General features: G+C 38.2%; 2 protein-coding genes and 1 pseudogene across 3 annotated transcripts; 2 read left to right on the forward strand and 1 right to left on the reverse strand.

Moving 5' to 3' along the window:
• Positions 1-5263: 5263 nt before the first annotated feature.
• Positions 5264-57678, reverse strand: MOB1B (MOB kinase activator 1B). Its single transcript, XM_065877777.1, has 6 exons — positions 57509-57678; positions 22197-22363; positions 16504-16597; positions 10330-10463; positions 8114-8277; positions 5264-5513 (listed from the first exon to the last, which is right to left on the reverse strand). The coding sequence occupies exons 1-6, from the start codon at positions 57520-57522 to the stop codon at positions 5436-5438; spliced, it is 651 nt and encodes a 216-aa protein (XP_065733849.1). The 5' UTR covers positions 57523-57678; the 3' UTR covers positions 5264-5435.
• Positions 30091-33705, forward strand: LOC136123725 (large ribosomal subunit protein bL20m pseudogene; annotated as a pseudogene).
• Positions 57679-96090: 38412 nt separating the features above from the next.
• GRSF1 (G-rich RNA sequence binding factor 1) lies at positions 96091-111645 on the forward strand. Of its 2 annotated transcripts, none has more exons than XM_065877109.1 (10): positions 96091-96504; positions 99026-99182; positions 100225-100380; positions 100779-100922; positions 101717-101852; positions 105853-106037; positions 106984-107105; positions 108683-108818; positions 109466-109541; positions 110513-111645. In XM_065877109.1, the coding sequence occupies exons 1-9, from the start codon at positions 96145-96147 to the stop codon at positions 109513-109515; spliced, it is 1446 nt and encodes a 481-aa protein (XP_065733181.1). In that variant the 5' UTR covers positions 96091-96144; the 3' UTR covers positions 109516-109541; positions 110513-111645. The 2 variants fall into 2 exon arrangements, with proteins under 2 accessions (XP_065733181.1, XP_065733182.1); XM_065877110.1 differs by lacking the exon at positions 96091-96504 and adding an exon at positions 96731-96798.
• The last annotated feature ends 2750 nt before the right edge of the window (positions 111646-114395 follow it).

Consider the following 114395-nt stretch of genomic DNA (forward strand, 5'->3'; position numbering starts at 1 on the left):
ATTAGTGTCCTTACCACCCTAGTAATGCATGTACAAAAATAACAAATACAATTTAGTGGCTGTAAAAAACTATTTCCCCTAAAAACAGTTATCTCTGCAGAACAATTTAAGGAGAAAAGTGTTCTTAAAATGAAAATGCAAGAATCTATTTTACAACTTGCACAATTAAGTAAACAAAATAAAAATGAAAACCTGCAAACCTGTAAGAAACACCCACACATATAAGAATTTAATAATATATAACAGAAATTAAATATTAATAAAAGATTTAAATTTATATCTCTAGTAATCTCAGCTTCAGTGATGTAGTTTAAAGAAAGCTATCAACCAAAACCAACCAAAAATGCTTATGTAAATTGTATCATCCAACACTTCAGGTGCAACCTATGTATTGACAGCAATCACTTCAGAATCACTAACAGTGAGGACCTATATAATCAATCTGTTTTGTTTTTCGTCTGTGTGTGTGTGTGTCTGTGTGTGTTGTGAGATAGGGGAGAGAGGAGTATATGGAAAGTCAACACCAGTAAGGAAGTAATTTACCTCCAAGGAGAAGGAGATGACAAGTAAACATAAGCTTGGAAAGGCCAGTGATTTCGCTATCTTTGAGGATTCTAATCCAAATTTTTCTATTGTGTAGTATTATATGCAGAAAAGGAAATTTGTATCACACTTGCAAAACTGAGAGTACTCAGTATTTTAATCTGTATTTTCTCTCTTTTGTCAAAATTTAAGTTATCAGTTCAGCTACAAGTGGCAGACATGGAGCACAGTTTTATACCTTCAAAATGAATTTTTCTCTATAATTAGCCCATTAGGAGAGCCTCAAAAATTCAAATTGTCTGCAGTCAGAATTGTTATTATATCTTAAAATTAAACTTTTCCATTAAATCATGAAATAGCTTTAGCTCTAAACAGTTATCTCATATACCATTAAACTGACATCTCAACAACTGTAATTCCTATGGTGAAACAATATTATGACAAAATGCTGATATTTAAATCATTTTAGGAGCGGTCCGTATAGATCTAGAATAGTGTTTCTAGGAATTGGTATATTCTTTAATATCCCAGATAAGTTTCAAAATAAGTTAAGTTTTCCTCTTGGTATGCAGTGACATTTTCAAATATACTTCTTGTCTCATATCTTTTAAAAAGACATTCAAAATGTTAAAGTTATAAATCACATATGAAATGATTATACAATTTGAAATATTTTACTGTGACACACAGACTTAAATTCAGCATAATTAATATATAAACTGTATTCCAATTTCTTTTTACAATGATCTCCAGTCTTTAAATTCAAATTGTTCATTTGCGTGAAAATAAGTTTAAAGAAAAAAGCATGGAGGTAAAGCCTGCTGCTTCCTTAAGCTACTTCTATCTTAAATATTGGATCCATTTTTTTTTAATATACCTTCAATCAAAACTACCCTACAGTACTCAAGATATAATCCAAAAGTTATCAGGAAAATGGACCAAAAATAGAAAATAAGAAGACGACTTTGGTTTTTTAAACTATTATACTTAACTGTAAGGTAATTAAACTAAATTAAAAAAATAAAACTTGTACATCCAAACAATACTGCCTACTTCAAAGCAGTGACATCAGGAAACTATTTTTTTGTTAAATGATGTTACAAATCAGTGCTCAAAACATTCTCTTCTGCAAATTCAGAGCCTATGGCATATTCTTTTGAACTTCCTTAATAGTTTAGTTCTAAGAAAACAGCCAAAGTAGAGTTGTTTTGGTGAATGAGATAGGTCATATTAAGCTTCCAGAAAAGTTTTCGGTGCAACTGAAATGATAAAACAGATTTTCTTGCATAGTCACAAACCAATTCTCAAGGCATCGCTGAAAGTGTTCTAGAAACATTACACCTTTGCAGCATAGCTGGAATAAGTAGTGCTCCCAAAGAAACTACTCTGAAGATCAACTCTCATTTGAGATGTTCAAGGTATGACATATTTATCTTAAAAGGAAGTCCTACAACTTAATAATTTTATCTCACATATTTTACCATTTCAGTGGTTATCAAAAACTCTCTCAGAGAGGGTGTACACAAAGGTATAAAAGAAATCTGTCATTTTGCTATTTTCCCCTAAGCAAGGAAAATGCTAATACATAAAATGCAGTGTGGTGCTTACATGTAAAATATAAATATCCACATTATCGGTAATTCGTGAATATAAGAGATTGTAGTGCTTTATCTTTCCTGATAAGCCAGGCAGTACCTCAGTCTGCGACATATTATACACTAAACATATCTTTTCCTACTTAATTTTATGCTGAACAGTTAGCATTTAAAAATGACAAAGGTAGGAAGAGATAGCAATCTAAAATCTTTCAATTTAAGGTAAACTGACCTCCAAAGCCTCTACCAGCTAACACATACTTAATGTTTTAGTGCAGCCTAGTGCCATGGTTTTTATGGGAAACAGAATAATCAAGCCAGTAAATGAAAGCCAGTAGCACCACCTACAGCGAATGGAAAGATTTTCACTCTGTTATTAATTTCTCTCCACCACCATTACACCGTCATTTAAAAGAATTACTAAAACTTGCTTCCTATCAACATTTAACCAAAGCTTTGTGACAATACTATGTTAACTTACGACTTTATATTTTATGCTTTCATCAGCAGATGAGAAAACCAACTTCTGCTTTATATCTCTGTATGAAGAGCAGGGGGGGAAATCATTATCCTGGTTATTTACAAATTAAGAAATCTGGAAAGAATCCAATAGACATTTATAAGCAAACTATGTTGTAAAACCAAGATTTGATCCTTATTTTATAAAAGGCATCTTACTAATGCTCCTGGGAACCAAATGAATCAAAGCAGCTTTTTATTAAGTCAGTTATTTCTCACATGCTCTGGTGTTTCCCTATTTGCAGCCATGTAACACCATGCACAATGCCAGGCCTCTTCCTGGGAGAATGTCTCTACTTTGTTACCATATATATACACATACATATTTCCTTACTTCCCAATACCTCTGTTTAAAGGAATACTCAGAAGCAGGCACCTGAGATTCTGGCACAGTGATAAGAAACTCCTATCTACATAGAGTGGAAAAGTAAGTCCGACTACTAAACATTAATTTATAATAACATTTGTACAGTGTACTACTGTATAAGGCTTAAATGAGCAAAAACAATGTTTCACTTGTCTCTCCACACTTGGCTATTGCAACCCCTTTATTACTAGGTTGATATGAAGTCAAATGCAGTATTGGAAGACTATTTGAATAATCATATGTTTCATCTTCCTAAATAGATGGTACCCCAAATCACTAGATGCCAGATTTTGTTTCTGAATCAACCCACAGTGGCTGATATTATATATTTGGACACTAAAAGATTTGTTTTAAGGAAATCAGCTAGTTCTCATTGCAGTTTATAAATAAGTATGACCAATGAATGTCCAATATATTTGCCTCTGCCAGGCTCTCCTGTTACTTTCTACTGTTGGTACTTGGAGAATGATTGCTAGAAATGAGAAAAAGGCAGTTCCTACTGATCATAATTGTAATGGCAGTAAATTGTATCACTATTCTACTTGTTAATGCAAAAACAAACTGATTTCATTTTAGATTCTTTTCTACTGTTTTTAGTCTATACAATTTCAGAGTAAGATTTCTATTCTACAAGGAAAAAGGTATATATTCCTAACAAAGGAAGAGTATATATTTCTAACTGAAGGAAACAGATTTACCAGAAATGACAAAATTAAAACTGGAAGTCTAAAAAGGATATTTTGCAACAGTAAAACTGAAGTGAAAAATGTTAACATTTATTTTAAAAACTGAGTTTCTGGGGGCTTCCCTGGTGGCGCAGTGGTTGAGAGTCCACCTGCCGATGCAGGGGACATGGGTTCATGCCCAGGTCCGGGAAGATCCCACGTGCCGCGGAGCGGCTGGGCCCGTGAGCCATGGCCGCTGAGCCTGCGCGTCCAGAACCTGTGCTCCGCGACGGGAGAGGCCGCAACAGTGAGAGGCCCGCGTACCGCAAAAATAAAAACAAAAAAAAACTAAGTTTCTGAACTTTTTACTTATGGGAATAGTTCACCAGAAAGTCATAGCAAAAAAAAAAAAAAATGTAAAACTTAATTACTACTTTAGCACTTTCATTATCTGATATCACTGCAAAGAAAGATTTCCTTTCACAGTGGAAAAATCAGAAGTCAGAATGTTTCAAGTTGGGCCTATAACAAGTAAAGAAGGTACTGTATCATTTTAAAATGACAAACACCAGCTCCATTCACTGAATGGAAATGCTGTAAAGTGATCAATTTCCCCAAAGTCCTTAAATTCCATGTTTATGTCTATATCTAAAATTAGTAATTTATTTTTAACTTCTCATGGAAGTTGATTCCTAAAAGGAAGTCTCTAAGACTTTGCTTACAAGATATTGATTAAAATATTCATGCCATTCTATTCAAGAGTTTTGAGAAAGGACTTTCTTGAACTTGACTCCCTGTACTTAATCCCATCTATAACGCACCATTCAAACTAACCCCCCTGCAAACAAACACACACTCCTATCACTTCCTCTTCAAAGCAGAAGGGGATTCTGCAGATTTATGGCTCATTTGGCAATTGCTAAGAAAGCTCACAGTTCAGCATCATCTCTGAAGATGGCAAACCTATATATAACCTGAATTTTTACACCTACAGTGCAGTTAACATGTAGAAAGAAGCCAAAATGTAATCGGTATTACATTTCAACATCTTCAAGTTTCAATATCACAGATATCAAGAGATGGAAAAGACCTGCTTGTAGAACTTTAAGCATCTGTTGAACAGAATTACTATCAATATCAAAAATAATTAAGAAATACTAATTTTTTATGCTCTACATGCACACCTTTACAAACTGTGTTTCTTTAATGTAGTAAAAGCTGGAGATCACCAATTTAGGTAAACTATGGCTTTTATCAATAGGTATTTTGAAACATGCATCAGTAAGTGCCCTGGGTAGTAATCCTAATATTGTTTCAAGCCCTGTTCAGTTCTATGTCTGTGCTTTGCACCTCAGAAATGAGCCTGCCAAGGCACTTAAAAACATAAGACTTTTGGGGACTTCAAAAATCAACCACAATTTACACAATGGAGAACCCCCATCCATCAGCAGTCCAATCAATAAGCATTTCTTTCAACATATAGTATTATCAAAAATTCCCCAAGTTAGGAAAAATACTGTATGCCACTAAGACAAAATTTACCCCTATCAACTGAATAGAGAATGGTTCTTGCCTTCCTCTAGCCATAGTATATGGTTTCATTTATTCAGAATAAAGAAAAAGGAACCCAAACAAGCCCCCCAAACCTAACATAAAAACAACCAAGATAAAAATAAAATAAAACAAAATCCAAATGCACTCCACACAGCTTCATTTGAGGAATAATTTGCACACATCTGCATTGTTTTATCTGTCCTTTGAGGTGAGTTTTTCGATCAGTTCCTGGAGTGGTGCAAGTTCTCTTCTGTCAATAAGGTTGAATTCCTATGTATGACAAAGGCAGAAGAAATAGCAGAAACATTATTTACATCTCATTCCAAAACAGATTTCCATTAACGTTTGTTGGAAATTAGCTTTTAAAGTAAATAAAAGTCAAATCTTTTTTTGAAGAAAACTTTTTCTATTCCCTACCTCTATGTCTTACGCAAATCACTTAACCACTTCTGATATTATATTTTACATCTGTAATAATATTAGGGTAAATTACCTCATAAGATTATTATGGGGACTAAGTGTGATACTGTATGTTAACCACTTCATGTAATCCCTGGCACAAAGTAAACGCTCAATAAATGGGAGTTGCTGCTTCCTGTTAAAAGGAATAACCAGGGCACCATTTAGATATAGTCAACCAAGCAGGGATCAAAAAAAATCTCAGGCAAATTTCAGCATTATATGAAGAGTAAAAAAGTTAGTTTATGTTATTAACTAACATATCTGCAAGCTACCATATAATGTGGTATGAGAATAACATGAATAATGTGGAGTCCATAAATGATAATTAAATCCTGTAAAGAACAAATAAGAAAGCCTGGATTTAAATTGTGCTTCTTTAGAAGTTCTACCACTGTCATTCTGAAATTCAATTATGAATAGATTTCCCCTGAACTATAAATTATAAGGCTAATAAAAAGTGGCTGTTCGCGGAGCAGCTAGGCCCGTGAGCCATGGCCGCTGAGCCTGCGCGTCAGGCTCCGCAACGGGAGAGGCCACAACAGCGAGAGGCCCACGTAACGCAAAAAAAAAAAAAAAAAAAAAAAGCTGTTGATACTTCTGATCTTTTGATATTCTGCCACAGTGGGGCATTCTGAGGTCACAATTTCACCCATTTATTAGCATCCATCACGTGCCAAGCACTGCAGTAAGTACCAGGAAGGCATTAAGGGGCACTCAATAGCAAGTCTACCACTAAGACTTGCGGGGTCTGGACCAATAGCACAAATGGATATATATCACATGACTAAATTACTGTATTTTACATTAAGCTAATATATTGTTATATATGTTCGATTCTCCTACCTTAACAAACACACCATAGTAGCCAGGAAAGCAGATTCAAATTTAGAATTCTTAAGACTCCTCAGTCTACACTGGAAAGTAGTGACATGAGGAGAGCCAGTCCCTGGCCCTCAGCAAACCTCCCTGATCTACCAAACCACAGCTCCATCCTGTATTTCAATGGGTCTCACATGCAGGAGTGTGGACACCCTGACAGGCTTATAAAGGCAATGTCCACACACACCAACAGCTGCCATCTGGCTATCCTTTAGGTCTGGCTATCAGAGATATGACCTTCCCTTAAAAGTAAAGACCAAAGGAAAAGATCCATGCAAACCCTGGCAATACACTTGAGACCATGTGGGTAGGGAGTTCTGAATCTCAGGTATCCAAGCACATACCAGAAGGGATCTATGTAGGTATGTTCTTGGCCCTATGGACTTCTCACTCCATGCAGGAGTATGGGCAAGGGCCAGAGCAGAACTTCTAAATTGTGAGGCCCAGGGCAGAGGCCACTCTCACTCAAAGAAGCGGTAATACTGTATAACTAATGGACCCACCTTTAAGAAGGTCACAGTGTCCTGAGATGTAACTAGGCTCAGATGTGGTAAATGCAACATATCAATACTTTACTATTTTGCTAGGAGTTGGGAGATACAGTGTACTTTAAGATCATATAATAAAGTAAAACTAGTAAACCTTCTGGTGGGAGAATATCCTCTCCCAAACCACTAAAACCTCAAGCAATCATGTTCTGCCTAAACCAAAGCACAGATGCAAATTTTAGGATAACATTTTGTTTCTATTGGTGTCTATAGATGGGATACCATAGTAAAATAATTGCTCAGGGCAACAGTTTTGGCAAGTTACTATCTCCTAAAATTTGTTTATATAGGTGAAATTAAGATACAAAATGTGTATCCCCATTATGAGGAGTGTGTATAGAGGGAAAATAAACACATTTTTCTTTGTGGAGATGGGGCATGGGAAAGGTATTTATATGTTTATGCCCACAGATATACAAAAACAACACAGATTCAAGCTTTGGACTTCTCCTGCCTACCATCTTCCTTCTCCAAACTCCACCGAAAAACAGCTGCTCAGCTTCTGCATTTCTACCTCTTTTTCACTCCTACCTTTTAGTTCTCTAATTATTATAGCAGGACAAGAATAGCCTCACTCCTTTTAGTCTACATCTCTAAGGCCCATTCTCTGAGAAATAAAGAGAGAAGGAAGAGGAGGTCAACTAAGGATTCAGAGCAAAAGTTAATGGACCTGGCTTCCCTGGTGGCGCAGTGGTTGAGAGTCCGCCTGCCGATGCAGGGGACATGGGTTCGTGCCCTGGTCCGGGAAGATCCCACATGCCATGGAGTGGCTGGGCCCATGAGCCATGGCCGCTGAGCCTGCGCTCCGCAATGGGAGAGGCCCGTGTACCACAAAAAAAAAAAAAAAAAAAAAAAAAAAAGAGGATGAAGACTAGAGAGATATAGCAAATTTTATCCTGACAGTATGGATGTAGTATTCACCTCATAACTCTGTAGATAACTGCTTTTTCTGAGCAAAAAAGATCTCCTAATCCAACTTACCTGGACAAAAAAAATAAAGTGCTTGAAAGATGTATTGAGATGTGCTTCCTCCTGCAGCTGGATCACAGGGTCAAAATGCTGATGATAAATGTGAGCATAAACCCTAAAGAGGCGTTTGAGTATAGTTTTTGCCACAGACATGAAATTCTTCGGAAACGGGACACCTAGTAAATAGATAAACAACCCCCTCTATTAACAAGAAGAGAACAAGGCATTATCAGCAAATGGCAATATAAATTACCTAGACAAGGCTGAAAATAAGAAGTATTTATGAATTACTACTTAAAATACCCATTGTACTTTTCAAAAGTTCTCAACATATCATGAATGAAAATAAACTTCAATGCTTCTATGGAATAAGAATTTGTCTTCAGTTTAGCCCTTTAGGCCTCTAATATACCACCACTTTACCAAAATGAAACAAATAAATGTCTAAGATGGTAATGGAGCTAAAATGCATATTCAGATCCTCAGGTTTCTTATGCTGAACACAAATAATGTATCACTATGTTTAGTTTTGTTTAAAATGCCTGCAATACATTTTCAGATTTTTTTCTATGGAAATTATTTCATTACTACACCAGGTCTACATTTACCCTGAAATTAGCTGCAGTCTCTGCTCAATTAGACTTGTTTTATGAATTAGAGCACTTTTACAGCATTAAATACAAAACTAGAAAAATACAAAAGTCTACATCCTTTGTTAAAGTGGCTAAATGATCCAGATTGGCAAAACACAAGGCAAATACTGGTACTACTGGGTTCAATGTCATCACATTGCCTACTGCCCATTTAAAAATATTATAGATCACAAGAAAACGTAAGACATTTTGGGGTACATAAGTGTCTCCCAAAATGAAGGGACACTATATAAAATAGTATGCTTACATTACACACTTCAAAAATGTCAGTGTCATGGAAAGACCAAAAAAGCCTGAGAAATACACATATTCCACATTAAAGGGGGCTAAAGAGACATGACACTGAATGAAAACAAATGTCAAAGATTTTCTTTTGCTCTAAAGGATATTATTGGGAAATTTTGAAAAATCTGAATAAGATTTGTAAATTAGACAGTAGTATTGTACTGGTGTTAATTTCCTGATTCTGACAGTTATACTGTGATTTTTCTAAGGAAATATACATTGAAGCACATACAGATAAAGGTCCATCATAATTGCAACTTACTCTCAAACAGTTCAGGAAAAAGAAAAGAATGTGGAGTGGGGAAGGAGGGAGAGAGAGAGAGAAAGCAAATGTGTTAAAATGTTGGCAACTAAAAAATCTGGAAGAAGGATACATAGGGATTGTTTGCACAATTCTTACAAATTTTCTAGAAGCCTGAAATCGGGTTAAAAGTTAAAAATTATATTCTGAAGATAAAAGATAAGATGAGGGCACTTATCCCAAACCATTACTATGTATATAAGTAATGCAGTCTTGAAAAATAGACCTTTTATTACAAAGGCTCCAAAGTAGTTAAAGCATTCAATGAATGTGTTTAAAACAAGCCATAACAACAGCAACTATTTACATTGCTGTCTCCTCCACTATATCCTTCTCCCCAAAACTAAAAAAGCATAAAATACAGTCAAAAAGTTGAAAAAGAGCAAATTCTTAATTTTTTCAGAAAACACAGTTGTAAGGAATTTGACACAGTAAAGTCATATGAACTGTCTAAATGTAAATAATTTCCACTTGAAAGGTCAGCCCTTTAAAAGGTCAGCATATATAAAAGTCACTCAGTTGATAACAGGCCAACCTGTCAAATCTTGTTTTCTTCTCACCTAGCCTGATTTCACAGCCAGCAAGGTTCACACCATGGGTCATGAATACAAATGCCCTCTTTGCCACAAATATAAGGTAAAACTGCTTTGAAGTCATATAAACTCCCTTCCTAAACAAGAAATGGATATGACTGCAGCAGATGATACTGGCTGCTTACCCAATGACCAGTCTCTTTTTTCCCTAACACAGGCCAGATTTGTTACTATCCAAGATATACCGATCTTCTTACTGTTTAAAATTATAGGGAGGTTTACCTAATGTTCATGATAAACTTGGTATGAAAAAGATAGACACTTTCAAGTACATAAGATTAGCAATATTTTGATAGGTATGGTAATTTAACATGGTTCCTGGAATAGAGAGGCAATAAGCCCTAGAAACGCATGAAATTAGATAAATCATGATGGATCCCAGTTAAACAATTATACCAATTTTTGATGGAAATAATGTCTCATCATCCAACTGGTCCTGAACCCAAGTCATCAGGTAATCAATGTACTTTGGTGCAGAGCACTTAATAGGCTTCTTTATGTTTGTTCCATCTGCCCAATGATACTCATATCTGTATTGGAAAGATAAAAAGTACACAGGACATCAGTGTATACCTATATATAATGTGTAAGTTTTTATATTACATATATATGTTTATTAGGAATGTATTCAGGATGTATTTTAATCTCTTCCTCCAAAAAAAGATTTTTTGCCTTTGGCACTTAAATTTAGCATTTTAAAATTGCTATTGGACTATTTTGCATTTATCAGAATACAAACTAAGCAGATCCCACCAAACCCATTTTTTGTGAGCTTTCCTTCATACATAACAGTTATATTTTAGAATCACACATAGTATAAACTGCTATAGTAGAAACCCTAAGTTTACTTCCCACTTCTATGATGACCATCTTTAATCTTTATGATTATTGTTTTCTTCCTCAAAAAGCGTTTCTCCTTACGCAGTACAATTCTTTTTAACTTGGGGCTTTAAATTTTGGGTTAAGACTAGAGAATGACATGGAAGCATCTAAGTAAGATTAATGAAAAAGAGAATGATTCAATATTTGAGTACATTTGGTTGAGGAGCTAAATATGCCTTTGAGGAAAATTGGCAACCCAAATAAAGATGCCTATAGTATCTAGGTATTAACCAGACACTAGCCTTTGGTATAATAAACATTTAATGTGCACCTACCATGTGAGTAATACTGTGTCAAGGAATACTGTTCTTGAACAACGGACACTAAAATGAAAGACACTTGAACAACGGACACTAAAATGAAAGACACTTTCCCTGTTCTCAAGGAAAAAGACTAGTGGAGAAGACAGACTTGTAAATTAGTATGTAAAAACAGTACAACAGAATGCTAATGGAGTTAATTAAACAAACACACACATATACAACCACAACCTGATTTTTTTTTTTTTTTTTTTTTTTTTTTTTTGCGGTACGCGGGCCTCTCACAGCCGTGGCCTCTCCCGTTGCGGAACACAGGCTCCGGACGCGCAGGCTCAGCGGCCATGGCTCACGGGCCCACCTGCTCCGCGGCATGTGGGATCTTCCCGGACCGAGGCACGAACCCGTGTCCCCTGCATCGGCAGGCAGACTCCCAACCACTGCGCCACCAGGGAAGCCCACACAACCTGATTTTTAAGACAAGGAATAAGCATGCAGCTGAAACTCCATGTACAAAATTATCTAAACTGAACTAGCATTTAGTTTTTTAGTTTCTGAAGGTTACCTCTGCCACTTAGCTTCTCTCTTTGAATCAATTGTGTTTTTATAATCTTGTCCCAGAGTTTGGACTAACGTAATGATAGGTGATTAAGCCTAGCAAAGGAGCTGGAAGAAAATATAATGGAAAAATACTACAGGGTATTTTAAACAATGAAAAGTATCTTGAGATAGGATAACAAGGATGCTTTCTATTTAATCATAGTTACTTACACTTGAACAGTAAATCTTAAACAGGATAGACCTGAATAAATATTCTGACAGCATACCAACCCTGGGAAACAGGGATGAATGTCAAGTCTACTTTGAAGGTCTCCAAGAGGAGATTCCCCAACATTTCTTGGCATCCTGTTCCACTATTTAATCACTTTCACAGTCAAGATATTCTTCCTAACATAAAACAAAAGTCTCAAGTGTGACTTAAGCCTCTTCTTGTTTGAGCCTCTTAGGAGACAGAGAACATGAATGGTAGGACTTCTGGCCATCCTTACTTAGTCTTCATTTAAAGACAGGAACTCATCCATGTTTTTTCCCTTATGTTATGAAGCCTCAATGTTTTTGCATTTCTCTCACAACCATGTTTTTCATTTTGTTAATGATTCTCAGGTGTTCCCTATTCATTTTTATATGCAGAAGTCAAAAGCAGGCACAGTAAACCAAAAAATCATTTTCAATATCCTGAAGCTTTATAAACAATACTAATATTCAATGTCCTAAGGTTTTTTGAAAAATAAAACAACTGCATATTGCTTATACTTCTAGAGTTTATAACTATGATTCCCTGATTCTTTCCTTTTCTTTTGTTACGTTTATACTTAATGATGACTTCATATTCTATTTTGCACCCACTGCTTTTTTTATTCCACCTTTGACAGACCATTGTCTTTGAAATTTATTTCTGTCATCATGGTATGAACTTATAAACTACAAATTCCAAAATGTTCATTTCTTGGTTAATAATGATAATAAATAGTAACCGAGAAACCACTTCAAGAAAAAAAGTGCAAAAAATACTAACAGGTGGGGTCTAAACAACATGCTACCCAGTAACCAATGGGTCCCTGAAGAAATCAAAAAGGAAATCAAAAAATACCTGGAGACAAATGAAGACAAAAACATAACGATCCAAAATATATGGGACGCAGCAAAAGCAGTTCTAAGAGGGAATTTTATAGTAATACAAGCCTACCTCAGGAAATAAGAAAAATCTCAAATAAACAATCTAGGCTTATACCTAAAGTAACTAGAAAAATGGAACAAACAAAACCCAAAGTTAGAAGGGAAGAAATCATGAGGAATAGAGCATAATTAAATGAAATAGAAACTAATAATAATAATAAAATAAATAGAAAAGACCAATGAAACTAAGAGCTGGCTCTCAGAAAAAATAAACAAAATTGATAAAACCAAACAAATAATATCAGAAATGAAAGAAGAGAAGTTACAAACAATACCACAGAAGTACAAATGATCATAAGAGATTACTACAAACAATTATAGCCAGTCAAATGGACAACCTAGAGGAAATGGATAAATTCCTAGAAACATGCAATCTCCCAAAACTGAATCGGGAAAAAATTGAAAATATGAACAGATGGATTACCAATAATGAAACTGAATCAGTAATTTTAAAAAAACCCAAAAACTCATAACAAACAAAAGTCAAGGACTGAACAGCTTCACAGGTGAATTCTACCAAACATTTAAAGAGTTATATTACCTTCTACCAAACATTTAAAGAGTTATATTACCTATGTTTCTCAAACTATTCCCAAAAAATTGAAGAGGAAGGAAAACTTCTGAACTCATTCTATGAGGCCAGCATCACTTTGACCAAAATCAGACAAATCACCACATAAAAAGAAAATTTCAGGCCGATATCACCAATGAACATAGGTGCAAAAATCCTCAACAGAATATTAGCAAACCAAATCCAGCAATACTTTAAAAGGATCATAAACCATGATCAAGCAGGACTTATCCCAGGGATGCAAGGATGGTCAATATCTACAAGTCAATCAACATGATACACCACATTAACAAACTGAAAAATAAAAATCATATTATCATCTCAACAGATACAGAAAAAAGCCTTTGACAAAATTCAACATCCGTTTATAATTAACAAAAACTCTCAAAACAGTGGGCTTAGAGGGAACATACTCAACATAATAAGGCCATATATGACAAACCCACAGCCAACATTATACTCAATGGTGAAAAGCGGAAAGCATTTCCTCTAAGATCAGGAACAAGACAAAGATGCCCACTCTCACCATTTTTATTCAACATAGTATTGGAAGTCCTAGCCAAAACAGACAAAAAAAGGAAATAAAATGAATCCAGATTGGAAAGGAAGAAGTAAAACTGTCACTGTCATTGCAGATAACATGATACTATACACAGAAAATCCTAAGGATGCTACCAGAAAACTACTAGAGATCATCAATGAATTCAATAAAGTTGCAGGATACAAAATTAATACACAGAAACCTGTTGCATTTCAACACACTAATAGTGAATTATCAGAAAGATAAATTTAAACAATCCCATTTACAACTGCATCAAAAAGAATAAAATACCTAGGAATAAATCTAACCAAAAAGTACAAGACTTGTACTCTGAGAACTTTAAGATATTTATGAGAGAAATGGAAAAACACACAAACATATGGAAAGATATAACATGCTCACAGACTGGAAGAATTATTATTTTTAAAATGACCATACTACCCATGGCCATCTACAGATTCAAGGCAATCTTTATCAAAATAAAGTGGCATTTCTCACAGAACTAGAACATGTTAATTCTGAAATTTGTACAGAAACATAAAAGACTCCAAATAGCCAAAGCAATCTTGAGAAAGAAGAACAAAGCTGAAGGTATCACACTGCCTATTTCAAACATACATACATATAGTATACTATAGCTATACTACAAAGCTATAGAAATCAAAACAGTATGGTACAAGCACAAAAGGAGAAACACAGATTAATGGAATAGAATATAGACAACCCAGAAACAAACTTACACTTAAACAGTCAATTAATCTGCAAAGGAGGCAAAAATATACAACAGGGGAAAAGAGACAGCCCTTTCAATAAATGATGTTGGGAAAACTGAAGAGCTACATGTAAAAGAATAAAACTGGTCTACTTTCTCACACCATGTACAAACATAAGTTAAAATAAAAATGAGGGACTTCCCTGGTGGTCCAGTGGTTAACTCCACACTCCCAATGCAGAGGGCCCGGGTTCAAGCCCTGGTCAGGGAACTAGATCCCGCATGCCACAACGAAGAGCCCAAATGCCACAAGTAAAAGATTCCACATGCCACAACTAAAGATCCTGCATGCTGCAACAAAGATCCCGCATGCCACAACTAAGACCTGGAGCAGCCAAATAACAAATATTTTTTAAAATAAATAAATAAAATTAAATTAAAATAAATTAAAGATTTAAATGTAAGAACTGAAACCATAAAATTTCTAGGAGAAAACTCTTTGAAATCAGTCTTAGCAATATTTTTTGGATCTGTCTTCTCAGGCAAGGGAAATAAAAGCAAAAATAAATAAACGGTACCACATTAAACTAAAAAGGTTTTGCACAGTATGGAAACTATCAACAAAATGAAAAGGTAGCCTACTGAATGGGAGACGATATTTGCAAGTGATATATCCAATAAGGGGTTAATATACAAAATATACAAAGAACTCATACAATTCTACATCATAAATAAATAAACAACCCAATTAAAAAACGGGCAGAGGACCTGGATAGACATTTTTCCCAAAGACATACACATGGCCAAGAGACACATGAAAAGATGCTCAACCTCACCAATCATGAGGGAAATGCAAATTAAAACCACAATGAGATACTTCTCACACCTGTTAGAATGGCTATTATCAAAAAGACAACAAATAACAAGTATTGGCAAGGATGTGACAAAAAGGGAACCCTCATGCACTGTTGGTGGAATTGCAAATTGGTGCACCCAGTATGGAGAAAAGTATAGAGGTTCTTCAAAATATTTAAAATAGAACTGCCATAAGATCCAGCAATTTCTTTTCTGGGTATTTACCCAAAGAAAACAAAAACATTAATTTGAAAAGACATATGCAACCTGTTTTTCATTGCAGCATTATTTTCAGTACCTAAAATATGAAAGTAATTTAAGTGTCCATCAACAGATGAATGAAGAAGATGTGGGGTGTGTGTGTGAGTGTGTGTGTGCCCTCTGCGACAACACGGATGGATCTAGAGGGTATTACACTAAGTAAAATAAGTCAGACAGAATAAAACAAACACATTGTGATCTCATTTACATGTGAAATCTAGAAAACAAACACAGATACAGCACACAGAGGGGTGGTTGCCAGAGGGGAGCGGGGTGGGAATAGAGCAAAATAGGTGCAAGATATTTAAAGATACAAACCTCCAATTATAAAATAAATAAGTCATGGGAATATAATATTCAACATAAGGAGTATGGTCAATAACACTGTAATAACTTTGTATGGGAACAGATGGTTAGTAGACTTATCATGATGATCATTTCATAATGTATGGAAATGTCAAATCACTATGCAATACACCTGAAACTAACATAATATTGTATATCAACTATATTTCGATTTAAAAAAATATTTGGATAGAGAGGCATAAGCAAACAGAAAAAAGGCAGGATGGAGGACGATACAATAGGGAGGACTATAAAGCTCAGGCTAGGGAATCTGGACTCAAAATATTAGTCATTGGTAAATCACTGAAGGAGATGCTAAATACAGAAATTATAAGGTCAAAAATTTTCTTCTTATCTAAGAACTGTATGATAAAGTAAAAATGAGAACTGATCATGAATCATGTCTTACTTTGGGCCAGCTGACATCACTGGACAACTTTCTTCTGTACAAAAATCTGTGATTGTTCCATAAAGCATGTTGATCTGATTGAAGAAATCTACAGCTGCAAAGCAAACATCAGTTATAAGTAAAAGGTTAAATTTTAGTTTTACCCAAACAATCTTTTATTCCAGCAGAATCTCAGCTCTATCAGTGTTCTTTCCTCAACAAAGAACAGGTGAAAAGAATATAAACAAACAATATTTGCCTCACTGAATTTAGGAGCTTCTGTTTATTAAGAGAATAAAAAGGCAAGCAAGAGTGGGAGAAATTATTTGCAACACATATAATCAATAAAGATCTTATATTCAGAATATATAAAGAACTTCTATAGATCACTTAGAAAAAGGCAACACCGTAATAAAATGTGAGATGGTTTCTGAGTCTATTGGTTATCTCTATGGAAAAGAATAAAACTTGACTCTTCACTCACACAATACCTGAAAAGCAATTCCAAGTGGATCATACATCTAAATGTGAAAGGCAAGACAATAAAGTTTAAAAGAGCATAGAAAAATATGTCCATAAACTTTGGCATGCAAATATTTCTTAAGAAGAGCACAGAAAGCACCAGTCATAAAGGAATAGTTTTCTATATGTTTCACTGGAAAACTGTTATTCCTTGTTTTTTTATAATTTTTATTCTACTCATAATTTTTTTATATTGACCTCAAAGCCAACAAGTTTATTAAATTTACCTACTCATAATAATAGTGATGGTGTAGTAATAAAATCATGGTCTTTTGGTTTTTCAACATTCATTCGTGCTGGCTATGAACATAAATGTTGTTTCTTCCTTTCCAGTTATTATTATCTTTTATTCTTTTTCCTGCCTAATGGCATTGGCTAAGACTCCAGGAAAGTGGTGAGGGTGGCTAACCTTAACTCATTCCTAATCTGAGAAAAAACTTCAACATTTCATGATCAAATATGATGTTTGCTTTATCTTTTTTGTAGATATGCTTTATCAGAAAAAAGTTCTCAACTTTTACTTCATAAGTTTATTATGAATTGATTTTAAATTTTACCAAATGTTTTTTCTGCTTATACCGAGATGATCATATGATTTCTTCCTCTTCCTTTATTTTGGCTAATGCGGTGAATTACAACTGATTTGCAAGTGTTAAGCCAACCTTGTATTCTAGGAATAAGAACAATTTGGTCATGATGTGTCATAATTTTTAAGTATTGCTAGATTCAATCTGCTAATATTTTTATTAGGATTTTTACATCTAAGTTCATAAGTTAGATGACCTGGTTTCCTTTCTTATATGTCCACATAGAACTCATAACACTAGTATTTTCTCCTTTCCACATAAAAGCTTTAGAAAGACTGGTGTTCTTTCTATCTTTTCTTTTCTTTTTAAAATTGAAGTATAATTGATTTACAATATTTTATCAGTTTCAGGTGTACAACATAGTGATTCAATATTTTTATAGATTACACTCCATTTAAAGTTATTATAAAATATGGGCTATAGTCCCTGTACAATATACCTTTGTAACTGATTTCTTTTATACATAGAGGTTTGTACCTCTTAATTCCTTACCCCTATCTTACCCCTCCCACCTACCCTCTCCCTACTGGTAACTACTAGTTTATTCTGTATCTGTGAGTCTGTTTCTGTTTTGTTATATTCATTCTTCTTTTTTTTTTTTAGATTCCACATATAAGTGATAACATAAAATATTTGTCTTTCTCTGATTTATTTCCCTAAGCATAATACCCTCCAGGTTCATCCATGTTGTTGCAAATGGCAAATTTCATTCTTTTTTTATGGCTCAGTAATATTCCAGTGTGTGTGTGTGTGTGTGTGTGTGTGTGTGTGTGTGTGTACGTGTACACCACATCTTCTTTATCCATTCATCTGTTGATGTACACTTAGGTTGCTTCCATATCTTGGCTATTAGCTTCCATATGCTGCTATGAACACTGGGGTGCATGTATCTTTTCAAATTAATGTTTTCATTTTCTTAAAATATACATCCAGCAGTAGAATTGCTGGATCATACGATATTTCTAGTTTTAACTTTAGGGAAACCTCCATATTGTTTTCCATAGTGGCTGCACCAATTTACATCCCCACCAAGAGTGCACTGTAGGGTTTCCTTTTCTCCACATCCTTACCAACATTTGTTATTTGTGATCTTTTTGATGAGAGCCATTCTGACAGGTATGAGGTGATATCTCATTGTGGTTCTGATTTGTATTTCTCTGATGAATAGTGATGCTGAGCATCTTTTCATGTGCCTGTTGGCCATCTGTATGTCTTCTTTGGGAAAATGTCTATTTAGGTCTTCTGCCCATTTTTAATCGGGTTGTCCTCCACATGAACAGTGGGTAACCTATGGCTTTGAATCCCAACTCTATACTTTGAGTTACTTAACTTCCCTGAATCTCAGTTTCCTACCTTTAAAATTCAGTTTACTGCAGAGTGCTAAAAAACAAAATCGTGTCTACCATAAAGTAGACATTTAGTAATTGTTCGTTTTCTTCTACAAATGAAGATATGGCCTCAAGATTCTGTGCCACAAAAATTAACTATAAGCCATCCACCCACTTTTTCCAAAACTCTGAACCTTGTATCTCCTTTAAGCTATCACTCTCTAGCAGCAGAATGTTCAAAACCAGCCTCTGGTTTCTGGCTATGAGACTAGTTGTTGAATTTGTAATTCCCATCTTCTACCATTTATCTTCATCTGGCAAGTAAACTGAAGGGAAAAGGCCATTAAGATGCCAATCTTATCAACAAATCCCCTTCACTCTTTTATGTACCCGAAATGTTTACTTAATCACTGTCAGTGAATGGAAATTACCTATCTAGCCTCAAATCCTATTCACTTCATCAAGTGCCACTTGGAAAGATTACTATAAATAAGAAAAAAATTGTAATCCAATACTTCGGTCAACTGCTATATTTTAAAGGCAGAATTCTATGTTCTACGGGGATGTTCAAACGCTTCAGTTCAAAGCAATTTTTTTCTGGCTATAACTTCAAAATGTCTGTGAAATTTTATAAGTTCCTGAAGTTCTAGACATTTCAATAGTACAGACACTCAGTTCTGATAACTGAGACAGAGAAAATACAGACAGAAAACAATGATCTGGTTTTATACTTAAAAGTCACAATCTCATGTAGTACAGAAGCTCTACACTACCTTCCTTAGATTTCTAAAATTAGAAAATGAGCTCTCAAATAAATGGTACAAAAAGGCACAAACAAGTGCCCAAAAAAAGGATGTACACATATATTGGAAACTTATTCTGAATATTTTCCTTAAAGTGTCATAGAACTATCTTATAGGTTAGATGACTCTCATCAATAAAGCAAACAAATCACTTTATCTCTTTAGTAACTAAACTCTCTGGGTCCAGGAGGATAACCATACTCTAATAATACTGCTCTTACAGAACTGCTGTCACAGTAAGGTTTTAAGACATCTCAGTAAAATACTTCAGGTCCCTAAAAGTTAGTGGGTGGCAGCTCAATTTATAAATCCCATGATATGTTTCAAATTATAATAAGATACTATCAAATATTACAATAAAAATACTGTTCTGTTTTTCCTTAATCAAAGCCTAGGCATTTAGTGTATATTTTCAATTCAATTTCATTTATTATAACTAGAGTCATATAAATTTCCTCCAGTTATAAAATTCTATTAATTTCTTCACCAATGCTGATAAACCTTGAATACTAAAAGTACCACTTTTGGGCTTCCCTGGTGGCACAGTGGTTAAGAATCCGCCTGCCAATGCAGGGGACACAGGTTCAAGCCCTGGTCCAGGAAGATCCAACATGCCATGGAGCAACTAAGCCCATGCACCACAACTGCTGAGCCTGTACTCTAGAGCCGGTGAGCCACAACCACTGAAGCCCGCGCGCCTAGAGCCCATGATCCTCAGCAAAAGAAGCCACCGCAATGAGAAGCCCATGCACCACAACGAAGAGTAGCCCCCTCTCTCTGCAACTAGAGAAAGCCCGCGCACAACAACGAAGACCCAACGCAGCCAAAAATAAATAAATTAATTAATTTTAAAAAAAGAGAGAGAGAAAAGAATCAAAATAAAATTTAAAAAAAAATTTTTTTTAAAGTACCACTTTTATTCCCCAACTTACTCTGGCTTAATTCCCAAGAATATATTTACTTTTTACTTATATTTTTTTCTTTCTAGAGGTTAAGAATATATCATAAACATATTTTACTAATTTCATAAGATCACTATTGAATTGTCTTTTTTTCTTTTTAAAGCATAGTTTAGACAAATAACTAAGTATGCTACTGAAAGAGGCAATTTAGCATAGGGGTTAAAGCGCAGTCTCTGAAATTTTAGAGCTCTATATTTGAGCCCAGTCTCTAGCATTCAATAGCTGTATAACCTAAGCACATTACTACAATCTTTCTGTCTCAGCTTTCTTATCTATATACTGGGATAATAGTACCTACATCATGAGGTTGTAAAGATGAAATAAAATAATCCATGTAGAAGAAAATAAAAACAATAATTTGAAAAGATACATGTACCCCAATGTTCATAGCAGCATATGGAGGCTAATAGCCAAGATATGGAAGCAACCTAAGCGTCCATAAACAGATAAATGGATAATGGTGTGTGTGTGTGTGTATGTATATATACATATATATAAACACCACATCTTCTTTATCACACACACACACACACACACACACACACACACACACTGGAATATTACTCAGCCATAAAAAAGAATGAAATTTTACCATTTGCAACTACATGGATGGACCTGGAAGGTATTATGCTTAAGTCAAACACAGAAAGACAAATACTGTATGGTATCATTTACATGTGGGATCTAAAAAATAAAATGAATGAATATAACAAAACAGAAATAGACTCACAGATATAGAGAACAAACAAGTGGTTACCAGTGGGGAGAGAGAATGGAGGAGGAGCAAGACAGAGGTAGGGGATTAAGAGGTACAAATCAGCAAGTATCAAATAAATAAGCCACAAAGGTACAACACAGGGAAATATAGCCATTATATTATAATAACTTTATTTTGTTATTTTTTTTGCAGTATGTGGGCCTCTTACTGTTGTGGCCTCTCCCGTTGTGGAGCACAGGCTCCAGACACGCAGGCTCAGCGGCCATGGCTCACGGGTCCAGCCGCTCCGTGGCATGTGGGATCTTCCCTGACCAGGGCACGAACCCGTGTCCCCTGCATCGGCAGGCGGACTCTCAAGAGGACTCTCAAGCCCCCTTGTAATAACTTTAAATGGAGTATAATCTAAAAATATCGAATCACTATGTTATACATCTGAAACTGATACCATAAATCAAATAAACTTCAATAAAATAAATAAATAAAAATAATTCATGTAGAAAGAATAGCAGAGTGCCACAGTGTTCCATAAACATTAATTGCTGCTATCATTATCATTTTTTCCAATGAAGATGGTAAATCTATGCTTTGTATCACATGATAACAGGAGATAAGAATTTCATGTAACTCCATATTCAGAAATAAAATACCATAAAGGTTAAAGTAAATTGAGGTACCACTATCTTGTGGTATTAGGTTGCTAACTAAATCCTAGAATAGAGAGCACCCCAACACTCACCTACAGTGAGGCTACTAACCTAATTTACAGTCTACTGAGAAACAGAAAGGCTACTTACTGTTCACTGCAACCCACTCATTTAGATCTTCCCCCTCAGGAAGCATGACAGCCATCCGGAGGTTTCCACTGCCCAGTGTGGCCTCTGCATGCTTTAAGAGCTCATACTGGTGAGAACCCTCTGGTATGTTCTTCTTTGGTTTAAACGTTTTAGAGGAGCGACTACCACTATGATTAGAAAAGAAGAAAAAGGCACATCAGTGTTTAAGGCATGACTTTCAATAGAGTCTACTATACTATATTACTGCATAAAATAACAGCCAGTGATCCTAAAAGTCCACAAATAAACAACCCTAAATTGTATCAGCTACATTAAATTCCGGCAACATCACTGTTGTAACTACTGTGTTTGATTACCCAAAACTCCTACAAACCTTCTCTACATTCCCTACTGTAACTCCAAAGGAGAAAAAGAATTTTTAGCTATAACTAATCCAACTAACTAATCTAACAATAAATTACTGATTCAGTAATCTATAAAAACAAAAAAGTACTGGGGACTTCCCTGGTGGTCCAGCGGTTAAGACTCTGTGCTCCCAATGCGGGGGCCTGGGTTTGATCCCTGGTCAGGAAACTAGATCCCGCGTGCCGCAACTAAGAGCCCGCATGCCACAACTAAAGATCCCAAGTGCCACAATGAAGATCCCACACACCACAACGAAGATCCTGTGTGCCACAACTAAGACCCGGTGAAGCCAAATAAATAAATAAATAAATATTTAAAACAAACAAAAAAAAGTACTTCTGTGATAATCTTCAGTCATTGTATTCCTTTTTACCCCTATTCTAAGTCTCTCATCCTAATACAAATAATTTGTTTCCTTTGTATAAAAACATAAAGATATAATTTTATATCAATAAAGCACAAAAATCCTAGAGCAAGAAAGAAAAGCTACATGTGCTTCTATCCAATTATAGGAAGCAACAGCAATCTTAATCCAGAATCCCAGGTATGCAGATAAGTAGCTAGACATTAATATGGTTGCTCAAATTTCTAAATGTGTGTATGTATACACAAAGAAATATATTTTTTAAATGAATCAATGGAAACTCATCTTAGAAATGGTTTTAAGAGTTTTTAAGAGATGGATTCTTCTGTTAATGCTGGCAAATTCTTTTTTTTTTTTAAAGATGTTCAAACGGATAGCCCCTTTTTTTATATCTAAATTTATTTATTTATTTATTCACTCATTCATTCATTCATTTATGGCTTCGTTGGGTCTTCGCTGCTGTGTGCGGGCTTTCTCTAGATGCAGAGAGCGGGGTCTACTCTTCGTTGCAGTGTGTGGGCTTCTCATTGAAGTGGCTTCTCTTGCAGCAGAGCGTGAGCTCTAGGCGCACGGGCTTCAGTAGTTGTGGCACTTGGGCTCACTAGTTGTGGCTCACGGGCTTAGCTGCCCCACGGCATGTGGGATCTTCCTGGACCAGGGCTTGAACCCCTGTGACCTGCATTGGTAGGCAGATTCTTAACCACTGCGCCACCAGGGAAGCCCCAATGCTGGCAAATTCTTATCAAATTGTATTATATTCTAGTCATCCATTCTCAATACTCCCCTGCTCTTCTTATGAAAAGCAACAGATAGGGAAAGAATGAATTAGAAGAGGCTGGATAAGTAGGAATTATCTAAAGTTTAATGTTACTAAATTCATACTATCGTTAGCATTCAGACATTTGAACATACTAACTTGAAAATTAAATTCCAAAGAAAACAGATAAACAATAGTTATACTTTCCAAGGTCTCCAAAGCTTTTCATTTTTAACACCCTTCTCCCAAGCTTACCCCCAAGATCTCTCCTTTTTTCCCCAAGATAAAGCAGTAGTTCTTAACCCTGGCTGCATTTTATAATCACCTGAGGAGTTTTCAAAAAATACTGAGAATCCTGAGAGAAACTAAGAATCTACTTACTAGTCAACACAAATATCCAATTCAAATGACAGGTACTTTTCACTTTAAGATAATGGTATTCTCATTTACATGTAAGTCTCTCAGGTGTTTATTTAGAGTAAAGTGATGCTCCTCAACTCTAACCTTGGTCCCTCTCCCTGCCAGATATCTCTACTCAACAGCCCAGGATCTCTTTACAAACACTAATCAGATGATGTTACTCCTCTGCTTAAAGCCATTCAGTGGCTTTCCATTGCATTCAGAGTAAACCCCAAAGTCAATATTAGACACAGGGTCTGGACCCACACTAGAGTGTGGAAACTCTTCTTCAGTTTAATCAGATAATGTATTAAATGCCGAGTTCTCTCCCAGCATCTTTAAAATGTGAAAACGTAGAAAAGGTCATTATGCTTACCAAGCTGGAAGCTTATTTCATTTTCCTGCTCCTTCTCATCCTTTACCAAAATTTAGTGTGAGAAATAAACTTCACCAATATTTTTTACAAAAAGACATTTTACTAATTTATGTATGATTAACTACAAAAATAGCTCTCCTAACATCAATCTGGTGCATGTCTTCAGGCCTAGTGTTAAGTACATTCGCTTTAATTAGCCCACTGCTGAGACTGGTGCAGCAACTGAGGTGACAAGCTGCTCTGAAAAGGGCTGGCAGAGTACATGAGAACAACAAGGACATCAGCTGTGCTTGCATGCAGGAGGGTCAGAGCCTCCCCTGCTCCCCTAAACCACCTATTTATTCAACCACTGTCCCTTCAAGTTTTAGGTTTCCAAATGTTTTCTTGATTGATGACCCACCCAGAATTGGTCTTCCACAAAGCTAAACAAATATACCTCAAAGACCTAATACTTGGGTAGAAAGAAAAAAAAAATCTGATTTTGTAAAGGCCAGTTTTGACACTTATCAGCTGTGTCAAGCAAATTACCCAACTTTCTCGAGCCTATTTTTTCTTTAATAGTGAAAGCCTAGTAACAATAACAAAACATTACCACTACCTGTATCATAAAGAGCTGCAAAATGAGAAAATAATAAAGGTGAAAAAAGTTTCTAAAGCTGTAAAATGCTGTGCAAATGTTAGTATCCTTCCTTTTTCTGAACCAGAATGACTCATAGTAAAAAAAAGAAATGGTAGTGCAATGTACAAAGCTGTATTCAACCCCTATTCCCATCCTTGTCTCCTAAGACTGGGGAAAATATAACCTTACTTTGGAAACAAATGCTCTTACACATCAAGTTCCAAACAGAATTTTTTAAATGGTTTTTGGTGCTATTCCCATGTCACGGTTCAGGTGATCTCAGAATAATCATGGGGCTGGGCGGAAAATCAAGAAAACAAGGCGCTAGTCCTCATTTTGCTATTTTCTCCTTATGTTACTTAGGAAACCACAAATTATCATCTGGGCTTCAATTTCTTTACTTTGTTTTTTGAAAGTCTGGAAAATAACTTTTTACAAAAGGGTATAATTTAGAGATGAGATAATGATACTTGATACTTGATAAATACTTGTTAATTGATAGTTCCAGTCAACTTCAGGCTGAGAGCTCCTACACTAGGATAGTAATGATGATGATTAATATTAACTAATATTTACTGCAGGCCTTGTACTCTTAAGTATTTTACATGCAATATCCCATTTAATCTTCATAACTCTATGATGTACATGCTATACTTTATTTTATGGGTAACAAAACTGAGACTTAAAGTACTTAAATAATTTGCTCAAGCTTATAATATTGGTAAAGTAGGAGCCAGAATTTAAATCTAGGATTTAAATATTTAAAGCCCATTCTTTTATCCACTAGCCAACACTACATGATGCTTACCTTTATTTTCTATCCAATTATTTCTATTTTCTTCCTCTATCACCAAAGTTTAATCAAGTCACTTATGAAACAACACAAGGCTAATTTGTACTGAGAGTGTCATTAGTAGGTACATTTTTAAAAACAATCTTCAAAGTACCTAATTCCATTTCCTCTCTTCACACCTCTTCTAATTTATATGAATATTTAGTACTGCCATTAAGGAAAAATACAATTTCACGAGAGAGTAATTTCCCCTAAAAGGTTGCCAAACACATCTGTACTTTCAGAAACACACATATGCACCAGCAAAAAATGTTAGAAACTGTCAAAATCAAGTAGAATGGGTTCTAGACATAATAAAGTCAAAGGCTAAAAGCTATGAGTACCAAAAATACAATCTTGATTCAGAAAGTCAGCAATCTGAACAGACATATCTATAAATACATTTCTACCTTACATCCTTTTAAAATCACTAATCACTGGTGGTGCTGTTGCTGTTATTGTTAATGTTACGAGAGTAAAAAAAAAAAAAAGAAACCCTCAATATTTCTGGAAAGCAAGAAAGAAGGCTAAGAGAAGATCAGAAATTGAGGAAATCTGCTAAGATTAAAAAGTTGATGAGATACAGTGACAGTGAAAGTCTGAAAAAACCTAGCCTAGAACGTGCCCAGTAGAAGACTCAGTGAACACGCCCAGTAGAAGACTTACCTTCTTAGTGAACGTAAGAGTGGTTCCCACTGTGCTTCAAGCTCAGAATCTGGACTACAGGAAAGTGAAAGGACTGTAAGAGACTCTTCAGGAATTATATAGGACTGTGATTCAGAGTCTCTGAGCAAGTGAATCCCAATACCCTCCTCTGCTGACCTTTTTCTGAGCAGTAGGCAAGTGGCAGCAGGTATTTAACATTAGGCTAAAGCTCAGTGCTTTCAGGACGAGCAGGTTCCTCTGTAGGCAATTTACTAAAATTAAAAATTCTGTTCTGTGAAAGACACTGTAAGGCACACAGACTAGGAGAAAATCTTTGCAAACCATATATCCAATAAAGCACTTGTATCCAAAACATACAAAAAGTTCTTAAAATTCAACAATAAGAAAACAACCCAAGGAAGAAATGGGCAAAAGATATGAACAAACCCCACCAAAAAAGATAAACAGATGGCAAATAAACATATGAAAAGACAGTCAACATCATTTGTCATCAGGGAATTGCAAACTTAAATGAGATACCATTACACACCTATTAAAGTGGCTACAAGCCAAAAAACTGACAATACCAAAAGCTGATGAGGATGCAGAGCAACATTCATTGTTGGTAGGAATGCAAAATGGCACAGCCACTTTGGAAGACAGTTTGGCTGTCTTCCAAATTTGCTACAAAGCTAAACAGAATCTTTCCATACAACCTAGCAAACCCACTCAGGTATTTACCCAGTTGAGCTGAAAACCTATGTCCATCCAAAAACCTGCCTGTGAGTGTTTATAGCAACTTCGATCATAGTCGCAGAAGTGGGAAGCAATCAAGATGCCTTTCAATAGGTGAATCAATAAACTGTGGTACATCCATAAAATGGAATATTATGATCAGAGATTAAAAAGAGACAAGCTATGAAGCCACAAAAAAAAAAACAAAACCATGAAGAAGCCTTAATTGAATATTGTTAAGTGAAGAAAGTCAGACTGAAAAGGCTACATAGTGTATGATTCCAAATACAAGGCACTCTGGAAAAGCTTTAGAAACAGTAAAATAATCAGTGCTTGCCAGGGGGTCAGGGGAGGGGAGGAGAGATGATTAGGTATATTACCAAGAAAACTGAAATTTATGTCCACAAAAACTTGTATATTAATGTACACAGCACCATTATTCATAAGAGCCAAAAAGTGTGAGCAGCCCAGAAGTCCATCAACTGATGCATAGATAAATAAAATATGGTATATTCATACAATGGAATATTATTCATCCATAAAAAAAGAATTAAGTACTGATAACATGTTATAACATGGGTGAATCTTGACAATATTATTATGCTGAGAAAAAAATTCAGACACAAAATATGAAGTATCACATTTTTTACGATTCCATTCATATGAAATGTCCAGAAGAGACAAATCCATTGAGACACAAAGGAGACTAGTGGTTGCCAGGGGCTGGAGAAGAAGAAATGGAGAATGACTACTAACGATACAAAGGTTTCTGTTGGGTGTGATAAAAATATTCTGGAATTAGTGGTGATGGTTGCACAACTTTGTGAATATACTAAATCCACTGAATTGTATACTTTTTTTTTTGGCTGCAACACGCAGCATGTGGGATCTTAGCTCCTCAACCAGGGATTGAACCTGTGCCCCCTGTAGTGGAAGTGCAGAGACTTAACCACTGGACCACCAGAGAAGTCCTGGACTGTATACTTTTAAGGAAGAATTTTATAGTATGTGAATAACAGCTCAACTTTTTAAAATGTTTAAAGAAAAACCTTTACTATTAAAAAAAAAAGGAGCCTCCCAATAACATTCCTCACCAGTTCAATAAGTCAGTTTCTTTCATCCATTTATTCACTCTTGCATTCCTTCATCCAACTAGCATATTCTGACCACCTACTATATTCTAAGTAGCACTGTTCTAAGCCCTGGGACACAGCACTGAACAAGAGAATCTCTACTTTCATGGTGGGGAGAGAAGGTAGAAGAAAAAGTAAAACCAACAAAACACTACTGGGTAGTGGTAAGTGCTATGATGAAAATAACAGAATGATGTGACAAATAATGTAATGTGACAAGGTACTATATTAGGTTAGATAGTTAGAGAAGGCCTCCCTAAGGCCAGAAAGACAAGAAGAAGGAATCAGCCATGGAACGATCTGGGGAAGAAGGAAGAGCATTCCACACTTATAGGATAAACTAGCACAAAAGTGACTTTTTCAAGGAAGAGGGGTTAAGAAGGTAATGGTGATGAAGGCAGCATGAATGATGGCAACAGTGGTATAAGAAATCAGAGTCTTGTAGAACCACACTAGCTAAGACTTTAGAGACCAAAGTATGGAATTTAGATTATCATTTTAAGTATAAATGTGCAGACTTTGCAGATTAAAAAAAAATGGAAGTATAACATGACAATTTAATGGTCTAAAAAAGATCATTCTAGTTGCCATGTAGAGAATGGACTGGGAGGAGGGCAAAAGTAGAAACAGAAAAGCCAGTTACGAAACTACAAAGAAGAAAGAATGAAAGAATGATCGCTTGGACAAACAGGGAGAGAAAGATGAAGCCAGATTCCAATATTTGTAGGTAGAACCAACAGGACTCACTTTGGATTTCAGAATTTGTGGAGAGTGGTGAAGAAAAGACCATCAAGAAAGACTCCTAGGTTTTTAGTATCAAGCAGGTAGAAAATGAGCCATTTATTGAGATAGGTCTGGGGAGATGGATTTTGCACAAGTTGAGATACCTATTAGACATCCAAATGGTTAAGTTAGGCAGGCAATTGTACCTACACGTCTCAGGTTCAGAGGAAAAATAAGACTGAAGGTAACTAATACTCTTGGCATTCTCACTGGTTAGCACAGTGCCAAAAGATGCACTAGTATATTATTAAAACAAGTATTTTATAAGCTATGAGAAGTCCTATAGTAAAGAAAATTGCTTATGGTTTAGCTCAGGGCTTCCCAAACATCTTTAGTCATGGAAACTTTTCTTCCACATGTTAACATCTTGCTCCTTAACACACATTAGGGACCACTGCACAAGTATATTAAACTGCTAACTGCGTTACCTCTCAATTTTCAGCATATTCCTAACACTTCAATTGTATAAAGTGTAACTCCATGACTTCATGCAAGAACAGGTAGAGGGTTGGTCAATTCGCTATTTAATACCCCATAAAATTTTATAATCTAATCCTTAGAAAATAAAACACTTCACAAGCAAAGGCCAATTAGTTTCTACATCTGTGAAGTTATGTGAGGCATAATTTTAGCTATAGATGAAGACACTAAAGTTTAATCACTCATCTCCAATCACACTCTGAGCTTCTAAGTTGTATACAGACTGCAATTTTCTTTGCCCAGAACTGAATTCATTATTCAGTAAATAGGTACTAAAACCACAGGAGATTTTAGGAAGTGCCCATAGTTGAATATCTAGGTGATTTCCATGCAACAGCAGTAACCGCATTTTCTGAATCCTCTACAATGCGCTGGACTGTTAGAAGGAAGAAACCAAAACTTGCATATGCAGAGCTCAGAATGAGCATCAACCTGCAACTGAGTTGGCAGTAATTCCAAATATACTGATATTTCAACCAAGAAACACCCAGGGAGCTTGAACATCACTTCTTTTATAAAAACTTTTCCTAACCTTCCATGAAAACCTCTCCATCCTCTCTTCTGTCTCCTTGTAGCTTAAAACACCTGTAACATATCTATGTGTTTGTTCTCTTTCAGATACCTCTTTTGAATAGGAGGCTGTGGCCTCTTCATTTTTGTAACTACACTGCTCAATGTGGTATCTGGGATACAGAATAGGAAAGGGCAAAGGATTTGGAGTAAAGACCCAGTTTCAGATCCTGTCTTCGTAACTTACTAGCTGTGAAATCTTAGATAAATCATGTAACTTCTCCAAGCTACAACTAAACACTGGACATGACATCACCAATTTTGCAGGACCATTATGACAATTAAATGAATGAATACATTTAAAGCAGCTTAATTTTTTAAAATAAGTTTTTACATTCTTTTTTTAACATTTATTTATTTTATTATTTTTTTGGCTGTGTCAGGTCTTAGCTGCGGCATGCGAGGTCTTCGTTGAGGCACGCGGGATCTTTCATTGCAGCATGCGGGTTCTTTGTTGCAGTGCCAGGTTTCCGTCTAGTTGTGGCATGCGAGTTTTCTCTCTCTAGTTGTGACACGCAGGCTCCAGGGTTCATGGGCTCTGCAGTTGTGGAGCGCGGGCCCCAAAGCACGTGGGCTCTGTACTTCGCGGCATGAAGGCTCTCTAGTTGTGGTACGGGAGCTCAGTAGTTATGGCGCGTGGGCTTAGTTGCTCCATGGCATGTGGGATCTTAGTTCCCCGACCAGGGATCGAACCCGCGTCCCCTGCATTGGAAGGCGGATCCTTTACCACTGGGCCACCAGGGAAGCCCCTAAAGCAGCTTAGTTTTAAGGTAGCTCTCACACAGCAAATGCGCAGTATAGGAAATGACAGCTTAAAAATGCTCAATGAATGAAGGACTATATGTATATGCATTTATACGTATACATATACACACACATATAGATAATCATCACTTTATCCCTGTATCAATCCATTCAGTCTACTATAACAAAATACCACAGACTGGGTGGCTTATAAACAACAAAAATTTATTTCTCACAGTTTTGGTGGCCAGAAGTCCAAGATCAGAGTGTCAGCATTGTCAGGCCCTCTTCCGGGTTTCTGACTGGCCACTTCTCACTACCTCCTCATATGGTGGAAGGGATTAGGGAGCTCTACAAGATCTTTTTCCTAAGGGCACTAACCCCAGTAATGAGGGTGGAACCCTGAAGACCTAATCACCTCTCAGAGGCCTCACCTCCTAAGACCATCACATTGCACATTAAGATTTCAACTTATGAATCTGGGCGGACACATTCAGACCATAGCAATCTCCCTGCCATACTTCTACTAATCCATAAAGGGTCAGATTAAAACAGTACCTCCTCATGCTTACTCGTTTTCATTTTTCTTTCTCTCTCTCACTAGACTGTGAGTTACTCAAGAATATGGATCATGTCTTGGTCATCCTTGAATCCCGAGAATCTAACAAAGAACCTGGGACATAACAGGTTTACTAATAAATGTTTATGATCTTAAATAATGATACTGAAAGGAGAGAAAAATCTTGTTCTTATTGCAAGGAGCAATTGTTCTCAGTATTAAAGAAAGGGATTGACCCATCATCTTTATTTGGTGCAACAAATCTAAAAGATTTTAAACTACAGCAAAAGAAGTAACAGATGGATTGGGGAGATTTCCTAACCCTGACACCAAAATTTCATTTTCAACCGTAGGTCCTTTAACTCCTAGAGGAAAACATAGGCAATACACTCTCTGACATAAATCACAGCAATATCTTTTTCGATCCATCTCCCAGAATAATGGAAATAAAAACAAAAATAAACAAATGGGACCTAATTAAACTCAAAAGCTTTTGCACAGCAAAGGAAATCATAAACAAAATGAAAAGACAACCCACAGATTGGGAGAAAATATTTGCAAATGATGTGACCAACAAGGGATTAGTCTCCAAAATTTACAAACAGCTCATGAGGCTTAATACCATCAAAACAAACAACCCAATCAAATAATGGGCAGAAGACCTAAATAGACATTTCTCCAAAGAAGACATACAGATGGCCAAGAGGCACATGAAAAGATGTTAAACATCGCTAATTATCAGAGAAATGCAAATCAAAACTACAATGAGATATCACCTCACACCAGTCAAAATGGCTATTATCAAAAAATCCACACACAATAAATGCTGGAGAGGGTACGGAGAGAAGGGAACCCTTATACACTGTTGGTGGGAATGTAAATTGGTACAGCCACTATGGAGAACAGTATGGAAGTTCCCTAAAAAGCTAAAAATAGAGCTACCATATGACCCTGCAATCCCACTCCTGGGCATATATCCAGAGAAATGCGTGGCCCGAAAGGATACATGCACCCCAATGTTCACTGCAGCACTGTTTACAATAGCCAAGATAAGGAAGCAACCTAAATGTCCTTCAACAGAGGAATGTATAAAGATGTGGTATATATATATATATATATATACAATGGAATATTACTCATCCATTAAAAAGAATGAAATAATGTCATTTGCAGCAACATGGATGGACCAAGAGATTGTCATACTGAGTGAAGTAAGTCAGACAGAAAAAGACAAATACTGTATGATGTGGAATCTAAAAAGAAATGATACAAATGAACCTATTTACTAAACACAAACAGACTCACAGACTTAGAGAATGAACTTATGGTTACCAGGGGGGAAAGATAAGGGGAAGGGATAGTCAGGAAGTTTGGGATCGACATGTACACACTACTATATTTAAAATGGATAACCAACAAGGACCTACTGTATAGCACAGGGAACTCTGCTCAATGTTATATGGCAGCCTGGATGGGAGGAGAGCTTGGGGGAGAATGGATACATGCATATGTATGGCGGAGTCCCTTTGCTGTGCACCTGAAACTATCACATTGTTAATCGGTTATACTCCAATATAAAATAAAAAGTTAGCTGACCCGGAATCGCTGGGGAGGGTGGCGGCGGCGGTGCGACGCTCACCTTGGTGAGCAGAGGCGCGGGCTGCTGGCGCCACGGTCTTCCTCACGGCGCAGCTCTGGCTGCGGAACCGCATCACCGACCGCTACTGGAGGGTCCAGGAGGTGCTTAAGCACGCGCGGCACTTCCGGGGGAGGAAGAATCGGTGCTACCGGCTGGCCGTCAGGGCTGTGACGCGAGCGTTCGTGCAGTGCACCCGAGCCCGCAGGCTGAATAAGAGGAACCTGTGGACGCTCTGGATCAGTCGAGTTACAGCTGCTTCCCAGGAACACGGCCTCAAGTACCCAGCATTCATCCTCAACTTGATTAAGTGCCAGGTGGAGCTTAACAGGAAAGTACTTGCAGATCTAGCCATCCACGAACCAAAGACTTTGCTTTGGCCAAAAGGAGGCGACAGGAAGGATTTGCTGCTGCCTTGGGGGATGGGAAGGAGCCCGAAGGCATTCTTTCCAGGGTGGCACAGCACCTCTGAGGGGGATGCTGACACCCACTGACTGCCCTTTGAGGCTGAGCATCTTAGGAAGTTTTTTTCTTCCCCCGTGTGATGATTATACTAAAATAGGGACTAAGAGCTATTTGTCAACAATGAGTAAGTTTGACTTGCATTTGTGTTAATTTACATTTCAGTAACAGGCCCGAGAGAAAAGGCCTTATCTTGCCTCTTTTGGCACAGGTTCAGAAATCTCACATGGATTGTGTAAATAAAATCTGTGTGGAACGCAAAAAAAAAAAGTTAAATAAATAAATAGGTCAATCAAAGCAAGACATCTCAGTCAAAGGAAGCCTACTCCTCCCATTGGGGGGATGGGAGGGGGAGGGAGGAGGTAGCTCTTATTTTTCATTTTATTTAGTTATTTGTAAAAAATAAATAGGTTGCGGTTTCCTCCCATAGTTTAGAGCAATTTAACTTTACTTTAAAAACTAATAAGCACTTCCTTGTAGTAACAGGATTTTTTTTTCCACCAAAGTAAAAGTGGAGAATTTTCCTGGCATCTATTTCAAAACCACAGCTCACCATAAACAGCGCAACAAAAGATCAAGTCTGCAGTCTTGGCAGTAATGGAACAATCTTTACATCAGGTACAGATCTCAAGTTAACAGTAGAGCAAAGATTCACCTACAACTCCTATAGTCCATCATTTGCCTGCAAATATGAAGCAGTAACACAATAGGTATCAACTCAGTGACAAAGCAGTTTTACTGGTCTAAATGCTTTGAAATTAAACTCTTACAATAAAGCCAGCCTGACTAGGAAAAAAAAGACAAAGTTAAAATCAGATGGAGCCTACTCATCCTTATCTCATACACTTTTAACTGAACTTTCTTTTTTTTTACCAGTCATCCGTAGAGAATTAATTCAAGGGTCATTTTTCCTCAGGAAGCTTCACCGATATCCTAAGCTATGTTAAGGATGCCTTCTCCATGTTCATACAGAACACTAAAATGTGTCTCTATTTTACAATGCGCCATGAGATTCTCAAAGGCAAGGACTGTTTCAAGCCATCACTGCATCTCCAGAACCTAGCAGAAGGCCTAGGTCAGAACACATCCTCAACAAAAGTTTGTTGAGCTAAACTGATAAAGGACTCCAGGTCAAAAATGGTAAAGTAAAAGCAAACATTTTGACAACATTTGCTAAATTTATATTTTGAGCTTATACAAATAGGCCCAGTCATAATAGAAACAGAAGCATAGTACATACTATACATGCATAGTTGTAGCTAAGTACGTAAGATGGAAATACCTCCTGTAATGTTCTTAAAAATGTATACAGTTTTTTCTTTACTGACCTTTTTACCTCTAGTTCTTAATCTATTTTGAGCCTCTGATAATCTGAAAGACATTATGAACCTTCTCTCTAGAGACATAATATTTTGCATACAGGAATTCAGGGAAGTGCTAAAACCTGCTCATAAACCCAGAAAAAGAACTCCTGCCCTAGTCTGTCTCCCTTCTCTCAGGCTACCATGAGAACATTCGTTTTCTCCTGAAATCTTCTAAGAGCTCCACATTTATTTTCTAATCCTTTAGATGTATTCTTTTGGATAAAAACACACAGATGTTAGGATGGTAAGTATAGGTCTTTTAGTCAATTAAAAACATCTACAGTTTGTATTCTATGGTTTATTCTTTTTCTATTAAATAGTAACTCTAATAGAAAGCTTTGTTCATATTTGTACAATAATTTATATTAAAGTTCAAAACCACGGCATTTATAAGAAAGTCAATGCATTAAATTAATAGTTTTAAGAAAAGAAGAAGCCCATGTTAATGCCTATAAAAACTGATAAAGTGTCCTGGAAAACAGGAAAAGCCATTTCTTTTATTACTGGAACTGGAGGAATATATTAGAAACATGAATACAAAAGTTATAAATCAGGGCTTCCCTGGTGGCACAGTGGTTGAGAGTCCGCCTGCTGATGCAGGGGACACGGGTTCATGCCCCGGTCCGGGAAGATCCCACATGCCATGGAGCGGCTGGGCCCGTGAGCCATGGCCACTGAGCCTGCGCGTCCAGAGCCTGTGCTCCGCAATGGGAGAGGCCACAACAGTGAGAGGCCCGCGTACCGCAAAAAAAAAAAAAAGTTATAAATCATTTTTCTCCTATAAATCTAATTTCAAATGCAGCTAACTGGTTTTTGTTTGTTGCTTTTTTTTCTTTTTTTAATAAAACAGAGATAATTCCTGATTTGGAGATAAATTTTAACCAATGAATAATTCAGTTCAAAGGAATTAAAGTTTAAATGAGATTTGCTAAAGCACACTCTAGAAGCATAATCTGAATAATCTGGAGTACCAGTGAGGACTGATAATAAACAATAAATAAAAGCTCCTTGCAGCTCAAATTTACATTAATCTGTACTTTTGTAAAAATTAGAGTTATTGAACTCTGTTTGGTGGAAAAGGACTCTTAGACTCACTGCCTTCTAATACATTGCAGTAACAAAGAACTCAAAAAACATTAAGTAGTTTAACACAGTGATATAATTTCCTTTCTCTTAGAGACACCACAAAACTGTGGATGCTTAACAGAACATGGTAATAAAATGGATCAATACCTATAAGAAGACTATTCTGAAGAGTGATGGTTAAAGATGGTGGGCTGAAAACACACATTAGCTTCCACTCCCTACTCAAAGTGATAATAAAGTGAATTTAAAAAAAAATCAATCCCATAAGGATAAAGAGAATAAAAGAGGAGAAAACAACAATTTTACGAATTAGAAAGTAGATGAATAAATAACTGAATTAACATACCTAAGGAAGGATTTCCCTGGTGGTGCAGTGGTTAAGAATCCGCCTGCCAATGCAGGGGACACGGGTTCGAGCCCTGGACCGGGAAGATCCCATAGGCCGTGGAGCAACTAAGCCTGTGTGCCACAACTACTGAAGCCCGCAAGCCTAGAGCCTGTGTTCCACAACAAGAGAAGCCACAGCAATGAGAAGCCTACGCAGTGCAATGAAGAGTATCCCCCAATCTCTGCAACTAGAGAAAGCCTGCGCACAGCAACGAAGACCCAATGCAGCCGAAAATAAATAAATAAATTTTTAAAAACCCACACATATCTAAGGAAACTTAACCCTAAACTTGGAAGCAACCCAATTTATACAATAGATCCCATAAAAGATTCAGGAATCAGTACAAGTAGGATACTCTGGAAGTAGGAGTGAAGATGGAACAAGACTTCCACAGTCTGTTTAAGGAGTTACACACCCAGACCCCCTCTGCAATCTACACAGTAGGCTTCTGTACTACCTCCCATCCTAAGAAAAGACTAGAAGCTAAAGGTTTATTCTATGAAGAGGGCAAAACAGAGAGGGTGTCTGCCTTGGCAGATACAGTCACAGGCACAGTTGCGGGCAGATGTACCATATTTAACACTGGGTGATTAGATGAGTTTAAAAAAATCAATGTTGAGGCCCCTAGCCTTTTCCCCCAGCAGGATCCCCAGAACCTTGCAGTCGGGATAATAATCTCCAAGTGAAGACCAACTGTGCTTTTTTTTTTTTGGCAAATCTGACCACACCACATAAAGACCTAGAAAGTACTTTATCCTAGGGGTTCTTCAAGGTAACAGCCTAGCCATATCACCCTTCAGCAAATCCCACAGTTGACATGCCCACCACACACACGCACAGTATTCCAATTCACTTTTCAGTTGTCCTACTTGTAAATAAAAGCAGAAAGCAAAAGGGTTACCAGGTCTTGAGGGAAGCCTCTAATGTGAAACAAGACATCAAAATAGAAAAAAGCAACTAAAAGGATAAACAATGGCAAAGAATAAAAATGCCCCCCTAAAATTAATATACTCAGTGATAGGAAAAAAATATTGCTTCATGAAATGAGAAAGGAATACTATATATAAAAAAGAAAAGAAAACCCTTGAAATTTTTTTAAACGGTAGCAGAAATGAAAACCATAATAGAAAGAATAGAATATAAAACTGAAGTAATCTCTCGGAACGCAAGCATAAAAAACAAAGAGATGTAAGAGAAAAATATCAAGGATCTGTCCAGGAGGCCCAGTATCCAAGTAATAAGAATTCCAGAAATGTATAACAGAAAAACAAGGAAATATTTTATCAAGAAAATACTTTATCAAGGAAATAAACCAGGAAATTTTCCCAGAATTGAAAATGCCTTTTTATTTATTTATTTTTAAATTCTTCTCAAGTCCTTCCTTCCTCCCTCTCTCCCCCCTCCCTCCCTCCCCCTCCCTCCCCCACTTCCTCCCCCACTCCCTCCTCACTCCCTCCCCCTCTCTCCCTCTCTCTCTCTTTCTTTCTTAGCTTTAGCATGCATATGGGATCTACTTCCCTGACCTGGGATGGAACCCGGGCCCCCTGCATTGGGAGTGCAGAGTCTTAACCACTGCACCACCAGGAAAGTCCCCCAAATGCCTTTTTTAGACTGAAAGAGAGACCACCAACTCAGTGGATGAAAATAGACCCACAACCAAAGATGCAATTATGAAATCTCAGAAAAAAGAGAACTTAAAATTGTCCAGAGGAAAAAACAAGTTTCATACAAAGTATCAGAAATCAGAAAGGAATCTGGACTTCTCAATAACAAGTAGAACACCTCATCCATATAAATTAAAATTAAAATTCTGTGGGAAAATTTACAGCCTAGACCTTGATACGTTGACATAACATCAAGCAAGTATGAAGGTAGAATATACTTCTAGACACATGAGGTCTCAAAATATTAACATTCCACTTACTGTTTTTAGTTAGCTTTTAGACAGTATGCCCCAAATAAGGGAGTAAACCAAGAGACAGGATGTGAGACCCAAGAAAAGAAGAAATCCAACCAAAAACCATGCAAAGGGAATCCCCAGAATGAAGGTGAAGGTAGATTCCAAAAATAACAGCTACACAACAAGATTAAGAAGATAAAGTGAGAGAATCTGAATGTATTTGAAGGTTAACTGAGGGAATGTTTGGGGATTAAAAAAAGTATTGACTACACAGAAAATAAAACAAAAAATTTCCAGAAACACATAAAGTCGTTCAGGAAAGGAAAAATAAAATTACAGTATATATACTTGGCTCAACTGTCAACAGTGTTTATATAGTATTAACTGCTATACTGAGAAGCAGGCAGGATGGGATGTGTGTGTGTATATATATATGGTATGGGAGGGGGTGATAGTCTCTTCTTCCATAATAAGAATTCAATAGTTAATGCCTAGAAATGAAAAAATCAATATGTAACAAGATAAACTAGTTAGAGATAAGAAATTAAAAATCAGGTAAAAGAGCTCAAATGGCTGTAACTAGAAGCAAGAAAAGACAGATTGTTTTTATGACAAGCTTTATAAAACTATTTGACTCTAAACCATGTACATGTATAATACTGACAAAAATTAAAACTAAAACTTTAAAAGTTTGAAAGCTTAATAAAAAAGTTTGAATGTTTACCAAAACATGGGAATAAAATTGGGTTATTTACAGAAATGTTAATGAACTGCTCTATCTTTAAAATCTAAACATACTGTGCAATGTATTTCTGACCCCAGTATTATTTACAGTATACTATGGATAAGTAAGCCAAAATCACCTATATATATGCAGACTCGTCCTAATGGTTTATTAGCTGGTGGCTGCTATTGCTATCATCCTTAGCTCTATTATCAAAATTGTTTCAAAAACATACATTCACCTTAGAAACTTGCCAGATTCAATCAGTTTGATATACCAATGGTCCCTGAGGAAACCAAAAGCCATCAGTTAAATACACATCAAGTTGAAATTTGTAAAAGTAGCATGCAGCACAGGGTAGTGGGAAAACACCGATGCTGACTGCACCTAGGGCCCTGGAATCACAGAGTACCTCTACTACTTGAGAGACCTTGACCTGATTACTTAGCCTCTCTGGAGACTTACCTGCCTCATCTGAAAATGAAGAAAGCATTATGCTGCAGAGTTGTTTCAAGGATTAGAAACCAGTAAGTAAAGTACTACTGCAATGCCTGGCACAAGGCTCAATAAAAGCCATCTACCGTTATTATTTAACTTGAGCATTATCTACCTCATAAGGAATAGGAGAAACCTTGATTTTACCGTTGCGTACTCTAGACTGGAATCCCTAATTTGCCTTGTATTAGCTGGGTGACTTTGGGTAAGTTACTTAATCGCTCTGATTGCAAAAAAAGAGAAATCATATCACCTACCGTGTGGGATGGTTCTGAAAACCAAATGATATGTATAGAAATACAGAGAATAAGTTGGTGCACAATCAGTGCTCAATAATTGATACCAGTTAAATATATCTGTACCATCTCTTTATCCTTCATAGTGAAGGTCCATCATAGACATAAGCTTTGTTATAGCTACACACTGTCCAGGCCTCTCACTGCTGTGGCCTCTCCCGTTGCGGAGCACAGGCTCCGGACGCGCAGGCTCAGCGGTCATGGCTCACGGGCCCAGCTGCTCAGCGGCACGTGGGATCCTCCCGGACCGAGGCACGAACCCGTGTCCCCTGCATCGGCAGGTGGACTCTCAACCACTGCGCCACCAGCGAAGCCCCACACTGTCCTTTTTTAATAAGCAATTGTAGAAAGTGTGAAGTCATGTAATGTCAAAAAATACAACTAAAATAGTAAGACACTTGGAATTCTTGGTATAATCAAGATTAGTCTCATTAGAATTTGTTTATATAACTAAGTGTAGCCTTAGAAAATCACAAGATCCCAGAGTCTCAACTGGTTCATCTAAAAATAAGAGGTTGGAACAAAATCTTCTCTATTCCTAAAAATCACTAAATGTAAATTATTTCTCCAGAGATTTAATCTCATTCTTACCAATCCCACAAGCCACCATAAATCTTTTCAAACACCATAAGGAAGAAACACTGAATGTTGTCAAATATAAAACTGTCTTTTTTAGAAATAAGAAAACGAGGCACAAAAGTATGATTTTACCCAACTTACACACTCCAGATCACAAGCATAACTGAATTCTTCTATAAAGGAACTGAGGGAAAATATTTCTTCTAATCAAGATTGTTTCATTCTCCCTTTCTGTTCAGAAGCAAGGATTTCCATATTTCAGACCACCAATGGTTTAAGCATGAGCTTATGGTGCCCAAGCATAGGACAAATCATGATGCTTCTAAAGGAAGGCTAAAAACAAGAACGGCTGGTGGCTATCAGTGTGATGTCAAGAAAGTCCCTGTGAAAAAAAAAAAAGAAAGTCCCTGTGAAAATAATACACAGATGCAGCCAAACCTGAGAATGCACGGCAAAGAAAGGGTTGTATAAAACTCCAGGAAAGATACAAGTTAAAAAAAAAAAAAAAGGCCCCTTTAATCCTAATACAGTCAACTGTAAAAGTGACATTTCACATTATCTGAGATTCAGTAATGCTCCCCAGTACCTGGAAAGGGCTTCAACTGTGACTATTTAAAAGTAAGAGAGAATAACACAAATGAGTGAAAAACATAAAAGAGGAGAAAAAAGTAAAAAACGCATAAAACTAAATGAAAAAATCTTCCCCTCTTCTCTCCAGTTTCTTTTTGAACTAAGTGAAATGTAAATATCAGAACTGCCATAAAAAGAACAAATTCATTAAGGCTAGCAGGGTTCCTCACACACACAAGTATGCAAAGTATTTACTGATAAAGTAATAGTGTTCTGAGTTTTTATAACACATAACTTACCCATGCTTATTATAGTTTGACCCATAAGTGCTCAAAAACAACAAGCATATAATAAAGGCATATTCTTCAGATTCATAAGCAATTAGACACTACTATTCACTCAAAGTTTGGGGAAAAGATTCTCCACTTTGAAATAATCCAGAAAGAAAACCCCTGGTGAAGCTCTCTATCAAACTCCATGAGAAAGACAATAAATGTGTTGAGAGTAACAAGTGAAAAGCAGTTTTACATCTACCTCCAGAATCTATAGGTCATTTTTACAGCTCCAGGTATGTCATCTGCCTCCCAAACATGTTTATCATTTGCATTAAATTATCAGTTTCCTATCCACATTAAAATATCAGAAAGATAACTTAGAAACAAAAAATCCGATTGGAGTTAAATACCTCATTTTGTAAAATCCACCTCTACAGATAATCTGTGCCTATCTTGGAGAAAATTAATATTTTCCTAGCAAGTTATTAAAGAATTTTAAAATTATATTCTACAGTTACTTTTCATGACTATTAATTTTTAAATTTCACTTATTAAAAAATTACATTCTCAATTTTAACATAAAAGATATAATTTTCCCCTTTTAAATTAAAAGAGAAAAAGGATGATGACAATAAAAGCAAACACCCTAACTATGCAATTAGAAATAAAGGGAACATACAACTCAACAACAAAAAATCAAACAACCCAATCAAAAATGGGCAGAAGACTCAAATAGACATTTCTCCAAAGAAGATATACAGATGGCCAATACACACATGAAAAGATGCCCAACATCACTAATTATTGGAGAAATGCAAACCAAAACTACAATGAGATACCACCTCACACAGGTCAGAATGGCCCACATTAAAAAGTCTACAAATAGCAAATGGTAGAGAGGGTGTGGAGAAAAGAGAAACCTCCTACACAGTTGGTAGGAATGTAAATTGGTGCAGCTTCTATGGAAAAGAGTACAGAGGTTCCTCAAAAAACTAAAAATAGACTTGCCATATGATCCAGCAATCCCACTCCTGGGCATATATTTGGAGAAAATTATAATTTGAAAAGATACATGTACCCTAATGTTCACTGCAGCACTATTTACAATAGCCAAGACATGGAAACAACCTAAATGTCCATCAACAGATGAATGGACAAAGAAAATATGGGGGGTGTGTGTGTGTGTGTGTGTGTGTGTGTGTACACACACACACACACACACACACACACAATGAAATACTACTCAGCCATAAAAAAGAATGAAATAATGCCATTTGTAGCAACATGCCTGGACCCAGAGATTATCATACTAAGTAAAGTAAGTCAGAAAGAGAAAGACAAATACAATATGATATCACTTGTATGTGGAATCTAAAATATGACACAAATGAACTTACTTACAAAACATAAACAGACTCACAGACATAGAAAACAAACTTATGCTTACCAAAGGGGGAAGCGGGTGGAGGAGTGATAAATTAGGGGTTTGGGATTAGCAGACACAAACTACTATATATAAAATAGATAAACAACAAGGTCCTACTGTACAGAACAGGGAACTATATTCAGTAACCTGTAATGAACCATAATGGAAAAGAATATGAAAAAGAATATATATATGTATAACTGAATCACTTTGCCGTATATCAGAAACTAACACAACACTGTAAATCAACTATACTTCAATTAAAAAATAAAGGAAGAGGGACTTCCCTGGCGGTCCAGTGGTTAAGACTCCGTGCTTCCAATGCAGGGGTTGTGGGTTTGATCCCTGGTTTGGGAACTAAAATCCCACATGCTGCGTGGCGTGGCCAAAAAATTTACAAAAAAAAAAAAAAGAGAGAGAAGGAAGGAAAAGAGAGAAAGAGGACAGAAATTCTTTGGAAGAATCTTTACTATTAACCTGTTTACTTGGTTATATGTAAAGACATATTTACATATATATGTATATATTTATATATATTTACACATATACATATATATTTATATATATATATTTGAAGCCCAAGAAGCTCTCACAATTATTATTCCTAGCTGTGCGATGCTGGTGGAGATGCAGGGATATGAGCACTCACATTCACTGCTACTGGAACACAATTTACAGTGGCAGATAGGGAATGTGCCTGGCATATATCGATTCTTGAAAAAAGGGTAAAACAACAAGGTCTCTACAAAATTGTAAAATAAAGATCCAATAAATAGGTGTTCCAAATCTTTCTGTGCTCAACAGCCACCTATTTCTAGCTCCCCAAAAGTCTTTGGAAGGGAAAAATTAGAGCAGAATGAAGGGAATCACTCATATCTCCTCCACCTACCACCATGTAAATACTTGAAAATGTCACTGACTTGTTAAAAAAAATTTTTTTTTTCTTCTAATTTATCTCTCCCTGCACCTCCCCGCCCCATCCCCTTTGGTAAGCATAAGTTTGTTTTCTAAGTCTGTGAGTCTATTTCTGTTTTGTAAATAATTCATTTGTATCATTTTTTTAGATTCCACATGTGATACCATATTTAAAAAATTGTATTACCAAGTATGTAATATACAACAGGCACTATGCTAGATGGTAGAGATTTAAAAATAATTTTTGAAACTGTTGCATCTTCAAAGAGGTCACATACTCTGATGAGGAAGAAAGGCCTGAAAACTGACAAGTACAATATCTTTTTGATACGAGCTATAATAAGGACTATGGAGGACACTGAAATGGTACCGAACAAATTGGTAAGGGGACAGAGGTCAGGGAAAAAGAGTTGGCTCCTGAACTAAAGAAATGGAGGTGGGATGGAGAAGGGCTCCAGCCAGAACAGGATCAGCACTTAAAAAAGCAGGCAGAAGTGGGAAAAATGCATGTTGAAAGAAATGCAAATAAAATGGCTAAGCTCAGCGCAGGGAATACACGGAAGGAAGGAGCAGATGAGGCTGTAGTGTTAACAAACAGCATTATCATGGGTGCTCTTTATGCCTTGGGACTCTGCCAATCACTTCCAGCCCATTCTAATCCCTACCTGAGAAGCCCAAGTAAACTGCAGGAAGAAAGTGGGCCAAAGGATTCCAGCCGCCTCCTTTCCCTATTAAAAAACACGATGCTGGGCTTCCCTGGTGGCGCAGTGGTTGAGAGTCCGCCTGTCGATGCAGGGGACACGGGTTCGTGCCCCGGTCCGGGAAGATCCCACATGCCGCGGAGCGGCTGGGCCCGTGAGCCACGGCCACTGAGCCTGCGCGTCCGGAGCCTGTGCTCTGCAACGGGAGAGGCCACAGCAGTGAGAGGCCCGCCTACCACAAAAAAAAAAAAAAAAAAAAAAAAAAAAAAAAAAAAACACGATGCTGGAGTGGAGCAATAGTGGCAACAGTGCAAAATTAAGCAAGGCTGGCCCCCAAATTCATATTTTAGGCCTCTGCCTAAAAATACAGAAGTACATATTTGCAAAACTTCTGCTGTTTTGAATACATGAATATACCAGACACGTAACTTTTATAAATACCGAATGCAACTATTTCACACCTACATCCAAAGAAGTATTCTCACTGGAATATCAATAATATCAATAATCTTTAACCTTCATTAGCCAGTGGACTTAAAACTAACGAGTTTACAACAATTTTACTGAAGAGTACATCCATGTAATATGCTGGTCTCCAATTTTAAGATTCTTGAGGACAGAGACCACATCTTATTTATTTCTGAATCCCTACCTTTCTCCTCCTACCACCAACACCTAATAACACTTTGCTTATACACAGGAGACTCCAATAAATATTTATTATATTATGCAGCAATACCATGCATTTGTCAACACAGCTAAACAACATTTGAATTCAGAAAGAGTTTACATACTGGGCTTGGGAATTTCATGAGCAAGGATACTAACAGTGTTTGCACAGGACCCTCTGGTTGTTGAAAACCTCCATATACATTCTCTCGTTTAATTCTTGCAGTTACCCAACGGAATAGGCATTCCTATCCTCCCAGTAAACAGAGCAAACAGAAGAAATTAAGTGACGTGCCCAAGGTCACATGGCTAGTGACAGACCAAAGACTCTGAAACCCAGGTGTCCTCACTCACAGGCCACTGTTCTTTCCATGACAACCTTTAGTCTATCAAAAATACTTACATATTGAGGACATATTTGCCAAGCAAGGTACTAACATGCTGGGAAATAAAACAGTGAACAAACCTTATGAAACTTACAGTCCAGGAAGGGGGAAAAGATCTTTAATAATAATTATAAATAATTACAAGTGTGCAAAGACAACCAGAGAACCTAACCTTGAGGGCTATTAAAGAAAATTTAAAAAAAAATTCACTGACATTTGTTAAAGATGGTAAGGCAGATTTTATTCAGGAACAATGAGGTAGATATAGGGACTACTGCAATGGGATTTTACAGTATGGAAGAGAGACGGAGTTCAACTCCAAATACAGCATGGGCAAGAGGGAATGTATAACGAAGAAGCAGGGTGTGGGGGTGAGTGGATAGAAAAATGACTAAGAGGAAATATCAGGGGGGAAAGGGGACGGGGCAGGGGGTGTTGTGTTTCTGGTTAAACTGACCTAACAGGATTCTTTTTTTTAAAATAAATTTATTCATTTTATTTATTTACTTTTGGCTGCGTTGGGTCATCATTGCTGTGCACGGGCTTTCTCTAGTTGCAGGGAGCGGGGGCGCGCGGGCTTCTCATTGCGGTGGCTTCTCTTGTTGCCGAGCACGGGCTCTAGGCACACAGGCTTCAGTAGTTGTGGCACGTGGGCTCAGTAGTTGTGGCTCGTGGGCTCCAGAGCGCAGGCTCAGCAGTTGCGGTGCACAGGCTTAGTTGCTCCGCGGAATGTGGGATCTTCCATGACCAGGGCTCAAACCCATGTCCCCTGCACTCGCAGGCAGATTCTTAACCACTGCACCACCAGGGAAGCCCCTGACGTAACAGGATTCTTGCTGAAGACAGGCAGGGGTGATCCATACATCACCTGAGGGATGGTGGCGGAGGAGGAAGCTGATCAGATGTTGATGGTGGTAGGGGATTGTGGTTAACCTGACTAGCAGGGTTCTTGCTAAAACTAGACTTTACAAGGAAGTGCACAGATGGACCTATTAGAATTCAAGACCTGACCAAAGTTTGGCCAGGCAAAGAATCTTTGTCAGGGCCTCACAGAGTCTCTCAAAGACAGAGGTAGTATTATACTGAATCCCAAGGATTTTTTTTTCTCCTTTACCTTACTTTGAATTACTTAACTCAATACACAGGCATCCATCGACTTACTATTGTCTAAAGCTTCTAAAACTTGAAGGTGCTCTTTAAAGGAAGGGATCTTATTAAAATGCATTCTATTTCAAGGATTGGAGTCTGAAATCTTGCATTTCTAACATGCTCCTAAGTGACGCCAAAGCTCCTCACTTTAAGTGTCTAAAGTAGACTTCTCAAGGGTTATAGTTATGGGAGTTCTCTCATGACCTAGTGGTTAGGATTCTATGTTTTCACTGCCATGGCCAGGGTTCAATGCCTGGTCGGGGAACTGAGATCCCACAAGCCATGCAGTGTGGCCAAAAAGAATTCAGAAATAAACATATTTTAAGTTTAAAAAAAAAAGAGTTATAGTTATGCATAGTTATGATCTCCTCAGTCCTGGGGGTGGCCTTCTGTCACCAGAGGGTCAAAAGTAGCCTTTAGTCCCAGCGGTGCTAAATAAAATGACAGTGATACTTTCTTAATACTGAATGAGAAAAAAAAAAAAAAAAGGTAAAGATATCTCTAGAACCTACAGTTATCACATGACAATACATTCCCAACAGCTTATAAACATGCTACCATTTGAGCAAAAGCTAAAATTTTTTCCCCGTTTTTATTTATTTATTTATAACATCTTTATTGGAATATAATTGCTTTACAATGTTGTGTTAGTTTCTGCTGTATAACAAAGTGAATCAGCTATACATATACATATATCCCCATATCCCCTCCCTCTTGGGTCTCCATCCCACCCTCCCTAACCCAACCCTCTGGTGGTCACAAAGCACCGAGCTGATCTCCCTGTGCTATGCGGCTGCTCCTCACTAGCTATCTATTTTACATTTGGTAGTGTATGTATGTCCATGCCACTCTCTCACTTTGTCCCAGCTTACCCTTCCCCCTCCCTATATCCTCAAGTCCATTCTCTACATCTGGGTCTTTATTCCTGTCCTGTCCCTAGGTTCCTCAGTACTATTTTTTTTTTTAGATCCCATACATATGTGTCAGCATGTGGTATTTGTTTTTCTCTTTCTGACTTACTTCACTCTGTATGACACACTCTAGGTCCACCCACCTCACTACAAATAACTCAATTTCGTTCCTTTTTATGGCTGAGTAATATTCCATTGTATATATGTGCCACATCTTCTTTATCCATTCATGTGTTGATGGACACTTGGGTTGCTTCCATGCCCTGGCTATTGTAAACAGGGCTGCAATGAACATTGTGGCACATGACTCTTTTTGAATTATGGTTTTCTCAGGGCATATGCCCAGGAGTGGGATTGCTGGGTCATATGGTAGTTCTATTTTTAGTTTTTTAAAGAACCTCCATACTGTTCTCCATAGTGGCTGTATCAATTTACATTCCCACCAACAGTGCAAGAGAGTTCCCTTTTCTCCACATCCTCTCCAGCATTTATTGTTTCTAGATTTTTGATGATGGCCATTCTGACTGGTGTGAGGTGATACCTCCTTGTAGTTTTGATTTGCATTTCTCTAATGATTAGTGATGTTGAGCATCTTTCATGTGATTGTTGGCAATCTGTATACCTTCTTTGGAGGAATGTCTATTTAGGTCTTCTGCCCATTTTTGGATTGGGTTGTTTGTTTTTTTCTTATTGAGCTACATGAACTGCTTGTAAATTTTGGAGATTAATCCTTTGTCAGTTGCTTCATTTGCAAATATTTTCTCCCATTCTGAGGGTTGTCTTTTCATCTTGTTTATGGTTTCCTTTGCTGTGCAAAAGCTTTTAAGTTTCATAAGGTCCCATTTGTTTATTTTTGTTTTTATTTCCATTTCTCTAGGAGGTGGGTCAAAAAGGATCTTGCTGTGATTTGTGTCACAGAGTGTTCTGCCTATGTTTTCCTCTAAGAGTTTTATAGTGTCTGGCCTTACATTTAGGTCTTTAATCCATTTTGAGTTTATTTTTGTGCATGGTGTTAGGAAAGGTTCTAATTTAATTCTTTTACATGCAGCTGTCAAGTGTTCCCAGAACCACTTACTGAAGAGGCTGTCTTTTCTCCATTGTATATTCTTACCTCCTTTATCAAAGATAAGGTGGCCAGGGCTTCCCTGGTGGCACAGTGGTTGAGAGTCCGCCTGCCAATGCAGGGGACACGGGTTCGTGCCCCAGTCCGGGAAGATCCCACATGCCACGGAGTGGCTGGGCCCGTGAGCCATGGCCGCTGAGCCTGCGCTTCCAGAGCTTGTGCTCCGCAACGGGATAGGCCACAACAGTGAGAGGCCCACATACCGCAAAAAAAAAAAAAAAAAAGATAAGGTGACCATATGTCCATGGGTTTATCTCTGGGCTTTCTACCCTGTTTCACTGATCTATGTCTGTTTTTGTGCCAGTACCATACTGTATTGATTACTGTAGCTTTGTAGTATAGTCTGAAGTCAGGGAGCCTGATTCCTCCAGCTCCGTTTTTCTTTCTCAAGATTGGCAAAAGCTAAAATTAATACAGCTCAATTGAGGAACATTTTGGTTCCCAAATGTCTAGCCACTTAGAATTGTACTTTTTGGTATAGTTTGGCTCTAACTACAATCTTAAAAAATTTTTTTTAATTTCAGTTCTTGATAACTTGCCATTTCCCAAATTAAAAATTGACAAGGTTAACAAAGGACTGATTAAAAGCTTGAACGTTCTGACAAATAAGACCCCTTTGGGAGTCCTTAACAATAAAGAGGAAACACAAGCATCAGTCCTCAAAACAATGCTGTGTTCCGGTTGAGACTTCAGTTTTGACAAATCGGTGTTATTCACTGACTCAAAAGTACAATTTCTAAGAGTTGAAAATAAGAGAACCAGTTGAACATTTGGCAGGGTGTGGGGAAGGGTTAGGGAGAATGGAACCAGGCATACGTGAGTACAACCTATAACCAACAGGGAATTTTTAAACAAAGAGCTATTTCATTAGTTAAATCTAATGCTACAGGGCACCAGCAAACAAACAGATTCTCTAAAGAGAAGGTCATGCTGCTGCCCATCTGTGTGGAACATGATCTGGGCATCGAGATACCAGAAAAGTTGCCATAAAAGACTTTTACCCCTACTGTTTCCACTTTATTCTGTGTTTATACTGAATACTAAGAAATTATTTAAGTTAAACCATTAACTATTTCTACAAAGAAACACACAAAAATTAACACCCAATACTATAACTACTGAACTATTCTCATCAAATTTCAATTTGATAACAACAAGAGAACTTAGGGAAAAAAATAAAACAATAGTAGCAATAAAATAAGATTCAGTCTTTCCATTACAAATATTAATAAGGCTGCTTGACTATGAGGTACTTAGACTATTATCCAAATAATGTTTGTTTACCTTCAAACTCCTGCTTTTAAGTTCTAACTTCAGAAAATCAAAGTAGCACCAATACATATGATAATAAAGCTATAGAAATTGGCTATGATTTAATAATCAGAAATGATGACTATGTTTATAAAAAATAATAACAGCTACAAGCAACCATCACACTGTTGAGATATTGACAATGAACTAGATATCACTGCTGCACATTGAGCTAGGCCTTTTACACGTAAAGTTCAGGATATCTAATCCTCCCAACATCTCTGAGGTATTGGTCCTAAACACAGGGAAAAAATTAGATTACTATCACACTCATACCACACATAGTGGAGTCTGAGACTACTTTCATCCTTAATATGGCAGAAGGAGGGGTCCACACATGCTCAGGAGAGGAGTAATGGTGGCTGGATGACAGCTGGAGGCCAAGCCACATGGAAGGTGGCCAGGCAGAGTTAGAAGAATAGCTATATTTACAGAGGTCTGAACAAATAAGTATATTGAGGATAATGGGAGCAAGGTTTCTCACTGACAAAGGAGAAAGTGAAAAATACATAAATGGATAAGACTAGGATGAACCCTGTGCTCAGAATTGCAGGAATTAGTGTGAACTCATTGGGTATATATGGATAGATATAGAATAAAATATTTGGATGTAAATTTGTATGGGTATGTATTTTCTAGAATTGTCCAATGAGAGGGCCTGGGAAGAGCAAAACATATATAGTAATAAGCACACCTATCACCTAAATTCTGGTTTCCAAATACTATTCATCACTGGCCAGAACCAAGGCCCTTAGAGAAATGGCCAGTTCCAGGACTGAGGCAGAGAAAGTATAACATAAACCTGGGGGACTTCCCTGGTGGCGCAGTGGTTAAGAATCTGCCTGCCAATGCAGGGAACACGGGTTCGAGCCCTGGTCTGGGAAGATCTCACATGCTGTGGAGCAACTAAGTCCCTGCACCACAACTACTGAGCCTGTACTCTAGAGCCCGTGAGCCACAACTACTGAGCCCGTGATCCACAACCATTGAGCCTGTGTGCCACAACTACTGAAGCCCACGCGCCTAGAGCCTGTGCTCCGCAACAAGAGAAGTTACCACATGAGAAGCCTGTGCACCGCAACGAAGAGTAGCCCCTGCTCACTTTAACTAGAAAAAGCCCACACACAGCAACGAAGACCCAATGCAGCCAAAAATAAATTAATTAAATAAATACATTTTTTTAAAAAAGATAAACCTGGAATATCTGATTGTGCCAGAAAGTAATGGAGTACTCAGAAAAAGACAGGAACAAATCAAAGGGACACAGAAGCCAGCCTGAACAGGACTCCAACTAGCTAAAACTGAGACAATTTGAGCACCAAGATAAATAATGATTACAGATTATAACTCATTAAATAAAATAGGAACCCATGAGTTCACACATACTAAAAAAAAAATTAAATGGGAAGAATAAGTGATCCCTTACAGTAAAAATGTCAAATAATAAATACAAAAGCAATGACAGAATTAGAATATTGGCAAGCATCATAGTAGTAATACAGATAAGAAATATCAATGAACACTCAAACTAGTAGGTGAAAATGGAAGGATAGTTACATAATCTCAAAATAGCGCCCAACAAAATAGTAATCACAAAAAGAAAAAATATGTAATAACTTTATACTGGACAATCTTTATAGACACTTTCATCAAAAGAATCACCTCCTCATGAAGAACCTAGGGATAAGACAGGAATAGAGGCGCAGACCTACTGGAGAACGGACTTGAGGATATGGGGAGGGGGAAGGGTGAGTTTTGACAGGGCGAGAGAGAGTCATGGACATATACACACTAACAAACGTAGTAAGGTAGATAGCTAGGGGGAAGCAGTCGCAAGGCACAGGGATATAAGCTCGGGGCTTTGGGACAGCCTGGAGGGGTGGGAGGGGGAGAGTGGGAGGGAGGGAGACGCAAGAGGGGAGACACATGGGAGCACATGTATATGTATAGCTGATTCACTTTGTTATAAATCAGAAACTAACACACCATTGTAAAGCAATTATACCCCAATAAAGATGTTAAAAAAATAAAAAAATAAAAAAATAAAAAAAAAAAGAATCACCTCCAACAATGGACAAACATACATTATGTGCACCTGATAAGATGCTGTAAGAAAAACATGTATCACACCTGTGATACTTGTGCCTCAAATGCACAACCAGGTCTCACCACAAGGAAACACCAGACAAACTCAAACTGAGAGATATTCTACAAAATGACTGGCCTGTAGTCCTCAAAGATATAAAAATCCTGAAAGTCAAGGAAAAACTAAGATAATGTTTCAGTTTGAAGAAGGCAGCACAAAACTGGGTATGATACATGATTCCTGACTGGATCCTTTTGCTGAGGATGACATTATTGGAGCAACTAATGAAACTAAATGGGTTATCTGGATAAGGAATATATGGGAGTTCTTTGTGCTATTCTTTGCAGCTTTTCTAAAAATTTGAAAATGTTTCAAAATAAAACTTAAAAATCACTTCTGCAAATGAACAGGTTTCACAGCTACACTTTAATTAAGCATGCTATAAACGATGGCCTTAAGTTAGTTAATTGATACAAAACAAAAATGGAAGTTATACCCCTGAAACTAATGTTATACATCAATTATATCTCAATCTTTTAAAAAATGGAATGTTGGAAGAAAGGAGAGTTTAAAACTTCTCTATAGACTTAACATTCCTAATAGGTACCATTTTTCTTGTATTTTTCAAGAAGTAACACAAGTATTCTGCTTCAAAACCTCCTAGTCAAATATACATTTGAAGACAAGTACTACATGTGCTTTCATATATCAGAAACTCCAAAGATACAAAAACTCTTCAAGTACATCAAGGAAAAAAAGTCGTTAATGGTAAAAGTAATCACATAGTAATTATTTTGCACTCTGTAATGTAAAACAAAAGCAATCCTGTATCAGATGGTAAGAGTAAACTAAGGACAGCCAAGTATTGATATTTTCAATTCCCAAAACTATAATTCTGAAAAGATGACCATACTTACTTCAACTCCCTCCCCCCCACCCCCGAAAAAGCATAACTTATTAAATTGGTTGGTCAGATAACAAAACTGCAAAGATAATACTTGGTCAACAGCCACTCAAAGTGATGCTGTAGAAGTATACTGACATAAAAAATTCACAAGTGAAAAACCTGGTCTATGGACAGTAGGGATCCATTTGTGTATTTTTACATATGTACAAACAAAAACGTGACAGAAAAGATTAGGAAGTGATATCACAAAATACAATAGTTATCTCTGAAGGTGTGATTATGAGAGATTTTTATTTTCTTCCTTTTCTTAAAAGTATTTTGTGATTACTCCAACATGTGTATTATTCTTTCTTTTTTTTTTAAACATCTTTATTGGAGTATAATTGCTTTACATTGTTGTTAGTTGCCGCTGTATAACAAAGTGAATCAACTAGTATTATTCTTACACTAAAAATAAAAGTCAAAAATAATCTTAAAGTATTATTTAAATTTAAAGGTTTCTATTTTCTCTTCCACCATTATATTCCTGATGACGCTTAGAAAGCAGTCCTCACAGTATGAGATATTAATACCTGGTCATGAAAGATTTCTCTTAAAAACAAGGCCTATATGAATACCACCTTTTTATATAATTTTATCAATTAGATATACGGCAATATGAGGTAGGTTCTCTGGATCTAGACTGCCAGGATTCAAATCCCAGCGACCCCACTGACTAGCTACATAATTTGAACAAATTATTTAACATCTCTTTGCCAGTCTCTTCATCTGTAAAAATGGGGCTCCTGCTAGTTATTAAATTGAGTTACTTATCTAAAGCATTTGGTGTCTGGCACATGGTAAGCACTTAGCAGGCTATTTTTATTATTAATTTCTTTTACAGGTGAGGATATTGAAGCACTAAAATCAGTTGAATCATCTGCCTGAGAACAAAATGCTGGTATGGGGGGCGGGGTGGGGGGAGGTGTTTGGAGGAAAGAAGGAGGTAAGAGAGAAGAGAGAAGTAGAAGGAGACACAGAGAGACATATAAACACAGCTAAAACCCTGTGTCCCCTTTCCCAAATTGCTATTCTTCTGAAAACACAAATGGCAGCTGTCTAGCATAATGTTCAATAAATATTTCCTTCCTTTCCCAACCTCTTTGTTTCTTCCTATACAGAAACAGACCTGGTTTATATTCATTCTCATTCCTAAACCACCTTCCTACAAACTTCTGTTTTAAAGTTAACTATATTTGTTCTAACTCTGTTCCAACCAAGCAGTCTTACATTAGGAAATTACACCTTGGTTTTTTCCTAGTCAAATGTTTCTGTGGAATTCCATGTCAGAAGAGACTTGCAATCTAAAAATGCTAGAAACATAGAGAACACTCTATATAGTTTTTGAATGACTGTTAAGAACTCACTCTGATCCTAAATCTCCCTCAATTTTATACGCATAAAATGTCAGGAGAGGAAAAACCCTAAGTCAAGAGACCTGTGTTCCAATTCTACCCAGGCCAATACTTAGGCCAGTAACGTGAGGTTGGTGATTTTGCCACTTTAGCAAAAAAGAGAGGAGTAAGCTGTGCTACTGATAGACCCCATCTAGCTCCCAAATTCTACAGCCTCTTGAACAAACCTGAAAATGGAGAATTCACAGGCAATTTCATGCCCCCATGATGTTTCCTCTAACTGAAATCTCCCATTTCCCCTTACCCTTTTAGAGAACTCTTGTTATACCTTCCATTAACTATCCATCACTTCTTCCATGAAATCTTCCCCCTGCTCAAATAGAACACAATGCTCTGTATTCTTTGGACCCCTATGCTTGTATTGCGTCTATTACAGATGACTGTTTATACACTGTCTACCATTTCTAGAGTCTCACATCTTGCACAATGCCTAGCACACAGAAGGTACTACGGATGTGTTTAAAGATTTGAGTCTATAAAGTTAAATTAGGTTCCTGTGAAGTTTTTGTATGCACTATCTGGGAGTTTAGCTTAATCTGAAGACACACACAGGCCAATATGCAGCACAACCAAAGGTTTGTCCCAGTTAGAATCAAAGCAGTGCAAATTTATTCTGAACCAGTGCCTACACCAGTGCCTGCACAATGAATGATGTTTTTTATTTTGTTTTGCTTTTTGCAGTACACGGGGCTCTCACTGTTGTGGCCTCTCCCGCTGCGGAGCACAGGCTCCGGACACGCAGGCTCAGCGGCCATGGCTCACGGGCCCAGCTGCTTCACGGCATGTGGGATCTTCCCGGACCAGGGCACGAACTTGTGTCCCCTGCATCGGCAGACGGACTCTCAACCACTGCGCCACCAGGGAAGCCCTGAATGATGTTTTTTAAATCAATAATTCTTTTCTTCTATCTTAAAGCCCTCAAGAGTTATGAGTCATCAACTTCATAACCCTATCTCACATTGCCCTTATTTTTGCAGTTTCATCCACTTATAGCCGCTTTACAAATAAGCTTCCAAGAACTGGAGAGAAATATTTGTATTTAACTCCTAAACTGCAACTCTTATTTTCTCTGCTTATCTGTTGGTACAGAAATAATATTCAGGAAATTATACCAAATAATAGATAATAACCAAAACTTTGTTCTTTCACTTCTGGTAATAATTATTTCTACTTACGAGGTGTTCACTTCAGATTTTAAACGATCAGTGGACAAAAATCAAAACCAAAAATATTAGATTAACTTTTTTGGACTGTCAAGCAGCACACGGGCAAAATATCTTGAGAATTTATTAACTGCTACGTGTGACCTGACTGAAAAATTGTGTTCCAAATAGTACAAACCCTCTAATGTGCTATCTACATTAGTTATGGCAAGATTCTTCTTATGCAGCTAATATGCTTCAGGATAATGAACTTATCCATTACATTTCTGTAATTATTACTGAGCCATGGAAAAGCAGGATACTATTGTATTTATATTCAGAAAATACCACCCAAACCTTCTCTATCCCCTAGTTTCAGCCAAATATGGTTCTTCCCTGCTTCAAACAATTTTAGCTATGAGTTCCAAGAGACACAGGCCCATCAGAAGCAGTCAAGGACACATCTACATTGCTATTTCAAAGACAGCTTTTAAATTCTTGAAGAAATCAAAAAACAGCAATGCAAAAAATACTCAAGATGAGAAGTTTCAAGTGGAGATGCTTGGCTATCTTGATTCAAACTAAAATAGGAAGCAAAGACATTTATGAAATCACTCAGTCCTCTCATCTAGTACTACCTATCTGACAAACTCAGAATCAACTTCTAGGATGAGCCTAAGAAAGAGGTTTCATAAGCTCAAATGTGTTAGGCACGTTGACACAAGCCAGGCACCCCCTATGCGTATTAGAAATATTAGCAAGTCCACCTGCCGGTTAGCCTCTGTGATGGCTCAGTTTTGCTTAAACACCCTAAAAAGGATTAACATTCTAGATATAAGCTTGTGAAAATAAGGGTTAATTAAATTCTCAGGATTCAGGTGCCAATGTGATGACGAAAAATTATGGGAGGTGGGGAAAGAAGAAAATCTTTAAATGCTAATTTTCTCCACAACGGTAAAGGAGCATATGGGGTGGGTTTCAATCTCCGAGTTTTTATTAGCTTTCTAACCAGATTAAACAGAGGTGAATCACAGCGAAGCCTTCAAAAGAGTAATTCCCCAGGTTGTAAGGTCCTGTTTTCGGAGGACCTGAGGCTTGTCTGCTGCCACCATACTCCCATCCGGCCACCCCATCTTTCTGCCCATCCCCCTCAACTCGTCTGCAATAAACGATAAGGGAAATAATGACGAGCACTAAATGTGACGTTGAGTTGGCATTTACAAATGATTTGCAAAACAACTCTCTAATCAACCCAGGGCACACTACCCAGACCCTATATGGTGGTTGTCTAAAAAGACAGAGCCCATACTCTTCAGGGTAGCACGCTGGGAGGAGGGGCACCTCGGGAAAGCAAGGCGCTCCAGTCCCCAAGACCCCAGGTTGTCACCAGAGGATCCTGACGCGCAAGCAGCCGCGTTGTGTCAAATCCACAAGACTTGTCACCCCAACTTCCCACTCCTAAAACCTAAGTGGGGTATGAAAAGGGTCCTAGGGTGACGGAAGAAAGTAGAAGCTCTATCTTCTGTGCTTGGGATACAGAAATAAAAGCAATGAACAGGGGAGACGGAGGCAGACGACCGGGCACGCGTCGGATACGGGTCCTGCGGAAGAGTGGGAGGTATCTATATAGAGCGTGCAAACAAACAAACGCAAGAGAAGAGCAAGAGGAAAGGTTGGGGTGATGGAGAATTGCGGACGCAGGCATCGGTGTGTGTCGGGACTTCGGGTCCGGGGAGAAAGAGCCTCCTTGGGGGCCGGAGGATTCCCCGCCTGCTCGAAGCGGGCCGGGGAGGCGGCGGCGGTCAGGCAACGCGAGCATTCGGGGCAGGTTCCCCGAGACCCGGTGGGTGGGAACGCCCGGGTCAAGCAGCTAGGGGCAAAGCTGGGAGAAGGGTGGGGGACCCGCGGCCCAGGTCTCCTGAACAAAGCCGGTGCGCGCTGGGCCTGGCTACTCACAACAAGAAGCTCATGTCGGCCGTGGCGTGGGTTGCGGGCTCGGCGGTCGCGAGGCCTCGGGGTGGCGGCGACGTAGGCGGCCAGGCAAGGAGAAGAAGGAGGAGGAGGAGAGGATGAGGAGGCGGGGAGCGCCGGCTGCTCGGCGGCCGCAACTTGTTCGGCTTTGCTAGTTCCAATGGCTGGCAGAGGGTGCGGAAGTGGGAAGCGCAAGGCTTGAATCACTCAGTGGGAGGAGAAGCAAAAAGGGGCGGAGAAAGGGCCACTCGCCTCCTCCAAAGAGAACAACCACCGCGACCGCAGCGCTGCTCCCCCGCCACTTCGCCTCCAGCCCCTCGCTGCCCCTACCCCGTGAGCTCTCGCGAGAGCGGCGCGCGCCCACCCTGCCCCTCCCGTTGCGACCCAGGGTCCCCTACTTTCTGGACACCTTTGCAGCCCCGGGCCACGCCCCGCAAGTGTGCTGGGGCCACCCGTTTGGTCGAGGCCAGTCCCCCCGGTTGGGGGTCGTGGCAGAGCGCTCCGAGCTGCTTAGCTGGGTTTCAGCGGTCAGGAAGGAAATTGGCTGCAACTCTGGGATGTCAGAGTCCTGCAGGGAGGGATGGAATTGCCACCAGAGTTCTGCCCACTGTGAGTGCCCAGATGAAATGTTATGGAGTCTCTCTACTACGTATGTAAAAACAGGAGTGAGTTTCATCTGGTTGGAATGGTTTGGGTGTGGTTCCGCCAGAAGAGAGGAAAGGATCTAAATGGGCTTTCAAGGCCCCTGTCGTCTTATGGGCATGTTTTAAACTCTAAACAAGGAGATGGTTAGGGTCCATCACTGTCTGAACAGGCAAGTGAGGCTGTCAGCAGCAGCTGGGAAAACTGCTGTGGTGACATATCCAAGTTATATGGAGCAAATAGATTATAAAGCCTTGCCCTGGGCCCCTTAACTATGTGAAATGCAAGTCCTTCTATAAGGGGGTACTGAATTCTTTCTAGCTTCTAAAATGTTTTGTGCATCAGAGTGCTCAGTGGCTACAATGGACTTGAGCCCCATAAATGCTTAATCAGCGTTGCCACCAGCCCACCACAGCATTATCGATTTGGGTACCGATTTATTCTACAAAGAGATGTCCATCTTCTTTACTCACAACACCCGTCAAATCTACAAGTAACTTTTTCAAAGAATCTTAACAAAATTTAAGTTCTGTGCAGCTAGTAACCCACCTTGGGCTAATAGACTTGAAGGAGGTGCCAATATGAAATGTGTTCTGTTGAGTTTATGTACTATTAGTTTGGCATGTTAGTAAATCAAACCATTTTTTAAAACAAGAAAATATTGAAGTGTTGATACTATCTCAGGAACAGCAGAGGTCACTGGAATAATTTGAAAAGACTTAAGGCTCCAAAGGTGCTAGAAAGGAGGGAGAAGGAGGCGTTATCTTACTATACTGAAAATCATGGATTTATGACACAAAAGCCCTGTGTTCCAGATTTTGATATGATACAGATTTAATATACAATTCCATAAGGGTCTTCTGACAATGACTTGAATGACCAGATTAGGATATTATCTTTTATTTTCGGAAGAGTAAGTCTGTAAACCTGTTAGAACAACAGTTTCACCCCCTTTAAAATGAGCGCTTTGGATTATTACATGATCTCTAAGATATCTTCCAGTTTTAAAATTCTGTCATGCCAGGGACATCCTTTAGATTACTGGCAGACAATTTCCATCTGCTCCCTGGTTTGGTAGGCTGGTTTATGTAGCCTTGTTTTTGGTCTAATTAAATTTAAATGAATCCTATGACTCTTGAGTCAGGGCAATGATTGGGAGAGGACAGAATCTGCAAAAATACTGAGTTCTTTATCATACCACTAGGAGAATTGCCTGAAAGTAACAGCTGATAAAACATAAATGTATTGGTCGTAAAAATGAGAGAGGTGTCATGTTAATAATACAAAATATAATTTCAGAGGTTAGACATTTAAATCAAACAATGGCACTTAAAATTATTCAGCACTTAAAAATATTGGGCAGGGCTTCCCTGGTGGTGCAGTGGTTGAGAGTCCGCCTGCCGATGCAGGGGACATGGGTTCGTGCCCCGGCCTGGGAAGATCCCACATGCCCCGCGGCTGGGCCCGTGAGCCATGGCCGCTGAGGCTGCGTGTCCGGAGCCTGTGCTCCGCAGCGGGAGAGGCCACAGCAGTGAGAGGCCCGCGTACCGCAAAAAAAAAAAAAAAAAAAAAAAAAATTGGGCAGTTTAGAATCAAAGAGAGACTATATTCAAATAGAGATTTCTAATTCCATGTTCTTCTTCACCAATCCAAATTTCATATCACTCTCTTCCTAAAATTTCAATTTCAAGAAATTACTCTCCTAATCAAAATCTTATTTTGTTTATGAAGCAAGATTATTAAAATTTATATTCTATGGGGCTTCCCTGGTGGTGCAGTGGTTGAGAGTCCGCCTGCCGATGCAGGGGACACGGGTTCATGCCCCGGTCCGGGAAGATCCCACATGCCATGGAGCGGCTGGGCCCGTGAGCCGTGGCCGCTAAGCCTGGGCGTCCGGAGCCTGTGCTCCGCAACGGGAAAGGCCACAACAGTGAGAGGCCCACGTACTGCAAAAAAAAAAAAAAAATTATATTCTATCCACCAGTTTCTCAAAGAAGTGGAATTATAACATGAATAGAATAGAATAGAATGTGAGTGGGTATATGCCTTCACATATCTTTAAATATTCATTCAAGTTAATTTCTTATCATAATAAACAAGTAAGTATATTTATATAAATATAAACAAACAAGATAATTATAAATTATAGTAAGGTATAAAATAAACTGAATAATGTGACAGAGAGTAGTGGTGAAGGAAGATCTAATTTAGATTGAGTGGTTAAGTAAGGCCTCTCTAAAGAGGTGAAGTTTTGCTGAGACCTGAAGGAAGAAGACGGAGCCAGCCTTGCAAAGAGCTAGGGAATGATCATATTCTGGTAGAGGGGATAAAAAGTACAAATGCTCTAAGATAAGAAAGAGCTTAAAGTTTCTCAGAACTGACAGGTTATGGCCTGGGCAGCCTGAGCAAGAAGAGTGGCATCAGATAAAGCTGGACATGTAGACTGAGGGCTGGCTGGGACTCACAGCCATCTGGTTTTATTTTAAGAACATAGAGGAGTCAGCCGAGAAGTAAAATAGTAAGAAGTTAAGATAAATAATCAGAATAACGTTTTATTTTTTTAATTTGGAAAATTTCAAACCCATAAAGAGGGGAAGAAATTAGTATAATGAATCCATCACACAGCTTCAACAATTATCAGCTCATGATCCTTGATTAACATTTTAGAAAGATCACTCTCCCTTCTTGTGGAGAGTGTTCAGGAGGAGGCAAACATGTCAGCAGGGATGCCAGAAGACTTATTGTAATAGCACAATTGTTTCTCAACAGCTGTGACTTGGTTTAGGGTGGTGTCATTAATAATAGAAAGAAGAAGTTAATAATCTCAAAATGAACAGCACTTGGTGATTCATTGATTATAGGGATTGGAGAAAAGAAGGAGTCAAAGACTACTCCTGTCATTTTGGCTTTAGTAACTGGTGGATGGTGCTGCCATGTAGTAAAATAGGGAAGATCTGAGTCACAATTTTGAGGTGAAACTAAAAGTTCCATGTTAGATATGTTAACTCTGAAATGTCTTTTAGACGTCAAAGTTGCCATGTCAGGTAGAGTTTTGACAGCTGTGCAAAGTCTGGGGAGAGATCTGAACAGGAGATAAGAATGCAGGACACCTCAGTAAGTAAATATTGATAGTATTCAAAGCCTTAAGGTGGGCTTCCAAATAGGAATTTATATGCCAGATAAGAACAGACTTAGCAAAGTGTTACCTTTAAGCGTCTGTGTTTCTTTCTTCTCTTCCCAGATATCTCAGGTTTTTGATCACCATTTACTTCCTCTCCTTCAGTTGCAGTTATATTCTCCTTTTCCTTCAAGGTGAGGGTTTCTACAATCATAAAGAAAATGATTCATTGCATCTTTTTATAGGATAAGTTAGTCACTGCCAATGTGTTAATATGTTACCCTTCTCCAAGAAAATAACAGCAGGTAAAGCCAAATTTCCAAGTAGTAGATCAAGGGAAATTTCTCCTTATAGAAGTATTTCAGTTAAAAATAATGAAATAGAGGGACTTCTCCGGTGGCGCAGTGGTTAAGAATCCACCAGCCAATGCAGGGGACACAGGTTCGATCCCTGGTCTGGGAAGATCCCACATGCCGTGAAGCAACTAAGCCCCTGCGCCACAGCTACTGAGCCTGCACTCTAGAGCCCCTGAGCAGGCGTGCTGCAATTACTGAAGCCCGCGCACCTAGAGCCCATGCTCCACAGCAAGAGAAGCCACTACAATGAGAAGCCCACGCACCGCAACGAAGAGTAGCCCCCGCTCACGTAGCCCCCGCTCACAGCAACTAGAGAAAGCCTGTACACAGCAACGAAGACCCAACACAGCCAAAAAAAATAAAAATGAAAGAAATAATTGAATTATTATTAGAATATCACTATTTTTGCAACCCCTAATGGATTAATGGATCTAGACATTGATCACCAACGGCTGCTAGTATCACAAGAGAGACAACCACACTTTATGTGTGTCCTGATGGAAGACTATATCATCACCTGTGAAGAAGCCTTGCCAACAAAATAGAACCTGAATCTGATCAAGCCTCTGTATCAGATTTATCAAATTACAGGAAATGTAGGGCACAAAAGAATATGGTAAAGAACATGTTAAATGACTCAACAGGGATGCAAGCAACAAATCCAAACAGTGGGGAAAATATGCAGGACCTAACTTCTTCAACAAATGAATTGCAAGAAATAAATAGAGCTGAAGGAGAGACATAGAGGTTGAAAGATAAGAGACATATCATCCAGCTGTAACGTGTACAGTGATTTGCATCTCGATTCAAATAAGCAGTCTGAAAAAGAACAATAGCAAATGTTTATGTCATTTATAGACAACCAAAAAATTTAAACATTGGATATTTGATGTTACTAAGGACTGATTATTATTTGTAGTGATGATGTTGTGGCTGTGTTTTTTGAGTCCTTATTTTTTAGAAATATGTACTGAAATAATTGCAGTTGAAATAATATGCCTGGGATTTGCTTCAGAATAGTGTGGGAGGGGGAAAGGAAGTAGGAGTATAGATGAAGTGAGTTAGTAATTGTCAAAACAAGGTGATGAGTACATGAGGATCATTATACTGTGCTGACTACTTCTGTTTAGTTTTGAAATTTTCCATAATAAAAAGAAAACAAACAAATAGCAGGTCTCATTTTGAAAAGGCCTAGAAAAAGTGTTACTATTAATGGGGTTTTAGTATAGAAGATGAGTTTTCGGACTAAGGAGTTCTTTCCTTGCCATCACATTAGCTAGCTTTTTCTACCAACATATATATAAATGTTCTTTTACCTGTAAAACTAAAAGCAAATATTCCTAATGCCAGAGAGAAGAAATGCAGAATTCAAACCCTGTAGCTAAATCTGAGCCTCAGTATTTCTTGAGTAGCTGTTCTCTTCTGATTCGGTAATGTGATCTGACTCTGAAAGAATAGATACCTGAACAGCAAACATGAGATAAAGTATACCGGGCAACAAATCTTTAGTAACCTGATAAAATGCATTCCGTTGTGCAGGAGTGTTTGGGTTACATAATATCTAGATTGATGTGGTAATTATTCCATCTAATTAGTTTATTACATATTATTTTTGCTTTTATAACTACCATTTTTTGATTATTCCTGATGGGCCAATCACTCTGCTAAGCGTTTTGTATATTTTATCTCTGTTTTATGTATTTCTTACACTTCCCCATGAGGTTGATATTAGGTGTTATTTTCCCTCTTTTACAGATAAGGAAACTAATGCTGAGAGGTTTTGTATGTAACTTGCTCAAGATCACAGAGCTCGTAAGTACAATCTGAATTCAGTAAAGTCCATTTCTTTCCCCCGCTTCCCAGGGTGACCTAAATTAGAATGAATATATTCTAAAGGAATTTTGGCATGCTACACGATCCCATTTAACATAGCTAACAATTCAACCTGATCCTTATCAATGGTCTTTAGATTTTAATTCTATATCTTCATTAAAGACAAACCAATTAATTGTTATAAATGCTTCTCAAGGACATATTATTTTTTTAACATCGGTATTGGACTATAATTGCTTTACAAGGTTGTCTTAGTTTCTGCTGTATAACAAAGTGAATCAGCTATATGTATATATATATATATATATATATATATATATATATATATATATACACACATATCCCCATATCCCCTCCCTCTTGCGTCACCCTCCCACCCTCCCTATCCCACCCCTCTAGGTGGTCACAAAGCACCGAGCTGATCTCCCCATGCGATGCAGCTGCTTCCCATTAGCTATCTGTTTTACATTTAGTAGTATATGTATGTCAATGCTACTCTCTCACTTTGTCCCAACTTACCCTTCCCCCTCCCCGTGTCCTCAAGTCCATTCTCTACGTCTGCATCTTTATTTCGAGGACATATTATTTTAATGTAATAGAAAAGGATGGAAGTATTAAAGGTTGTTTGTAAAGGTTGGTGTCTCTCAATGTGTTCATTTATCACCAAAAACCATAGAGCATCAAAACACATTATAATGTGTTACAGTGGAAGAAGGATCTTCCATTGATCCCAAACTGAAAACAGTACCCTCACTTTCAAGATGTTCATTCCTTTGAAGGTGAATTTTGTGCAATAGGATGCTAGATTTAAGGGAATGGTGAGGTGCAAATCATTCATTTATCAACTCAACAAGTATTTATTGTCTATTATGGGCCTCTGTGAGCAAAAAAACAAGGATATGGTCACTGCCATTACGAATCCTATGGATCATTGAGAAATACAGGCAAACAAAGAAAAGCAAAATTAGAAATTGTGTGTCAGGAAGGAAAGGTCCATGTTGTATGTGAGTGTATTACAGGAACCTCACCTATTTTGGTGGTCAGAGAATTGGATCCTATGCATTCAGAAGTAAATAGTATGTATTTACTCCTTGCACTTAAATTCTTGATATATATATATATATATATATATAAACGGCATAATTTAATAAAACTTCTATCTCCCCACTCATCATTGCCAAACCATTTTGGTGTCTTAAAGCACCCTGATATGGACTTCCCTGGTGGTGCAGTGGTTAAGAATCCGCCTGCCAATGCAGGGGACACGGGTTCGAGTCCTGGTCTGCGAAGATCCCACATGTCTTGGAGCAACTAAGCCTGTGCACCATAACTACTGAGTCTGAGCCCTAGATCCCACGAGTCACAACTACTGAGCCCACATGCCACAACTACTGAAGCCCGCATGCCTAGAGCCCATGCTCTGTGACAGAAGCCACTGCAATGAGAAGCCCTTGCACCTCAACAAAGACTGGAGAAAGCCCGCATGCAGCAACAAAGACCCAAAGCAGCCAAAAATAAAAATAAAAACACTGTGATATAGAAATTTATTTTTGTTTGTGAGAAGCCAGTCTTTTAGAACTTTTCTGAAAATGCTACTTTGAGTATAATGTTGAGGATCTTAGTCATAGGACAAACATCCTAAAAGATTTCTTACATGGGCCTTCGACTTGCTCAATAAATGTTGAATTTCTTGATCTGTCAAATTTACCCTGGTTTATAATTAATTAATTGTTTTTCCCATTAAACTTAAACCATGTAGCCACTTTTCCAGTCAGCTGCATGGGGAGAAGGAGGAAGACTCCTTTTGAACCTATTCAGAGCTGTTTTTCCCCAGTTGATGGTACATTGCCAAGGTCAGAAAGCCTAAAATTAACTCCACCAGCTGTGTTTAGGTTTGCTTCATATAGCACATGGACTCAGGGGGCTCAGTCTGCTAGGCCTGCTTGCTGCTTCAATCTACCATGCTCTTAAAGGTTTGTTTGCCTGGAGTGCATGTTGTGCACAAGATGTGGTAACTAAGCAGCTTGAAAGTATGTGGGGACTAAGCAAATAAGTCTCTCCTTTAATCTCAAAAAAACCTAGCAACAATGTTGGGGGGAGGGGGGTGGGGGATGGAGGAGTCCCTACTGAGTACGTCAGTTGAGAGGCTTAACTTTTAACCTTGCTGAAGTTTCCCAGAGAGCAGGCTGCTGACGTGCTGTCACAGACCAAGAGATGATGATGCAGTTTCAAGGAGTCTAAGTTTTTAGCCCACCCATCTCCATGAGGTCCTTTAGCATGAAGGACCATATATAGACATAGAGAGTATCCCAACTGGCTGCAACTTAAAAATATCCTAAGGATCAGCAGCTGTTACTTTCACCCACACAAATTCACAGTTGGCTTAATTAAATTGCGCCTGTTCTCAAGCGCTGCAACCCTTTGGGTTGTGCCCTAGGTGCTTATGCTGCCTCCCCCATCTCCATTCCCTTCCTCAGAGTAACTTAAAGCAGAATGGATGAATGAAAGAGATCACCTTATGAGCGGTTCAAGGTTTGCATCAATATAAATAATGAAATGTGGAAGTCAGATCTTGAATCCCTGCCTAGACAACCACTGGACTTCAGGGACCCTTAGTGGCCCCTAGCCTTGGCCATTTGTTCTCTCTTGCCCGTGGCTGCTCCCACACCCTCTTCTTGGCATCTGTCTCATGTTTTCCATAGTTGTCATAGTCACAACCACAGCAACCTGAGCAGACCACAATCCTCTTATAGCTGGAGACATGAGCTACTGCTTTACACGATATAATTCCCCTGTCCTGCACCAATAGGAATCTGGTCCCAGATAGTCAAACCATTTGTTTTTCCTCAGGAGAAATATTCCAACCCTCCCAGAATATCACTGTCCTTAAGGTCTATATGGCATCAGGGCAGCCAGGAAGCATCTACAGAGAAGACGACCAAGATAATCAGTCCCACCTCGAAATCTGACCAAGTATATCCAGATCCCTTATTTATATAGGCTGTACTCTGTGTTTCCACACCAATCATTCCATTTGAGTATAGGACAAAGAGATTAGTAAGATAAAACCATAGTGGGCAGGCAGATTTCCTATCCAAAATAGAGCTTTTAAAGGAAGTAATCTTGTAATGTACTCCTTAAGGGATAAGGAGTGAGATCTTCCTGGAGCCCTGCAGGATAAAGGACCACTTACAAGAATCAGTGAGTCAGTAACATTTTTTGAAGATCTACCATAAACCAGTTACCCATGCTAAGGGTGAGGATACAAAAGCAAGGTGCAACGTTACCACACTCAGGGAGCTCATTTCTAGTGGCAGAGACTGACTTATAAACAAATAATTGCAGCACGAAACCATCCCTCTTGTAACAGGATTATATGCAAAGGACTACAGGAGCCCAGCTAGTGAAAGTGTTAATTTGAGGAGGAAGATAGGGTCCAAGAGAGTTTTACCCAAAAAGCAAGTCTTAAAGGGTTAGTAGACTTTCTCCAGGTAAGGAAGGGGTGATGGAGGAGTAAGAGGCAGACAATGGCATTGCAGAAAGATGATGTAGCACATGTAAATCCCAGAGTCATGAAAAAAATACATGTATAGGCAAAGGAATTGTTGACTGCTACAACCATTTACACCTTAGTATGAACTCTTATTCATTCGACAAATATTTATTAAGCGCTAACTATATGCTAGTTACTTATGTAAGCATTGGAGATATAGTAGGGTACAAAACTAAGTCCCTACCCCCAGGATGTTTACATTCTAGTGAGGAGGAGATATTCTGAATTTGTCAGTATTACCTCTCTAGTTGTATTTGCATTTTAATTATCCCTGGTCACGGCATGAAATCTCAAGCCTTATTAAAGGAAAATTTTAGAAGAATAAAGGTATCAGGAATCAAGTAAGGAAGAAATTTTAGAGCCAAAATTCTGACAGACAATAGTTCCAATGCTCATTTGAACTCCGCTTTAGCTGCTATCACAGAATCACAAATCCAGTCCAGTAGGAGGTGCTGTGAATATTTAAAATACAGCCTTTAGCCATAAACTCAATGGCTGTGTGACCAAATGGCAGGCCTAAAATTGGAGCAGGTGTGTGTGTGTTTAGAAATTAGGATGGATCCACTACTGTGTTCCCGGGAACAAAGCCTTTTTCTCTCCTTGTTCTTTCCTCCCTCTGGTAACCTCCAGGGACCTGTGTCATCTATCAGAGTTACTGTCTCAGGGCTGTCATGCCTGCAAATTCCATAAATCTTCCCCAGATCATCAACGTCCTTCACAGGAGCTGGGGGCAGGGAGGAAGGTGTTGGCTACACAGCGTGGCTCAAAAGGCCAGTTCCTCCCAGGAGGCCTCAGTGGTTACTCTGGATAAAGCAGCTCTTTGTTCCCTGTGGTACTCTGGAGCCAACTGTGGCTGCCTGTCCTGCCATGGCTCTTAGAGAGCTTGTATAATCATGGAAGCATATGAGAATCTAAGCCAGTGCTGGAAAGGAACCACAGAATCTTCGGGAAATGAGAGGAACTAATATTTATTTTCTGTTGTATAATTTTCTGCCAGTATCTTGCAAAGCTCTTTATATCTCACTTAATTCTCACTACAACCTTATGAGGCAGATGTTATTGTCTCAGTTCTCTGAATGAGGATATTAAATCATATCTAATATACGTAATACCAGTAATAAGTAGTAGATCCAGAATTTGAACCTAGGTCTATCTATTTCATGGGTAATCAAAACATCCTAGAGCTTTGTATATTTAAAGAGTTGGGATTTTAGGTAGTACACAAACACAGCATTATATAATATTGAATTACATAATAGGGAAGTTGTCACCTTTAAATTCATTTCCATTTCTTCTGATTATATCAAAAAGAAAGTCTTGGTTTGATGCTAGTATGTCTTTAACACCTCTCTAACACTTAGCCTCCCTTTTTATAAAAGAGCCCCAGGCTTTAGACCCAGAGACTTCAGCAGGCAGCAATATCTAGCTAGAGCCTAATAGTATTTTGCTCTAATTGAATTTATTTACATGTTCTTCTGCTACATGAGACACATAATACCGGTTTTCGGGCTTCCCTGGTGGCTCAGTGGTTAAGAATCCACCTGCCAATGCAGGGGACACGGGTTCGAGCCCTGATCCGGGAAGATCCCACATGCTGCAGAGCAACTAAGCCTGTGCGCCACGACTACTGACCCCGTGTGCCACAACTACTGAAGCCCGCGCGCCTACAGCCCATGCTCTGCGACAAGAGAAGCCACCACAATGAGAAGCCGATGCACCGCAACAAAGAGTAGCCCCCATTCACCGCAACTAGAGAAAACCCACGTGCAGCAACGAAGACCCAATGCAGCCAAAAATAAATAAATAAATTTTTAAAAATACTAGCTTTCATTTATACTAGTGATATAAAATTGGGCCTGTTAGTTAAGCTCAGGACTTCTAGCATCCAGCCATCCAGATTCAGCTACTTTCTAGCTGTTTGACCTTGGACAAGTTAGTTAACCCTCAGTTTCCTCACTTGTAAAATAAGTTTTATGGTGTTATCTACTATATAAGGTTGATGTGTAGATTCAATGAAATATTGTACATCAGGCACTTAGAACAATATTTAAAATATCCTACTGTTTAGCACAGGGAACTATACTCAATATTTTGTAATAACCTATAAGGGAAAAGAATCTGAAAAAAATAGATATATTTATGAATAACTGAATCAGTTTTCTATACACCTGAAACTAACACAACATTGTAAATCAACTATACTTCAGTAAAAAAATATATACTATTGCTCAATAAATGTTAGTTACCATGAAGTTTAAAAGAAAATGAGCTGATTTACATCAGGATTTCTCATCGTTGGTACTGCTGACATTGTGGGCCAGGTAATTCTTTGCTGTGGGAGGCTGCCCTATGTATTGTAGGATGTTTGGCAGTACCCCGCCCCCTATCCACTAGGTGCCACTAGCACCCAGTTATAACAAACAAAAATGTCTCCAGACATTGCCAAATGTTCTCCTGGGTGCAAAATCATCCCTGGTTGAGAACGACTGATTTAGGGGAAAATGTTAGGTAAAAGCCATATTTAGATATGACAAACATCTAAACACGTAACAGGAAAAATTGAAGTTTGGGAAACACTGCTCTAAGACAGTACTATTTGAAGTTTAATTCTAAAACTCAGAAATTACTATTTTTATTTGCAGGTTTATGACAATGTTCTAAGTTTCCTATCAAAGCTAAAAGTATTCAAACAACTTAGAAGGGGCTAGACAAGTAAGTACATGAAATTCATCTTTATTTATTTTTACATCTTTATTAGGGTATAATTGCTTTACAATGGTGTGTTAGTTTCTGCTTTACAACAAAATGAATCAGTTATATATATACATATGTTCCCATATCTCTTCCCTCTTGCGTCTCCCTCCCCACCACCCTCCCTATCCCACCCCTCCAGGCGGTCACAAAGTACCGAGCTGATCTCTCTGTGCTATGCAGCTGCTTCCCACTAGCTATCTACCTTACATTTAGTAGTGTATATATGTCCATACCTCTCTCTCGCTTTGTCACAGCTTACCCTTCCCCCTCCCCATATCCTCAAGTCCATTCTCTAGTAGGTCAGTGTCTTTATTCCTGTCTTACTCCTAGGTTCTTCATGAATTTTTTTTTTCTTAAATTCCATGTATATGTGTTAGCATACGGTATTTGTCTTTCTCTTTCTGACTTACGTCACTCTGTATGACAGACTCTAGGTCTATCCACCTCATTACAAATAGCTCAATTCCATTTCTTTTTATGGCTGAGTAATATTCCATTGTATATATGTGCCACATCTTCTTTATCCATTCATCTGATGATGGACACTTAGGTTGTTTCCATCTCCGGGCTATTGTAAATAGAGCTGCAATGAACATTTTGGTACATGACTCTTTTTGAATTATGGTTTTCTCAGGGTATATGCCAGGTGTGGGATTGCTGGGTCATATGGTAGTTCTATTTGTTAGTTTTTAAAGGAACCTTCATACTGTTCTCTATAGTGGCTGTATCAATTTACATTCCCACCAGCAGTGCAAGAGGGTTCCCTTTTCTCCCCACCCTCTCCAGCATTTATTGTTTCTAGATTTTTTGATGATGGCCATTCTGACTGGTGTGAGATGATATCTCGTAGTTTTGATTTGCATTTCTCTAATGATTAATGATGTTGAGCATTCTTTCATGTGTTTGTTGGCAGTCTGTATATCTTCTTTGGAGAAATGTCTATTTAGGTCTTCTGCCCATTTTTGGATTGGGTTGTTCGTTTTTTTTGTTATTGAGCTGCATGAGCTGCTTATAAATGCTAAAGGAACTTCTCTAGGCAAGAGAATGAAAAGACCTACAATAACAAACACAAAACAATTAAGAAAATGGGAATAGGAACATCTTTATTCTTCTTTGACCTCCTTCTCTTCTCCTGCCTTCTAGTGTGCCACCCAACACCTCCCTCTACACACATTCTCCTGAACTGACTAGGCAACATCCTTCATCCAGACTTCTTATACACCCCCTCCCCAATCGAGTACTCTTCTCTTCCCCCAGTGCTCTATTCCCTGCTTTTTGAATTCATGTAAAAATGTAATTGATGCCATATCAGTGTGTTTTCAGTTACAGACAGCAGAAAACTATACTCTTAAATGGTTGAAACAATGAGGAAATTTATTGGTTCACAGAAATGAAGTTCAGAGATTGGGAGGTTTCAGAGTAATGTTAATTCAGTGGTTCCAGCTCTGATTTTCTATGGTTCCCTGTAGTCTGCCCTTCTCTGTGTCCTAGCTTCATCCTCTGCTTGGTGGTGAGTTGACTACAGCAGTTTGGGACCTCACATTCACAGGCAACCATGTTCAGAGGACGTTAAAAGAAATTTGTCTCTGGAAGTTATCCAGTGCCTTTAATGAAAGTTCAGCCTCAGGTTGTTCAGCCTTTTAAGTTATTTGCCTTTAATGATTAGATGCCTGAAAAACTCTATCTCTGAAGTTCAGTCGTTTCCTGGGTTGTTGATAGATTAAATGAGATAATATAAGTGAAAGCACTGTAAACTGATTTGTAAACTGATATGTAATTGTAAGATATCTTCTCTTGGAAGGGTCTTTTTTTAAAAGAATAATCGATCTACTGAACTAGATGATTCATAGTGGAGTTTATTGTACAAACACTCATAGAAAAACAATGGTGCATGAATGCCAAAGAAACCTCAAAACTGGTGCCTTAATAAAGCCAAACAGATCTCAAGGAGACCTGGTGATTGATTCTAGACTCAAGACAGCTCTGGACTACTCAGCAGCAGAATTTGTGGACCTTATTATGCTCTGCATTGATATGGCTCAGCTATAATAAATGTTTCTACTTTCTTCTGTCCTGCTCCCAACTGGCAAATTATTTCTGCATTTGTAATTCACATTTCCAGGATGGGGATGATTGACTTAGCCAATACCTCATCTATTTTTGGACTAAACCCTTTACCCAGGCCACATCAAAGGCCACTGGCCAGCTTGTGGGGAGGATGTGCTTGGTCTCCATGCTTAATAATGTCTTTCAAAACCTAAATGAATGCCATTTCACACTACACAATATGTTCTTGCACAAATCAAGAAATTGACTTGAGTAAATAGAATGTGTAAAAACATCAGTACTCTGTAATTAGACTATAAATGTAATACAATTCTCTACTCAACAGATATACCCATAGGATGGGGGCTTCAAAAAAAAGAATTTTCAGAAAAACTGAAATGGGCAAGTTTAGCCAGGAAAATTTAAAAAAATAAGGGTAGTGAGGAGGTGATCAGGCTACCAGATATTAAAACATTATAAAGTTACAATGTTTAAAAGCTTGAAAAGAAATCTAGATCAATGAAAGGGAATAGGAAGAAAACAAGAAAAATAGATTATTCAGTAAATGATGATGAGACAACTGGAGAACCATCTGAAAAATCTTGGATCCCTACTTTAATTTCTTTCCAAATTAAATTGTGAATGGATCAAAGATTTAAACATAAAAATTGAATCCATAAAAATGCTAGAAAAAACATTGAAGAATTTTTTTATAATTTCATCAGGGAGAAAGCCTTTCCAAGCTTGACATAACTTCAGAATCCAAAGCCACATAGATATTCACAGGAGATATTGATAAATCTGATAAATGAAAAAAATTGCCAATAATGAAAAATATTAATAACAAAATTTTAAAATGGATAATTTGGGAGAAATATTTACAACATATTACAGAAGTAGTGCTTATTTCTTCGCTTTATAAATAGCTCTTATAATTCAATAAGAAAAAGATCACAACACAATTTTTTTAAATAGAGGGAAAAATACATAAACAGAATATTTTACAGCTGGTAAGTAAATGAGGCAGATCTATATAAACTGATCTTAAATTATCTTTCAGATATATTAGTAAGAGACAAAAGGATATGGTAGAGGATAAGGAATCAGACATAGAGGGTGATTAGTTCTCAAGAGTGGGGATTCTGGCGAAACTGATTTAGCAGGATTCTTCCTAAAACTGGGCAATGCAGACAAACATGTCGGCCCAAAGGTCAAGACCTACTTGAAAAGATGGCTCAGAAGAGCCTGACTAAAGTTTGATCAAGGAGAGAGTCTTTGTTGATAGTCATAGATTCCAGGGATTAGGAAAAGGGGGTTATTATTCTGCCTACCACCAAGCAAATTGATCAGCCAAAGAGAATCAACTGAAAAACTATTATAAGCAATAAAATAATTTATTAGAGTGGCTGAGTATAAAATTAATGTATAAATTAATATAAAAAAGGCAACATCCCATCCATCTAGCAACTAAAACTATAAAATACATAGAAATATCTATGTTCTTGATTACTCAAGAAAACAGTAAAAGTGTTGTTGAGAAGGGAAAATATCAACCTGGGATCAGAATTAGGAAGAATTATTTTTCAACATATCCTCTTTTGCATCATTTAAGTCATTTCATAGCCATATGCTGTTAAATATATGAGTCTGATCTTGTCAATGCCTACTTAAAATTCGGTATTGGTTTTTTGGATGTTATTGCTGCTTGCCAGAATTGTTTTTGTGGGTTTGTTTTTGTTTTTGCTGTCTATTATCCGACTCCCTTTTCCTATTTTGGGAGAATCTGCTACTGTGTATGGTTTCAGTAGGACTCAGTGCTCCATCATTTTCTATGGAAACTGAAGGGGGAAGAAATGGGATCTTCCTGCCCAGGGCATTGACTCTGGAGGTGGTTTCACTGAAGCCAGGGACACTTAGCTCTATCATGGGAATCTGCAGAAGCATCCCACACAGGTGGAGGTGTTCCATTTTAATTAAAAACAGCCATTGTACTTTGTGGTTTTTTGCTTGTTTGTTTTTGTTTTTATTTATTTGGCTGCGTCGAGTCGTAGCTGCGGCAGGTGGGATCTTCATTGAGGCATGCCGGCTCTCTGGTTGAGGACCATGAGCTCAGTAGTTGTGAGGTGTGGGCTTAGTTGCCCCGCGGCATGTGGGATCTTAGTTCCCTGACCAGGGATCGAACCTGCGTCCCCTGTGTTAGAAGGTGTATTCTTAACCACTGGACCACCAGGGAAGTCCCTGTACTTTGTGTTTTTTGACCCAAAGGAGCATCTTGGTTTTTTTCTGTTTTCCAGATCTTATCTTCAGCCTCTTGCTGATGTTGTGAATCCCGAAAACTAAGTAATAATATGTGATTTTTTTCCTATTTCTTGCGATCAAAAACCCTAATTCCAGATATCAGTCAAACCCCTTAGCAAGTCATACAAGGACCCTCCTTTATTTTTAGGCTTATCTCTATTCTACCTCATTCCCAGTACATACCTGGATTTTCTATAATTTCCCAAACATGCCATGCCTTTTTACCCCTCTATACCCATATAGAATATTTTCTTTTCCCAACAGAGAGGTAAATGCCTTCTGAGCTTTTAATACCCATTTAATTCAACCATACTTTCTCTGCATCATCACCTCAGTACTTTCTCTCTTACTTCTATGGTCTATTACAGTATTTATCATATTATGTCTAAAGTATTTGAACTATTCTGTATCAGACTGAGAATTCTGAGGTTTGCTCAGACCACCAGGGCCTGGTCCAGCACAAGGCATGTTGAGGCACCTTAATAAGTGTTAACTGACTACATGAATGAAATTAGTTAAATGCATTTTTGATGATTCAAGATTATTTTGACCACCATCACCCTTTTTTTTTTTTGTCCATTTCACTATAGCTCTTTGGGGTTATGAAAGGGTAGAGTATGATTTGTTCCTTTAGAAATCTATTTAATATTTGGCAGCTTAAAAATAGCTTACACATATATTTTCTTAGTTGATTTTTGTTACAATCATGTGTGGCAAACTAGGGTAATGAGTTTCAGAGAGATTAACTTTCCTAAGATTATATGACATACATATATATATGGTAATAATAATATAAAATTAATAAAGGAAAAACATGTAACATTTACTTAACACTTACTATGTCCAAACACTGTGGTTTTTTTTTTTACTTGCTGTATCTAATGTGATCTTTTCTACCGCATGGTAACTATTATTATTATCCAGTTGTGTGGTTGGGGAAGCTGAGATCACCAGTCAGTACATGGTAAAGCTGAACTTGAACTGTTGAAATGGAATCAGTGTCCCAAATCATTATGCTACTCTGGTAATTTTACTGAAACCTCCTGCTGTTATTAATGGCCATACTTATGGCTTCGTGTAGCTTCTTTTTCTGCTATTTTCTTGCAATGCCATCTTGCTGCTGCTAATTCACTATTTCTTATCTGTGCTGGAAAACAGATAAGTAAACTTATTGTGTCTAAAATTAAGAGGAGGAAATGAACGAATATCTATGGTTTCTGTAACATCTTTTATGAGAAAAACTTTATTTTGTTGTTGTTCACATTTTGATTCTCCATCATATTCTATTTAGTAAAAGTCCCAGAAAAGTGCCCCTTCTCAAATAACTTTATTTGAGTTAACTCATACAATTGACCTGAACACAAGTTTCTCTAAGTAGTCAATAATGAGGCATTGGAGTGACAATAATCTGGAAGCCATAATCTTTTTTCAGCCCTTGAGCTCATCCACCTGAAGGAGAGAGACAGTGGCTGGCTCAGTGAACCCACCACGGGAGTGTCTATACTATAAACTGCTCAACAGTGTTAAATGGCTGAAATGTTAAGTGGATAATACTTTACCAAAGCAGCAGAGCTCACAGTTTCAGAAGAGCTACTGAGCTCTAGAACACTTGTTAAAAATTGCCCTTTTGTTACTTTATTCTTTCATTAGTGTATATTTTTCTTTAGTACAGCTTCTTTTCTTTTTATCATTTATATATATGCATTTATATATCATTTGCATATGTATGTATCACAAAAAAAGACCAGAGAGCTCGAATTTGCCTCTATCACTGGCAGTAGAAAAAAGCCCACTTTTGTATGTGTACTACTTAAACAGCACAATAATGGTTAGTTACCCATGAATGGGTATTCATGTAGTTTCTTTCAGAAAAATGTTTAAGAGTCTGATTTCACTCATTCAGTTCATTTCATGCACATTTACCATGTGCCCAGCACTCTATAGGTACAAGACATACAGTAATGAACAAAATCAATATGGTTCCTAGCTTCATTGAGATTATGTCTCTTGGTGTATGGCCTCATTGTATAATCAACTTTTATTTTTAATTTATAACCCAAGGTCATCATAAAATACTACCTGTAAAATTTTTATAACAATATGAAACTTCCCAAATATACTCCCTCAGAAAATATGGGGCCAAATATAATCATTGAATTTTAGTGCTGAGCTACATTTTAAAATAGGCATATATTATGCTTTTCTGCTGTGTCTTAAATTTCATTAGGTACTATATTAATTTCCTATTGCTGCTGTAACAAATTGCCACAAGCTTAGCAGCTTGAAAGAACACAAATTTATTATTTTACAATCTGGAGGTCAGAAATCCAAAGTGGTATCTTACTGGGCTAAAATCAACTTATCAGGGCTTTGTTCCTTCTGGAGCCTCTAGGGGAAAATCCACTTCCCTGTGTTTTCTAGCTTCTAGAGGCTTCCTGCATTCCTTGACTTGTGGCTTTATTCCTCCATTTTCAAAGTGAACACCACTTTGTTAACTGTAGTGAGATTATGGAAATTATTTTATTTTTTTTCTTTTCAGCATTTTCTGATAGATCATGTTTTCTTTTTATAATACAAAAAAAAAGAACATTATGACAAGATTCTGTTCAGAAAACATTTTAAATTCCTGTGCAACTAGAACAGATCAGTAGGAATTGAGGCTGTTCAGATCCGGTTGGAACCAGACCAAGACCAATATTGTAGCCTGGGTAATGATCTTAGCTTGACCTGATGAGCAGTGGAGAACCGTGTTAGATTTTTAAGCAGATGATTACCAGTCATATTTGTAATTTAAAAACAAGCTGTAATTATAGATTTTACTAATATAAGATAAACTTTACTACTATTTTATAAACCCCCCTTTTAGATTCACAAACTATAATTTAGTTGTCTCTGTTGTTAATCTAGGCCATTTCTTCATACCATCAGGCTGATACCAATTTTTAATTCACTTTGCTATGAAAAGAAGCATTTACTTTATGCTCTTATGGATAAATGGCTGGATTCTCCATCTTCTGTCTACGGATATCTGGTTCATACTTAAGCACTATTGTTTCAAGTGAATCAGAATTTCTCCATTGTCAGTGGAAGTGGAGTGGGAAAAATTTCAGCAAATTTTTATTATTCATTAGCCCCAAGTATCTTCTTGACCTTTGGCCAGCGGGTAAAACAGTAGTGTTGATTAGTAGGTTTGGTTCTGATAGGTGGGATTTAGGACACAGATTTTCAGAAACATGCTTGTAGGGGTCAGCAGAAGCTGCTGGGGGAGGGACTAATTGGGTGAGAACTCTGCCTCCATCCCCAGCCCCAGACACAGGGACAGGACCACAAGGTAAATGCCTTATTTATCTACTTCATAGTATTTATTATGTTTTGTATGAGATTAATTTGAAAGAAAAGATGTAGTTTGAAAATCTTGGAAAACACTATTGTAGCCCATTTTTAGAGTGACATTTTGCTCTATACTTAGCTTATAATGAAATAATGGGTAAGCTGCTTGTCTAGCTGTGGCTTTACACCCTCCTTAGATGTCTACACACATACCACCCACTGTGTCTCATAATGCATCCAGCCTGCTAGGAGGATAAGAATTTAAATTTCATTTCAAGGGCACAACAGCTATTTCAAATATTTAGTCACTAAAGGAAATTAATCAAAGATTCCTTCATAATTATTGCCCTAATTATCTGAATAAATATTGTCTCCTAGAAGTGGTTTACTTCCACTGAAAGCAGCTTACTGTCATGATCTAGCTCAGCAAACATGAATTTAGTTGCTTTGAACAAGATATGTAGTTTATAGTTGCTAGATTTAAAAATTACCCAATATACTTTCTTTTTTTAAATTGAAATATAATTGACTGACATTATTATATTAGTTTCAGGTGTACAACATAGTGATTCAATATTTTTGTACATTGCAAAATGATCGCCCCAATCAGTCCAGTTATCATCTGTCACCATACAAAGTTATTACAATATTATTGACTATATTCCCTATGCTATGACCTATTTATTTTTTAACTAGAAGTTTGTACCTCTAAATCTCCCTCACCTATTTCACTCATTCCCCCACCCTCTAATATACTTTCTTGAATGTAAATAACAAAGTACAAGCAAAACAAATCTGGATTTCTTTCTTTCTTTTTTTGGCCTCTCCCGTTGCGGAGCACAGGCTCCGGACGCGCAGGCCCAGCGGCCATGGCTCACGGGCCCAGCCGCTCCGCGGCATGTGGGATCCTACCGATCCTCCCGGACCGGGGCACGAACCCGTGTCCCCTGCATCGGCAGGCGGACTCTCAACCACTGTGCCACCAGGGAAGCCCTGGATTTATTTCTTAATTCTGACAAAAGTAATCTTATGACTGAAAGGAGAGAAGCAGATCAATTACTTTTCAATATATTAATAGAATTCTATTCACTTGCTAAAGAGTGTATTTTGTAATACAATCTATTCAGTGTGTTAGTTTCACTTTTTAAAAATTTGACCAGTGACTGTCAAGCAATAATTAACTGAGTTCTGTCTACTTAGAATTAATACTACTGAAAACTGCTCTCAATTTTACTTTTCTACAACAGCCTTAGTAAGTCAATGAAAAATCAGGCCCACAGCTACTGTTAATATGAAACTGTCTTTAAGTTTTTATTTAGCTGCATAAAAGAAACACCACTTTAATTTTTTTAATGAAATGGTTTTGCTATTAGTTAATATCAGGTTACTTTCACAAAATCATGTATTATATTGATGGATTACATCATTACAACTCAAACTCTAGCTTTTATTCAGGTTTGGGCAAATGAAACCAAATTTCAAATAGGAGATTTCACATTTCTAAAAATATTGACTCATAGTAGTCAGATGACAAAGAAGGATGGGACAAGTCAATAAATACTAATTACTAACATCCACATAGGAACTGCAGATTTTCAAACCTTTTTCGTAGGTATTACGCTCAGAAGAATTGATTGTTTCACAACAATTATTATAATTTTTCTCCTCAAGTACCTTGAAAAACAGAAGATATGGAGGAGGTAAACAAAAATATTTATGAAATTCAAAATGCGTGTTAAAACAAAATTTAAAAGTGCTTGAAGAAAAAAGTGCTTGAAGACATAGTTTAACTATTGGGCTGGCCAAAAAGTGCATTCTGTTTTTAAGTAAAAATAAAAGACACATTTCTCATTTTCACCAAGAACTTTATTGAACAACATATTCACCCTTTTGTTCCGCTACCTTCTGCCATTTTTCAGGCAACTTCATCTTCTAATTTCATCTTCCCAAAACTTTTTATCTTTTTGAGCAAAGAACTATTCCAAGGTGCCTTTTACAGTTCCTTTGCTTCCAGGGAATTGACATTTTTTTCCATTAAGAGAATTTTGTAAAGACCTAAATAAATGGAAATCCAAAGGTGCGGTGTCTGGTGAATACGGCAGATGAATCAGAACTTCCTACCCAAGCTGTAACGTTCCAAGAAACATGCAGTCTTGCGTTATCCTGATGGAAGATTATATGTTTTCTGTTGACTAATTCTGGATGCTTTTCACCGAGTGCTGCTTTCCGTTGGTCTAACTGGTAGCAGTGCTTGTTGGAATTAATCGTTTGGTTTTCCGGAAGGAGCTCATAATACAGGACTCCCTTCCAATCCCACCATATACACAACTTTACCTTCTTTGGATAATGATCAGCCTTTGGTGTGGTTGGTGGCGGTTCATTTCGCTTGCCCCACAATCTCTTCCATTCCACATTATTGTACAGTATCCACTTTTCATCACCTGTCACAATTTGTTTTAAAAACAGAACGTTTTCACTACATTTAAGTAGAGAATTGTATGGGGAAATATGGTCAAGAAGGTCCCCCCCCCCCCCCCCCCCCCCCCCCGCTTAACTCATGTGGAACCCAAACATCAAAGCGATTAACACAACCAAGCTGGTGCAAATGATTTTCAACGCTTGATTTGAATATTTTGGGTGTGTCGGCTCTCTCCCGCGTGGTGTAACATTTATTGTTCTCGATTAATGTCTCGATTTGATCACTATCAACTTCAACTGGTCTACCCGTCCGTGGAGCATCGTCCAGTGAGAAAGCGCAAAACTTCGCAAACCACTTTTGAAACGTTCCATCAGTACAGCACCTTCTCCATACACTGCACAAATCTTTTTGTGCGTTTCAGTTGCATTTTTACCTTTCTTGAAATAATAAAGCATAATATGCCGAAAATGTTGCTTTTTTCTTCCATCTTCAATATTAAAATGGCTACACAAAAATTCACCAATTTTTATGTCTTTTTAAATTTTAATTTAATTTTATTTTATTTTATTTGCGGTACGTGGGCCTCCCACTGTTGTGGCCTCTCCCGTTGCGGAGCACAGGCTCCGGAGGCACAGGCTCCGGACGCACAGGCTCAGCGGCCATGGCTCACGGGCCCAGACGCTACCCGGCATGTGGGATCTCGGACCGGGGCATGAACCCGAGTCCCCTGCATTGGCAGGCAGACTCTCAACGACTGCACCACCAGGGTAGCCCCCATCCCTTTTAAGAATAAAATTATATCATGCAATACCAGAGCAATTTATATACTGGGAAAAGAATAAAGAACATAATCTCATTTGTTAGAATGTAGTATAGTGTAAAGGGAACTAGCTTTGAGGTAAGAAATCTGGCTTAAGATCTTGCTCTACACTATTAGCTATGGGACTGGGTCGTGTCACTTAAGTTCACTCTATATCAGTTTTCCAGTTTAACAAATGGGGTTAATATTTAGCTTGTAGGTTATTGTGAGGATGAATACACAGTAGTAATGGTAACTGTCATTATAAATATATAGATAGAAGGGCTTGCTTTTTCCTTTATCGCTGAGGTTCCCAATGTAGTGCTTTAAAGAAAAATGTTCTCCATTTTTTTCTATTTTTCCTTCTACACTTCATTATATTCTGAAAGTGTTCACATCTAAAAATGTTGCCTTATACCAACATTAAGAAGAAAAAAATCCATCTGTTAAGCATTATCTGTTGGGCAGTAAAGTAAGGGTTAGGGAGAGCATAGAAGAGAGATGAATTTTGGAGCATGACAGTGGATTATTATGAACTTAGATAATTATTCCTACTGTTGCTGCTGTTCAGATGTGATTTTGTTGCTGGAGCAAATAAAAACTGAGCCATTTATACAGAACCATTCCCTGAAGGAGATCTGTGGGCTATTTGGGGGCAGGTTTATTTTGTTGGACCACTTCCATCATGGGAAGAGCAGCATTTTGTTCTCAATGGGATAGACACTCTCTATATATATTTTCCTTCTCTGCACATAAAGTTTATGCCAAAACCACCATCCATGGACTCATGGAGTGGCTTATCCTCTGTCACGGTATTCCATACACCATCACTTCTGATGAAGGAAGTCTTTGTATAGAAATAAAGAGTGGCAATGGGACTATGCTCATAGAATTCACCAGTCTTACCCTGCCCTCCTCCCTTCCTAAATCCACTGGCTTGACAAAATGGTGGAATGGCTTTTTGAAAAACTATTTATGGTACCAGCTAAGTGGCCTATGGCATAACTTGTGCAGCTGAGGCAATGTCCTCCAGGGTGCAGTATTTGCTCTAAATTAGATAATAATATAGATGGTGTTCTTTCTCCTATAGCCAGGATTCATAGGTTCTGGGAATTAAGGAGGTGAAAATGGGAGTGGCTTTTTTCATTATTATCCCTAGTGATCCACTAGCAAACTTTTGCTTTCTATCCCTGTGACTTTAGGTTCTGTTAGTGTAGAGGTCTTAGTTCCAAAGGGAGGAATGCTTCCACTAGAGGTCACAATAATGGTTCCACTAAACTAGAAATTGAGAGTGCCACCTGGCCACTTTGGGCTCCTCATACCAATGAATCAACAGGCAAAACAGGTGATTACTGTACTTTCTGTGGTGATTGATCCTAACTACCAAGGGGAAATTGTGTTACTACTGCATAATGGTGATAAGGAAGGATAAGTCTGAATTGTGGGAGATCTCCCAAAGTGCTCTTGTTACTCCCATGTCCTGAGATTTAAGTCAAGGAAAAAACTACAGCAACCCAATGTCGGTGACAGAAATGAAGGTTTGGGTCACCCTACCAGTCAAGGAACCAGGGCAACGGGACTATGGAATTAATAGTAGTTATAAAAGTCAGCTACAACCATGTGAGCAGGAGTAAAAGTGAGGTCTGTAATTATTATAAGTATTAAACTGAGAAAATTGCTTTAGCCACATCAGTGATTACAGAAACCTCTGAAATTTTTTATTTACCTTCTATTTGTGTCTATTCTGGAATTTCCATTTCAGAAGGCAAAGAATTTTTTTAAAGTCTACTTTTCAAAATTAACTTTTAGCACATTACATAATGTCAAATAAGCCAACTAAATGTTTTCCACTAAAGGTTTGACTGAATAGTTTACATATTCAAAATTAGCACATGAAAGCATAGCTGAGGCAGTGACAGCTCCCTATTAGTTGCTAAAGTGCTTTGTGGATATTCCTAAGCAGTATTCATACTTTATATTCTGGTTATTCATTCACTGTTACAGTTTCCAGGCTAGCCTACAAACTCTATATAGGCATATTTTTTCTCCTTTTTATACCCAGTACGCAGCTAATGTCCAGGTCTTAGAAATACTCTGTCTGCGACAAAAATGTTTACAGTATATGCGGGATACAAATGAATGAATGAACACTGCATGTGTATAAATGAGTAACTCTAAAGTAACTAAAAATTGATGACTGTAAGTAAACATTCTTATAATCATTTAAGAAAGGTGTAATGTAAAGAAGTTCGGAATCAGAAAGATGGGAGTTGGGCACCTCACTTAACCTCTCTGAATCTCAGTTTCCTCTTTTGCAAAATGAGAGAACATCTTAACATCTTGCAGCATTGTTATAATTAGATATAATTTACACACCTGACACAGTGCTTAGCTCAGAGTAGGTTCTCAATAAAAGGTAGTTCTATTATTATTTACTGCATATGTCCAGGAGTAATTACACAAGTCTTTGTATAAATCATTAAAATTTCTGAATTAACATATTGAGTTTACTAGAATTATTTAGAAAACGGAAACCAATGTATGATATTCTGCCTCATAGCAGGATTTAAAAAAAAAAAAAACTTAGAATACTCTTCTAAACCTTGAGAAAATCCTTCAAACTTTGAGTCTTTTTTAAAATTTTTATTTATTTTTAAAAATTATTTATTTTTGGCTGCATTGGGTTTTCGTTGCTATGCGTGGGCTTTCTCTAGTTGTGGTGAGCGGGGGCTACTCTTCCTCATGTGCCCCGGCTTCTCATTGCGGTAGATTCACTTGTTGTGGAGCATGGGCTCTAGGCGAGCGGGCTTCAGTACTTGCAGCACGCTGGCTCAGTAGTTGTGGCACGTGGGCCCTAGGGCTCAGGCTCAGTAGTTGTGGCGCACGGGCTTTGTTGCTCTGAGGCATGTGGGCTCTTCCCGGACCAGGGCTCGAACCCGTGTTCCCTGCATTTGCAGGCAGATTCTTAACCACTGCGCCAGCAGGGAAGTCCAAACTTTGAGCCTTGAGAAATGTCACCTATAAAATCTTCATCCAGGCTTCCTTAGAGCCAGTGCTCCACAATAAGAGAAGCCACCACAATGAGACGCCCCTGCACCACAACAAAGAGTAGCCCCCACTTGCCACAACTAGAGAAAGCCCACGCACAGCAACCAAGACCCAACACAGCCAAAAATAAATAAATAAAATAAATAAATTTATTTAAAAAATAAATAAATACATAAATAAAATAAAATCTTTATCTTCCAGCTTCCCTGGTGGCGCAGTGGTTGAGAGTCCGCCTGCCGATGCAGGGGACACGGGTTCGTGCCCCGGTCTGGGAAGATCCCACATGCCGCGGAGCGGCTGGGCCTGTGAGCCGTGGCCGCTGAGGCTGCGCGTCCGGAGCCTGTGCTCCGCAACGGGAGAGGCCACAACAGTGAGAGGCCTGCGTACCGCAAATCTTCATCTTCAACACCTACCCTACCTATGTTACAGAATTCTTGGAAGAATCAAATCTACAAATGGATTTTGTAAACTATAAATGCTAAACAAATGCTAATTCTTGTTTTTATATCTTCCATCTGAGTGCTTCAGCTACCATTGTGACTTTTTTTGTCACTGCACTATTATAACAATGCATTTTTACCTCCTTGTCCATTTTCTTAAGAAAAATCAGAGCTAAGGGCTTCCCTGGTGTCGCAGTGGTTGAGAGTCCGCCTGCCGATGCAGCGGACATGGGTTCGTGCACCGGTCTAGGAAGATCCCACATGCCACGGAGCGGCTGGGCCGGTGAGCGATGGCCGCTGAGCCTGCACGTCCGGAGCCTGTGCTCCACAAACGGGAGCGGCCACAACAGTGAGAGGCCCGTGTACCGGAAAAAAAAAAAAAAAAAAAAAATCAGAGCTAAAATTTGCCACTTTCTTCAAAAGCTATCATGAGCCCAATGATCTAATGTTTGTTACAAACTCATAAAATTCTCAGCCCAAGAGACATAGATATTGAAATAGCCAAAAGAAAATTTAAAAGCAAAGTGTTATGTATCATTCTGTACTCATCATCATAGTTCTGCTCATTGAAAGCCTACGGTCGTTGAAGTAGACTTAGAAACTTGAAAAGTCAGTGGCACATTTCATCAGGCACCAAATGTGCCATTGACTCTCCTCTTAACCTTTACTTGAGAAACTTTAGGACAAGAGCTTTGTATGAACAAACCAAGATGGCCCTCAGCATTATAGGAACATTGACTTTGTGTGTTTATGAGGTGAGGGTCATGTCGTTTGGGTTTTTTTTTATGTGGCTTCACAGCTAATAGTTCCTAAATTTAGCTGCATATCAGAATCGCCCAGAAATTTGCCCCAGATCTATTGTGACAAAATAATAAAAGGAGTCCTAGAAAGAGTATTTTGAACAAATTTCATGTCTTTCTTATTGGGAACCTCTGGCTCATCTTGTGGTACTGTTTTTCTTTTCTCCATTTTTAGTGCTCTTTCCCTTGCTGGTGGCTCTGTACTTCTCAGGATTCCCAATGTCAGAATGAAATCTATCTGATATGTCATTAACATCCTAGTGTGACTTAATTTAATGTGCCATTTCTTCAGAAATGCTAATGGTGGAATTTGGGACTCTGATAGCATGGAGTGGGGGTGGATGAGGGAGGAGAAGCTTTGCTTCCTGGCCCCCAAAATGGCATTACTTAGAGAAAGCTCCCTTTTATTACCTTCCCATAAAGTCAGCCCTACATATAAATTATGCACCACTAAAAAGAGATGAATTTCAGGAAGAGAAAATGCAAGCAAAGTCAATGGAAAATCTGGATAGCACCTGGAATCTTGACTAGCAAGTCCCTACAAAGCTCCCTGCTTTTTCTTTTTTCTTTTAAAAATGAGAGCAAATGAATGCAACCTTTCTTAAGGAATAGTGGATTGTTCTCACTGGAGTTACTTAACATGGGCTGGGTACCCACTTCGTAGGGATGTTGTAAGGGGATTCAAACATTGGGTTAGAATCTCTCAATAATTTTAACCTTTTTTTTTTCTTTTCATCCCAAAGACGTTACAATCCTTTGACATAGTAAAAATTACTCTTTTGGTTTAATATTTCCCCAGTTTGTGACAAGTGGGATTAAAGCCTTTACTTTTTTTTTTTTTACATCTTTATTTGAGTATAATTGCTTTACAATGTTGTATTAGCTTCTGCTGTATAACAGAGTGAATCAGCTATATGTATACATATATCCCCATATCCCCTCCCTCCTACCCTCCCTATCCCATTCCTCTAGGTCGTCACAAAGCATCAAGCCGATCTCCCTGTGCTATGTGGCTGCTTCCCATTAGCCATCTATTTTACATTTGGTAGTGTATGTATGTCAGTGCCACTCTCTCACTTCGTCCCAGCTTACCCTTCCCCCTCTGTGTCCTCAAGTCCGTTCTGTACATCTGCATCTTATTCATGCCCTGCCACTAGGTTCATCAGTAATGTTTTTTTGATTCCATATATATGTGTTAGCGTACGGTATTTGTTTTTCTGTTTCTGACTTACTTCACTTTGTGTGAGAGAATCTAGGTGCATCCACCTCACTACAAATAACTCAATTTCATTCCTTTTTATGGCTGAGTAACATTCCATTGTATACATGTGCCACATCTTCTTTATCCATTCATCTGTTGATGGACATTCAGGTTGCTTCCATGTCCTGAAAGCCTTTACTTTTGATATATGTCTGTTAGCTCCTTCAGTTTGACCTTTCCCTGGAAGCCTCTGCCCAGGGCTGCCATAAGGCTTATAGAGGACAATTTCAGGGCAGAAGGACAGTCCAAAGAACTCTTGAAGTTGCTCTTGTGGTCTAGGCACTCCTTATTTCTCCTGTGAATTATTGCATTAGCCCCCTAATTACTTCTGGTCTCTTGTCCTCATATTCATCTTCCGAATTCATCTTCTGAACTATTGCCAGAGCCCAATTTCTAAATGTAAATGTGCTTATATCAATTTCAATGGGCACCCCATTACCTTCCAGATAAAGTTCACATTCCTTACGATGTATGTATAAGGCTTTTTAATGATCTGCCTTTTCATCATTCCCACTATGTTAGTATTCTTGCCACAAACCATTTGCAATTCCTTAAATTCTCTAGATCTTCTTATGTTTCTGAGATTGTGTAAAAACTGCTCCCTCTGCCTAGGACAGCATTCCCTTTATTTTGCTAATCTTTATCGGTTCCCTCAATATCCAACTTTGTTATCAATTCTGTTGACATGGTCTTTGACCCATAAGAGTGTGAAAGTGTCCCTCTGTTGAAGTCCAATGGTATCCTGATATATCTCATTATCACAGTAAATACAGTGTGTTGGAATTGATTTTCTTATCCATCTTCCTTATTAGACTGTGACAGCCTTGAAAGTAGGGACTAGTTTCATTATATATTTCTCAGTGTCTAGTACAAAAAATGCAATAATAAATATTTCTGAAATTAATGAGTCTCAGAATAGATCACTCCTAAATCCATGATCTATGAGGTCAGATTCATGGTTAGCCCTCAAGATAACTGTCACCTATAGAAATTGTAATGAGTGGAAAAAACTGTGGGGTTGGCTATTGAAATACAGTCCAGCATACAAATTCTGAATGGAGCGTAGACCTAGAAGCTCAAAAATATGTCCATGAAGTTGTAAGAATGGAATAGGAATAGAATTGTTAGAAGTGCAATTACCTTCTTGAGTTATTCCAGGGATAGTCCTTGTGATAGATTAGATTTCAACTATCCTGTGTTTTTATTTGAAGAAAAATACCTAGAAAGCAGGCCCTACACATTAGTTAACTCTTTTTTCTCCTTGAAATCTTGAGGATTAATTTGTGATTATAATAGTAGATGGAATAAGTAATTTTGTGTAAATGAAGTATAACAAGTGATCATAGTAAAATTATATATTAGGTGAATCACTTCACATGCAACCCTACAAATGATAACAGTATTTGCTCAAGTGACTTTAATATAAATTAGGTACTATATGTGTACTTATAGCAGCCTCTAGTAAGTGTTTGTTATAAATGGAGCCTACAAATAGTCAAATTAAAAATACATATTAAGATTATTTTAAAATACAGGTTTATATTTTTACTAGAAAAATGTCCTCTCCAATGTCCAATTTACCATTAGCTTTTTCATTTTTGTTACCTCTTGATCAAATAGAAATGTTACCTATAAAACCACCATGATATCCCTTAACCCAGTGGTCCCCAACCTTTCTGGAACTAGGGACTGGTTTTGCGGAAGACAATTTTTCCACGGACTTGGGGCGGGGGGGGCGGCAGGTAGGGTTCAGGCGGTAATGCGAGCGATGGGGAGCGGCAGACGAAGCTTAGTTTGCTCACCCACTGTTCACCTCCTGCTATGCAGCCCAGTTCCTAGCAGACCACAGACCGGTACCGGTCCTCAGCCCAGGGGCTGGGGACCCCTGCCTTAACCCCCACACATATACACACACTCATATATATGTATGGTACAGATAGGTAGGTATGTAGATAGAGAGGTAGATATAAGGATTTTATGATACAGACACTTGTTTTATAAATAAATGTAGTTGGGAAAACAGACTAAATATAATATATAAGAAATAGGTACTTCCAGGAGTGGGATGAACTGGGAGATTGGGATTGACATATATACACTACTATGTTTAAAATAGATAACTTATTAGAACCTACTGTTTAGCACAGGGAACTCTACTCAGTGCTTTGTGGTGACCTAAATGGGAAGGAAATCCAAAAAAGAGTGGATAAATGTATACATATGGCTGATTCACTTTGCTGTACGGCAGAAACTGACCCAGCAGTGTAAAGCAACTATACTCCAATTGGAAAAAAAAAAAAAAGGAAGAAAAAGAAATAGGTACTTCCAAGATCTTTTTACAGTGATGAGTCTCAATCCTCTGATGTCCTTCAGACCATTAGACCATTAGGGTATATATATATCTGCCCTAGACTCTAGGACATGCTTAAACAGGTCTCTTCAGAGTTTAGCATTAAACTTGGTGTTTTCTAATTCAATAGAATTTATTTCGAAGAAAATTTTATTTTCCTAGGGAGGAAGCTGTCTTCAATACTTGGATACATTGTTAACAAATAAATATTGAGGTGGCTATATGCCAATTACATTTCAATTAAAAAAATAAATAAATACTGAGATGGGATCAGAGGGAAGAAACAGAATTAAAATACAACAATAACCATTTCCTTTAAACAATGCCTAAGAAAATAATAATAGTCACCACTTATTAATTTTTTCCTATGTGCCAGGTAACTCACAACTTTATGTGGTAGTTAATATTATCTCTATTTTTTAATTTAGGAAAACAAAGCTCAGAGAGATTAAGTAATGACCAAAGTCATGTAGCACGACAGTGACATAGCCAGGATTTTATCAGACACTGATTCTAAAGTCTTGTTTTTCCTAATTAAGCTATTTTTAAATAAGGAAAAAAATTATTCTTCCAAATATCACCTTTCTTTCATGCCTCTTTTCTCCAGTGTCCTTTGTTCCTTGTGACACAGAAGCCAATTTGTCTATTGTGTTTCCTTTTCCTTTTGCTCTCAATTTAGAAACAAACTGTCTTCAGAACATCCTTTCACAGCAGGTGGAAAACTTGTCAAAATCCCAAATACAGCAGAATTACCAAATTTAAAAGTGATGAAACACTGCACAGACCATCATGGGAAGGGTACACAAAAAAACTGGTAACATATTTGAGAACTGGATTACTGGAGGCCAGTGGTTAGAGGCAAACCTTACTCTGTGTGTGTGTGTGGGGGTGGTGGTGTATGCACATGTTTGTACACGTGTGTATATATAATCTTGCATGGCTTGACTTTTTTTTAAACAGTAAGTTTCTGCATTACCTATTTTAAAGAGGTGATTATTCAGAATGAGACATATTAACAAAGGCTTCTCGGTTATTTTGTGTCTCGTGTGTGTAGGTTGATGCACAGAGCCTTGGCTCCTGTTGCACCCTAGCTTTTGCCCTCCTAGGAAAAGCTAGTCAGCTCAGTTGCTGACTAGTCAAAAGCACTACCACCTGATCTCTGTAAATATGGCCAGAGGATGCCGTAGCCCATCATCCACTTTCCGTACATCCCAATGTGAGCTTTACACAGTAGTACTGACTCAGCATCCATAGAGGATTCAGTTTTGTGACTGCCTCATATATCTTAGAGTAAATCAGTTCCTCGTGATAATTGTGTTGACATTGTATTCTGAGAATTCCCTCAGGAATCCAGTTCAGGTTTCCAGTCTTGTTCATTTAAAAACTGCCATGGGAAAAAATGGACTACTAATATAAGATAATCCTTTTATTTTTTTAATTACTGTTTCTTGATGGTATTTTTCATTTAAACAATGAATCAGCTACTCTCTTTCCCAGACACCTACTTTAATTTTAACAAGCTCATTTTATTTATTTTTCTTCTGTATTTTATTTTATTTTGTTTTTCTGTTTTTTTTAAAAGTTTCCTTTTCTTTTCACAACTCACACACACACACTGTATTTTATTTTTACAAGAGATAAATAAACTGACACCAAGCATTGTAAATGGATGACCACAACAAAAGCAACAATGATTGCAATTACCAAACACGAAACACACTCATACTATGTCATGATATTGACATTCAGTCCAGGAATCCTCCACTGTAACAGCTCCTTTACTTTGCAGTGAAAATTGATTTGTATATTGTATTTTATTTTTTAAATTATTTTTTATTGGAGTATAGTTGCTTTACAATGTTGTGTTAGTTTCTCACTATACAGCAAAAGGAATCCATCATATGTATACATATATCCACTCTTTTTTAGATTTCCTTCCCATTTAGGTCACCACAGAGCACTGAGTAGAGTTCGCTGTGCTATACAGTAGGTGCTCATGAGTTATCTATTTTACACATAGTAGTGTATATATGTCAGTCCCAATCTCCTAATTCATCCCACCCCCCCGCCTCCCCCCTTGGTGTCCATATATTTGTTCTGCACGTCTGTGTCTCTATTTCTGCCTTGCAAACAGGTTCATCTGTACCATTTTTCTAGATTCCACGTATATGCGTTAATATACGATATTTGTTTTTCTCTTTCTGACTTACTTCACCCTGTATGACAGTCTCTGTGTCCATCCACATCTCTACAAATCACCCAATTTCGTTTCCTTTATGGCTGAGTAATATTCCATTGTATGTATGTACCACATCTTCTTTATCCATTCCTCTGTCGATGGACATTTAGGTTGCTTCCATGTCCTGGCTATTGTAAATAGTGCTGCAATGAACATTGGGGTGCATGCATCCTTTCGAATTATGGTTTTCTCCAGATATATGCCCAGGAGTGGGATTGCTGGGTCATATGGTAGCTCTATTTTTAGTTTTTTAAGGAACCTCCATACTGTTCTCCATAGTGGCTATACCAATTTACATTCCCACCAACAGTGCAGGAGGGTTCCCTTTTCTCCACACCCTCTCCAGCATTTATTTTTCGTAGATTTTTTTGATGATGGCCATTCTGACCTGTGTGAGGTGATATCTCAGTATAGTTTTGATTTGCATTTCTCTAATAATTAGCGATGTTGAGCATCTTTTCATGTGCTTGTTGGCCATCTGTATGTCTTCTTTGAAGAAGTGTCTATTTAGGTTTTCCACCCATTTTTTGATTGGGTTTTTTTTTGATATTGAGCTGCATGAGCTGTTTGTATATTCTGAAGATTAATCCCTTGTCAGTTGCTTTGTTTGCAAATATTTTCTCCCATTCTGAGGGTTGTTTTTTTGTTTTGTTTATGGTTTCCTTTGTTGTGCAAAAGATTTTAATTAACAAGTTAATATTAATAAGTGAAGAAGCTGCAGTATTTAGAGGTTTATTGGTCTGTTATGTGTCAATCATAAATATTATGATTATTATTTTTATTCCATCACAGAAGGGTTATCCAAATGCAGTCTATGGGAGAGATAAAAATTGGTTAGCATGGGACTTGTTAATAGTGAATATAGATCAAATGACAAAGTTAACCTAAGAAACACATCACTGCAGCAGAAACAAGTCTTTGAGCTTGTGGATCCAGTGGATCAATTTTTCTTGTCAGATAAAAGAATAAAGCAGTGATAGTGGTGATAAAATGTATCTCTTTGTCTTTCCTTGGAAGTAACTGGTAGCTTCAATTCCTGAAGTTCTCTGTATCTACTCAATGTAATAAAATTCTTCCTTTAATCTTGGATGATGAATAGCACCTTAATCACAGGTTACACAAATGGGCACCATTTCTTTATGGTACTTGACTTCAATTCCTTTTCCTTTTGCCACCCTAGGCTTATTGACATCCTTGGTTCATGATTTTTTGTTTCTTTCAAATGCAAAGGTGGCTGTGGGGTGGGATCCTTTGAGATTAACTCAACCTCATTGCATATCAGAAGAAAAAGTGTGTTCACCTTTAAGGATTGAGGGGCATGGAAAATAAAATGAGTTCCTTCACTTATTTATTAGTAATTAGAACAGTTGTCCCCTTCCTCTCCCAGCTCCTAATAATGTGCTCTTTAGAGCCAAGAGGGCTTCTTTAGAACATTTTTTTTTTTTTTTAGAACATTCTTTCCTAGTGATGGAAGGCAGTCGTTCTTCTTCCTTCTCCTTACTCTCCCCCAAATCCAGTGTTTCTTTACACCAATTTAGACTAAGTAGTTCTACCTCAGGAATTCTCCTCAGAGAAGCAGGCTGACACCCTCTCAGTGCTACTCTGTATTTAGTACTGTAATAAGTGCTAAATGACCACACTAGAAGAACAATGTGCTGTATGATTAACTTATCATAGAAACAGTGGAGGAGCTTTCTCCTATTTAAAGCTAATCTCTGCCTCTGAGCTTTGATGCCTCTCCTCTTTCACCTTTCTAGGAACCCACACACCAATTATGCCTATTTTCTTCTGGTTACTCAAATTTTTATCATCTGAATCCTTTCCCGCCAGCATTTCAGCATGCTTTACTCTCATTCAGTTTAATCCAAACAAAGCAAAACAAAAGCCACTTTTGACCTATACTTCCTTTACTGCCTTATTGTTTTTTTCACCTACAAAATAACTTATTTTGCACTTCTATCTCCATCTCCTCACCTGTGCTTTTTTCTGGCCTCTGCTCTCACTCCCCCAAACAATTGTGGATAAGGTTATTGAAACCTTCCCATATCACTAAATCCAAGACTTTTTCTTGTTCTCACCTCACTTGATGAGTACATCCTGATCTTAATAAGGACTTGACACTGTTGAATACTATCTATTTCCTTCCAGAAATACTCTGTTGGCTTTCCTTAATTTACTCTTAACTCTCTTGCTGCTCCTTTCTCCCCTTTTGTTAGTTTATTTTCCTGTACGGGGCATTCAGTGTTGTAGTACCTCAAGCATTGTTTCTAGGCCTTCTTCTCTTCTCACTCTAAACTTAGTCCTAGCAATCTCATTCAACCAGCAGCTTCATTTATACCGACAGCTACTGAATAAATATTTCTAGGACAGACTTCTCTGGCTTAACCCAAAATGGGGTTGATTTGCTTCCAATATATCTATATTGAATTCTAAACTTTCCCAGGTATGAAAGTCATCGCCATCCATCCCTCCAAGTTCTAAATAATAACAAAATAACAGAAAACACTATTCCCCCTTTCTAATCTAGCCTCAAATTCTGTTGATTCTACCTCCTAAAAAAATCTCTCAAATCTTCCCTCTTCTCTTCATCTCCATTGTCATAACCCTACTCAAGAAGTCTCTCAATGTAGTTTTTTTTTTTGCTCAAGAGTCTTTTTATTTCCATAATAAAATTAGCACTAAAGAGGACTACTTATAGTTATTTGGGTTTAAAATAATATTTATTAACACAATTTTTAAAATCTGGTGTTCCATAAGACATTAGTTTCAATTTTCAAAATTTGCTATTCTCTCTTTATATAATCCAAACATATGTAAGTCTAAACATCATTTTGATATTTAGTCTGTAAACTTATTATTGTATCCCTGAATGCATAGAGCATAGCACAGTGCCTGGAACACAAAAAGCACTTAATAAGTGTTTGTTAGATGAATGACTAAGTGTTCAAAGTTAGTTTCTTTTCTCTTTTATTTTCTCCCAACTTCCTCTAAATAAAAACTAAAGCTTTCCATTTTGGTAGTTAGGTGTTACTCCTGATTATAATCTGTAAGATTTCACTCTATGTATTTAGGTTTCTAATCCACTCAGAATTACACAATATGGATGATGGTTTTGGCTATTAAGAAGATGAAGGCAAGATTCTGTAAATATGGACAGAATCCCTAACATGTCCCCAAATTGTGATTTGTAGTAGTGATAATCTGTTATGAAGAGCTAACCCATTTTCCTTCTTGAATGGGAAATCTAAGGAAAAAACAACCTCTAGGATTCCTAAATCTTGCAGAAGTTCCCTTCTCTTTGATATTCCAGGTCCATAGAGCCAAGCCAATCAGATTTTTTCCTGTTCTTCACTTTTTTTGGTGAGGAAAGGGTTTTCTAGGAAATACTGAACTTTCCTTTCCCTAAAAGTAGGCCAGAGTAAACAATCAAACTTTAAATGCAATAATCTTTCATACTTTAAACCAGCTGTTAAAAACAAAACAGGTACAAAATGGAGTCATTTATGCTAAGCCCCACATCACCAAACCTAATTACACTTTTGGGCTTTTGCAGAAATGGAATCTTAAACTAGTCAATCAGGAATTACCTGATCAGCACTAGTGAGGTAGTCTTCCCGATGGACCCCAACTACGCCCTAAAGGAAAGCAACCTTCACACAACCAATTCACTTTTTTTTTTTTTTTTTTTTTGCGGTACGCGGGCCTCTCACTGCTGTGCCCTCTCCCGTTGCGGAGCACAGGCTCCGGACGCACAAGATCAGTGGCCACGGCTCACGGGCCCAGCCGCTCCGTGGCATGCGGGATCCTCCCAGATCAGGGCATGAACCCGTGTCCCCTGCACCAGCAGGCGGACTCTCAACCACTGCGCCACCAGGGAAGCCCCCCAATTCACTTTTTGCTAGTATGATTTCCTTGTCCCGCCCTCTTCTGCCTATAAAAGTCTTTCATTTTATACAGCTCCTTTTTACCTACTAGATGAGATGCTGCCCAATTCCTGAATTGTTGGATAAAGCCAATATCTTTAAATTTTACTCAGTTGAATTTTTTTAACACAACTAATCTGTCATTTTTCCCCTTTAAGTCATTATCAGTTTAAGATGAATGCTGAAAGGATGATTGACATGATCTTTGGGGTTTGCTTTAAAATACTCCAGATATTTTAAACAAGAGAGAGATGAAACAAGAATGAAAAATGTTGATACAATTTCTGAAATTCTAGAAGTTTATTATACTTTTCTTTGAGATTTTCCACAATAAAAAGTTTTAAAATTTTAGCTCTTTCTATTTTTCACTCTCTGAACTTCCTTGAGAGGGGTCCTGGCCACAGGAGGAGGAAAACTGCACAACCATTCCTTCGCAAACCTCTGCCTGTCTATTCCTGAAACCTCAGGAGGGGCTTTAATCTTTGTTATACAGGTTTCACCTGCTGTCCGAGAGCAGAGCATTCCTATGAAACCTTTTGGAAGCCAAAATGGCATAAAGTGAGGAAGCAATTACCCTAGAAGACATCTTGCTAAGGAAATAAAGCACAGATGTTCAAATACACAGTTCAAAGCTATAGCAGGGAGATGCTGAGTACAGTTTCCCAAGACAGAGCCTGGTGATGCCACTGCAGCCTCTACCACGGCTGCTGCAAAACAAACGCTGACTACTATTTTAAATTTTCGCCTTTTCCCATAAAAGTGAAAATCACATTTCTTTCCACTAGCAAAAATAGGTACTAATATGGGTCTTCGGTAAAAGCGAAGCGGCCTGTTGTGAACTTTCTACCAGCGGAGGAATACCTGTATTCGTTATTAACATATAACAAGTATCTATAGATTTCATTTTAAAACAAAGAAAGCTGGCTTTCCGCACATAACCCAAGCTGGGGGGCGGGGAGGGGGCGTTATTAAAGCTCTGCCAGTATTATCCCAACCTCTTTTTATAACCAGAGTTATCACAATTCCTTCCAGGAACGACCCTTTTGCCCCTCACGTCACAAGACTGTGGAGAAAGTGCAGAGCGTCGGTAGATATCCGTTCCAGGGCTCAGCCCTCCAAAAAAGGAAGCCTCGTCCTCTTCAGGCCTCAGTTTCCACCGAGTGAAAGAATAACCAGGCGATCATACCGGCCCCCGGCCCCTCCCGGCCCGCGGGCAGCCCCGCCCCGCCCCGCCCCGAGGGCGGAGACCGGGCGGAGCAGCGCGCTCTCCTCCGCCTCCTCCCGACTCGCCGCTGCCCCTGGTGCCGGCGGCGCATGTGCCTGGCAACCCCTCCCCGGCCCTGGATTCCACTTCCCCTCCGCTCACGCTGCAGCCGCAGCCGCCTTCAGGCCCCGCGCCGCCTCCGGAGTCCATGGCCGGGACGCGCTGGGTGCTCGGGGCGCTGCTCCGGGGCTGCGGCTGCAACTGCAGCAGCTGCCGGCGCACCGGCGCCGCCTGCCTACCCTTCTACTCGGCCGCCGGCTCATTCCCCTCGGGAGTCTCGGGCCGTCGCCGCCTGCTGCTGCTGCTCGGGGCCGCCGCGGCCGCCGCCTCTCACACGCGGGGCCTCCAGACTGGGCCTGTGCCGGCCGGGAGGCTGGCGGGGCCTCCCCCAGCGGCCGCCTCCGCCGCCGCCGCGGCCGCCGCCTCTTACCCGGCCCTGCGCGCCCCTCTGCTGCCGCAGTCGCTGGCGGCGGCGGCGGCGGCGGGTCCGGCGCGCGGTTACAGCCAGGTACGTGGGCGCCGAGAGGGGCCGCGCGCGGGACCCTTCCCCGCCGTGCGCACGCGCCCCCGCGCCCCTCCGCGTGCGCCTCGCGTGCGCGCCCGGGGATCCACGGCACGCGCCACAGCCCCCCGCCCGCTCCCACCCTCACCCGCCCAGTCCTCCTATTGGGCCCCAGAACAAGGGACGCTTTCCCAGCGCTCGGCTTTTCTCCTTGTTTTGTTCTCTGGAGTCTCTGGTCGGTTGGGCAGTGTAAGTGTGGCTGGGGGTGAATGTTGAGGCCTTGTTTCCCGCCCGCCCATGGTAGGTTTTGTGAGGCTGTTGACGCCCCCACCGCGCATCTCTGTCGCTCTCCGCCCGCAGGTGGTGAAGTTGGGAGGCCGGACCCCCGGAGGGCTGGGACACTCCGTGCCGCCCGAGCACTAGGCCTGGGCGGCCCTTGGTGCGCCTCGCGGCCCGCTGCTACGAGGGTTCACGCACACACTTGCGTGGGCTAGGTTCGTGGGGAAGGAGGCTGGACCCCAGCGCTCTCCTCGCTCTCGTGTCCCTTGGGAAAGGCGGGCTGCCCCAGTTACTGAAGGTCACCTCTGCACCTTCACTTCCTCTGACAGAAGGTCCTTTAGGACCATGGGTCACCGCTGATGGGAAGGACAGTTTGGAGACTGACAATGGGGGAGGGGGACCGAGGAGAGGAGGCGTCTGGGGCTGAGGCGATGGTTTGGGGACCCAGGAGTGAGTCTACAGTATTTTTTTTTTTTCTTTGAGTCAGTGTGTGCTTTAAGTACTCATATTGCAAATATTTTGTGCCTCGTAGGAAGCTTTCTTTTCTGCTTCTTACGTGGCATCTGGGAAATGTCCGCACACTTTTTGACTACCATGTTCCTGATGCCTTGGGTCATATTATTGTTAATTCAATTTGTGATTCTCCTTGAACTTAGGGAAACTGGGAAGCTAATCAGCGTGGCTGCTGTCTGCCAGTGGCTGAGCTAATTGATTTGAATCCTGGCCCAATACTTGCTGCTGCCCTTTTCAGTGAAAGCTTGTGATGCTTATGGAATTCTGGGAAAATGGGGAATGTTGCTCTTATTAAAAAAAAAGCAACAAAAAAACTGTCTCTAATAAGCCTTTGTGACCTGGTTACTCTCTTTACTTGATTATTTTTTTCTGTGAATTTGACTAGCATAATGATCTGTTGAGGCTCTGCTAGTAAGTAAGCCTCTGTGCTTACTTTTATTATTGATCGCATAAAATTATGTGTAAATTTCCATGAAAATGATGGGGATATACAAAGGAGTGAAGTATCTCTCTCTTTAGCCCAGTAGAGTGCAAGTCACTTGACTTAAAGCCTGAGTTGTCTTCCCATGTTGATAATTGAAGTGCTTGTTGCATTCTTATTAAATAATGTATGAGGCCTCTGCTAGAGGTTTACATTTATCATTGACTCCTTAAAATTAGACATAAATCTTCGTGTAAATGGTACGATGGTACAGAGAAATCTATTTCCTTAGCCTAGTAGAGTGCAAGTCTTAAAACCTGACTTGTCTTCCCTGGTTATGGTTGTGCTTGTTGGAATCTTATAACATTTCGGTTTTTGTTTAGTGTTGTAAAATAGAGTTCTTTGGGTATGTCTCAGGCTCCTGTTACCTCACACTACTGCTGTTGCCTTTTATGATCTTTCCCTTATTCAGTTGGTCTGACATACTAGTTGACAAATTAATCTTTCCAAGCATCCTGCTGTCTTGTTGATTTACACACTTCTAAATGTCTTTTATTAGCTCCCCTTTGCTTACCAGGTTAACGACACACACTGAGCTCAACCCTCAATTCCTCTGCTATGTGGTACCCAGTTTTTTTTGCCAGCTCATCTTCTTTGGCTCCTAATTGTACCCTACAGTTTAGCCAAATGGAATTATTGCTGTTTTGCAAATGGGCTTCTGTTCATACTGTTTCTTCCCCTCACTTCTCAAACTGGAATGCCTATCCTTTATATATTTCTCTCAGAATTCTAGCCTTCCTTCAAGGCTCATCTCATATCATGTCTTGATTCTTCTGTTGGTGCTCTGTTTTGAATTTCTATAATATCTTGTATCTTAATTATAGCCCTTAAAGCATCTGTCTTGTGTGCTTGTCTTAGTCTGGATGGTACGCTTTTTGAGATGAGGGCCTAATTACGGTGTGCTATGATTAGGAGATACATATTTGTTAAATTGAAGGGACCCCTGTTGTCCTGCCTTAACTAAAACACTATTATGAGGTGTACTTCGGGACTGATGAATTTAAAAACAAGCCTGGAATAAAATTTATGTCCTGCCAAACCATTAGGCTATACATGCTTGTTGCTTTAGGATGTACAATTTAAGCCAAAATAGGATGAGTTAGATATGTGAATTTCACTTCTTGCCTCTGAAATACTAATGGTCCCCAAATAATAATATCCAGGGTGTTAATTTGTAGAAATAAACTTTGAAAATAAATTTTCTAAGTAGGTTGTTCAAGAAATATTTCTACATTTCTTCATTTCTCTTGGAAGGAGTCCAAAACTACCTACCTGGAAGACCTTCCACCTCTCCCTGAATATGAATTGCCTCCGTCCAAGTTAGGAGAGGAAGTGGATGACGTTTATCTCATTCGAGCTCAAGGATTACCGTGGTCGTGCACTGTAGAAGATGTGCTTAGCTTTTTCTCAGGTATATTTTATGTATGTTTTGAATATGTAATTTCATCTGACTGAAAGGTAGTCCCATAAAATTCAAGTTAGGCTATGCTGTAGACATCTTATTTGATGCATGGGAATTGTCTCATTCTGGCTGGTTACATATGCATAGTGACAGCATGTGTATCATTTGTCATATATACCAGGTTGAATACCGAAAAAATTTTAATGTTAAAAAACTACATGATGCAAAACCAGTTTTCTCTGAAGTTTTAATACGTACATATCAAAATGTGAAACCTGTTAGCGGGAATATGTTAGTGAGAATATAGGTTGAGTAGCTTTTTATGTAATAACATACATTTAGAATACAAGATCACTTAGCAATGATATAATTCCCTTAATAACATGTTTGAAGGTTTATGCATCTGTAGTTAAAGTTTCTGTGTCTGACTGATTTTTAATTTTCCTCCCTCTTAAGAAGCCTTTAGAAGATGTTGCCTTAAATGTTCTAAAACAATGTAACACTGTATTAAGTACCTAATGTGCATTTGTGTGGATCAAGCAGTTTATAAAGCCACTTACATCTTCAACTTGCTCCCAATATAAGTAGTGTGCAGTATGGGGATGTCTTTCTTTGGTAATGAAAAGGGGGAAAAGTTAAATTATTCTTATAGGAGATATATTAGAGTTCTTATGGATATGATCATAACGAAAGAAGACACTTATGCAGAAACCGTATTTTAATTCCTTAAGTGATTCGAAACTGATTGTAGAAGCATTTGGAAGTCCATATTACATTTTGTATTAAGCCTAGCCTGATTTGCCATTTAATGATCAGGGGGTCATAAGCTTTTGTGCTAAGGTTCGCTTATTTCTCCACATGGAACATTTTAGAGACTACCAGCTCATCAGCATTTGGACATCTTCAGTGATGGGGATTTGTGTAAGGAAAATGACAGGCATTTTGGATATTGCTTTGTTTTGGTTTTGGAGGATTGCAATTCTAGTGACTTGTATGATTGATCTAAAACTTTGATTTCTGGTTTTAATTGATTTTACTCACATACTTTCAGACTGCAGAATTCGCAATGGTGAGAATGGAATCCACTTCCTCTTAAATAGAGATGGGAAACGAAGGGGTGATGCCTTAATTGAAATGGAGTCAGAGCAGGATGTGCAAAAAGCCTTAGAAAAACACCGCATGTACATGGGGCAGCGGTATGTGGAAGGTATGTGAAGTCGTGTTATAGCTTTTCGGGTTCATTACATTGACTGTACTTTTCAAGGCAGCTTCATTTGATCCTGTGTTAGATATTATGAATAGTGAAGTAGTTAGATTCTATGAAAAACCCTTTTCCAGGGTGTGAAAATGAAGCACACAAATAATCTCAGTTTCTTATCTATAAAATGAGGGTGTTGACCCAGTTTACTTCAGAAGTTGTGATGTTACAGCTGGCGCATAGTAAATACTTGATAAATGTCATTTATTATTTTCTCCAGAGAAGTACGTAAGGTTAAAAATACTAGTTTTTTGATTCCTGGATAACCCACCCAGTGTGATTATTTTTTTAATGGCTTCTTCCTTTGTTATGTAAATATTGCATACCTTTTGTGCTCTTTTTCTTAGTATATGAGATAAACAATGAAGATGTGGATGCCTTAATGAAGAGCCTGCATGTCAAATCTACACCTGTGGTAAATGATGGCGTGGTTCGTTTGAGAGGACTTCCTTATAGTTGCAATGAGAAAGACATTATAGACTTCTTCGCAGGTGCTTTTCAGTTATATCGTGTTTGGGGCCTCATATCTTTTCCCCCCATTGTTTCCTTCTTTATCTTAGGTGAACCTTCTCCTGGTAACTGCATGCAGTTATATTAGGTTGTTTAGGGGAGAACTCTTCACTTGGATTGCCAGTATTTATAGATTATATAAGTGTTTTGACCTAAAACACTGATCTTTGGTGGGTGTCATATTTCAAAATAATTTAATGTGGAGTTTTTTTTTTTTTTTTTACTATTGAGGAAAATATCCTCTCATGAGAGTGGCTATATTTGTCTTAGACAATAGTGATTTATATGATCTAAAAGCATTAACATCTAGGGAATTCCCTGGCAGTCCAGTGGTTAGGACTCTGCGCTTTCACTGTTGAGGGTGCGGGTTCAGTCCCTGGTCAGGGAACTAGGATCCTGCAAGCTGCACAGCATGTCTGTTTAAAAAAAAAAAAAAAAGCATTATCATCTAATTCTTAGGGGTAAAATATGCACCAGTAGTGATGTTAGTCTAAATCTCTGTATATAACTAATGGCAAAAAACCAAATTGTGTGTTTTAGATGGACTGCTTGGACCCTAAATGTTCTGGGAATGTGTGGGTGTTATTAGCTTTTGGCTGCATAATAATTTTCTTCCCATTAGGCATGTATTCAGCTTTGGGACTGGCAAAATAGGCCCACAATTTTACTAATAAACTTAAAAAGAAATTCTTAGTATGTGAATGAATGTGTTAAGTCTAAGAATAAAAAGCTCCTGTTAGCAGCACTAATTTGTAGTAATTTTTTGGCATCCTAGGACTGAACATAGTAGACATTACTTTTGTCATGGATTATAGAGGGAGAAGAAAAACAGGAGAAGCCTATGTGCAGTTTGAAGAACCAGAAATGGCCAACCAAGCCCTTTTGAAACACAGGGAAGAAATTGGCAACCGGTGAGTGAAGCAGATACTAATGATGCGGAAGGATCATACTGGCCAATACACTGGGTTGTTTTGATGAATGCAGTATAATATGACTAAAATTATCTAAACACAGAAAAAGTAGAGAGAGTAGTATGATGAGCTGTCAAATGCCCATCACTTAGATTAACAAATTCTTAACATTTATTGTATTTCTTGCATCTGTTTTTCTAGTATGCATCTTTAAGAAAGCATTTTTACATGATCCCAATATTATCACATTTAACAAAATTAGCGATAATTTATTATCTAGTGCCAGTCCGTAATCACATGTTCCCGTTTATACCCAAAATGTCTTTCTCCAGTTGATTTTTTTTTTTTCCCTCACCAGAATCTAGACATGGTCCATATGTTGTATTTGATTGTTATGCTTCCATTTCTCTTCAATTAGAGCAAATCCCCATTTCCTTTATTTTTATGTTACCTCCCCCTTTTTATTATTATTATTTTTTCTTTTGGCTGCATGGAGCAGCTTGCTAGATCTTAGTTCCCTGACCAGAGATTGAACCCAGGCCCATGGTAGAGAAAGCATGGAGTCCTAACCACTGGACCACCAGGGAGTTCCCCTCCCCCCTTTCAAGATGCAATTGGCTTTTGAAGAAATTGAGTCATTTGTCCTGTACAGTGTCTCACGTCCTGTGTTTATCCTTTTGCTTCCTCATAGTGTCACTTAACTTGTTCCTTTGCATCCTCTATTATTTCCTGAAAACTGGAAGTTAGACCTAAAGTCTTAGATTGATTCAGGTTAACAATTTTGATACAGATACTCTATAGGCAATACTGTATACTGCATATCACATCACACTAGGATACACGTAGTAATGGGTTGAGTTCATTTCTGTTTTTTAGTTTTCTTTTTCTCTTTTATTTTACTCTTTTTTTGTGTGCTTATTTGTGTTTTAACTTTGGGGGAGTACTCAAAAGTGTCAAATTTTAATTCATTGTCTTGCTTGTTTTCTGACCTTTTTTCTTGAATTCTTTGAAGTTTAAAAAAGTCATTCCAAAGTCGTTCTATTTCAGGATCTACGTATAGAATTGGTTCAAAGGTCTTTATTAAAAAATTTTTAATGAAGAAAATACATGCAAAACACACACCGCCCCCCCTTAATTTTCTTTCAGTACTCTTCATATTTTCTTATAACTGGGAACACGTCAGTAATATGTTTTTATGTGGGAACATCAAGGCAGTGTATAGATCTCTTCAGTAAATTAAGAAATGTTGCACATCTGGGTCTGTAAATGCAAAGGATTTGTACAATTCAAGCTTAATAACCTAATTTGGAAAAGCATTGTTGAGAAAAAGAAAACTGGTTCCAGAAGCTTGGATTTAACAGTTCCACAGCCAAACAGATAGCAAGTTAGAATTGACATTTAGTTCATTAATTCTCATTACCCTCTTAGTGAAGTCCTGGGAGAAGTTAGCTCCTCATATATTGTGACTTTTAATATCTTAAACACATATGATTAATTTTCACAGAATTGAATTGTAAGACCTCAAGAGATTGTTAATCATCCGTAAAAAACAAAATGAAACCTTTCTTACTAGATTCTTTTCATACACACAGTTAACCTTTGCATATTTGTCCGCATGAAGCAAAAACAGGGTAGAAAACAGTTGTTAAAATGTATATGAAGAAAACTTATCTTGGGAGGATTAAATCAGTGACCTGCTCTGTTGAGAGTACTTTTTGATGGGTGAATATCTATGTCCATTTTTACTTTATGCCCCACCGGTTGTCTTTGGACACCTGTGTTTGTTAGCTATCAGAAATAATATGTATGCGTGTTTTATTTTAATTTATTTTATTAAAAAAAAATTTTTGGCTGCGTTAGGTCTTCGTTGCTGTTCACGGGCCTTCTCCAGCTGCGGCAAGTGGGGGCCGCTCTTTGTTGCGGTGCGCGGGCTTCTCATTGCGGTGGCTTCTTGTTGCGGAGCACAGGCTCTAGGTGCACGGTCTCCAGTAGTTGTGGCTCGAGGGCTCTAGAACGCAGGCTCAGTAGTTGTGGTACATGGGCTTAGTTGCTCCTCCGCATGTGGGATCTTCCGGGACACAGCAAGATCCGCCTGCATTGGCAGGCGGATTCCTTTTTTTTTTTTTTTTAACATCTTGGAGTATAATTGCTTTACAATGGTGTGTTAGTTTCTGCTTTATAACAAAGTGAATCGGTTATACGTATACATACGTTCCCATATCTCTTCCCTCTTGCGTCTCCCTGCCTCCCACCCTCCCTATCCCACCCCTCTAGGTGGTCACAAAGCACCGAGCTGATCTCCCTGTGCCATGCGGCTGCTTCCCACTAGCTATCTATTTTACATTTGGTAGTGTATATATGTCCATGCCACTCTCTCACTTTGTCACAGCTTACCCTTCCCCCTCCCCATATCCTCAAGTCCATTCTCTAGTAGGTCTGTGTCTTTATTCCTGTCTTACCCCTAGGTTCTTCATGACCTTTTTTTTTTTTCCCTTAGATTCCATATATATGTGTTAGCATACAGTATTTGTTTTTCTCTTTCTGACTTACTTCACTCTGTATGACAGTCTCTAGGTCCATCTACCTCACTGCAAATAACTCAATTTCGTTCCTTTTTATGGCTGAGTAATATTCCATTGTATATATTTGCCACATCTTCTTTATCCATTCATCCAATGATGGACACTTAGGTTGCTTCCATATCCTGGCTATTGTAAATAGAGCTGCAATGAACATTGTGGTACATGACTCTTTTTGAATTATGGTTTTCTCAGGGTATATGCCCAGTAATGGGATTGCTGGGTCGTATGGTAGTTCTATTTGTAGTTTTTTAAGGAACCTCCATACTGTTTTCCATAGTGGCTGTATCAATTTACATTCCTACCAGCAGTGCAAGAGGGTTCCCTTTTCTCCACACCCTCTCCAGCATTTATTGTTTCTAGATTTTTTGATGATGGCCATTGTGACTGGTGTGAGATGATATCTTATTGTAGTTTTGATATACATTTCTCTAATGATTAATAATGTTGCGCATTCTTTCATGTTTGTTGGCAATCTGTGTATCTTCTTTGGAGAAATGTCTGTTTAGGTCTTCTGCCCATTTTTGGATTGGGTTGTTTGTTTTTTTGTTATTGAGCTGCATGAGCTGCTTGTAAATTTTGGAGATTAATCCTTTGTCAGTTGCTTCATTTGCAAATATTTTCTCCCATTCTGAGGGGTGTGTTTTGGTCTTGTTTATGGTTTCCTTTGCTGTGCAAAAGCTTTTAAGTTTCATTAGGTCCCATTTGTTTATTTTTGTTTTTATTTCCATTTCTCTAGGAGGTGGGTCAAAAAGGATCTTGCTGTGATTTATGTCATAGAGTGTTCTGCCTATGTTTTCCTCTAAGAGTTTGATAGTTTCTGGCCTTACATTTAGGTCTTTAATCCATTTTGAGCTTATTTTTGTGTATGGTGTTAGGGAGTGTTCTAATCTCATACTTTACACGTACCTGTCCCGTTTTCCCAGCACCACTTATTGAAGAGGCTGTCTTTTCTCCACTGTATATTCTTGCCTCCTTTATCAAAGATAAGGTGACCATATATGCGTGGGTTTATCTCTGTGCTTTCTATCCTGTTCCATTGATCTATATTTCTGTTTTTGTGCCAGTACCATACTGTCTTGATTACTGCAGCTTTGTAGTATAGTCTGAAGTCAGGGAGCCTGATTCCTCCAGCTCTGTTTTTCGTTCTCAAGATTGCTTTGGCTATTCGGGGTCTTTTGTGTTTCCATACAAATTGTGAAATTTTTTGTTCTAGTTCTGTGAAAAATGCCAGTGGCGATCCTTATCAAACTACCACTGGCATTTTTCACAGAACTAGAACAAAACATTTTACAATTTGTTTGGCAGGCAGATTCTTAACCACTGGACCACCAGGGAAGCCCTGCATGTTTTATTTTAAAAGAGTTCAATGTAAAGTTACTTTGTACCATTTATGCCTGTTCACTTTTGCTTTGACATAGATATATAGAGATATTTCCAAGCAGAAGGAATGAAGTTCGAACACATGTTGGTTCTCATAAGGGAAAGAAAACGGCATCTTCTCCCACTGCTAAGTATATAACTGAGCCAGAAATGGTCTTTGAAGAACATGAAGTAACTGAGGATATCCGACCCATGATGGCTTTTGAAAGTGAGAAGGAAATAGGTAAGGATTTGCCTCTTATTGAAACTCATTGTGTCTGCCTTGTACGTTTAGATATTTGTTAAAAAAAAATTTTTTTATGACCATGTTGTATCAAATTGTAGATTATAGGACAAAGGAAATTGAGTTAAATGTTTAATATGTCTTTGAGTGTAGTATGTGCTATGAATACAGTCGTCCCTCGGTATCCCCAGGGGATTGGTTCCAGGACCCACCATGGATACCAAAATCCATGAATGGTCAAGTCCCATAGGCAGCCCTCCATATCCACGGGTTCCACATTCACAGATATGGAGGGTTGAAGATGGTCTTAATTAATTCATAGGTTTTTTTTTTTTTTTAATTTAATCATTTTTGCAGATTCTGTATCAAAACCTGGGTTGCACATATACAACAAAAAGAAGTAAGATGTCAACATTTAAACTTAAGGTGGGAAAAGATGTGTGTAGAGAGCAGGATTGTTGACTAAAGTAAGGTGTTTTGTTTGCCTCTGTGTTTAATTATTCCTTTGATTCTTAATCCCAAAGCAACATTTGGAATCTTTAAAAGTTTGATAAATACTTTTTAAATTTGTGCTCTAGGATTATCCTGTTAACAATATTTATTCCTTTTTTTTTTTTTCAAAGTGACTGTAAACTAGGGAATTTCTCTTGTCTTTATTTTCACGTTCATAATCATTTTCCCGTCTCTCAGTTGTTAGAGAAAGGTACGTTCTTTTGTAATCTGGTAATGGTTTGAGACACTAAATCCTTATGAGTGTTCAGGTGATAACTTGTTAGGCAGCAGAAATTTCAGATCATCTTGGCTTTTAAAATTGAAACCCTCTTCGTTACTAGGGTATTTCAAGAGTAATTGAAGATTTTGTCATAAAGGTCATTCCTAATTATAATCTGCTAATAACTTTTGAAGTGTTTATGTTCTTGACAGTGCTTTTTGTCCCACTTCTTAGAATTGCCTAAGGAGATGTCAGAAAAGCTTCCAGAAGCTGTTGATTTTGGAACTACGTCTTCACTACATTTTGTCCACATGAGAGGATTGCCTTTCCAAGCCAATGCCCAAGACATTATAAATGTGTGTGGCAGTAAGATATCCAATCTCAATAGCTTTGAACAAAAGTTCTAAAGTTTTGAACTTCTATTTAGGGAAGGTAGAGAAGAAAAATATAGTATTTCTGCAGTATCTTTGGACAGCAAGGTAGCATCTCCACAGTTGTGGGGGCTTGTTTTATTTTCTTTGGCTGAGAGGTGTGGGTTTTATTACATTCTAAGGTCATGTGTATAATGGATGATAACATTTCATAGGTGCAAAATAATATGGCGTAGGTTAAGTATTCAATGTAAAAAAGCTTGGTCTTTCTCTAAATTAGTTCAACCCATTCGTTTAAAAAAATTAATTAATTAGGTTGCACTGGGTCTTAGTTGTGGCACGTGGGCTTCTTAGTTGCGTTGCCAGCTCCTTAGTTGTGGCACATGGCCTCCTTAGTTGTGGCATGTGCAAACTTTTAGTTGTGGCATTGAGCCAGGGCCACCTGCATTGGGAGCACAGAGTTGTATCCGCTGAGCCACCAGGGAAGTCCCTCAACCCATTCATCTTTGAGTTTAAGAAAAAGAGACTCCAAGAGCATTTGTCACAGGGCAGTTATATACTAGACACGAATCTAGTACGCCTAAATGCCTGGAGTTATCATTACACCATATAGCCTTCTTGCATCCAGCTTCCCTGATTTTTGAGAAAAGGAATTTTTAAAATATTTTCATTTTATGATAGGTACTCTATGAAATGAAAAGATGAAATAACAAAGTCCTTATTGACTTCCTGAACTCCAGGATGTGTGTGTGCTTAAGGTAGATGAAAATCTAGGATCCAGTTAGTAGTGGGGCCTCAGAATTAGTTAGTAGTGGGGCCTCAGAATTGTCTTTATTATTTCAAAAAACCTATAAGAATCATATTTTTACCTAAATGAAGGTTGCACAGTCTCATTAAAGAATTGGTTTGTTTTGGAATATTAACCACTCAGTGTGGTAGCTCTGTTTAGGTAGTGCTGATAAGAAACTTATCATCAGCTCCATGTTTGATTAAAACATGGTAAAAATGAATTATTAAGAAATGACGTGTAGGGACTTCACTGGTGGTCCAGTGGCTAAGACTCCACACTCCCAATGCAGGGGACCCAGGGTCGATCCCTGGTTAGGGAACTAGATCCCACGTGCCACAACTAAATGTCCCGCATGCCACAAGTAAGATCCAGTGCAGCCAAATAAATAAATATTAAAAAAAAAAATAGAAATGAAGTATATTTGACGGACAGTTTTTAGAAACGGGAAAGGAGGTGTGTGGGAGGAATAATAAAAGTGGTCCTTGTTGGTATAAAGAAAAGTTTGATAACTGTTGTATATTATTGTATTGTGTATATAGTTTAAGTTCTCTGTGAACAGATATTTGAAATGTAGCTGTGAGTTCTCAGAAGATCAGAAGAGCCAGCAGAGGTGGTAGATGTGTAACTACATTGTTGCTTAAAGAGATTTCCAAAAAATAAATTTAGCGGGTGTATGAATGAAAGTCTGAAAGAAAAATACAGAGCCACCAGACTTCTAGAAATTGACCTAGTAACATTATGTTCCTTTTGGCTTCCTTTGTTTGTTGTTTAGTTTTTTGCTCCACTGAAGCCTGTTAGAATCACCATGGAATACAGTTCCAGTGGGAAGGCCACTGGAGAAGCTGATGTGCACTTCGATACCCACGAGGACGCTGTTGCAGCTATGCTCAAGGATCGGTCCCATGTTCGTAAGTGCTGCCCATGGTTTTTGTTATTTTTGATGTCTATCTTTGTTTACAAATGCCTTGCTGTGTTTTTTGTGGGTTTTTTTTTGTTTTGAGAAAAGCCAGCATAAAGCACTTTTATTGCAATAATAAATCTTGAAACTCATATGTAGTGCAGGGGGGTAGAGGTAGGGGTGGAGGAGTAAGCAGCAGTTTCGCTCACCAGATCACTACACAGGACAGCAAAGGGATGAGAGAGGGGGAAGGAGAAGCCAGGAAACTCTGAGATCAGCAGGGGGACCTGAGCATCAAAAAACAGGAGATGCTGAAGCTGTGATGACCAGCATCATTTTCTGAAGACAGCACTCAGGGATTTGTCATGATGGCTGGGCTTTCATGGGTGTTAAATGTCTACAAACAGTACCTTCAGTTTAACTTTCGATTAAAGTTCTTAAAATTAGAAGTGGAGCTTGGATAGCTATGAGATTACAAAAGTCCTAAATATCCATTAGAAAAACCACGGGATGGGAAAAAAAGCCAGGTCATGAAGAAGGCTTCAGAGGTCCCTGCTGGCCTGGGGACAGACACCTGCAGTGTCCAACATCTCAGTGAAAACGATCTGCTTTCAAAAGGCAGAGGGTTAAGAACGGATCCTTTTTTGTCATTCTCAGACCATAGATATATTGAATTGTTCCTGAATTCATGTCCGAAAGGAAAATAAGACTTCCAGGGATTCCAGAAAATAAGGTAAACTTAAGAGGTGCAATTGTGTAAATTATTTTCAGTTGATAAGTTAATCATTAACTCACAAATTTATAATACGGTTGAAAACCATTTTAATAAACATCAAACTAATCATGATAATTGAAGCCTGACTATAGGGAATGAAATTCTTCTGGGAAATAGAATTCATTATGATCATACAGTAGCTTTGAGTATTTTCCCCATTAGAATCTTTTTGCATCATTCCCAACATTCATCATGCTATGTGCTTAAAAAGAACTTTTCATCTTTAGTAGCTGTATATTATAATACACTGAAAATGTGCCTTGTGTTAGCTTGTCGTCCTATAAAATTTACATACATTTCCTCAGTTCTAAAATATTTTTTAGATATCTGAAACCAGGGTGTGTCATGGATTTGTACACTTAATGTAACACTGCTTCTTTTCCTGAAATGGTGTTATGAAAATTGTCCTAGGAAGTACATAGATTTCAGAGTTTTATCTGTGACACATCAACTAAATATGTATTGATGTCCCTTCCCTGACTCAGTGCCATGTGTTCTCTTTTTCCCCATAAAATCTTTTAATATATTGTATTGTGATCATTTTTCTACATGTAGTGGGGCATTCCTTTAAGACACTTACCTGTAGTGATTTCTTGAAAACACTTGGGGCATTTGTTTACTATAGTTGTCATAGGCTATTTTTGGATATAAAGTCCCACAGTCTCGTGGGACTTAAATATTTACATTAGCTAAAATCTATGCAAAATATATTCTGCGCCCAACTCTGAAAATCTGCTATCTTCATACCAGGCTGCAAACACTAATGCCTAACTAATTTTCTTCACCTTAGCTTAATTGGTTTGTCAGATAACTTGCAATAAATCAGAAAGAAAAAAAACTATTGAATTTGTAGTTTTAAATGGTATGGGAACTTGCGTAACACATTTTCATTTTGAGTAAGCATGCAACATTTTTTGTTTTATTTTCAGGATGAAGCAAGAAGCATTTCATTTGCACATCTTTCTTGGACATGGGATCTAAAGTTCCAGTTTTTTAGCAGCAACTGCTAGAGAAACCATTTGGGGGTTTGGGGTTAATTGCTTATAAGAAAAATTCCATAGTGGACTGTTTAGAAAGAAAAAGGAAAGATTCAGTTTGGGATTATGAAATAAACCACAGATTTACTTTTTTGTTTAAACTGTCCAGGATCTGATTAAAAAATCTGGGCTTTATTTTATATGATTAAACAGTTTTCATAGACGATTTGTGACCCAGTGTAAAGACTACATATTTTTATTCAGCACTGTCCTTTAAAATCTTTCTCCCATTTTAAAAATGATCTGTTTGAGGTTTTGTTTTTTGCCTGTGAATTAAGAGCTCTAATGTGAAACTTTTTATGGAATGAAATACTGATTATTTTAACCAAATACTCACCAAAGCAAGGAAAGGTTTCAGACCTTTGAACCATTATGGTTTGGCAGAGTTATTTTAATTTTAGGTGTATTTGGTTACTTAGATAGGGGTAGGAATTTTAAAAAAGTCAAAACAAAAAACAAATACCACAGGTTAGTGAGTGTAAATGACAACAGTCTGGCAGTTTTATGTCTTTAGAAATGTTTTGCCTTCCTAAGCCTTGTGCTGAAGGTATTTAACATTGGTGCCTGTATAATTAAGGAGGCAATTATAGTCTTAATGTAAAAGTTGTCTGACCCCTGCCCCCCCACCTGTTTTTGATTTTGGGGTAGACCTTAAGGTGTGTGTTAGTCTCAATACTGTGAAGTGACATGTCGTAACAGTCCTGACTGGTAAGGACATTAATGGCTTCACTTGAATTTAAACCAGCTCTAGATAGGAAAAAATCTGAGTCTCATTTGCTTTTTCAGTGGGGTAGCACATCCCATATTTTAGAACAAGTAGGGGTGCCTTGCTTAACTAAAAATAGCATTTAACGTATAATCGTGTGAAAGGATTATGGATAAAGCTGTATTTCTGTCACATTGTGGCAGTACTTTCTGCTTTAATATTAAACAGCTTGTTATTTAAATATTGGATCAAAATGGCTGGCTTCAAAATGTAGTCATTAATAAACTAACTTTATGTGTACCTGTGTAGGAGAATCAAAGTCCTGTATGTTTTCTTTGCCTTGTTCCTGTTCTCAGGGTGACGACTGTCACGTGGTTACCAGGAGATGCAGTTCTAGTTCTTAAAGTTTAATCAGCCCAGATTTCTGAGAGGTGGTATCTGGAAGAGAGATTATGTCTTCTCTCACTTAATACGTAACCATCTTTGATTACCAGCTAAGACACGGAATCGCTGTACTGTAAGTAGTCAATAAATGAAGGCTTGTTTCAGGCTGAAGATTACCTAAGAGTATTTATTTTGGAGTGTGTGAATCAACCTAGTACATTTTTATTACATCAAGTCCTGGTATATTATTATAAGAAGAAATGGTTAATTTGTAATTGTGTTTGCTTTTATCATCCTATAAGAGCATGATTCAGTCAACCAGCTTAACATCTTCCATATTACGACCTAAGTAGAAACGTATTTTCATATGTGGTTGAATGTATTGAGCTATAAGAACTGGTGTCTATAGCCGTATGAACTACTAGAATGCGATCTTTTCTTTCTCCCTCTAGCAGTAGGTCTGTGGAAAAAAATCTGTAGTGTTGATTAGGATTGAGGTTGGTGAGGAATTAATTCATTTGCAATTACTTTATTTTAAACCTAATGAGGGACTTCCCTGGTGGTCTAGTGGTTAAGACTTCGTGCTCCCAATGCAGGGGGCCAGAGTTCGATCCCTAGTCAGGGAACTAGGTCCTGCATGCCGCAACTATAGACCCGGTGCAGACAAATAAGTACGTAAAAATAAAAATAAAAAAGATAATGAGGGCTTCCCTGGTGGCGCAGTGGTTGAGAGTCCGCCTGCCGATGCAGGGGACACGGGTTCGTGCCCCGGTCCGGGAAGATCCCACATGCTGCGAAGCGGCTGGGCCTGTGAGCCATGGCCGCTGAGCCTGCGCGTCCGGAGCCTGTGCTCCACAACGGGAGAGGCCACAACAGTGAGAAGCCCACGTACCGCAAAAAAAAAAAAAAAAAAAAAAAAAAAAAATAATGAGTTTCCCTTGCACATCTCTCTGAAAAGAATGAGAGCAAAGCATTAAGATATTATGTGGTGGGTAAGCTTGAAGTGTGTATCTTCTTGTCACACTAGTGGCCAAGTTCTCAGAAAAAAGGTGGGCATTCTTGGGAAGTCATCTTATGAATTCATATACTTTCCTGTACTTCCTTTAGTAGGTTATTGCTCATAATTTACATTAGTAAATGAATAATTGCTGACAAGGCAAATTACTAGAAAGTTAGTAGAAAGGGAAGAAAAACAGATAATAGAATAAAAGTAATCTTTTATTTTTATCCAATGTAAAGACATACTTCTCCCTCTTGAAATTTGACAAGACTGGATTATGCATCATCATTTGCTATTGAAAGAAATAATGACAGTGAATTTTGCTCTTCTCTTTGGGTCCTCTTTGTCTTTGTAATTTCCTTTGTGGTAAAGCTCTCAGAAATAGTGGGGTTGGATATGTCCAGGTTACCCATATCCTGCTTTGGCTAGCTCAAAGGAATTGCAAGGGAAGACACATAAGGAGCATGGAAATACCAAGGAGAAGATTGTTGAAGATTGTGATCTGACCTGATATACTCACTTTTGCCAGGGAATTAAGCAGAACCATTTTGTGCTTGTCTTTCCATGTCTGGGTGAGACGCTTCTGCCAGGTGGCAAGGGAGACTGATTCTGCTGTGGAGCAGTAGGCTCTAAATCCTTCTCACTTCTGTGGTGTGGAGAGAAAGAAGCAGGAGAAAGCCACTTCCATCTATGTGACACTTTGAGGCAGTGACCCTGCTTATTATTAGTTAACATGCCCTATTGGCATCCTCTACCCTAAACAGTCCCTTAGTGGGTTCTCACTTGGAGATTTTTCTCTGGATTACATCTTGATCATTTTATAATTTAAAACATTCCATTATTTTGAGAGTTTTCCCTAAATTATGTGAAAGGGTTCACGTTCAATTGGTAGGGCCTGTATTATAGAGTAGAGTGGTATATCTCAGCAGTAAAGTGCCTAAGTTCCAGGGCTTTGAAAAAAAAAATTGCTCTAATGTAGTAGGAATACATTTTTCCTGCCTGAATTCAGCAGATCAGAAAATAAATCTCTGAAGTTTGTACGAAGGGAATAAAGCTGCTATAAACATTTGTGTGTAGGTTTTTATGTATACATAAGATTTCAACTCATTTGGGTAAATACCAAGGAGTGTGATTGCTGGATCATATGGTAAGACTATGTTTAGTTTTGTAAGAACCTGCCAAACTGTCTTCCAAGATGGCTGAACCATTTTGTATTTCTACCAGCAAAGAATGAGAGTTCCTGTAGCAACTCATCCTTGCCAGCATTTGGTGGTGTCAGTGTTTTGAATTTTAGCTATTCTGATAGGTGTGTAGTGATACTTAGTTTTAATTCGCAATTCCATGGTGTGCAAGATGTTGACATCTGTATATATTTGCATCGGCATATTGTCTTTGGTGAGGTGTGCAGATCTTTTGCCCAGTTTTTTTAGTTGGGTGGTTTTGTTACTGAATTTCAGGAAGAGGATATAGGAAGGTTTAATTTGGTTCTTAAACCTTGATGATACGAAAATAAATAGAATAATTTTTAAATTTTGTGGTTGTTTTGAAGGAAATAAAATTCAAGAGATATGAAGGGCTATACAGTGAGCAGTTTCCTTCCCATCCTATACTTGAGCCACTTAGTTCCCCTTCTCAGGCAACCCTGTTATCAGTTTCTAATGTAAACTTCCAGTGATTTTACTATA

The sequence above is a fragment of the Phocoena phocoena genome, chromosome 5 (genome assembly GCF_963924675.1).
Source record: "Phocoena phocoena chromosome 5, mPhoPho1.1, whole genome shotgun sequence".
Lineage (NCBI taxonomy): Eukaryota > Metazoa > Chordata > Mammalia > Artiodactyla > Phocoenidae > Phocoena > Phocoena phocoena.

Coding starts and splice junctions, on each gene's coding strand:
- MOB1B (XM_065877777.1), bottom strand. Junction 16,598..22,196: donor TGAGTGGGTTGCAGTGAACA/GTAAGTAGCCTT, acceptor TTTGCTTTGCAG/CTGTAGATTTCTTCAATCAG. Junction 10,464..16,503: donor GTGATGTCAGCTGGCCCAAA/GTAAGACATGAT, acceptor TTTCCAATACAG/ATATGAGTATCATTGGGCAG.
- GRSF1 (XM_065877109.1), top strand. CDS start 96,145: ATGGCCGGGACGCGCTGGGTGCTCGGGGCGCTGCTCCGGGGCTGCGGC. Junction 96,505..99,025: donor CGGCGCGCGGTTACAGCCAG/GTACGTGGGCGC, acceptor TTCTCTTGGAAG/GAGTCCAAAACTACCTACCT. Junction 100,923..101,716: donor CATTATAGACTTCTTCGCAG/GTGCTTTTCAGT, acceptor TTGGCATCCTAG/GACTGAACATAGTAGACATT.